Here is a 118,507-nt window from a genome sequence, read left to right on the forward strand (position 1 = left end):
ACATAACACTCCAGAGAGAGAGGTTCCTCTCTCTGCCTATAGGCTCACCACCATAGCTGTGATTGAACTCACACCAGCTCTCAGACGCCCCGCCGCCACCACCATCACTGTGGCTTCTCAAACATGTTCATGTCAAGGACCCCCCAAATTAGTATGTGACCCCCCACCCCCCCATCTGGAAAGATTTTGTGCCAGAGGACCCCCTTACAAGATGTGTGTGTTTTGGGGGCTCTGATGGCGTAGTGGTGAAGGCACATACCACATAGTCTCTAATGCAGCCTGACAACGAATCACAGGTTTGATTCTTAAGCCCGACAACCTGCTGTCACTCCCTGTCTGTCTGTCTCTCTCCCTGTTTCCTGTCACTCTTCACTATATTATCCAAATAAAGGCAGAAAAGACCCAAAAATATATTTAAAAAAAAGATTTGTGTTTTTAAAATGCTCCAAAAGTATTCAACATTTTTCATAATTTTTACCACAAGCTCAGTAGCTCACAATGTGTTGTGGTGTGACGCATTGTGAAATTGTACTATTTTCAAATACCTGATGTACCTGTAGTATATAGGGTTGACGATTTTGATTCATATTAACACATTTGGCTGGGGACCCCCTATAACCCACCCAAGGACCCCTTGGGGAAAGTCAGTCCTTGTACCCTAACCCTAACCCTAACCCTAACCCTAACGTAGACCTTTAATGATATGAGATGGTCAATCTTACTGAAGTACGATATTCTTCCAATGGCCCTTTGATTCTATTTGCTAGATTTCTTGTGAAAATACTTTATTACAGCCAGCAGATAACACCTGGATGTCATGAGTCAAAGGTAACTGAGTGAAATATGGAGATAGGAGGTTTCAGCCCGACAACAACCATTATACTTCATTGACTGGAGTCCCCCGGGGGTCTATAGGCCCGCTCCTATTTTCTCTCTACACCAAATCTCTTAGCCAATCTACAATGCGCCACGTTCGGACAAGCTCACGTTGTGAGCTTGTCCGAATGTTCGCCTCAGAATAGGGACGCAAGGGTTCATGTAGTTAAACCCTATTAAGACTTTGCAAAAATAGCTGATGGTAAAGCTCACATACAATGCATCACAATATGGTTTAAGATTAAAGACGTTACAAGAAGATTTGGACATAAGAAGATTTAATCAGTGCCAATGAGTGCCAAACCAGATATCAGATGTTATCAAACACATGTTTAGTGGCTATGCTCTTCAGTGTTTCAAATCAGTAGTTGCAACAGCACATGTAGGCTTCCAAAGTATGTCATTCAGAAGTTCGCAACCTTTTCTGGATCAAGGCCACTTGAAAATCTTGAAAGTGTCCCACCCATCTGATCTCTTAACACGGCAGCTTATCGGCTGCCGTGTTAAGTGATTAATAAATAAATGTGATTTTGTGTTAATTGAGTAATCAGATGGGTAGGCCGTGTGCATTTTCAGAGCATTAATCAATCAATCGATTGTGTTCCGGCATGGATCAACGTAACTATACTATACTTTAAGTTTAAAGCTGCACTAAACTTTCCTCTTCTATCCCAGATTTATACCTGGTTTTCTGCACAAGAGCTGACATTTTTACCATTGAGCTAAATAGAGGCTGCCCATGCTTGCTCAGGGGATAAATTGAATCTCGACTCAGGTCAGAACCTGTGTCTAGGTGAGACATGACCTTTCACACGATCCAAATGTCTCAATAGAAGAGCAGGGAGACAAAATACAACCACCCCAATTATATAAGTTATATTGTATTAACATACTCTACCATACAGGCAGTAGTGGACATCAGGAGGAAGGACAAAATTAGCATTTAGGACAAATAATAAAAAGAGATGCATGGCAGATGAAGATAACAAACTAGATGAATGAAAGACTACAAAGCCGGAAAGAGAAGGGTGGACAGGCATCCAGTTCTAACAGTTTTTAATTTTAATACAAAGAAGACAGAAAAGGGAGACAATGAGTGTGAGTGAATGAGAGAGAGAGAGAGAGAGAGAGAGAGAGAGAGAGAGAGAGAGAGAGAGAGAGAGAGAGAGAGAGAGAGAGAGAGAGAGAGAGAGAGAGAGATGTACTGCACGCTCTGTCACATGGCTGTGTGCATACCCTCAGAATCTGTGGAAAGCGCCTACAGCAATGATTCCCAACATTTGGGCCGGGGCCCACTAGTGGGCTTCGAGGCTCTTGTATAAAACACTAGGATTTTGATGTAATACAATGTTAAAGATTTTTTTTCTTCTTTAAAACCTTGAAAATGTGTTTTCATATGATACCATTAATACGATCTTAAAGTATACTATGTTAGTTCCATTGATCCAAGCCGAAACACAATCCATTGATTGATCATTAAAATAAACATGCTCTGAAAATGCACACGGCCCACCCATCTGACTACTTAACACGTCAGCCTCTCAAGTGGCCAAATGGGTGGGCTGTGAACAATTTTTCAAGTATGCCCTGATCCAGAGAATCCCTATGGCTGCTATTTACAACAGTATAACAACCGTGTAGTTTAGAATGGCATATGGCCTGGTTGTATTGTGAACAAGATGAATGAAGTAACCGTTTCCTCATATATAGTATTGTGAATGACATTGTCCTGAATGGTCTGTTTGGCTGCAACAACCATACTGGTTCTGGCTAATGAAGCCAATTTTATACCAGACCTGTCTGACAAATAATCAGCCATATATGGTAGCAGGACTTCAATTTCAATCCATAATAAGCAACTGTTAAGCAAATTAGTGCTCCACCAAGTATTAAGCTTTATAATGTTGATATTTATTTGTGTGTGTGTGTGTGTGTGTGTGTGTGTGTGTGTGTGTGTGTGTGTGTGTGTGTGTGTGTGTGTGTGTGTGTGTGTGTGAGAGAGAGAGAGAGAGAGAGAGAGAGAGAGAGAGAGAGAGAGAGAGAGAGAGAGAGAGAGAGAGAGAGAGAGAGTATTTATGAACTGTATGGGTTAACAACATGCATGACAGACACATGATAGCCAACTGAGATTTAGTCAGCGTCGTTAACATGATTGTGGACTGACAGTGACACCTTCTGGGCACTTATAGAATTACGCTTCATATATCCTATAGCCTACATAAATCCAAATGTAGTGTGTTTGAGATTGAATCCAACATTAAAACAATTTATGACCCAAAAAAATAAGAAAGCTGCAAGAACTGTCCTTTTATGTTCACCCTTCCACCCTAATGTTTTCTGTTAGTAAATCCCCCTGGCTCTGATGTTGTTGTATTTATGTATTAATTACTTATTTGTTTGAGTTTGTCGTTTGTTTTTGTATTGTATTGTATTGTATTATATTTCACGATTGTTATAAATAATTATTTGCGAAAGAAAAGAAAAAACGTATGGAATTATTGCGCGTCGTATAAAGATGCCCAGTAGGTGGCAGGCGTCGCTATTTAATGAGGATTTGCTGGCATTTTCCTCTCTCTTTTTTGAACTCGTTGATATTCTTCCGGCTCCACAATTTCTATCTCTTCCGGTCGTCGTCCCATACGTGTGGCAGGTATATATTTTCACGCTGATGTGCATCATTGAGATCTATATCAATCCTTCCATATTTTAAAGGTTAACTAACGCACAATAGGCCTCTGCAATAAAGTAATACATGAACTATAGATAGATTAAAATATTTGCGAGATTTGGTCCACGCCAATGCTCAAAATTGCATCCCAAATGTTAGCTTCCTGTGTGTACCCAAGTCAGATCTAACCGTCAGCTTTACATGGATTTGATAATTTACCGTCAAGTTGATTGATGTTAATTTAATCCATACATGCGTCGCTATTTAACAGTATATGAATTGGCATCCTACGCCAAGGATAGGGGTTGCTTATAGGGGCGTAAAGTAATGTTTACATGCAGAGGATACAGTATTACGCTATCGAGGCATGAACACAACTTAAAGTGCTAATTTTCATATTTTTCTCTCAACAGATCTACTGGGGCAGAATGGCGAAGTCAAAGAATCACACGACCCACAACCAATGTGAGTATTACTGGACTGAAGACTCAAAAAAATAGCTATTATTTGGCTAGCTTTGTTAGCTAGTAGTAAGTAGTTTCAGCACCGTCCAGTAAAGACTGTTGTACTATAGCTCGAGAAGAATCTGCAATGTTTTTTTTTTACCGAGTGACATTTTTTCCTCTTCACAGCTCGAAAAGCCCATAGGAATGGCATCAAGAAGGCCAAGATTGAGCGCTATGAGTCGTTGAGGGGGGTAGGTGTTGATATGTTTTCTATGTTTTGTGAAAGGTTTAAGTAAAGTGAGTCTTGAAGAAAAATGAGGTCAAAATAGTTTAACTGGGATCCTTTACATACATGGTGATTTGTTTTGACTTTCTATCCTTGTTGCCAAGTTGGAGTGCTTTAGAAATTGGCTGATAGAATTGGCTAAACTTGTTAATTGGTGCACAGACTGATGGGTGGACTAATAATGTGATGTTGATGTGGATGAATCATTAGTTCATTTAATGTACGGCCTTGGTGCTGTCAAACAAAGCTGTGCCCCCATAATGTTTGCATTTGATTGTACAAACCTAAGTTTAGGGAATCCTAACACATGGGCCATGCTAATTGTTCAGTCAGACATAATACACCAATTGGACACGTGACTTGTGTACTAGTCACGTGTGGTGACTAGTACTGTTTGTTTATGGCCAGAAGTGGAAAATTAGATGTATCAAAACTAGCAAATATATTATATTACTAACCTTGCGCCGTGTGGGGAAAATATTCATTAACTAGGAACTCCAATCTAAAGGCCAGTCCACACCAATGATTCGCAACACAACTAGTTATCCCCAAATGGCACTGGTCTACAACTGGTCAGTTCAGGCCGCTGCAATTTCTTGCAACTGGTTGCATTGATGTGGACTGGCCTTAAGGGTCAGTTAAAGTGTTCCTAGTAGGAAGTAGTTCATCCTGAATTCCTGCTTATAATTGAATGTAGCATAACATATCAAGGTTTTCAGCTCATAACACACATGTACATCCTTCAGTGTGGTTTTATAAAACCCATGCCGTAGTATGCAGAGTATTCTAATAATTCTTGTACAACAGGCATGGCATGCTGAAATGAAAGTATGTAGAGTGTAGACTGAAGGAAATAACATATTTGACAATGTTAAAGGTAGACTTGAGAGGCTTCTGATTTTTCGGTACGAAAGTGTACACCTTAAACACTGATTTCTGGTATTTATAATTTAATCTAAATTAGTGCAGTGGCTGTTCAGAGTTTGCCCTCCATTCAGACTGTGCCCATTCGGAGTGGGTCCGGTTCTGGAGAACCACTCTTGTGAGTGACTTTAAAGTGTGAAGTTGGTCAGAGGAGCAGTAGACTGAAAGAACGAGCCCAATCGATGGTCTTGAAGTGCGGAGCCAAACCCAGGCTGGGTTTGGAGCACTCTGATTGGTTAGGAGATAACAAGGTCCTAAGACCAGCGTTCCTGCAAGGTTCTCCCAGGCTTTTTTTCTTTTGAAACAAAAAAAAGGCATGGGTTTCCGAGGCTAGAGGAGCAGTTCTCCAGATATGAGAAGGGATGTCAGGCAGAAACATACAGAGATAACTTAATAATTTATTGATGGATGGTCACTCAGGATTTGGTGGGCAATGGTGAAATTAATTGTTGCTTGACAACACTGTTTTATCAAATGTCTACGTTTCAAATGTTATGTTTAGTAATTGTACATGTACAGCCAATGATGCATTCAACACATTTGATCAGTGGTTGCTCCAAGACTTGCTGTCTATAGTCTTAATAGGTCATTATAGATATTCATGCCCATTCCAGGACGTGCAGGACACATTATTGCTTAATGTTGCTCCCACTCGATTGGTGCCTGTTACCAAGTTGCTCATTCATTCAGTTTCACTGTCTGCCATGGGAGACAAATTGTTGGGTAAAAGCTTTAATTATTGAGGCTCTGCTCCAAAACCGTTTTGGCACGTGCTTAGTTGGCCCATTTAAATTTGGCACATTAAATGGCGCTGGCTAAGACCGCAACCTAAACAACGGAGTACAAAATGTCAGTGGCACACTCAAAGCCACGATCGATTCACGATTGCATCGTGGTTTCCTTCACACTATCGTCAAGTACAAAATGGGTCAGATTTGGTTCTTACAGTCAACTATTGGATGGGAATCTAAATGAGACAAACATCAGCTTATACATAACGTGGCATACTTGGCAATCAAAGTTCTGGCAGACTTTATCTTTTAGTTTTGGTTGCATATGATTGCTGAAGTCTTGAGCCTGCTCACTCAGTTCCTCTCCTCCCTGCAGGTTGACCCCAAGTTCCTGAGGAACATGCGCTTCGCCAAGAAGCACAACAAGAAGGGCCAGAAGGCAGCAAGGAAGGCCGCGGCAGCAGCACCTGCACCATCTGCGCCATAGACTGTCTTTTCTGTCTTTGCCCGTCTGTCAAAGTTCATAGACCTGTTACCATCACAATAAAGCTATGCTTTGTTAAAAAACTGCCCGGATTCTACCTCTACTTCTGTTGTGTGAATATTTCAGTCAGCATGATACTTATAATGGTTATTTAATTTCAAGGGTCTAGTGATCATTTGCAGGTATGGAACCCAATGAGGTGAAACTTCAACCGTATATGCATATGCCAAAATCTGTATGTTATGAGTCATCGTAAGGTACACCATACAACTTATACAATGTATAAGTTATGGGTAAATAAATGCTTTGGATGTAAATATCCTGTTTTTCTATAGCACCTTTGTTCGATGCGCTTTACATTTTATTTTATTCAACCATTCACACTGACAGCAGAGGCGACTGACCATACATGCAAACTTTTAAGTACCAACCTGCGCATAGGGAGCAGTTGGGTGTTTAGTGTCTTACTGATGTAAGTGTAGTTTAAGTGGGGAAATCCAATTTCCTGATCATCTGCAGAGTAACTCATGTCCCTGTATCCTAATCCTTGGTACCAATCTGGGAACCCATTGGCAAAAAAGAAAATAAAAGTTTTGGGAGATTGCCTTGGTACCACTGCAATTGGGCAAAAGTAGGCCTTATGCCGCTTTAAAGAGAAATGGGTTGAGGACAGAACAAGGCTTGTAAAGGATTGTAAGAGGGAAAGTTAATGTATTAGTGGCCAAAAGAAACATGCGTTTTTAGGTTAGCTGAATTGGGACTGTTTTGAGGGAGTGTATGTCTGATTTTGGCAAAGCGGATGAGCTATGGTAGCTATACTTATTTTATGCAAGGTGGACCATCTGAAGAGGCAAAATGAGAATGAGAGTTATGTCCAGGATACTTAATATCCCAAACTTGAAATCTATATTAACAATATTTATAGGAAGATGTTATTCAGGACAGAGCAAAAACAATAAATAAAAGGACAATTGAAAAAAAGTCAATATAAAACATAAAAAGATAAGATTACAATTACAGAGTAGAATAATAGTAAACTTTAATTAAAAAAGACATTCAATAAAAGGCAGCAGCAAACAGGTTTTTAGCTGTGAGAGAGCTGCAGAAGACCTGCAGTTTTCAGGGAGTTTGTTCCAGATATGTGGTGAATAAGATAAGAACCTGAATGCTGCTTCTCCACATTTAGTTTTGATTCTAGGCACAGAAAGCTACATTTTCCCAGAAGACCTGAGAGGTCTAGATGGTTCATGATATGATATTGCACATCATGCAATAAATAAATAATAAGGAAGTTGTGAATTATTAATATAACAAACGTGCACACGTTTGTCATTACATTATTCGTGCCTTATCGTGTGCACAAACTCACTATTATTTCAAAGAGTCCTTTGGGTGTGGAAAGCCTGGTTTCTATTTACCGACCAGTGCTCAGATCCGGTCTAAAGCCCGCCTACTGTAATCCGGCGCAATTTGGACGCACATGTACGCACTATTTCCGTATCCGCTCCAAACCCTGACCGGACCACCAATCTGCAAATCTCCCATATATATTATGTACCATTTTAAAATGTAGCAATAAAAAAGTTAATTAACGCTGATGATTGTCACTTTGCTAGCGTGTAAATGTGTGTAGATCTGTTCTTTCTGGCAAGACAAAACTCTGGAGACACCTCTAGTCCTGATACATGACTTTCAGTCATGGATGAACTTCAACAAATGTTTGCAGTTTTTCTCTTTTTGGCCCGTACATTTACATCAACGTTCAGATTTCAAATGTAAAGTGCGGACCCCATGGCCACAGATATTAAAATTATGTTCGGGCCCTTACAAGTACCCGTATTGTCTGTATTGTTCAATAAAAAGCATTTTAATCTGATTTATGCCCATTTCTTCCGTATTTTCTCTAGCTTTCAACTACGTGACCCTATCGATTGGGAGGTGTATTGCACTCTGATACATTATAACTATATGAAAAAATGGCCACTAATTAGATTAAAATACTTTTCATTAAACAATACGGAATATACGGGTACTTTAGAGGACCCGTACATAACTGTAACATCCGTGGCCATAGGGTACACACTTTATATTTGAAATATGAACGTTTATGCAGATGTACGGGCCAAAAAGGAAGAAAGTGCAAACACTATGTTGAAGTTCATCCATGACGGTCATGACAGACGCCCGTATTACGTCACTTCCACCTATGTTGACGGTCTCTTGCATCATTTCCCATCTCGTCTCATCCCCTCCTCCTCTGTTTCAGCCCGGCGACACACAACACATGTGAGTGTCATCACTGTTACTGAAATATATCTACATTTCAACGTCATAGTGGTTATATTCTGTAACGTGTGCATGGCTGTGTGCCCGTGTGAGCCTCGTCTTTTAGAAACTCACAAGTGAACGCTGTCACAATGTTATTGAAGATTATAGCTTGACAGTTAAACCTGTTAGCATAGCCTGGGAGCTAACAACAAGGAGGCGTCATTCAGTGTAGCTGACTCTGTTGTAGTGTCTGAACTGGTCAAACTTTTCTACTTTTTAGTGGATTTTGTTCATGCATTTATATCGTTACACATACTGTAAAGTTGTGCATGATATGTTCACTGTGCATGTTTTCTTTATGGTTAGTTTGACAGGCTTTTAAAGGTTGCAAGGTGATACATGCAGAAATGCAGAGTTGCTTTTACGAAATTGTGTTTTTGAGTGGTGCCTCAAATAATTGATACAGTTGTGCTTTAGATCTATAAAGGTAACCCGGGCCGTTGGTTGTAGATAAATACGTCATCATTACTGTAGAAAGTTGTTTGATTAGCGCAGTGGTTCTCAACCTGTGGGTCGCGACGGGACTTTCCTCTTACTTTCCTCTTAAAAGAAAGATACCATTGTCAACCCTTGGTTCTCAAACAACTGGAGTACGGTGACCCCTAGGGGTCTTTGAGGAACAATGCCGGTAATTCTGAGAGTGTACAAATTATGGGTGTATTTGGTTCCTTTTAGAGTCTCTCAGAGGTAGGATTCTACATTGTAGATTGGGGTCCCAGAGATAGCAAGGCCCGGGGCTGAATGCATATCAAACTGGAGGTCCTTGAAATAAAAAAAGTTTCAGAATCAGTGGTTCATACCGTTTATTGTGGCTATGTTTTAATGTGTCCTGAACAGAAACCATGGTGGAGCCAGTCCCTGAATCCATCAACTTTCCCTCTGAAGAAGAGAAGATCCTCCAGTTCTGGAAGGACAAGGACTGCTTCCAGGAATGCCTCAAACAGTCCAAAAACAGGCCCAAGTAAGATAACATGTAACAATGTAATAATACATGATCAGAGAAATATGTCAAATCTCTGTCACCCATAAACCGCAGATAAGATTATTTGAATCATTGTTTTAGGGGTCATGTGGGAAATTCCATAACACATCGTTTTGGCGATTGTATAGGAATATCCTAATCTTTGTTACCCGTCTTGTCCAGATACACGTTCTATGATGGTCCTCCCTTTGCCACTGGTCTTCCCCACTATGGGCACATCCTGGCTGGCACCATAAAGGACATTGTCACCCGCTTTGCCCACCAGAGTGGCTTTCATGTGGACCGACGCTTTGGCTGGGACTGTCATGGGTTGCCTGTGGTAAGAACATGGCGTTACTTATTTTTTATTACACATGAAACATTTCTCAGTTTTAATTTTGTTTAATCCATTTGCTCTCAGTATGCCTCATTCACAAAGGTCTTCTTCAATTTCTACTATATTTTAGTGTAGGTTTGCTACTAAGTATAGAGTAGACCAAGGTCTTGATTCATGAAAGGGTGTGAGCCTTGATTTGCATGTGTCTCAGGTGTATCAGATGATGAATTCCACCGGTTCATACATCTTATGCGCATTCATGTGTGCATCATTTGCATCGTTCCATGCCCCGTTTAACACAATAAAAGGCAATGGAATATCCAATGTGAAAGCAACTGCACTGCAGTGAATGCACAAGTACAAGGCGTCACTCTTCAAAAAGAAAAGATCTGTTTGCTGCAAAGCTTCACATCCCAACGCCTTGTCAGCTTGTATATCTGGTTTATTTGGCAGGTGAGTGCCTCAGCTGAACTTGAATAAAGTATTGCTCTCATGTGTAAATGAGAATAAATAATGCACAAAGTTTAACGACCCAGGACAAAATGTTAGGCTAATAAAGCATGGCAAGATATTAGCTATATAAGCCTTTTCTACTGAACAATTGCTCACCTTTGCTGAGGTAACAAAAAAAACAGATGAGGCTAGAATCCAGGACGTACTGTAATGCTGCTCTCCGGTAGATTATGGATCAGAGCTTTATTGATCACTCCTTTTGTCTTTTGGTTTTGGATTAACATATCCTATATCTGCTGTCCTGCATCAGGATTAGGAATGGACACAGATTTCATCCAGTAACACTTGTAGTCTGTCCCATTTAGACCTGGAACACCTATATGTTATTATACCTTTCAAGCCGGGAACACCTCTGTGTGTAGTTGTTGCTATATACAGTATATAGCAACATTATTTAAAAAAATTGAATACAATTTGAGTATTTTCAGAAAACTTTATTTATGTATTTAGAAGGCGTTGGGCCATTGTGTGGCGTTCAGGTGATCAACCAGATCAACATCACTAGAGACATTAAAAGGAGATGTACATCGATTAAAGCAATAAAAAATGGACTTAATGACTCAATCTATAAATTCAAGAAAGTGTTTAAGAATAATGTAGATAAATATAAACACGTTATCATAATCCATACAATATTATTATTATATGAAACTTCAAAATCTTGTCTGTCTTTATGTTTTATCATTGTTTCCGTTTTATGTATTATTTAAGGTAAAAAAGGGAAGGCATTATAAGCTACGACTTCAGCCCACACCTTTTTGGTCTAGCTGTTGTTCTTGTGCTGTTTGTTTTGCTGTATGTAGTGACTAACTCTGTACATGGCTTAAGACCAAAATAAATTCATTAATTAATTCAATTTAATGATTGCTTTGTAATAAATGGATTCTGCCACCTACGAGTGCCTGAGAGCAGATGTCAGTTTTGGTGTACCTAACAAACACATTCAGGTAAAATAATGATGATAATGAGTATACGCACGCTTTGTGAATAAGGCCCAATGTAACTATAATGACATTCAGACAGTGGAACTATTCGGCATAGGATTAGTTAGGGCCATTCTAATGCAAAATTGTATAAATACATATTGATATTTGGATTTGGATTAGTATGTATATCATATTAACTACTTAATACCTTTAACCCTATAAAGGTTGTTTACCGAGGTCCCCCAGGGGGTCTGTACGTAGCGCCCTTCCTTTTTTCCCTCTGCCCCAAATCTCTTTGCCGAAAATAGCCGATCGATCTATTTTTGCAGAATGTTCGCTTATTATGACATGCACAGAATAGGGTCTCTAGAGTTCATGTAGATGAGGGCAAATGGCTGATACATTTTAAAGATTTTTCTAATTGTTTTTTCTTTTTTGTTTGTTTCTCGTCTCTATGTGCTTTTACAGGAATATGAGATTGACAAAACCTTGAACATCAAAGGGCCTGAAGACGTGGCCAAGATGGGCATTGCTGAATACAACAAGCAGTGCAGAAACATTGTCATGAGATACTCCAATGAGTGGGAGGTAAGCACAGAGGAGAGTTGGCTTGGCCTCGCACAGTTATGTAACACAATAAGAAAAGTATTTACATTGGAAGTCTATGAAAGAGCAAACTAGTGATATTCCCAACCTGTGGGCTGTGAGGATATTGTAAATGGGCCCCCAAAAAATTAGCAAAACACATAGATTGTATTGATAATATAACATTAATATAAAATGTGTTTTCATTGGGATATCAGTAAATAGGAACTTAAAGTATACTATGTTAGTTCCACTGATCCAAGCAGGAACACAATCGATTGATTGATCATTGAAATAAACATGCTCTGAAAATGCACACGGCCCACCCATCTGACCACTTCATGGCAGCCGATCAAGTGAAAGAAAAGGTTGGGAACGAGTATTTTAGACCAACTACCGGTAAACAAAAATGTAGTTTATTTTTTACAAGAATGAACTAAATCTCGTATACTAGGTATCACTTGGTGTTAATGTTGTGATGTAGGGGACAAAAAGAGTAGGATATGGAGTTCTATTTTTTTATTATAAAAACAAGATGAGCCTAACAGATTTTCCTTTAAGCCTGATTTATAGTTATGCTTGGCGATGCATTGGGAGCATTCAAAACAAACTGAACAAAACAAAACAAATATTGGAACATTGAGTTCTCCTGAGTTTTGGCATGATCTTCTGTTCAGTTTTTCACCTGTGTATTTTACATTGTTGTGTGACGTTCCCAGATCTCAGTGACAAGAATGGGCAGATGGATTGATTTTAAGAATGACTACAAGACCCTCTACCCCTGGTTCATGGAGACTGTCTGGTATGAAGCCTTGCAATATATTTCATGAAATATCCATAAAATGTGTGGAACTAAATGCCTCAAGACTTTGCATAGTATTATCTTCTGGATAATAATATATAATCCTACATTAAAATTGGCTAGTGGGAGGGCCGGCCGGCCGGTGGGCAGACGAACTTCTGAGATCACTCAGACATAACCATAAACAAACCCGATACGCCCATATTTAGGCAGGACCACGGCCAGCTTCTGAGATCACTCAGACTCTGACGTAAGCATAAACAAACCTGATACGCCCATATGTAGGCATGTCACTATGACTCAATTACTCAAATAACCATAAACAAACCTGATACGCCCATATATAGGCATATATGGAGACCTGTTTGTCCAGGGCCACAGATTTGACCGCTATGCCCTTAATTGTTCATGTGCATATTTGGGACCGACTGACTTCACTCGAGGGAGTGCTGTGCCCGCTGTCGAGTCGTTCGGATATGCGGGTGTCCGGATCCGACCGATATGTCCATTTATAGGCATATATGGATATTCAGTTGTCCAGAACCAGTGATCAAACTGATGCCCATGAACTGTCATTTAGTCCAGAATTCCTTTACTGTCAATACACTGTAGGTATAGAGACAACAAAATAACCATTCATGTTCTGTAGTTGTATTTAGTTGTACATGTCATGATGCAGATTATATATTAATCATTTAGCTTGGGACCCCCATGAATCACCAAGGACCACTGGGTGACTTGGCCCCCACATTGAGAACCACTGTGGAACAGTATAGAATCTACACTCATTGTCACTTAAAATGTCTATTTTGTGCATCTTTTGGTTACTTCAGGTGGGTATTTAAGCAGCTTTATGACAAGGGCCTGGTGTACAGGGGCGTCAAGGTCATGCCTTATTCCACTGCCTGCAACACCCCCCTCTCAAACTTTGAATCCAACCAGAACTACAAGGTAGGCACACAACAGAACCCCAGACTAATTGGCGTGCAAGCTACACTATTATTATTACTAATATTACTATTATTATTTTACTCAGCGGCTGGGATACTCAGATATTATGGGGATAAATCTGAACTTGTTTCTAGTAACACAGGATCCTAAATGCATGCAGACGCAGAGTAGTAGGGAGAAAAACTAAAACGAAACCCTCTTGTTTAGACAGCATACTCATACAGTATGATTACACATTCTATGTAGTTGTACTTGGTGCCATTTTATATATTATACAATCAATATCTCCTCTTCCCGTTTGTCTGCAGGATGTCCAGGACCCGTCAGTGATTGTCAACTTCCCACTGCTGGAGGACGAAGGTGTATCTCTGATTGCCTGGACAACCACACCCTGGACGTTGCCTAGCAACCTGGCCCTCTGTGTCAACCCAGAGTTTCAGTATGTCAAGGTCAAAGGTGAGAAACCATCCTTGCCATCATTGGAAAATAATAATTGTTTGGCAATTAAATCATAATTGCCTTTTATGTGATTCGATCCTTGTTTTGTAATACACACACATCATAGACGGCTAGCTTAATGCAGACAGAGCCATGCACTATACAAGGAAAATATAAAAGCTGAGCTGCAATCCTGTGTATCTATGAGTGTCTGTATTTTTGATGGTAAATCATGCCTTTGGTATTTCTGAACAGCCTGGTATACCATAATACCGTGATACTGCTCAAGCCCAGTATGACACAAACTGAATGAAGCAGGTTGAACTATGTCGACTGTGTGCATGCATGTGTGCACACACAGTCGCACCTGTGCATGCTGTGTGTACATGAACGGTTCAGGTATTATGGGAATTATGAACGAATCTCAAATAGGGTCGCTTGTCCTTGTTCAAATATAAAAATACTCCTGAGATGGTTAGTGTGTCCCCCCCATACTCCCTGCTGCATGTCCTTTAGGTTTTGGTTCCCTGTGAGAGACTGGTAGGCTTCTTCATAATGTAATGACCTAGATTCCTGACAGCTGCCTGCTGTAGCCTGCTGTGGCCTCAAGGGGTCAATGTTGAAGCACAAGTGTGAGTGGAAAACTGCACTGGCTGTTGCCTTGCTGCATGGGAGACTGCCTTGGAATACCAATGAATGTGTTTGGTATCAACACACTCGCCCTTGTTCACTCTCTTTCCTTGTTGTACCCCAACACACACACACACACACACACACACACACACACACACACACACACACACACACACACACACACACACTCTTCCCATTTTCGCTCATTTCACTTTTTATTATCCGTCTTTCCTCCCTATCCACCTGTTTCTTTCGCTCCCATATATCTCAGTTCTCTATCTATTTATCTATCTCTATCTCTATTTCTCTCTCTCTTTCTATCTCTCTCTATCTGTGAGCAAGGCTGGCAGCAAGTCTTAGCTGTGCAATCATTTATCACTCCACTGAGAAGAAGGGACATATTTTATTGATGCCCCCCCGCCCCTCTCTCTCGCCTCTCTCTCTCCCCCGTCTCTCTTTTTCTATCTTTTCAGGCCATTGGGGTTTTGTATCGCTATTTACAACTGTTGCCCCTCCTTTTCTGTAGCTCGTCTGTAACTTCTATGACACTGTCCCCATTTAACCAGTTTCTACTGGGGTAGAGGTTTTTCATTTATTTATTTTAGCTTTCAGTGACCAGTGCATATTCAGTCCAGCTAGTTACTGTACTCTACATATTTTCAGTTAACTTATATGCTGGATCAACTTTTAGATCATGTATATAGAAAATGTGGGAATATTAATACAGATCACATATATTGACTTTTGGATGTTAGCATTTTGATATCCTCTTTAAGTCACATGCTCCTGCATTAGTATTGGTCTTTTAGCATTAAGATACACAATGGTTTCCTTCCTCGACCACCCTCAAACTTCAGGGCAGCATAACATAATATTAGAAATTGCTTTCTAATTTTATGTTTTTTAAGAGTCTGTTACCAGACTCATCCACCAATGTGTCATTTTCAGAAATATCTCTGCAATGGCAGCATTTTCCACTGGGGAAGGTGCCTGGCTGTGTACCAGCTTGTCTTGTAGGGTGAGAGTGGGAGCTGTGTACCAGCTTGTCTTGTAGGGTGGGAGTGGGAGCTGTATACCAGCTTGTCTTGTAGGGTGGGAGCCCTTCTATAGGCAAAGTAGGAGTTTCAGGGAACAATTTCTGCAAAAATGGATCACTGTATATTCCGCTTCTAATGTTGCAGATCTGAGCAGACAGTTAATGTTTGCTGCACAAGATACTCTTAAGGCTGGGCAATACAACTTCTAATCAGTATCATGATTATTTCAAACATTTGCCTCGATAATGATGAATGAACGATTATTAGAAGAAAATGTGTGAAAATAGCAGATCTACAAGCTCATGCGCTTGTAGATCAGCTATTTGTGCTATTTTGTATGCCACCATTGTACAACCAAGTCCAACACAGGAGAAAATGATTAATCAGACAAATCAGAAAAATCGAAACCATTTTCATGTCGATTTGTTGATAAATATGTAGAACAAAAAACCCTGCTTCTCAATCATTCAATTGGCCTACATGAGCAAATATTGGTTTTGATATATTTTGTGTTAATTGCCCAGCCCTACTCTTCCTATAGATTTAACTTAATGTTTGATGTTTCCAAATCCCTATGTTTACACCCACGCTCCGCAAACCGTAGCCTAATTTCTGCAGCTTTTAGATCAAAGTCCTCTTGATTACAAATGCGTTTGAAGGCGCTGCAATTGTCAAACTGGATGCCTTTGGCTAAGGTGAGGGGGATGGAAGCTGTGAGCATGCAGAATGGTATTAAGGTCTGTGTCCTCGCCTAACATTTTAGTATGCAGCTCCCCTGAGGATGTTTTTGTTATTTCGAAGTCCAGAAAGTTTATTTCCCTCTGGCTGTACTGTGAAGAGTTCCACACTGTGACTAGTGGAGTTGAGGCAGCTGTCAAATTCCTTAAGGTCTTGTAGGTCACCATTGTAGAAGAAGATGAAGTCATCGATATACCTTCCATATCAGATAATGTTGTTCTGATGAGGGATTGGAAGGGCCCAGGATAAACTTTTCAACCCCAGACTCTTAGGAAGAGATGGGCTTAGTTGGCAGCAAAACTGGTACCCACGGCTGTACCGTGTTTATGTCTAAATAGTTTGTCCTGGAATACAAATACATAATGAGATAATCGCAATTATTTTGCATGATTGTCAGACTCGTTTCCATCGTTTTTAAATGAATATTTACGTTTACGTTAATTTATGCGCACAACGCATGGCATCTGTGTCACGCTGTGTTCTTGTAGATTGGCTATTTTTGTCACGTGACACGTACGAGGTAGGCCTGTCACAATTATTACATAATCGTCTATTGCAATTATTTGAGATAAAAGCAATTGTTTTTGCAGAATCGTCATAATCGTTTCCATGTTGAAATGCAGAAAAGGCAGATGTCATATCTGCCCTGTGCAATTTTTGATTATGAAGCCTAAAAGGCTCTGAACTAAGCATAACGACCAATATTTTAGAAGTTTCCTTAACTCATTCACTGCCAGACTTATTACTGGCCGCGTTTGCCCACTGCCAGCGATTTTTCGATTTTCTTACCTTTTTCAAGTAGTCACAGAATATTTATCTCCATTATGATCGATCCCCTTATGGTTGCTAATCACTGAGGGTTATACTGTGTGGTTTCACACATGTCAACGAGGTCGTTGACATGAATTGTCTGCCTTTGAAAATAGCATGTCTTGACCAAAAATACATTGTAAAAAAAAAGTACACAGGAGCCGAGATACAGGATTTTTAAGTAATAAGTTACCCAAGAGGTGAATGGAGCAGCAAATCTCCGGATGACAATATCTTGGGTTCTGTGTGAGGAAAACGAAAATAAATAAATATATATCTACATATATATATTTTTTCATTTTTTTAATTACGTTTTTAGCAGCATTGGTAAACGGGAATAATTACATTTTTTTTACGTCGGTGGCAGTGAATGAGTTAATAACATAACATACGTAACATTGTCATACAGCCACAGAATTATGACTTAAGAAACCAATACTGAAAAACATTTAAAAGAAAATGATACACCTGGAACCTGACCTAACCCTTTCTCCATGGGTCTTTATTTAAATTCCACTACAGTAACAGTATGTTGCAAAGTAATTAAAAAAAAAAAAAAAATGAAATTAAGCATTTATGTCAAGGGTTCTAGCGTCATTGAGTGCCTCCTTCCTAACCTCCAAACATATCCTGACTGATTCATTCTAGCAGGTTGGATAAATCTATATATATTTTGGGTAACATGTAAAATGTAGTAAGTCTGCTCTTTTTCCCTTCATCCACTTTTTCTCAAGTAGCATTATTCAGAATGTCCTCCAATTCATACTTCGTATATTCCAAAGGATTGGATGAAAGATGTGTAATATTCAAGTTCACTAGTTTTCAACATGGGCTCCGGAGACCACCGCTGGGTCCAAATGAACTCTTACAGGTCGGTAACTCTGAGAGTGTACAATGAGCCTGACGATTAAGCATCAACTGACAGTAAAAATGTATCCAAGACAATAAATCAATTTTATCCGAACACGGACGTTATCAAATACGCAATTATCATAAACGACACAGAGTCACACATACCTGACAGAATCGCCGGGATGATTTTATTTTTGGAACACCGTTCTTATATGACGTGATTCTAAGACAACCCTATATGATAGTTGAGATTTTTTTTTTTTTTTTGGATTTTAGTTGTACCAGTCTTTCAGGTGTAGACTCCTATACAATTGAGATAGGTCAACCTTATTTAGAAAATGTGTGGGTGCAAAACTAAGACCCTGTTATACCCCACAAAGCGAGACATTCTTGTGGGCATTTATATATCTTGTCTGTTTGTCCGTCTGGTGGTCAGGCAGGAACCTGTTCCCCAGACGACGAGTGGTCAAGCCTGACTCTGCCTAAACGTTGTATTGTGTACCAGCCATGTTTCTGTATAAATGAAATCACAGCATTTGTTTATCTCTTTCTGATTTCTAGACAACACAACAGGTCAAACCTACATCATGATGGAGGCCAGGCTTGGAGCTCTGTTTAAGTCTGAGAGCGAGTATACCATCCTGGACAAGTGAGTACTGAGGGGACACATAGCCACCAAGAGGCTATGACAGACATAAAGACAAACATCAGTTGCTTGTTAGAACAGGAATAATTGTGCGTTTAGTGTTTTTGGTATTGCACATTGGAACATATCAATTGAAATTGCATTTCTGTTTGCCTTTTAGGCTTTCTAAACAAATATTGCACAGGGCAGATATGACAAATAACTTAAATATACAAAGCAATAACTGATATATTTAATAATGTTATACTTTCAAAATATTTTAAAATAGTAGCAATAGCCAAGCCCACAATACTGTAGATCTGCTATTTCCACATAAAAAGGGTCAATCGGGGAGACAGCAGAGAGGGTAATATTACACTTTTAGAGTATTTGAAGTTGGTAGGAAAGTAAATTACAAGAAAATGTGTATTTCAGTGCTCTAAATGTGCTTTCAAATAGAAAACTATTTTCTGGGTGGTTAGGCGTAATGATGAAGGATCTGAATGCCATATGAGTTTAAACATTCAAGTTTTTCTTGTGTTTATTATCCTTGGTGAGACAGCAATAGAAGTAATAACTGAACAAGTAGAAGAATTTATTCTATTTAGTTGAATTTTGTTCCACGAACAGTAAAGCAGTCTCCATTTCCCAGCTCAGTGGATGAGGTAAGGGAAAGTGTAGGATGAGACGGGGAGTGAATCATTTGAGGTATAAGATAACGTAACGGAAAAGTATCATTAAATTGCAGATTGAAAATATATTAAAATGAGCAAGGCTTTTGCCCACCTACAGAATGGCAGGCATGTTGGAGGAGACTAAGGGCTGATCAACACAGAAGGAAGACTCCCGCATTCTGCCTAAAGATAATGATTAATGGGAAATACAATGTTTCGGTCCATAGACTTTCATCAGGTGATGAAGGTTTCTGTACCCAAATGTTGTTTCTCATTAAACTGTATCTTTGCATTTGAAGACAGTGTGCGAGAGTCTTTCTTCTATGATTTAAAATATATTGAATGCAGCTGAACCACATTTGGAGGAATTATATGGAAATTATGTGAACCATATTCCACAGCTGCCGTAGTCACCAAATCACAGCCCAGTTGAACACTTATTGGGAGATTGTGGAACATTGTGTGTGACAGTGTGTTCCATCATCCTTATAAAGCACAAAAGGATGCAATTGCTCAGTCATGGAGGAATAGTGTCCTATCTCATCTGTAAAATGTTGCCTTGTGGCAATGTGCTTAGGAGAAGTTCTATTGGCACTTGTTGTTTCAGTGCCCTCATCATAATACACTTTGCCCTTCTGTTTTGTCCTTTATATGCCAGTGTACAGTTAAAGCTCACTGTATGGTTGTATGGGGAGGAAGGAAATACGAGAGAAACTGGAACAAAGATTTAAACTTCAGCTTAACCACTTAAGCTATATTTCATAACTCATCCTTCAATGTTGTTGTGTGGAAATAATCTAACACAATGCATTGCAAGCTTGTAGATGTACTATTTTAATAATTTTGGAAGTTATTTGAACATTATTGAGATTTTTTTTAAATAGTTGAGTGCCCAAAATAGGGACACCAGGTTGAAAGTGGTTAACTCTGTGTGTGTGTGTGTGTGTGTGTGTGTGTGTGTGTGTGTGTGTGTGTGTGTGTGTGTGTGTGTGTGTGTGTGTGTGTGTGTGTGTGTGTGTGTGTGTGTGTGTGTGTGTGTGTGTGTGTGTGTGTGTGTGTGTGTGTGTGTTTTGTTTAGATTTCCAGGCAAGGTGTTGAAAGGAAAGAAATACAAGCCTCTCTTCCAGTACTTTTCCAAGGTGAGCAGATTTGTTTTTCTTGTTCCTGGCGGTTGCACATTGTATATTTTATTTGCCTCAGACCAGTGTCAGAGCTATAGCTCAATCTAATGACCTCCCTGAACACAAACAGGCATCCCTCTATCTGCCTCCTAAATTGCTATTCCTCTGCCCATCTCTTTCTTTCTCTTTCACTTTGTCTGTTTTTCTCTCTCTGTATCTCTCCAACTCTCACTCACTCTATTTCACTATCTCGCTCCCCCATCTCACTCCAGTGTGGAGAGAAAGGTGCGTTCCACGTAGTGACGGATAACTACGTCAAAGAGGAGGAGGGTACTGGAGTGGTTCACCAGGCACCGTACTTTGGAGCTGTGAGTTCGGCCTTTAAATCTTTCATTTATTCTTCTCTACCTCAGACACACAGAGAAGTTTATTACATGATTTATTGCATCATCCTAGTGTTGTACTAATATAATTTGGCCCGATAATTCAGTTCCACAACAAAATGTAATTGTATTTTCTCATTGTGGCGAAGGGTATTGTGTTGTCTAGCTTCCCATCGCTGTTACTACAGTAGTTTGTCTTGTCTTTATAATTCCATTAACTATGATAAAACAATATTTCCTAATGTTTGACATTGCAGGTGTTGGGGTTGGATATTGCAATTATTATGTGCATGGTCTCAGGCTATAAAATAATTACAATTTTATATTTTAGATCCTCATCATTTAAAAAAAAAATAATCTTAAATCCCATAATACAAAACGTTAAGTCACTCAAAAGCAATTAATCATTACTTGTATATTGATTGGACATTATGGTGTTTATATTTATTTGCTTGTAATAATCCATATCGTATAGAAAATTGTGCAGTATCTATTTAATCCTTGTCCCAGAGGCCATCACTGCAGTAGTATTGGAGCTATTGGGTCATTACTAATAGCCTAGATGACCTTGTCAAGGGCAGATGAATGCCCCCTGTGGCTGGATCCATCTCACTCTCTCTCTATGTATTTATTAGTTTTTTCTCCTCTCCCTCGTTTCCTCTCCATCTCTGGTTGCACAGCAGCCTAGCCCCTATACGGATGTTGACTCTTGCAACTATGCCAATATCTCTTGGCTACATTTTAACATAATAAATGTATTTAATCTTAAAATTCTGTGAACGCAAAGATCTTTTTCTTAATTTTCCAGTGATCTTCTATCCATTGATCGCAGTCAGTTATCCAGTGAGGAGTATTTACTGGAGTATATAAGTAATTATCCACACCCAGTTGCAATGTACAGTACCACTCACCAAGTATGATGATAAGTTAACGGCATGGAGTGGAACAGATTAATGACCAGTGATGCCATGGAAAGAACGCTATTCCCTGTATATTAATCCACAAAAAAAGGCAATACTGGACGCTTTTTAATCTCTATATATTTCCACATACTGTGTTTAGAGCGATCATCGAATCCATCATCCAAATGTGTTAATGACACACCACCGTCCATTACATATGATGTTTAATCTTCACCAGGAGATGGAGAGCTAGACTTTTCAGGTGAAATGGGTCAATTCAGAGGAATCTTAATTGCAGCCAAGCCCCATATAGTTTGAGCGTTGACCAAAAAGAAAAATCAGTCTTTTTTTTTTTTAGCTTACAGGACCTGGAACTAGGACATTCATTTTCCATTATTTTTTCTCCAATGAAAACAGTACAACACATTTACACATTAAATAAAGCTAACTTGGACTAGTCATTGAAAAGCAAAGGTGGGAAGATGACTCATTCCTGTGGAAATAATATTCCTCAACATTTCTGTTTTACAGTTACATACTGGTATATTTGCTATGGCTGTACCTCTTGTACAGTAGGTCTGCAGGATCTGGATGTCTTCAACTCAATTAACTTTAGCAACATGTAGAATTTCCCTGCTGAGTTGTCACATGACAATTAACAGGACTGTAAAGGGAAAAAAGCTCCAATGGCCCTCTGTCTTAGTCTGAAGCTATTTATGTACATGAATGAAAGAATGAGCTTTTAGTTCGATGTCTCATTTATTTATTTGCACAATAAAACATTATTAAAAAACACAGAAATAAATGCAGGTGAGAAAGGAAACCCATATAGGGCTTATACAAGGTTCTCACCTAAAATAATAAACAAGTAGTAAGTTAAACATAGTAATCAAACATAAGACGCGACAAACAGCAAGTACCTTGTGTGCAGTTGAATGTTTGTTTGTGTATGGAGAAGTAGGGCTACACTACTTACCCAATACAGGATTATAAACACATCAAAAACACAGTTAAAAACATTACATTCACTTCTCAATAACTGAATGCACAGTAAACACAGGTTACACAAATAAATGAATACATTGAAGTAGTATTTGTAACTCAAAGAGCCACATGGAAATACTATTTGTTTTGCAACAAGCCAAAAATAAATATGACGCTTACATGTTCTCTTTGTTCTATATATCTTTAAAAATGTAGGATGATCACAGAATCTGCATGGAGTACGGCATCATCCAGAGGGACCAGGTCCCTGTCTGCCCCGTGGACGCCTCAGGCTGCTTCACTCCAGAGGTCACAGACTTTGTGGGACAGTATGTCAAGGTGAGTGTCGCTTCAGTGTAAGGGAGGGGTGGAAACTGTGTGTAGCAGGGTGGTTGGTGGGAAGGATGCTTTGAGTTAGGGTAGAAGCAGGAGAAAATAGACAGTAGACAACCTCACCACAGAGGTTACTCATATATCATGGGGTGATTTGCTGAAGTTGGCCTTTAATTCACCACCTGATAATAGGGAAACATTCTCCAAAAATATTCTATCCACAAGCTCACAACGCATCGAGTTGTGAGGCATTGTGAGCTTGTAGTTGGACTAAGAGATCTGGTGTAGAGGGAAAAAGGACCAAGTATAGACCCCTGGGAGACCTCCTGATCAATAAAGTACTGTATATAGTGGTAAACAGAAGGATGGCAAGGCCATCTAAACGAAAAGAGGGAGAGAGAGGGAGTTTTTATTTTAAAAGCAGGTAAGTTGTTTGCCCCTTTCAAACATTCTTATGTGCATCTGGAATGATGTGGCAGACTATGCTGAGGAGATATAAGAGACATCATTGGTCCGAGGTCAGTGAGGTGGCATTATTTACTGCCTTGTATCATAAACACAGCGGAATTTTACACAGGAACAAAAATTGATTTTGACAACCTTGTGCTACACGTTTGTGATCTTTTCCTAAATCATTAAATCATTTCAAAGATGCCAGATTACACGTAACAAAGTCCCACTCGTAGGTACCTTTTTTCATCTGGAAGATAACCTTTTAATTTTCCTGTCTTTTTCCTTTAGTAATATAGAGTAAAATCTCTTGAGACTGTAAAAATGGTCCGAAATGGACAGAGTCAGAGTTAAAATAACACTGAAGATTGTGTCGTGCTTTAAGGTTATATATTTGTCATGTGGGTCTGTGTAAGTATATTAATGCAAAAAGTTTACAAAAACACACACATCTAAACAGTGAAATATCAGGCACTGGACAGAAGAACATCTGAGAACAGAAAAATAGAGTCTGCGCACACTGCACAGTGCATCATGCTCCCATGGATATTTATTAAATTGTAACCAAAGGTACCGTTTCAAGCACCAATATCTTAAGTAAGTTAATATCTTGTGTTATTTCAAACGATTCCTGTTGACTTTGTAACTAACATGCGATGGAGAGTGGTGAGGGAGTCTTGTGGCAGAGCTGTGTCGGAACGTTGTACAGGGAAACGTGCTGCCAAAGCACATCGTCATCGCTTCACAATGCACCGTGTGCCCGGCTGCCCGCCTCGTCCCTCACACACCCTTTTCATCGCGGCTGCCCTAAGTGAGTGGAGGCCTGAAAAATAGCAGGCATACACGCTCCGATCACTATTTCCCACCCTGGTGTGAAGGCCAGGGAGTGAACTCCACCCGCCTGGCCACTAACAATGCATCGTTAGCTAATAAAGAATACGGTGGTGCAGTCCTCTGGAGGACTGTCATAATCCGCATTTAAGAGATGTCAAAACCCTGCGAGAGTTTCAAGGCTGTCTGAGACATTCTTCCTGGGCCCATAAAAGCCCTGCGGCTGATCTGAGAGCGTGTCAGTTGGAAGGTAGACCCAGCAGAGGAAGAGAGAACGAGAGAGAAAGAAGAGGTCACCCTACAACACTACGGGAACTATCACCCACTAAAGCGGAAACAACAAACCCTCTATTTACAGCAAACCCTTCACGCTGAGCCCGCAACACAGACAACATGAGAGCAGCATCTTATAACCAGAAGAGCCTGCAGGTGAGCGGCAGGGTGCGGGTTCAGAGCCCGTCACCATCTCGATGCCGCGGGGCCTCGTATGACAGCCGTGGACGCTCAGGTTTCCAGGGCCAGGCAGTCCAGGGCACGGCAGTTGAGTTGGGCACAGAGATTCACCAGCAACATGCCAACGAGAAAGAGGAGATGCAGGAGCTCAACGTTAAGTTTGCGGGATACATCGATAAAGTCCAGGCACTCGAGCAGAAGAACGCGTTTCTACAAGCTCAGCTGGCGGAGCTGCAGGGCCGCTATAAGGGAGGCCCTTCGGGTCTTGGAGAAGAGTACGAGCTCAGGTTCAAGGAGGTCCGGGAGCTGATAGAGTTGCTAACCAATGAGAAGGGAACAGCTGATATAGAGCGGGGGTATATTGAAGAGGAGGTGGAGGTCTGGAGGCTCAAGCTGGAGGAAGAGCTTGCTCTGAAAGAGGAGGCGGAGATGATCCTGAAGGAGTTCCGCCAGGATGTGGATAACGCCACACTGCAGAAGGCTGAGCTGGAGAAGCGTGTCGAGCAGCTGGTGGCCGAGATCGAGTTCCTGAAGAAGCTGCATGATGAAGAGGTGGCCGACCTCCTCAAGCAGATCGAGGACTCCAAGGTCAGCGCTGAGCTGGACGGTGACCGCCCCGACCTGGCCGCCTACCTACGCAACATGCGCGCAGAGATCGAGTCTGTGGCTGCCCGCAATGTTCAGGAGGCCGAAAAGTGGTACAAGGGGAAGTTTGAAACCCTCAAGCAGACCGCCGGCAAACACGAGGAGCAAATGACGACCATGAAGGAGGAGATCAGCACCTTCCATAATCAGGTGACAGACATGCAGAACCAGATAGACGGGCTGAGGGCTCGCAACATGGCCTTGGAGCAGCAGCTGGACGACATGGAGATGGGCCACATGGACAAGGTGGGAAACCTGGAGGGAATCATTGCCCAGCTGGAGGCCCAGCTCTGCGAGACCAAGCTAGAGATGTCGAAGTACCTACTGGACTACCAGGAGCTGCTGCACATCAAGCTGAAGCTGGATGCAGAGATCGCCACCTACAGGAAGCTGCTGGAAGGGGAGGAGCAGAGGCTCGGACTCAAGGTAGAAGCCTAAGTCATTCCAAGCTGAGGAGGGCTTCAGATCCCATAGCAATGCCAAAGGAGTATACCATCGGAGAATACCATCACGGAGAGAGGAACTCAGCTGAACTTTACCCACCCTTTACCTTGCCATTGCCCTACCCACTCTGGCCAGCACCCATCAATCGGCTCACCAGCCCTACCTTTTATGATTCCTACCACATTCCAAGAATATCTGCTATGTCTGTCCCATTCTTCCCCGTCCTCCCCACTGCATCCATCAAAATCACCCCACTTAAACCATCCACTATGTCTGACCCTTTTTTAGCATTATGCCACTCTGCCCTCTCTTCCCTTTTGGACTTTTCTGCCTTCCTATTACCTCACTGTTAATTGTACCCTCCCATCATTTCCCCCTGCCAACCCCACCTTTCTCCCACCCCTTGCCGCTCCCTTACTCTATCCTGCCAGTGCTACCCTCTCACATTCCTTCCCTACCCAGCCCTGATATGTATGATTCTGACTCTGGGATGGCACCTCCTTCACAGTGAAACAACTCCCTGCTATGATCGGAAACCACTCAAACAAAACAAGACAAAACAAAACAAAACAAATGAAACAACCCCCACTTCCAAATCTGACCTTTGCAACACCCCCAAAAATGTTTTATGTAATAGAACTGCCGACTATTGACATAATTGTTTACCATTTACTACTTAATAAAGCTTGACGTGAATGCATCAAAAAAAAAAGCATGAATTATTTATTTCTCTCTCTTGCTTTAGTCTGTTGTCTGTCATCTCTATGACCTGTCGCTGTTGGTCTCCCACCTTTACCTTTTCATGGTATGGAAGTAAAAATACACTAAAGTGTCAATTTTTACATTTAATGTTTTTTCCTGTACAAGTGAATCAAAATGAAATCTGAAGCTAAATCTTTGTAGCAGAATAGTACTCATGACCGCTTTTGTTAGTTCACTCTTTCTGCTACACAATAGTCTCAACTCCACAGCAGGCACACAGTGTTTTGGAAAGGCTCAACATATTTTCAAGACAAGATTGATTAAGCATTATTATTATGTTTTAACTGGTCACCCTGGTCATAAATCAAGCCTTGTTGTAACAAGATGCCAAAAGGATCACATATATGTGGAAATATTTGAGTGACATGAATATTGAGTGAGGGCCTTGTTATCGCTGTCTGTCTCTGTGGTCGAGTAAGCTGAAGCTATAGTACCTGATTTATACGGTGTTGCCCATGGGTGTTGCACACCAAAAATATCTGATCTATAAGCTCACAACACATTGAACTGCAGCGTGTTGTGTGCTTGTAGATCTGATATTTTCAGTGCACAACACTCATGGACAACAAAGTATAACGCAAGCTTTACAGTACATGTCACAGTGCCAGTTTCCAATGAGTCTGTCACTAGAGTACTAATAGGTTTTAGCCACATGAATCTTAGCATCCCTATCATGGGCATGTCATATTAGGCAAACATTCGCCCTAAATAGACTATCTACAAGCATAACGTGTCATGTTGCGATGCGTTGTGAGCTTGGACATCACCTACTTTCAGCAAAGAGATTTGGTGTAGTGGGAAAAAAGGAGGAGACAACGTATAGACCTTGATCAACGTAGTATGTAGGGTGGTTGTTTATGAAGCCAGTTCAGGGAGAGACCAAAGAGACCATTTTGTCAAAATACAAACATGTTAGTTCCAACAAACTGTGCCTCACCAATCTGTAAACTGAGCTCCTGGGCAAAGTGTAGGGCGGGCTCAGTTAGAGAGGAAGAGATGACATTGGGGCTGGACAATTAACGAAAATATATTCAAACCAATATTTAGAACCAATAACTGACTTGGGTTTAAAAAGACTAAATTGATTAGTCTTATTAACCACTTAACACTGTATTAGGGACCGTTTCCACAAAAAGCAATTCATGCATGGTGGAGGACATTGGATATGTCCATAGTGCTCGCACGCAGGGTTTATTGACACCTGCAACATTCGAGCCGACCAGCCATTGCTGTGCTCGAATGTCCTCTCAACTGTGTTATTAGCACAAATAGCTAAGATGAAACGATGTAAACATGGACTTCTTATGGTTGTGGTAACGGTTCCATGACGGGTCGTAAATTATCAGGTTGTCACAGGATCAAATGACCGGCGCTCCTCTCCAAAAGTTGAACTGTTTCCTGCTTGAAGCACCGAGGGTGCTACGCCAAAACATACTGGGCGTCTAGTGCGCTGAAGCAAGATGCTCGGGTGTTGGGAAGAGAGGCGCACCAGCACGTCTTTCTTTACCATAGAAATGCATGACCGACAAGCGGGTGCTGCCCACTATGAACATGCTTTCTGTAGACACGGCACGTTATAGATTGCTATACAATGGTGGTGTACAAAAGTAGTATACATAGCTGATCTACAAGCTCTCAACGCCTTGCGATGCGTCACTTTGTGAGCTTGTAGATCTGCTACTTTAACTATTATTTTTAAATAATCGGTTCATTAATCGTAATCGAGGCAAGGGTTTTAAATTATCTTGATATTGAATTGAAGTAATATCGCCCACCCCGACATGACATCATTCAGTATACACACCACTAGACCGCTTATTTAATTATTGTGTGCCATAAACGAGTAGGATAACGTCAGGGTAACAATACATATTTCTCCCAACCTATTTATCGTTGTCTAGTATTGCTTTAGCTGTGTAATAACAGACAGAAATATTATTGAAAGATGGCACAGAAAGAATAAGTGACCATGATTATTCTTGCAGAACTATCTTCTTCTTTTAAAAAAAAAGTGATGTAAAAAACCTATTGAATGGTGATTTATCAGTGTAATGTATTAACACATTGGGTGCCAAAACCATATATATACGGTTTTGGGAATACAACCATGGAGTGCCAAAACCGTATGTATACGTTTAAAAAAAAAAAAAAAAAAAAATCCTTCACAGCACCAGGAGATATCATTTTCCGAAGATTTAGACTCCAATCCACTTCCTGGTTAACTTATGACTTCAAAAGCCTGTATCTCGGCTCCTCAAAAATGGTTAAAAATCCTGGCACTCAGTGTACTGTTTTTAAAAAAACCTGGCACCCCATGTGTTAATAGCCTTTCAAAGCAGCATTTCATGTATACATATATTAAATATTTATGTGTGTCATGTGTGCAGGATGCAGACAAGAACATCATCAAGTGGCTGAAGGAGAACGGCCGTCTGGTCAATACCAGCTCTTACAAGCATAGCTACCCATTCTGCTGGAGGTAAGAAAGCCAAGTGTGTGATGCCATGTACAGTAATGGCTGTCAACATCATGACATTTTACTTGTCGGTCCAAGTACAGAGACAACTCGGTCCGTTTTAAGCGTAGAACGTTTAAGTGGTTCATAATTTTATACTTGGAATGTGTTCAAAATGTTCAATGTCTTTCAAAATATTTAGAAATGGTGGAAATAGCCCAATCTACAAGCTTGGTAAGTTGCCAGCAACATTGTGAGCTTGTAGATCTATTGAAACATCTTTTTTCATCAGATGCATTTATACAGACGATTATGCAAAAATAATTATGTTTTTGTCAGGTAAGTGCAATCAGGTCATAATGTAATAATTGTGACAGGCCTAATGCCATGTAACAAAGTAGTATCTCTTTCCAACGCTCTAAGCTCTTTAAGGCTACAGCACATGTAATAAGAACAAAATTATGAGAAAACAAACAAGCTCCTTGCCTTGCCCAAGGTCATTTATGCAGTTCTTGCACCGCCAAGATTTTCAAACTATCTGAACGATACCAATGGGAACATTGACTGTGCTCATTCAGAAACTCAAGGTACGCTTGTGATTTATATTGTTTTATTTCTGCAATCTGCCGTCAATGTACCATGGACAGTTTTGAAGAAAGGTTGACTGAGGAGGTTAGGAGGTGCAAACCTCTATAATCCCTCTCTGAGGTTTTGGAGATAGATAACACACACTTTGTCCTCTGTGTCTGCCAGAAATTGGCACATTTTCTGAGACGGATTATGTCAAAGCACGTCAGAGGGCGATGAAAACAAACTGTGGAGATGAAGGTGAATGAAAAAAAAATCAATGTTCCAGCTCTGTATACAGTAGTCTAACGTTAAGCACTCATATAAAACAATTTAGTCCTCAGAGAACTTGTTCGGTTTCAGTAAGCCAAAAAAGTTTGACTTCTTTGAGGTATGCTGCGAGCTTTAGCCAACTGCTTCACATAACTTACATCTGAAAGTCTTGTACTCTGTACCATTACAGCAGTGATTATTCAGTAATTTGTTCTCAATGGTAATAACAATTAGGGACACTAATTTAATATCGCCATGTTGTGTTTTCTCTTTCAGTAATGAGTATCTATTTTGCTTCCGGCAGAAGTCTGAATGTGCTAACCTGACCATGTACTTGCTTGTTCGGATATCTCCTGTTAATAGCCACCTCAAGTGTGGTGCTTCTAGTGTGCTCTTGATTGCTTCAGCGGCATTAGCATAGAATGTCAATAGAGTTTCTGCAAGCTCAGCACAGGATCCCTTCAAACTTGCTGAGTATCCACGGTCAGAGTGATGGCACAGACACACATTGGGACTTTCTCGTGTGAGCACACACTCAGAAGTCCCTTTACCCCGGGGAAAAAAACACCCACTAACACCCACTAGCATCTGGCTTTTAGGTCTTTAGTGGGATATGGTACAAAAAGCATCCATTCCCGGGAAAAATGACTCTGCAGTAGTCCCAAGTTAAGCAGTTCTAGCTCTGATTGGCAGTGATACAAACATGACACCTTGGTAGATGACACAAGTTTTCACCCCTTTTGCGGCACAATTGTATGAAGCACGTTGACACCCAGGTAGATGGACTACATTTTTAAGTAAACATCTTCACTGGCCTCGATACTGCTGTCTAATTCTCATCGCACCTGGAAAACATGACACCTGGGTAGACAAGCTAATTTTCACCTCTTCTGAACTGCGTGGGTTTGTTTTCTCTGTCTCTGTTTCTCTCTCTCTATCTCTGTCCCCCTCCCTCCCTCGGCTCCCTCCCTCCCTGTCACATCCACCCTCACTTTGAGCAGCTCAGCCTAACCTGAACAGGATTAATTAACCTCAGTAAGTACAGTATGTGGAGATGTGTCTGTGGAGTTGCTAGCAGACACTGGGGCTCCTGAAGATTAAACTATTATAATGACAAACTTACAAAAATAAATGCTCTCTCTAATTGCAATTAGTGATGAACGAGTCCACCAATCAAGACGACAATCACATTCATTGCGCAGTGTTCATGGCATGATTGTTATCTTTGCAGAGTCCTGCATTTATGGTAAACGCACTGCACAGTGTGCACTGAGCCCCAGCACTGCAAACCACAAAGAGCATACATTCTGAGGTATAATAATGAATGCAGCCACAGTGGTCATTTGTTCCCTTTTAATATGTGGATGTTGATAACATGATCCAGGTTCTGCCAGATGAATCATGTTATGTTGCATCTGCACCTTTTGAGCCAAGTCTGGCACCCTGCAATCTCTCTTTAGGAGACAGACATTCAGAACAATGCAAGTAGGCATTGCCAGGGGGGTTGATTGGCAAGTTGGCAGTTCAAAGCCAAGTGCAATGACCACCTTACAGAGCTCCCTTTTGGAGAGATTCCAAACCCGGAAGTGGGTGTGGTCCAGGGGTTACCCGGCAACTCAGTGGCTCTGAGCCAAGACTGATGACACCCCACAACTTTGCAGACATTTGAAGGAAAAAAATAAACGGAATTGGATGTGGCACTGGGATGTCAACGTCAGTTGATGTGAAAAGTTGATCAGTTCTTCCTAGTCATACCTTGACATACCTACCAGGACCTTGTAGGACAAAACATGTATATATCATAAGCCTTTGTTTGCTACTAAAAATCTATGGGAAATCTGTGGTGGAACTCCATAGAAGGAGTAACTTCCGGGTTGGCCTACAAATGTTTAACTTTGTTGATCGTCTTTGGCACTTCCCTTAAACCATTGAGTTTATTTTAGGTACTTGGACTTCATTTCAAGTTTGAGCAAAACATGGTTACAGTGCAGTTCATACTTAGTTTGTGGATTGTGTGGTAAAAACACTTCATTCATTATTGAGTGTTTATGCTAGGCCGCTTTCCCAGTAGACTAGACTTCACTGGTCAATGGGCTGTGGGCTCAGAAATACACAGTGAATCCATTGTGAATTTTAATATTAAACCAAATGAAATGATTGGTGAAGATCCAACAAGGATTTGCAAGTCTGGTTTGAAATCAAGTACACCCAGTGCCAAGCTCTTAGTATGCAGGACTTGATCATATATTTTGTTAAACTGGAGCATGTTTGCCTCACATTGTCAAATTGATTAAAGTACGCAAGTGCTGAATTTATTTGAGCCAATTTGGAAAAAAAAACACAGAATGGTTGTATTCCTTATCCTGTGCAGTCTCCAATTTTGGTAATTTGAAAAATGATAACTGTACCCAAAGAACATTTACAGATCCATCTTTCCTCTTCAGGGAGAAAATCAGGGGTGTCAAACTCATTTTAGGTCACAGACTAGACTGTAAAATGTGACTTAATGTGGGCGGGACCAGTTGCGCTCACAAATGCTGGATTGGATCCCTTCTCATGCCGCATCTGGCCCACATGCCGCCATTTAGACCAGTTTGACACACCCCTGGTGTAAATAATGCATGAAGCAGAGATTGATGTTCCAGAGGTACATGGTCTTTTTGCACAAGGGAGTCTGGTGGTGTGCTGAATCCCTGACTGGCAGAGCAGACATGCAGAATCTTATTTTACAGCCCCTTAAATGAACACACTCACACACACGCGCGCGCGCGCACGCACACACACACACACACACACACACACACACACACACACACACACACACACACACACACACACACACACACACACACACACACACACACACACACACACACACACACACACACACACACACACACACACACACACACACACACACACACACACACACACACACACACACACACACACACACACACACACACACACAGCATATTTCCTTTTTTTCTCTTCTCCAGATTCTGAGGGGATTGTCCACATGCTTTACCATCATATTTCATGTCCAGTATTCAGTAAGCAATATCCTTGAATTGGGACCATCAAACTGAGATGTCTGTCTGTGTATTCCTAGGTCTGACACTCCTTTGATCTACAAAGCCGTCCCGAGCTGGTTTATCAGAGTGGAGCACATGGTGGAGAAACTACTGGAGAACAATGGAAAATGCTATTGGTAAGGCTTCTTAGTGTGTTAGACACTTGTTGACTATTAAATAGTGATTTCTTAGATGCACAGTAGGTTAAAAGCTACTGTACTAGGGCCGTGTACACATTTTTGGGAGGGCAGGTGCTTAACTGAACCATTTCTTTTAAATAAAAAGGAATAAAAATGGTCTATCTCAAAACGGCAAATTTCTAAACCGGACAGCTGAAGAATCTTGATCCAGTCACAGACAAATACTTAAGATTGTATATATTTGTTTTATACAATAATATGATTATTGTATTTGCCTTAACTGTCAATAGTAATAAGCCAAAAAGTAGCACATTTACAAGCTCACAACGTGTCGCAACGCGTTGTGAGCTTGTTGATCGGCTATTTTTGGTGAAGAGATTTGGTGTAGATGTGAAAAAGCTGTCCACGTACAGTTGCAAATCAGTTAATTTGACTAAGAATAAGAAGAAAGTTTAAATGGTGAACCAGTCAACTCAACCTATTAAGTTCACACATCATGAGGGCATGACAGTCAGACCTAGCCCATGGTGTAGCCTTTGTACTGAATGCGAGCAGAGAGCAGTGGTGTACAGGTGGTTTAATTGCATAGCATATTTCTTATACAAACTCAATTCAAAATGCTTCACACAGGCATAAAATACATTAATTACATGAAAGGATTTTAAAGCATAATAGAAGGAATTACATAGTGAAATAAAACTAGAGGTGTATTTGGGGTTTTACTTTTTCTATCCATGAACCAAAGAAGACCCTACACCTGGTCAAGTGTTACTACGGCCCTGATTCTCTCTAGTATGATCTGAAGTAGTGGGCAATTTACCAATTCTGGTATCACATCGCCACCACCGCACATTACCACTATACTAACAAACATGCTACACTTGAATTACTTTACAAAAGCATGTAGAATGGCGGCGCAAGAGAGCAGGGGCAGATGGCACTTTGAATGGGTGCAGTTTCTGCGACTGCTTGCCTTTTTCACGTGGACAGTACATATCACTGCTCATTTTGTAACAAGCATGAGGCATATACCTACATAACATGTAGATTACACCAGTGACAGTGAGAGAACCACTGCGGTTCAGTTGAGCAGAGAGAAATTATGTAGGCTGCTAGAAAATGTAATGTTTGCCAGCTTTCAGTTGAGTATTGAGTTATTTTTAGCCCTCCTAGCTTGGCCGATGCACATGCCTCGTTACAGATGTCCTTTTTTTTCTCCATGCAAATTCAAACAATATTTTATATAAAAACACCACTAACATCAGGAAAAAGACAACCATGAAATGTATAGAATGTGTCAAGAACAGGTAAGCATCAAGATGGCATCGATTCTAAGTAGCGATACCCCTGTTACTCCCTGTGCTCTTTTCTGAGCTACAGTAGCTGCCTCTGGTAATGGGCCTGTCAAACTGAGATGAATGAGTAGCCACTGGGTAGGTTAAGATGCACACACACACACACACACACACACACACACACACACACACACACACACACACACACACACACACACACACACACACACTACCTTTTGGGCTTAAATCCTGAGCTGTGAGGTCTACTAGTTTTAATAATAATTCAGTCCACGGCACTGTATGTATGTGAGATGCAGTGTATTATTTAACAGCCTATTTGAATCGATTTTAAGAGCTGGACCTTAAAGAGCAAAGAGACTTTCAGGCATTGTAAAGCATTTAAGGTGCCAATGTGTGATTGATGTGCTTATTTCTAATGGACAGACCTGCGATGATAACCCTGCTTCATTATTCACATATTCATAATGACAGATATAGCTGTCAAATTGGGGTGCTGGCACAAATATTACACACACACGCGCGCACATATGTTCTTGTTCCCACGCAGTGCGTGGGGGGCTGCCCACTGAGGCCGATGCACAGCTACAGTTTATTCTCCAAGCTTCATTATCGGATTTCGTTCAAAGAAAAGCAAAACTTTCTTTTTGATTAAAATCACCACTTTCGCAGTTAGAATGTTTTGAGCCGGGGGAGACTGGCTGTCACTGAGGTGCCACTGGCTAATCGCTATCCTAATGAAACCAAATTACATCCGGAGTTAAGTGCCTCGGAATGGAGTTCATGAGCTGAGAGTTGAAACGATAGAATAACATTTCAAAAGTCAGTGCTTTGAAAGGTAGCCGTTCATTTTCCTTCAAGTACATCTCACAGTGCATTGGGGTAGAGTTGGGATTAAAAACTAGTAAATATATAATAAAAGAATAGCGCTACAGTCAACAAAGATTTGCTGAGGCCTGCCTGAGTCTGAATGAATTAACGAGTGGGTGAATAGCTGAATGGAATAAATTGATAGAAATAAGAAACAACTGTGTTGATCCCACAGGCATCTGTGTGTTTTCAGTAACTAATACATTACTACAGCAGTAATCTGAATAAGGTACTGTATGCGCACACAAGTCACAACAAAATTGGAATGAACCACTTAAACCCTATACTGTATACTTAATTCCCCCCAGTACAGTGGTCTATACTTGGTCCCATCCCCCCTCTACACCATATCTCTATGCTGAAAATACACGTTGCTTTTTGCGATGCGTTGTGAGCATGTAGATCATCTATTTTTGGCAAATGTTCGCCTATTTATGACATGCCCAGAATAGTGACTCTAGGGTTCATGTGGGTAATATCTAACTTGAGACTGGGCATAAATGAATGCGGATGTACAATATGTGCATTAGATGCACATTCTGGATGAAACAAAGACTAACTGAATATGTGTGTGTATGAATGAATGTGTGAGGCACCCAACGTTGTGGAGGTTTGACCATTGGAAATTCTTTTCAACATATACAGTAATTAACACCTAGCCACTGAAATAAATGAATAAGGTGCTGTGATATTTATTTTGTTAAAGTACGTTTTAAATAGCTTTATATTCTCATAGTAATAATTTCTAGAGTGTTTGTTCAGTAACGGGTCAGCCGGAGAGACGGGGGTCACTCCTGCTCTTTAGTAAACAAAATAAATGTTTAGGTCAGTATACCAATTTGATCCAATCAGGAGAGAGAAGTCATACTGGATACAGGATTAGCCTCGTTCCCAGCCTTACTCATCTCTGAAGAGAAAAGCCTGGTCACGACCTAATGCAGAGAGTGTCTATAGGGATGGGACTTCCGTCGTATGTATTTCCCCCGGAAACTATCTTTTTCGACCAATCACAACACTTGTTTCATTCACAGAGAATGTAAACAGATTTGTAAAGCATCAACGTCATTTCCTTGGGCTGTGCTTCCGCCTGGACACTCAACCGGCTAGGTCTTGCCCAGCGTATTACAGGATAAACAAGTGACATTGGAACTGAAAAAAGAGCATTGGAGAAAAAAAAATGGAATTGGAACTATTTAACACATTGAGTGCCAAAAACGTCCCTTGCCGTTTTTCACAATCCAATCCATGGATGTTTTTGAAAAATAAATAAATAAATATATATATTTTTTTCCTTTCACAGCACCAGGAGATGCCATTTTTCGAAGATTTAGACTCCTATCCACTTCCTGGTTAACTTATTACTTTAAAGGCCTGTATCTCGGCTCCTGTGTACTTTTTTTTTTTGCTATGTATTTTTGGCGAAACATGCTATTTTCAACTAGCTGCAACTATGGAACGGATTACCGAATGTTTTTTTTTTCTACGAGACCCCTGTATGTGTAATGATGGGATCACCGTGAGGATGGTGATCACGGAAAATATTTTGTGACGATTTTAACGATTAAAAAAATCGTTAAATATGCTGGCACTGGCTGTACCCTGTTTTAAAAACCCTCTGGCACTCAATGTGTTGAAGCTGATAATTGTATGAAAATTAAACTAAAAAGCTGGAGAGACGGGGAGACCCATTACTAAACAAACACTCTATAGCAATGTATAGATATATAGCAATGCAGAATATAGAGCTTTAACATTTTTCCATGTTCCTGCAACTGGTTTATCTTAACCCGATCTGTGTTCCTTTCCCTCAATTCACTGTGGATTTATTCACCAACTTAACAGAATGGACTGTATCTGCTATCGATATCTAAAGATTATACAGGGAAGCCAGGCTGTTATGCTTAATTTATACGGCATCACACATTGGTGTCCCTTTCCGTAAAGAACAGATTTATGGCACATAAATTAGGCTTTAGGCTTGTTTTTCACTCGTTATCGCTTTATCACCCTTGTCTTTATCAGTCTCTGTGTCTCTCGCGTACTCGTCCCCAGTGTCTATGACTCATTACAGGAGCCTGTACATGTTAAAATGACTCAGTTGTGCGTCTCTTGTGGCGTAAGACAGGCACTCTAAATTCGACATTTAGTGCAAGCGGAGAGCAGGAGGGGAAGAGAGGGAGAAGGGAGGGGGCCGAGCAGGGAGAGGGAGAGAAAAAAAAGGAAAAACATTAAATTGATATATTAGGGGCCTAAATAGAAATGCCTCCCGCAAATGGGAATTGATGAACTCGTTGCTTGGCGCGTGGATCTTGACGTCGATTTATACCCACTGCACTACTCTCCTGGCAATACCGCCTGGCACATGGCGAGAGAGGAAGGACCGGAAAATGGAGGGAGGGAGAGAGAGATGAGATTGGGAGAGAATGGGAGGAAGATGGGGAGAGGAAGGGATATATATATATAGATGGATGGATAGATAGATAGATACATAGATAGAAGGTGCCTTAAAGGGAGTGTTAACCTCTACAGTTAAGCATCATAAAGACGGCGCTGCACTATTTATGTTTAGCATGGAGAGAAAAAATAGAGACAATAGGTGGAACTGGAATATGAGGCCAGCTCAATAAAGTGATATGGCATTATAATGGGCCGCATGCTCGGTCTCTCTGTGGAGAATCACGGTGAACATTTCATTAAGTGCTTTCATTAAGTGGTGGCAGTAAGTGACAGTTGCAAATATGTGTGATTAATTAGATATTAGCCTAGAGAGCATGGCAGCAATATTCTCATGTGTTCAAGTCATCTAATGGATGATGTGTACGGTGTCTTGCACAAATAATGGCCGATCTATAAGCTCACAACGCGTCACGGCACGACACGTTGTGAGCTTGTAGATCTGCTATTTTCGGTGTGCGACACAGCGTGCAACCAAATATAGATCAGGCATTAAAGTGGAGTTAACCCCACCGCCTCACCACCAAGCACACATAGACATGCACCCTCCCCCCTCTTATCTATGTCTCACTCTATCCCTTCCACCTTTTCGTGTGACTTTTTCCTTCCTCTAGGGGAATAATATGTTTGCAGCCTGTTAACGGAAGCTCTCCAACAAGAACCCACGTACGATAACTCCTTGTCTCTCACCCTTTTCCCTGTATTTGGCCTGCCTCCAGGGTTCCAGATTTTGTTCGCGAGAGGCGATTTGGGAACTGGCTGAGGGACGCACGTGATTGGGCAGTTTCCAGGAACCGTTACTGGGGCACGCCCATTCCTCTTTGGGTCAGCGATGACTTTGAGGAGGTAATATAGTGTGTGCACACACGCACGCACGCACGCACGCATGCGCGCGCGCGCACACACACACACACACACACACACAGTACACATCACATACTGTACACACAGACACACACAGAGCTACATGATGTACTGTTAATGTGCCATGACAATGCACATGCCGCGCCAAAATGCCATTCAGCAATTCAGCAATTCAAAGTGCTTTGTATAGCAAGCCTTTTAAAGATGAATAAGGAATAGTAGGAATAACATAGATAACAGCAAAAAGGGGAGGAAAGAGATAAAATAAAAGTCTAATTGTAATTTAGGGCTGTCCCCTAAAAGTCTACGCGTAGGGCTAGGAGCCTGACGTCGACTCGTATTCCTTGAGACGCCAAAAAAAAAAGTTTTACATGAGTGGTAAACTAGCAGGAGAAGCACTCGTTGCAAGAAGTGGAGGAGGAGTGGTTATATCGCAGGTGAAAAGTGTAAGCGAAAGTGAAAACAAGTTTGGAAGCATTTTGAGGTTATGAAGGACACAGACCCTAAAAAAGTCCTGCGTTTACTCTTTAAAGCAGCTAGCACTGGCTCCATGCGCACCCCCCCCCCCAAAAAAAAACTTCCCATCGACTGCATTAAATCCGCGACTCTGAGTCGACTCATGAGTCGGGGACAGCCCTATTGTAATTGTGGTTTTACATTTTCTACTGAGGAAAGTTGCACACGATCAGCAATAAGGTCATATTTATCAGTATATTGTATTATGTCGAAAGGGCATTTATCAATCTTTTGTTAAGTGAAGTCACCAACACGTGGAACATTTTTCCCCTAATGCCTATCTGAACAGAACTTCAGGGAACTATGCTGACCAGCAGAAATGAACATTTAACATAAAAACCTGGCAGAGTGAATGTATTTATTTGTCGATGGCCATTGACCCCCATATTACTTAACATTGCTGTCTGCCCCTCCTAGTGTTCTGGCATTGCAGTGTGATATGTCTGCTAGGGATGGGGGCGTAACACGTTCAACCGTTTAACCATGTACACACAAGTAAATCAGTGTCGGTTTATGACTGATTAACCGAAAATGTAAAAGAACTCGTACAAATAATATGAATTATTAAAATGTATATAATGTGGTGTTGTGTTTTTCAAAGTGACCATTAGCTGTTCTCAGACAGAATTTAACACATAAATTAGTTCTTGGTTCTAAAATGGGATGCAAACAGCTTTTTTTTTTTTACAACAGTGCAGACTAGCACCACTAATAGTAATAGTTGAACCACCCTACTCTGTCCAGAGCCACAGGCCGATATTAACTTTATCCTTTTGGCTTTATGTATGAAATATCCAATTTTGCTGGCTGCCACAAAATCTATCATCATTAACTTCAAGACAAGCGGCACATTAAGGGGGAAAGGTGTCTTTGTATTTTACATATAAACCCCAGTTAAGTCTGACTTTAGCCTATAATGGCTTGGCTCTAAGAAATAAACAGAAGGCTTTGCTCTGAACTAAGAACTAACTATGTTTTCCACCCGGCAGTGGAAAACATTTCCAGAAAGACAGATTACACTTTAACTTTATTTGGATGCTTTTCAGCTCATATGCTCTGTTTGCAATGAGATGGGCGGCTTTGTTCGTTGCATTTAGGTATTGACGTCGGTGGCACTGCATATACAATTTGGGAACCCATTTGGTTCCTTTTTTTTGCCTCCGGGGCACCACAGGAACTCGGTTTGGCTCCTCTCCATTCTTAGTCCACTTCCTCCCGAGTGCGTCTGTGTTTATTCCTACTTACATCAACACATTTTCTGCATCAAGGAAATATTAAAACTAGTCCAGTGTGACTCTACCCTGCTGCCTGATTATAATCTACCATCTCGAAAAGTAGATAGGGGAGTAAAAGCTTAATAACTCGGAAGAAGGAAGGAGATGAAATAAAGTAAAGTAAATGGCAGAAAGAGAAAGGGAGAGATAATTAATTGGAGAAGAAAGAGCGAAAGAGACAGAAGGAAAATACACGAGTCAGTGTGTGAATATTCATCTATGTTCGTCGCTCTAACTGTTGGTCGCCACCATGCAGACTTGATGTAGACTGGACTGAACTGCGGTGTCAGAATTGGGTTGTTTGAGCGTTTGAAAAATTAAGTGTTGGTCTCCTGGCTGAAAGAGGGACATCCAGCGACCTGCTTGCTGGAAATAGCATTGTGACTGTTTCCAGAACACGCTTTCTCCCTGGTGCCTACCTCCCTGCACACGCCCCCAAGCCACAGCACGCACACCCAAATCTACAATATCGTCGCTGTAGGGGGGGAACCTTTTATCTCCACAGTTCAACTTTTCATGTGTTTTTTTTCCGTAAATTAATGCCCTACTTCGTCATACTAGTGTCACACCAAAGTAGCGAAAATAGGCGATCTACAAGCTCACAATGTGTTGCAATATGACGCGTTGTGAGCTTATAGACTGTCTATTTTTGTGGGTTTTATAAATATTGAACCAATGAAACCTATTAACAAGAACTTGTGACTAAATAACTACATTAGATCCATTGCAACACTGGTTAATTTTTCAATTTCCTGACAAGTAACAGTTTTTTACCAGAAAGGTTTCCAACCGATGGCGATGAAGTGTGCGTGCGTGCAGTGCGAATGCCTGGTCCTCTGCTTCTCATATGTCTCTCTCTGTCTATGTTTTTTCCCTTCATGCTCTTTGTGCCTCCATCTTTTCGTCTCTGTTTTCTTATCAATGACCCTTCTGTTTCTCCCCGCCTCTCCGTATCGGCGGGCGGTTGTGTCGGGTTGTATCTGGGCCATGCTACCTGGCGCTGTGGTAAAACTGGAGCAGAGCCTACAGGTTACCTCTCTGAGGAGGACAGATAACACACTTTAGCAGACTTTTCTTAGCTAAAGTTACTCAGAAAGTGTTAAAAGTAGGCTTATGCTAATGTAGTGTATTTCCTTTTCTTTTGATCATTTAATTTATTTGTCACTCCCACACGCATGCGTGCGCGCTTGCACGCGCATGCTCGCACCGTGCACGCACAGACCATGCACATATTCTGTTGCATGATGAGCACACCACAGTAGTGTATATAAAATGCATTGGCTCAGAAGGTACAGTAGAGCGGCCGTCTTTGAATTGATAAGTTCAATTCCCGGGTCTTCCTGGCTACGTTTTTGATGTGTCATCGTGCTCGTTGTGATTTTTTTTATTCGTTTTTATTATTGAAAATTTTCAGTTCAGTTTATAAGAAATGCTGTTAAATATAAGCGCTCCCTGCACTTGTATCAAGTTTTTTCAAGTTGATACATATTCTTAAATGCATTTAAAGAACGCTTTGTTTTGTGTTACTGACTGTACATTTTCACACAATTTATTTAAATTTGTATTAAATGCTTATCGGCTATCGGCCTCTTTGATCACTAATATATCGGTATCGGCCATGAAAAAGTCATATCGGTCAATCCCTAGTTGTGAGTATGTAGATCGGCTTTTTTCCCGGATTTTCACTACTTTTGTGCGACGCTCCTGTATGATAGACTAGGGCAGTCATTTACGAAACAACATAAAATGTTGAAATATGGAGATACAAGGTTTCTGCCCGACAGCAACGATATATGTTATCGTCACAATATCGATATGGAGGTATCTGGTCAAAGATATGGTAATATTTGATGTTTTCCATGTTGTCCAGCCCAAGGAACTGGTCACACTGTTGACTGTAGTCGTGGGCCTGACGGACATTCTGCAGTTAAACACTAATTTAGCTGTTTATCTGATGCATAGAAATGAATTTGAATAAATCATTTTAATTTGTTTATCTCCAAAGGAACATGGTGAAACAATGAATGTGATGAAAGGCTGGGAAAACACTGAGACGGTGATGAGAGTTGGCACCAATTAACTCTTCGGCGCTTAACCATCTAATAAATCTAAACTAGGACAAAAATAAATTGGATTTCAGCCCTGTGGGCTTGAGTCTGTGATAATAAACCATGAGAAAATAGCAGTGTTTTAGATTTGGACTCTTTAAATTGGTGTGTGTATGTGTGTGTGTGTGTGTGTGTGTGTGTGTGTGTGTGTGTTGTTCAGGTGGTGTGTATAGGATCCATGGGAGAACTGGAGGAGCTGACGGGAGTCAAAGTAACTGATCTACATCGAGAGAGGTGAGACATCGACAGCCTCTTGTGTGTGTGTGTGTGTGTGTGTTGTGTGGACAGATTTCCTTCATTAGATTGGTTCCGCTTGTGTGTGAGGCACACTTATGTCAAGTCTGCGTGTGAGCAGTCAGTGCCTGTGTCATTCGTGTGTTGTCAGTCTTAAACGGACAGGGGTTCTGGAAGATCACTTTCCTGATCCTCCAATTACCTTTAATCACATTCTTGGAGCTGGCTTTCTTTAATTGTTTGGGAAGGAGGAGGTTACACTCCCCTGTCTATAGTCGTCAGTTCGTCCAGTTCCTTGGAATCAAATCCTTTTAAAGATATACCGGGGGGGTGGGGTAGAATTAATTTGACTGTATTTGATCAAATATGTATGAAAATGAACACCCACTTTTTACATTGCCTTGCGTGACAATAAATGTTAGTGATATAATTAGGAAATAGCTAATGGTATAAAACGTTGGCCTGGACTGTGGTTGCTGGCTCAATGCACTCGCTCTCATCCTGACCTCTCGCTCCCCTCTCTCCTGGTCCTCCTCTGTTTTTTTCCAGCATTGACCACCTGACCATCCCATCGCGGTGTGGTAAGGGTGAGCTGCGTAGGGTAACGGAGGTGTTTGACTGCTGGTTTGAAAGCGGCAGCATGCCCTACGCCCAGGCTCACTACCCTTTTGAAAACAGGAAGGAGTTCGAGGACACTTTCCCTGCTGACTTCATTGCTGAGGGCATTGACCAGACCAGAGGATGGTAAGCATAAATGGAAGTTAGCTATGACACTTGCCAGACATCCTAGAGCCAGTGGTAAAATACACAAGCTACAGTATAGAGGGTCACTTTTTTTCCCAAGGAAGATATATTCTATTTGAATATAATCACAGTATAAAACACAGTATTTGTGAGTTCAGACAATCATAAATAAAATATAAAATATTACTTAGCCACCACAAATGTATTCTAAGTTTTGAAGCTGTTGTAAAGTCTGTTTCAACATGAGCGCTACACATGAATCATTGATCATCCTTCTGACATTTTAATAATGATGACTGAGATATCACTGCAATGATGGATTACATGTGCATGTAATGAAGTAATGGTACTGGAGCTATAAATATTCACAGCCATACGTAATGTCAGCTGACCATCCCATCGTGGTATGGTAAGGGCGAGCTGTGAAATTGCACTTCCTCTTTGCCATTCTACTCACTGACAGGTCTAATGAGTATTAAAGTGGGCACAAGTATCATCAATATGCAAATGGATGTTTAAGGATGAATTCTATATATCCATTTATGCAGGCCAGGCATATGGCCACCGGCAGTTCCACAAAGATTCGTAAAAACAAAATTGAAAGGGATTTAGATCTGTGGGGTTAATTCAGTTTCAGCTTCACCCAACCGATGGCTGCTCAGATGGAGCACTTGGTCTGGAGTTAAACATCTTCCTCAGGGACACCTCGACAGGTAAACTGGTGACCTGTTGGTTACCAGGCGATCTCGGTTTCCGCTAGGCATTTTTCTGGCCAACATGATCGACAAGTTTCTGTTTCTACGACCAGAAAAGGTATCAGCCATATTGTAGTACACACGCCATGTGCGTGTTTGCATATACTGTACATACGTGTGTGTTCGCTACAGCGCAACCCTCGTTTCCTAAAGCATATTTGATCTACTCATGCAGAGGTGTTGCTTGCCAAAAAGAACAAGAAGTAGTCAGGACAGACGACTCCGAGTGATATATCTACAAGATATCAATAGATCTACAAGCCTTCAAGTGATGTAGGCATGTAGATCTGCTCGTTTTGGTATGCGACACCATGATGCAGAGTATAAAACAACTAGGTTTGAACATGTTTTGTGCTTTGCATCTCATTCAAACCTTTAGTAGCCGGCTTTCTTTTTTGTTACTGTCATGTTTATTGTTTCATGATGCTAAGGAAGTAATCTCTCAATAACAGATTCTGCTCTGCGTTTGAATCTGTCGGGGGGGTTCGTCATATCGCGTACGCACTGGCCTACAAGTGGGCGTGCCAGATCAGGAAGCAGGCCGCACTTTACCCAATCAAATGTAGAGGGCGGGATTTACGTGTCCGCCGATCCTTCCCCACTCGAAACAAACCGAAACTCATTTAACAATAGCGTCCTCGGAGTAGACAAAACCACGGAAAGATATTCACATTTTAACTTGCTCTTTCATCATAGAAACAAGTGGGCGTATAACCAAAACGATCCATGTTCTCTGGGAGAAGTGGTGTTAGTGTTCAGTGTAGAAATATATGTTTGTGGGAATGAAAACATAGTCGCACCACCGGAATTGAAAGGCTGAAGGCAGACCAAAACCCCGGTTTCCTTGCGCACGTGTGCTACGTCGACTTCCTCAAAGAGCCAACTGAGATAGTAAAAACCGCAGAGGGCGCTGTTTTTCCTTTTCATTTGGCGATGGGTTCCCAGATTGCTAAGGAAGTAACTTGCCTGCAATGTGTCACCAAGTTGTTCCATCACTATGCTCCAATAACACTCTCTCCTTGACAGTCACTGTGCTTTTATATCCACGTCGGTTCCAAAGTCGGAGGCTTTTACAGATTGTTGCAACTCGCTCATTGCAACGAATTGAGTCATTTTGAGTCATTTTGTGTGGCATGTTGTAAAATCTTGAGCTGTGGTATGAGTATATATCTGAAGATGACGCCTTGGCTTTATCCTTCATTGTAGATACTGCTGCGATGCAGCCTGTGTGTGTCTGTGTTGTGTCTATTGCACAGCACAGGAGGGCAGTAGGCTAAACCACACTGATGATTTGCCAGATCATTTATGCTCATAGAAAATATGATTTCAATGGTTGTAAATCTATGTAGTATAATGTTACTTTATTTAATATCCAAATAATAATAATAATAATAATAAATACTTCACAAATTAACTCAAAATATTTAATGGTCAATTAAGATTTTAATCGGCCAATGACCATATATACAATGTCACCGGCTAACGGAAACCTTGCTCTATCCACTACGGCCGCCCCATTAAAAGAATGTGTATATAATATACCGGTATACACATATATATAATATATACACATAACCATATTATAGTTATGTCTTTATGCGTACACACAGTTTTATGAACACACTCTCTCTATGATTGATTTTGTGTGTACGCTCTTGTGTGACGTAGAGTAGAGCTCGTGCCGCTACCATCTCACATTTTTCGAATTTGAACACCAGATTGATGTATAAGGGACCAGTCGAAATTTAGAGAAGGGGGGGTATGGAGGAAAATAGGGGAGGGTCATGCCTTTTTAATTTTGGTCTAAGGGAGGGTCAGCTAATTTTCCCCTCTCTATTTCAAATGATACAAAGAATTCAAATCAAGTAACACCGTGGTCTATTTAGAATCCATGACAGTCATTAACAAGCCATCAACGCACTGCGAGTGTGAACGACCCAGTCAAATCTATTCAGCGTCTTGACGATCGTGTTTGAACAATTAAGCAAAATCCATTCTGCTACCACTACTGTCTACAGTGCATTTAGCAAGACTGACTACAGCAATGTTCTAAATATTAAGTATTTAAGTAGCCTTAGATAAAGACTCTCGCAGATGTATTTTATCGATTTTGAAATCCTTTTATAACTCTACGAGAGTTGTATCTACCACCCCACCCCCCCAGATTGCCCTGAAATGTCAGCTCCAAAGCCCGTACTTCTCCAAACATGTACAAATGCTAAATATAATGTACTTACCCGCTTGCCCCAAATGTTAACTTGGTGTCCGTTGTATTTGTGTAATGTATTAGTCCATATTTTCCAATAAATAGGTGTTTTGTTCCCGTCTGTGGCCGAACGCCATTTTCCTCCCTCGTTTACTTCCTGTTTACATTGAGTGTAATTCCGGATTTCACCAGATGCGCCCCGTCACCACCGCCCATTGGGAACCTCCGACAGAATTGGCCACAGACGGGATCAAAACACTTATTTATTGAAAGATATGGACTAATACATGGCACAAACACGCCTTACACCGAGTTAACATTTAGCATTTGTACATGTTGGGAGAAGTACGGTCTTTGGAGCTGACATTTCACAGCAATCTGGGGGGTGGTAGGTAGATAAGACTCTCGTACATGTTAAAATCGATAAAATACATCTGCGAGTTTTTTTTTTAATCTATATTAGATAAAGAGCGAGAGGATATGAACAGTATAATTATTTTTCATCCACAAGTACCTACTGTATCTGTCTCAAAATAAGACGGATCACTGATTGTCTGCGCTTCTCTGTGTGAGTCTGCTCTTGTTGAATGGACAATGGACATGTGAGTGCGTGCGCCCGGCAGGGTTATAGGTTTCGATTGGACACTTCGTTGCGCGCTGTATCGCGTACCGAAAATAGACGATCTACAAGCTCACAATGCTTGGTGCTGGGACGCATTGTGAGCTTGTAGATCGGCTATAATTCTGTGCGTGACACAGCGCTTGATTAGTATACTCAAGCTTTACTGGAGATGCGGCGTTTAGAGAGTAAGAAACGGCACATCTCTTAGCCTTGAATGCTGCCTTCGAGTAGGGCATTTGCGTTTTTTTCACCATTTATTTTTCACCATAATAAATGCTGCATTCATGGTCTGGAGAGGGCACCTTTTTTACCAAGGGGTAAAAGGGCAGGGGCTCAAGCCCCCTTTCATGTCTATAGTGTGCACGTGCATGGTTCTCTAATCAATGTGAAAAGCAAAACATTGGACATATCAGTTTTAAATGTCATGTTGTATTTGATGGGGAGGGTTAGGGGTGTCAAGAATTTCACAATACAATACATGTTGGGCATGATATCTATATGATATATTAGACAGCAAGTGTTCTCTATTGATGATGCGTCGCGAGCAGTGCTGAGCGCTACTTTGAAAAACCCAGACGGGCGGTGCTAAAATCAACTCTTTCTGAAAACTCGTTCCTTCTATCAGGATGGGTAGCTTTTGTGTAAATCGTCGGACTGTGGATCCGTGCGCTCCGTAGTATGCGGGATCGAATCCCACTCCAGTCAGTACTTTTCCGCGATGCAACGTTACTTCTTGCGGTCAATTTATTTACTCGAAGTTAAGGTTAGGAATAAGATTAGGGTATAATAGACATCATTTTACTGAGGTAAATGTCATTGATATTTTTAGGGGGGGGTCATTCTTTTTTTTTTTATCACTTGGGGAGGGTCATCGATTTTTTTTCCCATTCAGAGGGAGGGTCATGGCATTTTAAATTAGGGCACATATATTTCCTCCATACCCCCCCTTCTGTAAATTTCGACTGGTTAACCCTAACCCTAACCCTAAGCATAATAATTACATTTGTAATGATACATTTCTCCGCTGTCCCAGAATTGTCCCAGACACTGTATTTGTATGTACCAACTGCTATTTTGTTGTCCCCAGGACAATGAGACATTCCAAATTTTGAGCACTGGGCCTCCCTGTCCAGTCTTGTTGAAGCTGGTACTATGTGGGAGGTTTGTGGGCGAAGCCACTCAAATCACGACGTGGTGTTCAGCGGCACTAGGTTGTTGATGTTGATCTATGTCTCTTCTATTTACTTATATTGACTGAGTAGGATGCTACAGAATTCATTGTATAGCCAGAGGGGTACAAGAGAATTGTAATGCATGTTTAGAACGATCGATGCGAGCTCAAGGACTATAACCTTTACCCTTCATCGCTGCACATTGTGTTTTTTTGTGCTACTGTAGGTGTGCCCCTGACTTCCTAATTTCTATGATCCATAGGTTCTATACCCTGTTGGTGCTGTCCACGGCTCTGTTTGGGAAGCCGCCATTCAAGAATGTCATCGTCAATGGACTGGTGCTGGCGAGGTTAGTGGCTTCACTTTACCTCTACCCTCCCTCTCCCCCTTCTAATTATTTCCTTTCAGTCTTCTTTCGTCGGCCACCCGGTACATGTTCTTTATTGATCAGATTCAGAAGCCGTCTTCTGTTGGTCATTCAACTTTATTTTTTGATATTCTTCTAGAGCATCTTATATGTTAACTCTTCTTATCCTTCCTCTCATCTCCTTTGGCACTGTGTATCTCCCATGGTAATTTTCCTCTTTTCTTTTATCATTACATTTTCCTTGATCCTTCTATTCAGCCCCCCCGCACCCCCTCGTCCTGTTTGTATTTGTTGTGTTGTTTGTTTAATCACTTCAATCAGTTTCCGTGGTCATGCTGTATCCAACTGTGTCTCTTAAGCCCTTAGTGTTGGCTGTCATACAGGGCTGCTCCTCCCCAAGCCCCGGAGGGTCAAACCCCACCACTGTTCTAGCCAGCATGCTCCCAGGCCTGATGACCTGGAAGAACTTGGCTCATTTGAATTGCAAATGTATGGTTTCTCACGCGTACACTTGCATGCGTGTGTGTTTGTGTCTCATGTGTGTTTTCATCCCTTTAGCGATGGACAGAAAATGAGCAAGCGCAAGAAGAACTACCCAGATCCAGGACTGATAGTGAAGAGCTATGGAGCAGATGCCCTCAGGTCAGCTGTGTGTGTGTGTGTGTTGTGTGTTGTGTGTTGTGTGTGTGTGTGTGTGTGTGTGTGTGTGTGTGTGTGTGTGTGTGTGTGCGCACGCTTGCGTACGGATCCTTGTTTGTACATATGCTTGTGAACAGCCTGTGTGTGGTTGCATATGGGGGAATTTGTGCGTGCATTACCCATGCGCCTATCCATTTACTATGTTCCTGTGCTTGTGTGCACAGTAAAATACTATTAATTTGATCTCTGAGGAGTGTAAAAATGTAACCAAACGGACCCTTACAACTGTTATAAGTCCATTTGATTCCATTTGTACACTCTTCAGAGTTACATTAACACTAAGGACTTTTACTGTGTAGTTGTGTGTTAAATCTGCAATCCGCAAGGCTCATGTCCTACCCGAGAATCGAACTTGGTTCTCAGTGACGAATTGTCTACTCCCGAGCTATAACGGAAAGCTCATTTAGGAAGGCGAGATGTTACTCTTTGAGCTTCATGCAATACCTCTTGCCTACCAGTAGTAGTCCTACCCGACCACAGGAGCAGTGAGACCACCTCCAACCACCGTTGTAGTTCTATTTTATTAGCATACTCTTCCTACCACCAGGGGTGCAATGCTCACTGGACGGCCTTGCACGCCGTGCCGGAACCTATTTGACCAGGAGCACACGCAGGCACACGCATAGATTTAAAACTACTTTAAATTCGCACCTCAACAAAGTTTTCATAGTCTCCCCGACTCACACCTAGCGAATTAACATAGGAATAAGCCTAGATGGATATCAATTGTCCATTGTGTGGGACTTGCAGTGTAGGTGTTAAGCGACGTGCGCGTCACGTCATTGAAATAGAGTGCAAGAACATACCAAATGAGCATTGCATGCCTGCCTACCACCTTCAGATAAAATGTTTTATTCCAAAAATAAGTCATGGAGCGCAGGTTTAACTCGGCCAACGTCACTGTCGGGCAGAAACCTCATATGTCCATTCATGTTTTTTTTGTGTAATGCCTTACTGTACTTCATCATACAAAAGTGTTTCACGAAATTTGTGAAAATTTGTGAAACACTAATTTCTTTTTTAATAATAAACAAACGGTGTTGGACATACTGTAAGAGATTTCACCCGACGCGACACTGATATCATTATCGTGGGAGGGACTGACAGACGCTCCAGATCTTGACGGGTACCTGTGCTTTCAGCAGATACGACCCTCCTAGTGGCACATGCACTTTTTTTGCACATTTTTCTCTTCTCATACATATTCTTCAGTGGCCCGAGGCCATAGGGGTGGCGTGGCCATATGGCTTAATGAATAAAGCACCATCCACTTGCACCATATGCTCCAAACACACTGATGCAGTCATTTCAGGAGAGGAGCGGTGCCCCATCTTGCCTGGAAGGCATCAATGTGCAATATCCTCATGCTAAATACATTACATAACAGTACAGCAGTGCGTTGCATAAGTATTTGGACAGCATCACACTTTTTGGGGGGGCTCAACAGTGTCCTTGTAATCGATAAGGTACAGTTAGGTGGTCCCCCTCTGTACCTTATCCTGTTTATTACATAGTTATGAACAAATTCAATAATTTGAAACCAAATATAACATTTTCAAAAGATTTTATTAGCCCATAAGCTTCTACTTCCATAGCAACGTAAAGAGAGGCAGAACTGTGGTCTGCTATTTCCGAAATATCAGACCACAGAATGCCTTTTTTGACCAATTAGAACTGAGTATTCAACAAAGCCCTATATTAAAGAAAAGTCTACTGACAGTATATATACATAATATACACACAGTGGAAGAAACATTCCTTTTTCTAGATTACATAATGTCATCAGTATTCTTATGTTTTATTTTCAGTAGACTGTATTCGGCAATACTGTGCTGTGGTCTAGTGATTCATGCACTGAGCTTCAGCTCATGGTAAATTCATGACCTGAATTGAAGAGTGTCAGGTCAGGGCATATTCTCTCCTGGTATTTATTTCTCTCTCTGCCTTTAAGAACCCTTAAATAAAACCTCTCCACACAGAACGGTTAAACGTAGCATCAAATGTTGTTCAGTTATCCATGTGGAGGAAAGGAAAGACAAGGGAGGAAAAAAAGGTTTTACTACAAAAGGTTACAAACTAATATTTCTGTATTAGAGTGACGCTGTTATGTTGAGAAACACTTGTCTCTCTATTTAGTGGTGTTGGATATTGTTATGTTAAGTATCACTGGTCTCTATTTGCGCTGTTGGTTTATATTGTTATGTTAAGAATCACTGGTCTCTATTAGTGGTGTTGGTTTATATTGTCACGTTAATGATCACTGGTCTCTATTAGTGGTGTTGGTTTATATTGTCATGTTAAGAATCACTGGTCTCCATTAGTGGTGTGGGTTTGTAGAGAGAAAGCGCCTCTAATGGTCAACAAGAGACTGACATTTTGGGAGTTGGTGATATTGTCATTGATTTGGATGCAAGGTGTTAGGGAGCCTTTGTTGTTCTGTTATTCTCCTCTTACCTCAAACAGTTTAGCCTTGGCAGAGTTCCCTGAGTTGACGGCACAGAGTCAATAAGAGGCTTAAACCCATCCACATTATTGCTTGAATTCATACCGGCACAAAATAACTGCAATTGCCTTTCCTAGCAATTACTGTGCATATACCTGTGGTGCCAACAACAAACAGTTACCGACCATCAGGCAAAGTGCCACGCATAGCCTGAGTTCTGTTTCCCCCCTCAAGTCGTATGCCAGTATATCTCTTAATTAATGAAGTTCTACTCTCAGCGGCAACTTTTAACTCTTTGCATCTAGGTGCAAACTAAACTCTCCTCGCTGCTCCTTGTGTGCTCCTGTACTTCATTTTTTTTTTACAACTTTCGTAATGTGCAACTAGGGCAAGCTCAGCTTGGCAAGGTTTATGCTAACTACTGCCCTGCTTCTATATTTCCCTATGCTCTCCTCCAAACACTCACAGACTCAACTCGTTCAGACATCTTCCTCACAGACATTGTATACACGCTCGGGTCGCACCCGCGCACGCACACACACAGTCACACACACACACACACACACACACACACACACACACACACACACACACACACACACACACACACACACACACACACACACACACACACACACACACACACACACACACACACACACACACAGTCTCTCTCTCTCACACACACACACACACACACACACACACACACACACACACACACACACACACACACACACACTGTCTCACACACTGTCTCTCTGTCTCTCTCTAACCACTCTCTAACCTTACGTGTCCCTGCAGACTGTATCTGATAAACTCTCCAGTAGTCAGAGCGGAGAACCTACGTTTTAAGGAGGATGGCGTCCGTGACGTGCTGAAGGACGTGTTCCTGCCCTGGTACAACGCCTATCGCTTCCTGGTGCAGAATGTGCATCGGCTGGACAAGGTACAAACGTACACATCGTCGCTGTTGTCAGGCAGAAACCTCATATATCTGTATTTCAACTTTTTATGTATTTTTGTAAATTTACGCTCTACTTCATCATGCAAAAGTAGTGAAAATAGCCGATCTAAAAGCTCACAACACATTGCGAAGCGTCGCGTTGTGAGCTTGTAGATCGTCTGTTTTCGCTATTTTCCGCTGTTTTTAAAATCATAAAAAAAGGAACAGTTTTGGACACCCGATAGGGACGATATGATACACCACCACCATACATGAATGTTTTGCATGCACACACACACACAGCTAGGGTTGCTCCAATCAGGTTTTTGGGGCCCGAGCACCGATTTTTTCCTCTCACGATCGGCCGATGCCGATCTTGTGTGTAAACGGAAAATTTGAATATTTCTAAAATGATTATATGTCAAAACTGTTCCCGTGTGTGTGTGTGTGTGGGTGGGAAAGCATGTCTAGTCCTGTCACAAAGAAGATGCAAAGCGATATTATACTATACATATGATTGCCGATCACCGATCGAGTCATTTGGAGTGAAAATAGGCCGATTTAAATCGGTGATCGATCGGAGCACCTCGACACAGCATATAAACTCACACCCCAGGGTATTCCTCCTGTAATTCCCTGTGCAGTACAGACAAAAGCGCCATGCACGGACTGCAGTATTTCATTCTTTAATAAGCATTACCCAGTGATACACTTGTCTTGTGTGTCTACACACAAGCACAGTCATTTTGCTACGTCACCTGTGACATGCCTGCCTGCTTGCTTGTGTGTGGGTGTATACATGCTGTATGTGTTATGTATAATGTATATGTACAGTATACCTGTGTGTGTGTGTGTGTGTGTGTGTGTGTGTGTGTGTGTGTGTGTGTGTGTGTGTGTGTGTGTGTGTGTGTGTGTGTGTGTGTGTGTGTGTGTGTGTGTGTGTGTGTGTGTGTGAGCATATGTGGCCATGCCCGAATGGATAGAGTGGCCGTCCAGTAATCAGAAGGTCATGGTTTTGACCCTCTGCTCACCCATCTATGTGCCTAAGTGTCCCTGAGCTTAATTTTCATTTGAGTTCTTATAACACCAATACAAACCATATCAGGGTATTGTCTATATTGTCACACATATTGTCTATACATGTACTGTCTTCTCAACATGTACACTTATACAAGCCGAACCACCACACACAGAAAAGAAGAAAAACAGCAACAACAACAAACAAGACAGTTAACAGCTCCCTGTCGAGCGCTCATCTGAGCAAACCATCTGTTCGGTGAATGCAGAAAAGCAACTTCACCCGTGGGACAATATTTGTTTATCTGTTAATTTATACGGATCCCCATTAGCTGATGCCTTAACGTAACTTCCTGGGGTCCAAGACAATAATATACATTAACAACAATAGAAAATATCACAAAGAAATACTAAAAACAACCAAAAAATGCATTTTACAAAAGTCAAAGTATCACGTAAAAAGAGATATCAACAGAGATAAAACAGATTTAAAAAAGTAGCTCTATCAATCTGGTATGTAAGAAAGATGTTATTGTATGTCTTGTACAATATACTCCTTTTTTGTGTGTATGTGCAAAACATTTGTGTGTGTGTGGCCATTAAGGAGCAGGACGTCCAGTTCCTGTACAATGAGAACACAGCAAAGCAGAGTGATAACATCATGGATAAATGGATCCAGTCCTTCACACAGTCTCTCATGCAGTTCTTCAAGGAGGAGATGGACGGTGAGTCATCATCATCATTAGCGTTGGGATTTTAACGATACCTGTCCCTTAACGATTACCTCTTTACGGTTCCCTTTAACGATTCCTATAGGGGGTTCCAAATGGACCCTTAAAGGTCTGTAACAATGAGTTATGATGGTGCTTTAAATTAAAAAAGTTTGAGAATCACCGTAGTCTAATTGTATAGCAGACGTTAAGTCAGCGTACCAACTCTGACAGTGGGATAAAACTGACTCCAGAAACGGTTCCTGTTCCTCAATGTTGGATCCTGCTCCGGATCCAAACCCCAATCATCATTCTTATGACATTGAATCACTTGATCACTTCAATGAGTTTTATTGAAGGGTGAAGGCAAGGAGTTGCACACACTGGCATTGCTCGCAGATTACCTCTAAAATGTAATGCAAAGTTTCAGTCGTTGATCTTCTTCAGGCATTAATGTTGCAACAGTTGCGTTAACCAGTCTAATTTTAATTGTACTGTTTGACCCCAGGAAAAAATGTCGCTGCTGAGGCAATGACTAATGGGCATCTGAAATAAACAATAAACCATTCTTGAATGTTAAATATTCTTGATATTTCCGCTTGTAATGACCCCAAACTGGGATGCCAGGTTGAAAGTTGTTAAGTTGTAGAATTTTGGATGCTACGGCAGGGTGCAGTAGTCCTTCACGCTCCAACATAATGTTTCTTTTTTTTCTTTGTTCTGCACACCTGCCAAAAACTAATCTTTTTCAGGTGTGCAAAAAGTTTCTTCTTTATTCTCACGATTATCTTTTATTGCCAATATTATTGCATTAACATTGTGTTGTTTTCACGTTGGCAATAGATGCTAAAGTATTTAATGCCAAGGAAGCTCATTTGAATTTAATTACATATAGCCCACAGACAGATGCTCTAACATGCTGACATTCTCTCTCGCACGCGCACACACACACACACACACACACACACACACACACACACACACACACACACACACACACACACACACACACACACACACACACACACACACACACACACACACACAGCCTCGCGTGGCCAGACAATATCACAAAGTGCAATGCAATTTTGCAAAGGCAGATTCGTCCGGAACCAGGCTAACACACACACACACACACACACACACACACACACACACACACACACACACACTGATTGTGTGTTGATGCTTCTGACATTAACCACTGATACCCTATACTTTGTTGACTGGAGTCCCCAGGTATACCAGGCCCGCTCCTTTTTTCTCTCTACACCAAATCTCTTTGCCGAAAACAGACAATCTACAAGCTCACAACACATCGCGTTTCGACACATTGTGAACTTCTTATATTTTCGTGTTAGAATGTTGGCCCCAGAATAGGGTTGCTAGGGTTCATGTGTTTAAAATAGAAAGCAAGTCAAAATGTTGTTAGAAGGGTGGCACGGTGCGACGTGTTGTGAGGTTTTAGATCTGCTATTTCTGCAGAATGTTCGCCCCCAGAATAGGGACGCTAGGTTTCAAGTGGTTAGAAGGAAAAAGGATGATTTTCTCTCAATACCCACGATACTCACCTTTTTGGCTCAGGAATTCTGCACAGTGCATCGGTACCACCCTTTTTTAGTAGGCCATCTCTCCCTCTTAAGTAGAAATGGCAGCCGTCAGTACTGTGATTTTGATGTGACTGTGGTTAATCCCCTGCATTGCAGCCAGGGTTGGGAAGTAACGGATTACATGTAACGCCGTTACGTAACGGAGTACAAAAAAAACGTAACGGTAACGTCCTAGAGTACATTTTAAAATGTGTAATCTGGATTACAGTAACGGGGGTGTTGTAACGGGCGTTACAGGAGGGTTACGTTCTCCCCTTCCCCTCATTAATTTTACAAACAAGTTATAAATTATTATAACACCAAACAGCCACCTGCAAGAGCGCACACTAGTCCGCACACAGACCGCAATGGATTGGAGTTGAGCCCAGCGCGTCTCTGTGTCAAAAATCCTCACAGACTGGAGGCTGCTAATGTTGCATCAACAGCGGTGTTGCCAGACTTTGCGAGAGAAATAAGCAAATAGGTCTATGAAAACAAGCACAAAAGAAGCGACTATAAAAGGCCACATAAGCACTTCATAGCTATATATGTCGTCCATTAAACAATGTGCATATTTATATATGTTGGCTATTTGAAAATAGACGATCTACAAGCTCACAACCGTTCTACCATTATTTACAAGCAACTTCAGAAAAATGAGCCCAAAGTGGCTTATAATAATCAGACTAGGCAACACTACAGACTCTTTTTCGTCCTCTTTGCAGCGCTGTTCCTGCATAAAAGCCTTTACTCTTAACCTTAAACTGATCAGATGGTTTGGTTAAAGGGACTATAATCTATTAAAGTGTCTTTCTTTGGTTCTGATTGTTACTAGGTTCTGATAGTAACTTGGTATATTCTATTTATTTTATCTAGTCTATGTATAGCCTTCATCAGCCTGTCAGTGATGCGTTTTCAACAGAAATGCGCATATTGGCAGTCAGCTGTGTAACACTAACTGATTAACGATGGCTCGTTGAGCCTGTATGCGCATTTGACCACATAGCAATCAACAGCACTAATTAATGTCAGCTCTGTGTGTGTGTGTGTGTGTGTGTGTGTGTGTGTGTGTGTGTGTGTGTGTGTGTGTGTGTGTGTGTGTGTGTGTGTGTGTGTGTGTGTGTGTGTGTGTGTGTGTGTGTGTGTGTGTGTTTAATGTCCAACTGAATGTTTTCTGTAGTGTAGATATCAAGTCTGGGGGGTCCTCCAAATATTTGCGTGATAGGACCTTTTTCTTGTATTTACATTAACCACATGAACCCTAATATCCCTATATTCTGAGGGGAACAAGAAGAGGTAGAGGGGAAAAGAGCAGACCAAGTACAGAGCCTAGGCTTAACTTTACTAAGTACTGAGAGTTTGACATGTCTGATAAATACACTGATGACAGTGCTGTTAAACAAGTCTATGAAGCTATCTATGAAATCTATGAAAAGGTTTAATCTGCAACACAAATTTTATACAATATGTAGTGGGGGTCCCTGCTTCATCTCTCCCTTAGCTAAAAAAAACCTTGGGGACCCCTGCTGTAGTAATCAGAGTAGACCCTCTCCCTCACGCTAAACTTAAATAACTTCTAAGTTCCACTTCTCCCCAAAAAAATGACAACTTTATTTTCCATCCTGAATGACAAGCCTAATATTATTATTGTATTTTGGCTATGTGCGATAACTGCAAGCCAATGTTCAGAGATTCAGTATTTGTCTTAATTTCTTTAATTAACATTTATTTTGTTGGCAATAATTCAACTGTCAGCCAGTGTTTTGAGACATATTGTCTTTTATTGCTACAAAATAAATGATAAAAATAAATTCTACATGCATAAATTATAATTTAAAAATATTTTAAAAAATGAAAAGATCGGATCGGGAAAGATCAGGATCGGCAAATACTCAAAATCAAAAGATCGGGATCGGATCGGGAGCAAAAAAAAGTGATCGGGACATCCCTACTTAAAAGTAATCCAAAAGTAACTGAAAGTAACTATAGTTACTTTTTAAATGGAGTAATCGGGATTACGTTACTAACTACATTTTTTAGCAAGTAACTTGTAACTGTAGGGGATTCCTTTTTAAAAGTAACCCTCCCAACCCTGATTGCAGCATACCGTCTGTACACTGTGGTGCCGCGGCTCGTCAAGTTTGTGGACATGCTCACCAACTGGTACGTGAGGACCAACCGTCGCCGTCTCAAGGTGAGGAGCTCACAGCTGTGCGTGTATTTCTGTGTGTTAGGGCTGGGCGATGGGGACAAAATCACAATATTTTTAACCAAATATGTTTATTGATATCTTGGGGAAGACTGTTGGTGCTTTCACAAAATATTTACTTAACCCATTAAGACCTGAGGCCGATTCTACAAAATGTCTTCCAAATCCTAAGTTCTTTCGAAAAAAATATCAGTTGTTCTCATACTTTTTCATGTCAAGGACCCCCAAAATGATAGGTATTTGGCCCCATCTCAAAATATTTAGTTCCAGGGACCCCCAGGAGCAAAGATTTGAGTTACAAATGTTCGCTTTAAAAATATATATATTCAAAGATTTGCGCAAATGTTCCCGATTTTTTTTTGAATAGCAGATATACAAGCTCGTAGTGCGGCACTTGGTGCCGCGCTATGAGCTTGTATATCTGCTATTTTTGAATAGCCAAAGAAATCTAAAATGGTCTTAATGGGTTAATGAGAGTTTAATCATCAGGGTGGTATGAACGGGTGCAGACAACTACAACACCTAGAAAATGGTTCTTATCCAATACTTTGGATATGGCATCTGAATACACAATATAACTCCTCACTTAGTTAGTTGTACAGTGTAAATGATTAACTCATTCACTGCCATTGAAGAGTCATTCCAATCCAAGGCTCAGAGCGCCATTGACGTATCGTCTGTCATTTGGTGTTTTCAGTTGTTTACGATAGAGGGTGCTCTTCCGCAACCTTTGAGTGTACCTAGGACTCCCGAAGAAAAATACACCCGGAAATCACGTGATCCGAACAAATTCCAGCCCGTCCGATCTAATGTTATCAGATTTTTCCCAGATTGCCTTTTTGGTGAAAACAAGCTATATTTAACTGCCGATAACTAAAGAGCGGAAGATCGCGGTTACAATTTTGTTTTTCTGGATGAAAGAACAGACCCTCGTCTTTACCCCCAGACATCTGATGTTTACGTCTTCTCAGGAAGAAAACAAAATCTGTGGGTCTCGAAAGATACTAAAAATGCTCAAAAACGCTGGCAGTGGCTGCCGACTGTTCTGAAAAACTCTGGCAGTGAATGAGTTAATGCAGAAACATACAAACATGAGTTTGTATGGCTCTATGATCAACCAGACAAGAACGGAAAGACAGACAAACAAGCCTATCGTGTATCCAGGGGCAGGATGCGCAGTGGTGCGATGCCCGCTGCTACGTGGTACAGTAGCAGAACACTAAAGTGAAAACAAACCCATTTGTTTCACTGTACTTTATACAGCGGAGAGAGACGATAGCCAACCTGCACTATACGGCCAGTTAACCCATTAAAACCAGGAAAGCATCGGGGTCATTCTTTATTAGATTTTAGTGTTGGCTATTCAAAAATAGCAGATATACAAGCTCGCAGGGCGTCACTTCGTGCCGCCCTGCGAGCTTGTACATCTGCTATTTTTGATTTTTTTTTTTTAATCTTGAGAAGTGTGAGAACTACTTATTTAGAAGGCATTTGTAGAATCGGCCTCAGGTCTTCATGGGTTAACCCACACGCACATTTAGATTACACAGAGGCTGAAATGAAACAAACAAGTCAAGTTCATGACCATGGTATGCTGCAGGCCATCACTCACACACACAGCAGCAAGAAGGAGAGGCATACCTGCGCTGACTGCCCAACAGGCAGGTTTTGGTAAAAGAAAACTTTAGCTGAAAACAAGCACACATCGCGGAGACACCTAACACGGGCAAAATATCCTGCTGCCTTTATGCTGCGAGCAATCGTCCCACTGATGAGTGGGTGGAGAATATGCGCAGAGATGGCATAGGGCAATGCCTATCCTGCTACACCTATATAAGAACTAAGTGGACAAAGGCAAATAATACAACATGATGTTAGTCATGTTCAGAAAATTGCATCACTTCACTGTAATGCAGCCTTTAAAACCAGGAAAAAACGACAGTTTTGCGATGTCACGATATTACCATATCCAAAATCACAAACGATCTCTAGTCTCATATCATGATAGCAATATCATATAAATATCGCCCTTGTGTGTGTGTGTGTGTGTGTGTGTGTGTGTGTCTGTCCTTACCGATTTTAAAAGCACTGGCCACAGGAACATACAGGTGATGCAACTGCAGGGGATAACGTTCAACCAGTGTGGTTTCTCTGTCATCAGAAAATGTCCTTGAAACGTGTTTTGCATGTCCCTAAGCCTCATGGGTATGGACGTACAGGAGATGTGAATAATTAATTCAGAAGTCGGTTATAGTCGTTAAGTAAATTATGTTTGGCTTAATAGTCTTTTGGAATTCAATATATTCCAGTTGCCATCCTGTTTCTCCTCTATGGTCATTTCTGTGGCAGCCATTTTGTGGCCATAGCCACTTAAGCCCTGAATACTTTGGTATACGCCAAATAGCGAAAATAGCCGATATACAAGCCCACAACGCGTCATGACACATTATAAATCAAAAATTTTACAGATGTTTGTTTTGTTTTCACAAGATGTTTGTCTATTTTCACCAATGTTTCTCTTTTCACCAAATTATCATATTATTTTTTACCTATTATTATGCGTGTTACTCAATATTGATTCTGTTTTTGATTGCCAATCTGCGTGTGTGTGAACCCTGCAGGGAGAGAGTGGTGCTGGGGACTGCCTGTGGGCGCTCGAGACCCTCTTCAGCGTTCTCTTCTCCATGTGCAGGCTGATGGTGAGTCACTGTGTGTGTGTTTGTGTGTGTGTGGTTACGTGCCTGTGAGTGCTTGTGTGCGTCCTTGAGCGAGGCTTCGAGAGGATGCTAGAGAGAGATCCTTTGTGCTTACTGTACGTTCTGCATTCTCACCTGTGTGTGTGTGTGCGTGTGCTTACAATGGAAAGGCGATTTCAATGTGCGAGCGAGAAATGGTGTTTGCGTGTTTACACAGTAAAATCCATATCACTCACAAGTGTGTATAAATGGATCCATTTTCATTTTGTACACTATTTGAAGTATTCATCTTTTTTCTTTTTTCTTTTCCCCCCAATTTAGTGATTATTCTGACACTTCTGGCAATTTTCCCCTCACGTTGTAGTCATTTAGTCACTGCTTAAACCTACAGCTGGTCATGTGGGAGGGTGTAGAGTAGATGAGCACATCTCCTCCGATACACATAAAGTCACCAGCTGCTTCTTTTCACCTGACAGTGAGGAGTTTTACCAAAGAGAATGTAATACAAGTAGGGATGAGTAACGTTCACATTTGAACTGATACGGATACGGTACCCGGTACCTGGAATTCCATACAATACTGAAGACGGTACCTCTTATTCGGTAATAAAGACTATTATTATATAGACTATAATTATTATTTATTATTCTGTATTATACAGAATTTCGAAGACAGATTAACATCATCTTAGTAGTCAACATCATAATAGCAGGCCTAGTCATGCTGATGTAACTATTTTGATTCCTATAGCCTAACTACTGTTACTATTGTACATAAGTGTTTGTCTGCTATAGATTATACACATGTTTGTATACAGCTAAAGGGCTATAGATACTGTTGAAGGCTTATTATTATTAATTATTATTATTAGGCTATTATTATCTTTATTATTCCCGATCATGAACACTTGTCTATATTCAACTTTAGCTGGCGAGCTAAAACATGGTTGAAAAAGTTTGTTTCAACTCATCGATTACTTTTTCCAGACGGTCGGAACTACTATCTGTTACGCATACCGAGACTACATTTCCTTTTTTGATACAATGCAGAAAAAGGTACAGAAAGAATATTAGATCGTCCCCTCTTAACAACACGAAGCAAACTAGTCTTGATGCTCGCAGCTCGCGGCAGCTGCAGCTGTGCAGCGAGCGGAGGGGGAGATCACAGGGGAGGCTAGTGTGAGAGTCGAAGGCAGGGTCATAATAAACATTTCATCCTCCAAAGTTTTCGGCCATTTTCCGACTACTTAAAGGAGCTACACCATGAATTAAAAAAAAAATAATAATATTTAATATCATATTGTTTATGTCCCTCAAACGTTTTTCAAAAGGTTTGAGCCTAAATCAAGCCTCAGATATACTCATTCCAACTAACTTCTCTCTGGCTTATAAAGCACTTTCACCTGCAATACCACATTGTCCTGTTTGGCACGGGGCGCTATTGAGCCAGTTTGTATGCATGGTATCTCCTGGTTCTGTGTGGAAAAAGTAAAAAGAAAAAAAAAAGAAAAATTATTATTTTTTTGTTTGGAACTGAAAAACGGGAGGAATTGTTCCCAGACGTGACGTAGGCAGGGGGAACAAATCTGACGGACTGTTTTCAGACCAATTTACATAAAAACCACAGATAGCCTATGAAAGCCTGCATGCTCGAAGTCGGGTATTTGTTGGAACAGAAGAGAGGTGGGGGAGACCAAAAACACACAAAAATGAAGAAAAAGTTAAAATTCATGGTGTAGCCCCTTTAAAGTACCGTCTTCGGTATTCAAACCTAAATATAAGGCTAATAGGCTTAACCTGACCCTGCCAGAGGTGGCGGTATTGAGCTGTGAAACAATGTGTGGAGCAAGCTTCTTGGATCTGGTAGTGTCAGGTTATAATAGGCTATAAAGCAGAAAAACACGCTATCCCTCCTAGTTCCACACCCCACTCAACAGATGCCCTGACCAACCTTAAGTGCAGCGACAGAGATCTCCCTTCCCGCCTGGCTGCCCACCGTTTGAACATAGGCATTTGCGTTCGTCGTAGCCAGATGCACCGTGGAGGATTCGACCCCTAGTCTCTTTGGTGATGGTGGGCAGAAACTTCACCCCTATGCCACCCATAAGCCCCTCTTCGGAGTTAAATTAACTTTAGATTTTACTGTGTGTATACTGTATATGTGTTCATGAGGAATATATGAGCTGTAGGAGGTTTTATTTATAACACTTTGACTTGAGGCCGGTTGCACGTGCGGGGAGATGCAAGCTAAGGGCACGTTGATCTTCTGTAAGCTAGATCAATACAAATGAACTTATGACCTAATGACGTTTCTTTACAAGTGTTAGAAATACAAAACACATTAAAATTACCCTTGCTACTGCAAACCAGCATTTGAACTTTTGTGCCGACTGCAAGACCGCAAAAACAAATGCATTTTAATGAACTGGCTTGGTATCCTCCTGAGAATTCAGTCCCTTCATTACAGAGACAAGGGGAATATAATTAATCTCCATTTCTCTTTGCCTCTTTTTCCTTCCTTCTTTGTCTCTTTCCTTATCTCGCTCTCTCCATTTTTTAAATTTTCTCTCTTGCTTTTCTTTCTGTCCCTCAGGCTCCCCTCACTCCGTTCATCACAGAGATGATGTACCAGAACCTGGTTCACCTCATTGACCCAGCCTCTGTGGAGGAGAAGGACAGCAGCAGCATCCACTATCTCATGCTGCCCCAAGTCAGGTTGGGACAGCCTCTTTGATAATCCCCCTTAAGCGAGTGATGTGAAAACTGAAAATGTCCAATAGCAGGATAATTGTCTCCGCCAGGCCGAAGGCGTGGCTGAGACTATGTTTTCGCGACCATGCGTGTGTCCGTCTGTGTGTGAGCAGCTAAACTCCGGCACCATTGGACCGATCGGGGTGAAACTGTGCATGTTCACTCCCTGGAGGCCAAAGCAGAACCTCTGCCCAAATTTATTTCGGTTATAGCACCACCAAAAGCCGATTTCTGCTAAATGACATCCTATATATTACTCATATTTTTTCCAAACATCACGCAAATCGGTACTCATTATCTCACGTGATCAAGACGGATCTGTAAACATTTTAATATTCCATCCTAATTAGCTAAAATTGGCTTCTAAAGTTTGCAGGAGTGGCCCGTCGTTTTCAACAAAATGCCTCAAATCATAAACACAGCGTCCAATTGCACGCACATTCCCACACCCTACATTTTTCTAATCGGCCTCATGGTGGCGCTATAACAGTCCGATTAATGTTTTGGCCTATAACTCTTGAACCGTAGATCATACAATCAAAAAGATTGTTCCCCTGAATTACTTCTTTATGCAACTCTCCTAATTTCCACCTGACAATATTAACACCATTTTGTGTTTTCTGTACTCCTACCGATTCTGTCCAAACATCACCCAAATTTGTACACCTTATCTCTGTAGTCAAGTGATCAAGATGTTTCCGTCAGATTTTTCGGACTCTATTCAGATTGAATAAGATTGGCATTCAGAGTTTGCTGGAGGGGTCAGTTTTTCACAAAATGCCACACATGATGCAGCGCCTGATTTCTGCAGGTCCCAAGGGGACTTGTAAGCCATGCGTGCATGTTCCAACCCAAGGCAACGCATGCATGTATCATGCAAATCCGTCGTGGCCAGGCAGGCACCGCAATCCTGGCAGGCAAACACCCTTGTGATACAACACACTTAGCAATATATCAACGAGAAACGTTAGCGAAGCGTGGGGGAAAAAACTGAAAAACCCCAGTGTATATTTTCCTAGACCGCTGTATTATGTTTTCACCTGACTGCACGTCTAGCCCGTGGCAATAGACCGGGAGGAAAAAATAGCAACGCACTAACAAGAAGCTAGTAAGCGTGGAAAAAACAACAGTGAAAAAAAATATTTTCCCAGACCCGCTATACATATATTATCACTCGACCGCACGTATAGCCCGTGGCAATAGACCGGGAGGAAATTGTGTGTCTCAACCAAATGTACCCTACCGTTAGGTCAACAGGACTCAGACCTACCAGTGAACACACAGACCTGTTGCGTGAAAAAACACACACTGCTAACACACTATTGGTCAAATCACTCGCCAAGGTTGGAGGGAACTCACAACCAAATCCGCGAATATAACAAAGCGGCACCGCCGCATCGAGGAGGAAAAAAAACGTACGGCTAACGTAGCTTCCCACAACTCGTTACAGGGAAAGCACAGTCTCCACACCGAGACAAACGGGAGGGTTTTTTGGATAAAGGACAATGAAAAAAAAACAGCGCTACAACACAGGTTTTGACCGGACCGTGTGTCGCCTGTACGTACACGTCGAAAACTATTATCGACACAACCCCTAAACGAGATGGCACAATGCCAAACCGAGTGGGGTGAAAACAGATGCACTCAGAGGTGGAGCAAGCTCCGCCAAGCTATGTGAATAGCTGCGAGTTTCCTTCTGCGTGGGGCTTGTCGGTCATACAACTGTAGATCGTACAATTAACATATGTTTTTCCCTGGATTCATCAGATCATGACGCAATTTATAGGCAATTTTTTTGCCATAGTGCATTTTCCTCAAAACACACTATATGCTATTACTCCTACAGATTTTCTCCAAAACTTACAGAAATCGGTACACATTATCTCTGGGGTATTTTTCAGATCCCATTCCAATTGGCTAAGACTGCCTTCCAAAGTTTGCGGGCTCGGGTAGGCAACCCGGCCTGGTGGAAACCTGTGCTCCTCAGAGCACACTTCTAGTTAAGAATCTTTTCATTCTGCAATATGTCTGTTGATTTATGGACTAGTTGGTGGTGTTCCCCCCAGTAGCTGTTCTCTTTGTGTTTTGTCCAGCTTTGTGTCATGTGGTCAGCGCACTGCGGACAGCTAGCTGTCATTTAGTACCAGCGTTGTTCTTTCTTGCAGCCCCCAACCACCTCTGCGCATACAAAGCATCGTGTTCTTGTCAGACTGTATTTACCCTGATTCAGTCTACTTTATATTCTGCCATTTGCTGCTAAGATCAATATGTCCCCTTTAGTTGTCCTCATTGTAAGCAGGATTATTTTTGCTTGTTTTCTGAAGAATGATTGCATTTTTTTGCTGGTATAAGTTGCCATATATTATGTGTGCAGCTAATATAACTCATAGGATCTTTCTTGTGGTATAACGAAAAGGAATCACAGAAAATGCATTTTCCACTGCTGCACGCAAAATCAGCCTCTTACTAAAACAACTAGAATAGATAACGTGGATAGCAAGTACAAATATACAAATTATTTAACCTGTCTTTAAGTGTGTGCACACACTCCTGCGGCCTTCTCGTTAGTTTCAGAATATACAGCTATCTTTAAAAAGTCTAAATAAAGTCACAGGTCCATCAATTATCCTGCTTAGTGTTTTTATCTGGGGGTGGCACAGTGTTGTCCTTTTTGAAGGAGGGATGGAGGGAGATTGACAGAGGGGAGCGCCTGACAAAGAGTGACAAACAGAACTGAGCAACACAGCTCGAGGCCCATCTTGATCATCAGCATAGTGTGTTAATTTCCCAGCTGTAAGCCAGTCCAGGGACACAAACCCTCTGCCAAATAAGAGCGTCTGCTAAATGCCTAAAATAAATGCTGCTAAATTCCAATTTGTTCAGAATCAAACATGTTTGTTCACACTGTAGCCTCCAGGAAGAAATATTGAGTTATTATAAATAATATGACATTTTTGCTTTTTTGCTAAAATATAAAAGTGATCAATGATTTAGTGCACCTCATGGACACACTCAGCGCATCAATGGGTAAAGTTTCCTTAAAGCGTTGTTATTTTAACCAATCTTTTGAATGGTAAAGTATGTGGTGTGGTGGTTTGAGGTAGTCTCCCTATTCTTAACACCCTGTTTTGGGGTAGGAACACTACTGGTTGACAAGTGGTATTGCATGGAGCTCAAAGAGTAAGATCTCCTCTGCCCAAATGGGCTTTCCATCTCAGCTCAGCAGTAGAAATTTCGGCACTCATGTTGGAGCCCCGGGTTAATTTCCTGGGTAGGACATAGCAGTTTGGAGCTCCACTATGATTCAATTATCCATTTAAGCATCAAAGTGTCATTGAAACTCTGCCTAAGACTGAAAGACAGTCCACAGAGAAATGACAATATAACAAAAACGTTAAGTACAGAGTCAATACTAATATACTGTACATACAACAAATGAACAACAAAATATGCTCTAGTATAGACCGACTGTATCATTCAAACAAATTTAAGTCTAAAAATCTACTCTAGATTGTTTTAGTTTGAGACGTCGTCACCTCTTCTATCTGGTCCCATTTTCTCAAAAGGTCTGAGAAGCAGCACATAATTATCTCAGCCATGTTGCATCATCCTTTAACAAGTATACTGCAAATGTTATCTGCAGAGTTACACGAAAAGGAGTCTGCATGGTTTCAAAAAATAAGTCAAATAATTGGTTGACACACATTCCCTGAGCTTTGTGGAAGCATTCAGCCCGTCTGCTTTATTAACTGTATTTCCTACCTACTGACAACCGGGTGACAGCGTCACCCTCTCCCAAAGGTCAGCCACCAATCAGACAGTGCCAGCAGCTGTGCCTCAATCAACTCATTAAATGATTGGCTGTCCCTGGTGTCCCTTTGACTACAATGTGATGTACCTTAATCATACTTACACTCTCTCTCACACACGCACGCACGCACGCACACACACACACACACACACACACACACACACACACACACACACACACGTTGCAGACAGCTCTAGCTAATTGCACTATTATGTGTCCCTATCAGTGGCTGTGCGTAACACAGCTCTACTTAGAATTAGGAACACAGGTTTTAGAAATGGAACAAGGTTGAAGAGACAGCGTAGCTACTTTGTTGGTACGGTACAGTACTCTCATTGTTATGTTGCTACTTCTTAAGCAGGTCTTTGTGTTACTTTATCATTTCCACTCTTGAATTGAAGCATGTGTTTACTCTAAAGCGGCCATAACCATATTGTAATGATGCTCAGATGTTGCCCAGAATAGGGATGCTAGGGTTCGTGTACTTAATCATAGGCCCTGACTCATTCCCTGTCTGTATTCCTGTATTTGTTAGTCAAAGCAAAGCATACTTAATACTTTCTCGCCCCGTCGACTACCGTACAAAGTGATGATAACACACCGTCCATCAACTTAACTTCTGACTTCCCCGTTCTGTTGTGCAGGGAGGGTTTGATTGACAAGCGCATTGAGAGCGCCGTCTCCCAGATGCAGTCGGTGATCGAGCTGGGCAGAGTGATTCGAGACAGGAAAACACTACCTGTAAAGGTAAGTCATTACCCTCAGCGTGATATACAGTAAACCAAGTGCACCCCGTGTTTTGATATGGTTTTATGGAGTGGCATACGGCGGTGTGTCCCAAACAATGGGCTGGGACCAAATTTTTGGTCCCACAACCATTTTTATCGGTCAGATCATGTACATTTTTTTCGCCCAATTTCTAAAAAACATATTTCAAAAAAGTTTCATAAAAGAATTCAAGAATGAAAATGAATTTCAGGGAGAGAAAAAAAAATTAAACTTAAAAAAATGTGAAAATAAAACATCTAAAAGTTCACAACGAGTCGCAATGCGAAGTTTTGTGTGAGCTTGATAGGCTTTTTTCTCTCATTAAATAGGGCTTAAGTGGTTTATTCATAATCCCCGGGGAGACAACACATTTGTCTTTTGGGTCTCACGCTAAAAATGTTGGGAGCTTCTGGCATACGGCACATGACGGGATATAAAGAGGCATGTTTTCACTATTTACCAGCAGCCATTTGCGTGTGTGTTACAGTACCCTCTGAAGGAGGTGGTTGTGATCCACCAGGACCCTGAAGCTCTCAACGACATCCAGTCTCTGAAGAAATACATCCTGGAGGTGAGCATGCAGTCTCTTATTACTGTGCTTCCATTTGCTTTGATAATGCTGTTCTTTGGGGGAATCTGTAATTGGGTTTTGTTTAATTGTTTTATTAATATCCTTTCTTGGGTTAGATTTGTATTACAGATGTGTGTCATGTACTGATTGACTTTTGATTTATAGCCATGCTATTACGTCCCAAGGAATTGAGCTGGTATGATTACGTTTTTAGTAATTTACTTTTCAAAGCAGTTGCTTTGTCTGACTGTGCAGATTGTTAATCTAGGCACTTGTTAATCAGAAAATGCCATTTATGCCTGGTCTCTGCGCTCTTATCCCATTGATAACTTGTACAGTATATGAATCTGGGTTAGAGATCCACTGTACTTGCAAATAATGTGAGAAAAAGAGGAGACCAGTCCACTTAGACACTTCAAATTCCACAGTTGAGCTGAGAAAGGCAGTGTTGAACAACATAATCTATCTTTGCATTTTGGCAAAACTCAACGCTTCCGTGTGTCCTGTTATCAGTCTCCCTTTTAATTGTTTTGCTATGTTATACAACAAGAACATGTACAATTTCAGTACAATGTTTGCCACACAACGTCCTGTTTGTGTTGGCTTTGTTTTGTCTACTTTTCATTGTTCACATTTGGCTCTTTGGAGCATATTTGTTTTCTTTCAACAACATTTTGTCTCAGTACGAACCACACCAGAAGGGAATGCAGTTAGCGAGAAGTAGCCAAAATGGCTAATAGTAATTAAACATTTGCCACTTACTTAACTTTGCCGGGGACCCCCAAAGAGTGCGCAATATATTGGAAGGGGTCCTTGGGGCCAAAAAGTACTGTTGATGTACAACACATAACCCAAAGTCTGTTAATACTTTGACTATATACTCATGACATCAGGGATCTCCATACACGGGGACCCCCGCGAAACATTCGCGCCTCCTCATGTACTTCATTTCCAATCGTATGATGCAGCCTTAAATCTTCCTACGTTAGAACTGAAGCCAGCCCTGTCCAAGACAGTTTTCTTCTCAGTAATTGGGTGAAGTGCGCTGCAGACACACACAACAGGCCAGTGTCGTATATGAGTACCTCCGTTGCTACATCACACATGCCTGATGCTTCACACACATCTTTCTCTTTACAATATGAGTTATTGATCATATTGAACTGGAGGGCAGAGGTACTGTCTGTCTGTCTGTCTGAATGAATGGCCAGGAGGAATAGCTTGCTGAAGATTCATTGTGTGACTCCCAGGTTTATAGGCTATCTGAGTGACGGTGATTGCTGGATGGCAGTATTGCACACTGAATCATTGCACTTCATTTTGTCTCATTCTGTCTCTCCAACTCTACTTTTGGGAACTGGCCCTGTCCAAACCCAATTACAGCACACTGTCTAACTTTACCCATCCATGTCTTTCCTTGTGTGTGTGGTGTCATTCAGGAGCTAAATGTGCGCCAGCTGACTCTATCGACTGACAAGGACAAGTATGGCATTCGTCTGAGGGCAGAGCCTGACCACATGGTGCTGGGAAAGAGGCTGAAGGGGGCCTTCAAAGCTGTCACTGCCTCCATCAAGGAGCTGACCAATGAACAGCTGGAGGCCTTCCAGAAGACAGGTGTGTGTGTGTGTGTGTGGTCATATCAGTCAGTCATAGAACTGATCAACAAACGGCAAGGGACCAATTAGTAGTTATGTATAGCGATATATGCAAGGGCAGCAGCCACATTTAGCGAACAACGGACTAGTGAACTTCCTAAAGATGCAAATTTAAACCAGTATTAGAGATGCGGGATGCAGACCTACAGTACTTGGAAGCATGATGTACATCTTCTTGCAAACAATATGTTTGTGTTTTTTTTGGAAGATCAGAAGCGTGTTTCAGAACTGTAGACAACCAGAAGGCAACAAGAACAGCGGTGGAGACTGTTTGGGGGGGGGGGGGGGGTTGTTAAGTGGTTAAGAACAAATTAGTGGTCCAGTTTATAGGGTTTTAAGCTTAAAACCATTTTGCTGCACGTTACTAAAGCAAAACTGCTCTGATACGGTAATAAGAGCCAGAGGGAGAGACTGAAGCAGTGTCAGGTATCCTGTCTCTCCAATTAGGAATGAAACCGGATGAGAATTGCGGGCCTCAGGGGAACACAGCTCTAGGGGTCAGCAGGGCTGTGGGAATTTCCCATTTCCAATCTCCTGAACCTCTTTGAAGTCCAGATGAGTTTGTAGAAGGATGGAGAAAAATAAGGGTCGATGGAGCAGGGAGGAACAGGCTGGGAGGAGGAATGCACACAAATAAGCACCAAGACTGATAGAGGATATCTGTTTGGTGCTGATGTAGAACCCATTTTTAGGATCCTATAGAGTATAAGCATCTTCACATGATGACAAGGAATGGGTCATAAAATGAGAAGAAATGTTCTTGGCTACAGCCAGTTTGTGGAATGTTTTTTACAACAAAACGGTACATCATCGGTGACATGATGTCACGGTCGAACAGTCACAGCTGATGCTTTGAGCCGAGCCATTACTTGCTGCACCATTGGACTAAAAAATGTAATCACTGAAGTGTCACCTATGATGTTGCAGTAATCTCTGGGTGCCAATTTGGCCAATAACATATGAGATTTCTTTTCTCTGGGTGCCTGGTGACTCAACTAGTGCACTGTCCACATGCTCCTTGTGAGCTGTGAGGACCCAAGATAGAATCCAACATTTCTGGGGCCTTTTTAAGCCTGTATTTGACAGCAATAGTGGAAAGAGAGACGGTAGAGATATGACATTCGGCAAATGGGCGGGCCAGCTGGCATTGCCCCATGCGTTATGCACCCTAACACCACTTGGGTATCGGTTCACCCCTGTCTCGCTACACTCTTAATCTAAATAAAGCAGGAAAAATACAAAAATAAATAGAAAGTATCTCACCTATCTCTGTGTGAAGCCAGCTAACACGTGAATTCCTTACTTGTAACATTGAACGCATAGGTAGGGAAGGGTTTAACCACTTAAGCCCTATAGAAAATAAAACATTCTTTACATTTCTGAAAATGTTTGCCTATAATGATGACATTCCCAAAATAGGTGGTAGTGTGGTTAAGAGAAGGTAAGGTGGGGGTGGGACCAGGGTATATGCCGGGAAATCATAGCGCGGAAATCCAGGATTAGAGGAACAGCGTTGACTGTTTCACCCTCCCTGCGGGTGTGGAGGAGGAGAGAAGCAGAGACGGGAAGAGAACGCGGTCATGGTTTTCACTCAGAACACATACGTGGGTAAATGTGGCTCTTGGCAAAACGGGGGTGGGGGGGGGGGGGGGCTTGACTAGATTGATTATAGTTATTGCAGTGGTTCTCAAACTTTTTCATGTCAAGGATCCCCAAATTGTATTTGGCCGAGGAACCCCATCTGAAAATGTTTTGTGCCAGGGACCCCCAGAAGATAAGATCTGTGTAAAAACAAATTGTACTACCTTCAAGTTTTTATTTCTTTCCCCAGAAAATAGCAAATGTACAAGCGGCACGTGTGAGCTTGTATATCTATTTTTTAATAGCTAACTTATAAAATATGGATAAAGTGGTTAAAATGATTGTGATGCTGTATCAACACATTTTGTTGGGGCCCCCCTGGAACTCATTGGTTGGAGTCTCTGATCCAACACTACTGGAATTGGAATTGACATGCGGACGAACTGCCGCCATGTAAGATCACATGTAAAGAACGTGGCCAGTTCAAAGATGTGGCACAGCTTTTTGTGCGACGCGCTCAGAGAAACACCTTTTCACTGTGGAATTTTCAGGGTGTTTACAGAAATGAGAATTCATCTCAAGAGACTAACCTGAGTAAATAAACAGTAGACAGCCGTAGTCAGTTTGTTCAAGTATATTTAGGGCCGATGGTGGAGGGATGAATCATTTTCCTTCACATTTCCTAACATCTGACTACTACTGTAGCAATAATGAACTAGATAATAACCACAGGAACTAGGGGCGGAAATTGGTAGGTACCTGACGATTAAATTAGATTCCGATTCCAAGGGCTACGATCGAATTAAATTGCGATTATTGCGATTCGTGATTAATTTACTTCCATTATCTTTTATTGATAATAAAAACGAAAGGAAGAGATGTGTCACTGTCAGCTGGAAGGTTATATTTACCAACATCAACAATTGCAGAAAACAACAAAATAATCAAGTCTTTTTTTGTAAAATAATACTGACTTATAACAAAGGCTTCTCAATATTATGATAACCAACCAAAATACGGCTGCCTTCTGTGCAATTGGTGATATGATGAAAAAAAACTCTTAATTGATTTTTTTTTAAATTATCGATTATTATTTTTTAATAATCGTCCTTGTCCGAATCGCGATTAATTGCTGAATCGATTATATTTTCCACCCCTAACAGGAACTCTAGCGTCCCTATTCTAGGCATGTTATATTATGCTAACATTTGATAAAAAGTAGATCCACAAGCTGTGAGTTTGTTGATGGGCTATTTTTGGTAAAGAGATTTGGTATAGAGGGAAAAGTAGGGGAACATATAGACCCATGGGGGTCTCAACAAATTACGGCAAGACTGTATATTAAGGTCAGGTCTATAATGCACTATAAGCTCATTTATAATGCGCTTATAAGGCTTAATACTAACCCTAACACTCGTTTATGTTTATAATTATGCATAACTTATAACAGACACTTTATAATTGGCTACGTTATGGTACTTATAATGTGCCGTTCCGCTGACCTTATAATGCATTATGACCGGCACATATAATACTTCATAAATCTTGTTATACGTTTTTATGCACACACAACAATATGGATCACTGATGGACGTTATATTTCTGTTGGGGTGGCGTTGTGTTATCACTTGCTTGTACAGTATGTTTTGCGTTGCATGCATGTCTGTAAAACAGTGTATCTCAACCTTTTCTGGATCAGGGCCGTCTTGAAAATCTCAAAAAGTGTTGGTGGCCGGCTGCCGTGTTAAGTGGTCAGATGGGTGGGCCGCATGTATTGTCAGAGCATTTTCATTTTAATGACCAATCAATCGATTATGTTCCGGCTTGGATCAATGCAACTAACACAGTATACTTTAAGTCCTTTTCATCTGTATCACATTTTTCAAGGTTTCAAAGAAAAAATGCCATGAGTTTTCTATTTTTATAATTTTATAATATTACTGTATCATTAAAATCTTAGGATTTTGCCAATTCTTTTGGGGCCCATTTTCAATACCCTCGCGGCCCACCAGTTGGGGCCTCGGCCCACAGGTTGAGAAGCACCGCTGTAAAAGGATGTGTACCCATGCTGTTGTGTGCTGGTTTCAGGCTCCATCATGGTGGACGGTCTTGAGCTTCATCAGGAGGACCTGAGGCTCATGTACACCTTCGAACAGAGCTCTGGCACAGCCGTGCAGTACGAGGCCCACTCGGATGCACAGGTAAATAACACATGCACTCAAATCCTAACTAGGACTACTGTCATCATCATGACATTTTACTTTTTTTTTTCTGGGCATTGAAACAATAAAATAATTACATTACTGTTTGGCTTTTAGGCTTCGTAATACAAGAATTGCACAGGGCATATGACAACTTGACTATACAAAGAAATGACTGGCAAGGACTGGTACCAATAATCAATATAAATAATGCACTATGGCATAAATATTTTATAATTTATAATAATTTTATAATTTCAATATATTTTAAAAAGCTTGAAATAACCGATCTACAAGCTCACAGGGCGTCGCATCGCAATGTGTTATAAGCTTGTAGATCTGCTATTTTCGTCTATTTAAAAAACAAAAGAGAGATATGACTGAGTGGACAGCTTGTGTATCTGCAACTGGGTGCACCTGGCCCAGGTGAATCTCATAAGCACTGACGATCCCCAACTCCTACTGCGGTGTTTCTCAACCTTTTAAGGCCTTGACCCCCCAAATAGTAATCATATTTGACCCCCCCACCCTGATAAGCACTTGTAGGAGTTGAGGCATTACATTTAGTTTGACTCGGTTCCACAGATAAATATTGTGAAAATAGCCAACCTACAAGGCGTTGTGAGCTTGTAGATAGGCTAATTTCACATATTTTGCCTCTTTCTTATATTATTTGACAATTTGGCCAATGTTTTACCGTTTTTATAGTATAGTTTGTTCATTACTTTTGCTGTAGTAATGGTCTTAAAAGTCCTTAAATTGTCACTCCACTGTCATCTAGGCCCCACCCCACCCCAATTCATATGGAGACCCCCCTGGGGGTCCCGACCCACAGTTTGAGAACCACTGTCATACTGTACCTGGTAATAGACAGACGAGAACAACCAAAAACAGAACACACAGCCAGCAGGTGGAGTCAGAGGCGATGTCACAGCTGTCAGTGCCTGTGCAGTCAGTGTAGGAAATAATTTCATGGCTAAGTGGGAACCAGCAGTATGCATATGCCCACAGGCTCTTTCTAATCACTGCTCCTCCAACTGTACACAAACCACACTGCACTTGTTCTCTCCTACCCTGTCTGTTCCCATCTTTCTCTCTCACTTCATCCGTGTTCACTTCTCCCTCTCTCGCTCTCGCTCTCTTTCCCCCTCTCTCTCTCCCCCCTCCCCCCTCTTGTCCCACTGTTCATTTCTTTCTCTGTTTCTGTCTCACCGTTCGTCTGTTGACTCGCTTCCTCTCATTCTCATTGTCTCTCCCTTTCTACCCGTCCTTCTCAGAGTGCAATATTCTGGCTGGACCTTATGGAACATGCCAGTCATTTCAGCGCTAGTTCATGGACACTTATTAGTAGCACAACACCAATTTGCACATTAACACTTGGAATTCTTTGGGCGCACTGTACGCATAATAATAGTACATTACTCATTGGACTTGTTAGTACTGGATCACAGGACACATGCAGTTCCTTTTTTATATACAGTGTACACAGTATACTGTATTTTCTATTTTGCTGTTGTGGTTTCATCTCAAACGTGCATTATCATCACATACCTGGTGGATGCGTTGTGATGGTTCATTGGCCTAAGGAGAATCCTTTGCCAATTTTATAATCTATAATTGAAAAATGTTTTATATAGATAAAGAGGTGAAAGGATTAAGCCATTATGGAGGTAGGAATTTATTTTATTCAGTGAGCCTTTGTTGAGTCAAAATGCCCTGTATTATCTTGCTGTTAAAATTGCATATCTTGCCTTTCATGACTACTATTTGCAAACGAGGGATAGTGAGCCAAGACTCAAAAAACAAGTCTCCCTTGAGGATCAAAATAAAATAATTTAAGATTAGGACCACATATGAACCTGCTCACAGTGCCAAACAGTGAGAATACATTGATATTTTTGGAACAATTCCTCCCTTTGGTATTTTTGCATAACAGTTTGATGTGTTGTACAACAAAAGTGCATAAAGTGGTTTTCAAACTCTTTGTGCCCAAGGTACACCAATGGGAAAGTAGAAATCTTAAGACACACTTGTCTTAAGAAAATAGCCGATCTACAAGCTCACAATGCATTGTGAACTTGTAGATCTGCTATTTTCGCTATTGTTTTACATTTGTCAAGAAATTACAAACCAAATAGGTTCGCCTATATTGAAATGCCCAAAATAGGGATGCCAGATTGAAAGTTGAAAATATTTATTTTAGGGTATAGAATTTGCCTCTGTATTGGGAAATGCACAAAATGCTATAGTAAATTGAAAGATAATTCATAACTTTTTGTATAGCTGTATACTGTATGTTGCAGTAATGGTGTGGTTGTCACAAAGTCCTACGGCACACCCGTCCTTGTCTCACTGCACAACACTGGTATAACCCAACACCCCATGTTGCTGTCCTGGTCTGTTCCTCCTTTAGGTGTTGGTGCTGTTGGATGTATCCCCAGACCAGTCCATGTTGGATGAAGGGGTGGCAAGAGAGGTCATCAACCGCATCCAGAAGCTACGAAAGAAGGTTGTTGGAAATAATGCTTAATTCATACCGTCGTACAACGGTGTCTTCAGGATGCGCCACGTTGAGAGCTTGTAGATCTGATATTTTCACTTTTTTCCTTTCTTATGAAATAGTTAAAAAATATCTTGTAGAAAACGTAATTAAATGGATATTTACTCACAAGTCACGACCCATAAAAATGGGTCCGTGACCCAAAAATGGGCACCCACTCATTGATTGGGAAACGGTGTATACTGTAATGCATGGGTCTTCAACAAGGGGTCCGGGACCCTTAGGGGGAAAAACGTTGAAGACCCCTGCAGTAATGTATGACGGCAGAGCCGGGATGACATTTACATTTTGACAGGACATGAAATGCTGCAGCCACTGGAGGCAGGAATAAATGAACTGTTAAACTAATGTCACTTCTGATGGCATGTGTGGTGTTATGAACAACACTCATTTGGACTACAGTGTATACACTGGATATATTCATATTCCCCTCTACATTTCCCATGCTAATTTTGTCGAGGCAGCCTTGAAGTATTTCCATTGCAGCACCGCAGTGAGAAATGTCTCCATCATAAGGCAGACTTAAGGGAAGCTTAATTATGGACTGGCCCTATTTTTTTTTATGTTTTCTTTTTTACTTTGACTTTGACTTTGAGGCTTTGAAGTGGTCTGAGGAGTAAAGACGGATTAGCCATCAGCCTCTTGTTTTCTCAAGAAACAAATAGGTTTTTTTCCGTCCTATGGTGGCGGTGGTCGCTGGCTCCCGGCCAGGCTAAATTCCTCCTGTTATTTCAAACTGAGATCTGGAATTTTTTCCACCCTGGGAGATGGGAATTAATTTTTTAACAATTCCTCGAGATGTTGTAAGCGGTAGTTTGCGGGGGTGGGGTGGTCGGGGGGAGGTTGGTGTGTGTGCGCACGCGTTTCATGCGGTAGAAGAAAGAGAAGGCCAGATTGTTTTGCATAGGACTGTGTTTGATCTCTCTAGCTTTCTCTGAGAGAAGCGCGTGCGCACACACACACACACACACACACACACACACACACACACACACACACACACACACACACACACATACACACACACACACACACACACACACACAGAGAGAGAGAAACACAACTGCAGTGTGAACCTCCTCAGGATGGGGTCAGTACCTTGACTAGGCAGGAGCAGCCCATAAATCTTGCGCCATTGATTGACTGCTTCTCTGTATCTAACTAATGTTATTCTTCTGCCCTTGAGTGACACTGAAGTTGGTGTGTGTGCGTGCGTGCGTGCAAGCGCGCGCGCGTGTGTGTGTGTGTGTGTACAACAATCACACACTGTAAATCAGGATGAGATCAATATGTTTGAGTGTCTGAAGGTTGGAGGAAGCAGCAGATGGACAGGCTGTGATCCACCACTTATTAAATGTCTTCTGTCCTCTTTTATTAGTTTTATACATCACTTTATGGCTGAAACTATGGATTATCGATTAATATATCGATCACTTCTTCGAATAATCGAGAAGCACTATTTAAATATTTTGTAAATGTTTTATTTATCAACAAATCAATTAACCGCTTTCGTGTACGGTATACTTCATCATGCACACGTTGTGAAAATCTACAAGTCTACAACAATTACAATAGTAATTGAAAAAATACTGAATTTACTTTTTCTCTCCTCATTCCTCATGTCTCTGCTCTATCCAGGGACACTTGGTGCCTTCAGATGAAATAACAGTGTACTACCGCTGCCTGCCAGCAGGGGAGTACCTGGACTCTGTGATCCAGGCTCACACAGAGTTCATCCTAGCCACCACTAAAGCTCCCTTGCTGCCCTACCCCGTTCCCTCCACCGCCAACATCGTTGTAGAGGAGAAGACTCAGGTTAGAGACGCTTACATTGTTGGGGGGCTAGGAATTTGAAAAAGCAAGGAGCGCCACAAAAAAATAAACATTTCATTTATTTATTTTAATCTCTGGGACCCGAATCTAGACTGTAAACCTGTATTAAAGTTCTCAGTCCCCACGACTGATTTCAGTCATTTAGATTTCATAAGAGTGCAGCATGTCTTTCTGTCGGCTAACTTTTGGCTTTCTCTAAAGGATGAGTTATACTTGGTTTTGCGTACCGGTGCCGCACACTGAATCTAAAAGCTCACAACGTGCCTCAGTGCGACGCGTTGTGAACGTGTATATCGCTATTTTCGGTGTGTGACAACGGTAAACTGTGAAAAGGGAGAGTGTTTTTTACCCACTTAAGCCCCAGCATCCAAATTCTGGGGGAAGCTCTTATGGGGGGTTTAAGTGGTTAATGTCTGTCTCCTGTTGCAGCTGAAGGGCTCAGATTTGGAGTTGACCATATTGAAGGGGTCTTCAGCTCCCAAAATCAACCTGAATGGACCTGCGTGCTCCTATGTCAATCTCAGGGTCAAACTCGCCAACAAGGAACAAGGTATGCTATTACCAACTGGGATATGCAATTACTTTATTATTTTGTATAATTTAAGCCCACTTTGAATCCATTGTGTACTTTAAAGTAGAAATACTTTGCACCTTTTGTACCTGTTTCTGTATCTATGCTTTGTTTTCCCTGTGTAATGTAATGTATTTTATTGTTGCTTGTTTTATGGTCTTTTTTTGTGGGGACTGTGGCTGTAAATTAGCATTTTTGCTAAATCCGGTGTATTTACATTACATTGACATGTATTGTTCATTAATATGCAGTGTTCCGTCTCAAAAAGCACCTATGTGGAAAATATACCAGTGAAAGATAATAATAAAGAAATAACTTTTGTTTAATTGAACAAGTTACACAGTATGACTAACAAAGAAGAACAGGAGTCAATGTGGAAAAAGAGTCTCCTTGATTGACAAGGATCAATGAAAAAAACGACTGTGATTGGTTGTCCTACAGCGGGGGTGGTTCTTTTGGAGAACCCAGTTGGAGACAACAGACTGGGGATGAACAAGCTTCGGGAGGTGTGCAGCAGTGTATTTGGAACCAACAACACCCAGCTCTCTTTCTTCAACGGCAATACTGGTGAGACCTAGTTTTCACCTCAAATACAGTAGTGAAATGAATGATCACATACTGCACACATGCACACGCAAGGACAGGGAATTTGGAAACATTTGCAAATTCACCTGCAAAGAAATTACTTGTTTTGTTTCGCTCTCAACTGAATAAAGTTTTACATGCATGACTTTTTACATTACCTGAAAACAAGTCAGGTGTGCTGACAGCAAGGCCTTGTGTCGTGAGGCGTGCTGACAGCGAGCAGTCAGGTGAGCGAGGGCCCGCAACGATAGCCTCGCACGCTGACAAGCACCGAGTTTCCAAGCCATGATGGATGTTATAGGTATCGCCTGTTTCAATGCGCACATTTTAGGTCTGCAGTGTTATGCAGAAATATATTTATTCTCACACTACAGGCCAAATTCACTTTTGTTTAGCTGGTAGGAAATTATTAATGCACCTGCTATATTTCGTGATTTCTTGAATGACCTCTGATTAAATGCTGCATGGGTTTTTCTTTTCTTTTCATTATTTTCAATCGCTCTCTGGTGGGTGTCAATGTGTCACCTTGCTTGTTTTGTATGTTCCGCCCAAGTTCTTGTTTTTTCCCAAATTCACTGTAATACATTCTGTAGATGGCAAAGCCAGTAAAGACATACATGTGCCTTGTAGTTAAAAGAGTAGAATGAAAGAATTCCAGTATCAATCCATGACTGTCTGTTATGTACCCTCTCTCATTAAGTGTTCCTCCAAATCCTGTATTTTGTTTAATTCTGTATAAGACTTATGTGTTTGTGTTATGTAAGCATTTGCTGTAGAAAATAATTTCCTCCTTGAGGGAAAATGAAATATCTATCCATCTGTAGCCACACACTTCAAGTACAAACCAAGCTACCGAATCAAGGTCACAGTGATTGAAGAAGTAGCGAATGCTAGTGAAGAAGTAGCGAATGCTAGTGAACAAGACGCGTGTGTGTGTGTGTGTGTGTGTGTTCGTGTGTGTGTGTGTGTGTGTGTGTTCGTGTGTGTGTGTGTGTGTGTGTGTTTTTCCTGTTCTGTTCTGTTTACCTATAAATGTGCACATGTACGTGTTCACCCCCAGAGTTGAATAATGCGTCAGACCTTCAGGCTCTCAGTGGTACAACTCTGTCAGTGACATCACCAGGCTCCTCCCCTAGCCCCGCCCCCACTACAGACGGCCTGCTCTGTCCCTATATCAACCTGCTGCTCTGCAACGCACAGCCAGCCGGTACGAACCACCAGTGGTGCACTGTAACCATCACTACATTTACTCTAAAGTTAAACAATTTGGTAGTTTCACTTTACTTGAGTTGAGTATAATCCATTTTTTATTACTGTATACTTCTACTCCACTACATCTCAGAGGCAAATATTGTACTTTTTATTTGTGCGTCGTGTTGAGAACTTGTAGATCGGTTATTTTCAAAACATTTTGACACATTTTAAAAAGTTTGAGTACTTTTACTTTGGTACTGTAACAATATTTTTTTCAAGGACCCCCAGTTTCATATCATCGCTATCGGGCAAAAACCTTTTATGTCCAAAACCGTAACTTTTCAGGAAATGTAAAAAAGAACCTGTGTTCCAATGTATTATTATAATGTATGACTATTATTAAGTCACAAGCTTTTTGTTAATACTTTTCATTTGTTCAATATTTACAGAATGATCGTTCATTAATCGTAATCGAGGCAAAAGTTTGAAAGAATCGTGATTGATTTGAAGTCATATCGCCCATCCCTAATGTCGTTGTCTTTCAGTTCTCTCACACATTGTCTCCTCCTCCTCCTCTCAGAGTGCCTGACTGGAGAGGTTGCCACCCTTCTCCTGGAGAACCCAGTGGGTCACAACGGGCTGAGCCACACAGGCCTGCTGGCAGAGACTGCCAAGGTGTTTGGGCTTCGGAACAGAAGACTCAAACTCTACCTGAATCAGGACCTTACTCAGGGTAAGAGGAAACGGTGTAGTGTAGACTTGTACAGCGGTTTCAAACCTTTTATTTTTTTGAAAATCTCGTGTTTGCGGCCCTCCCATCTGACCACTTAACACGGCAGCCATATGGCTGCCGTGTTAAGTGGTCAGATTGATGGACATTTTGGTGTGCATTTTTAGAACACGTTTATTGTAATGATCAATCAATCGATTGTGTATTATACTTCAAGTTCCTATTTATTATGACGTGTTTGAAAAGAAAACAAACCATGACATTTGTTTTATTTTTTTTACTAATTGTACATTATCATTAGTGTTTTGCCAATTATTTGGGGGCCCAATTGCAATATTCTGACTGCCCACTTGTAGGCCTACAGTTTGTGAATCAGTGGTGTAGTAATACACCACTGATTCACAAACTGTGAAATCACTGTGATAATCAAAGAAAAACAACATCCCCTTTAGAAACCTCTAAACATGTCTCAATGCCGCTTCTGTGTCGGCACGTATGAGTTAAGCACCTACTGTAAAGTTATTCTATCTGCCCTGGTCCCTACTCCTCACTTTATTACACTTGGTCAGTGCTGTTCCAGAGCTGGTGTATTTACTAGTCCCTGCGGTAGGGGGAAATAACTTTCCTGCATTCCCCCAGCAGATGGCTGCTCATGTGGCTCAGGGGTTAATTAAGTGTCTTGCTCAGGGACATTTTGACATGTAGACTGGGCGAGCCGAGGGTCGAACCGGGGACCTTTCGATTCCCAGACGGCCTATCTACCCACTTGGCTACAGTCACCCGTAAGGTCTTGTTTAAGCCATTACCAATTAGTGGGGGTTGTTCAGTTTTAGAGAAACCAAAGGCTATCCTAGTGGGCTATACTGCAGCTGCTTCCATGTCGGGCGAAAAGGACCAATCGGAGCACTATATTACTTTGGCAATTGGCATAACCAATATTTCGTGTAAAATGCGGCAATATAAATATGATATATCAATTGCCAATTTTGTCCAGGTTTTTTCATGATGTGAGCTGGCTGCATATGCACCATATCTGTAACGGGTCCACTGGAAGCTCAGCCTCGGTCCTCATTATGTGTACACTGCATTCCGATACGGAGCTGCTAGGCCGCAGGGTCGAGTGTGCCATTAACTCCTGCACCGAGGGCTTGAGAGGTCAGGGTTAACTATCACTAACAGAGGCTCCAGTTAAACAGGAGGTGGTAAATCATGTGTCGGACAGAAGCGTACAGATAGCCTTCAGCCAGCCAGGTTGTTAGCATCAGAGGAGTGCCAACCTTGTAACAGAGGCGAGGAACGGCAGCTGTAGAACTACAGAGGCCTGTTGATTCTTGGAACATCCCCGCGCAATTACTGTACAGTTCCGGAGCCAATGCTGGCAGATGGGCAGAGATTCAGTATCCATAAGCAATAAAATCATAATAACATTCCTGCTTTGCCTCTCCGTGTTATGGAACTACACTGAGATGTCCGTTTTCATTCTGGTTGTGAAGCAGAAAACAACAAGTGACTCATGCAAACACAGGTGAATTAATGCTGTGGTGATTGCGGACGTGGAGTATCATGGATACGTAGAGGGTGATCTTAACTCTTGAACTTGTGTTGTCAACTTCATTAAAAGGAACACATCTCACTCCTACACGGTAGAACAAAAGAAAGCTGGTGGGATGATCAGGGTTAAAGGTCATATCAATTCATGTCCCAAATCTCTCTTCGTAAATTGACTTTTTGTTTTTGCATACGATGTTTGCTAAGCAAACGGCTCGTTGATTGAGATTTCCAACAGACTAAATAATGTTTTCAATAAACCACACAGGCTGTTGAGATACTAAGTAGGTTTTTGATGAAGCTCAATAAGTGAGAAATGGTGGAAAAGATTTTAATTTAGTATTTTAGTATATTTCTTTTAGTTTGAATTGCATGGGTTTATGGTCTCTGTCTCTCTCCCTCTCACATGTTATAGTCACAAAAAATACTTGAATGAGGTGGATATCATCCTACACTGTAATAAACATGTAACATTTTATTTTTTATTTTTTCAGAGCTACCAGGCGATTCCTCCGTGAAGAGTCTGAACACCAAAACCATTTATGTGAGAGCTCTCCCCACCACCGCTGAGGCATAAACCTACAGGCCTTCCCCCGGAGACAAAACACTTACCTTCCCTACGGTATACTGTTGAGGCATTTCTTTGTTCTTGGGAAAAAATAAATCCAAACACCTAGGTTACAGCTGTTTATTTACTGTTTTCAATCACATTTCATTCCTTTTACAATATTTGCTATCTGAAAGAGGAAGTTGCAAGTACTGTTGAAGCAGATTGCGTTGTCGGTCAGGCCACATTTGCAAAATTATTTGTTAGAGGCGAAAGTCTGTTATCTCTTTTGTTTTAATTTGTTCAATCAAAACATTAAACTGTCCAAACAATAGTGTTGAATTATTCTTTTCACTCAACAAACCATGTTTTTCTGTCATGAATCTATTCATAATAGTACTACTGATCTAGGCGGGTGAAGTCACATGACTGCACCTAACAGTACTGTATGGCAGTTAATGGAACTAATAGATTTAATTGATTATAAATATTATAGTTAATTTAAAATAGTAATTTAATAGTATACATTATAGGCTAAACGTTAAAACAATAAATGTTCAAAAGTTGTGAAAATAGCAGATCTAGAAGCTCCCAACTCCTCAACGCGTCGCGATGCAACACATTGTGAGCTTGTAGATCTGCTATTTTCACTATTCTTGCACAACACCATTGTATGTATAATAACATAACACTTAAATGGTTAATCAATTGGTTGATTGTATATTAAAAACTAATCAATATATGAAAAAGGGGCTTCTCGATTAATTAATTATTCAAAGAAGTAAACGATAAAATATTCGCTAAGAAAATAATAGACAGTTGCAGCCCTAAACTGCGCCATTACTTGCTGAACTGGTCTCAGGTCAGCCCTTCTATTCTCCGCTAATAGCATGAAATGGTGTGATGAAATGACCTCGTTTGTCCAACTGTCAATATTACCTCTGAAGGTTCTTTCCCTTTGTAATGCTAATGATGCCCTTTATGCAGCCTGTGTTCCATCAAGGCTGTCTCTAACCAAGTTAATTTGGTTCAGAGTAATTATGACTCCATCCGTATTTGGGGAACCATTGGAACTCATTGGCCACAGTTACATGGACACTCATGTATTCATTCAGAATGAATTCATTCCGAATGAACTCATTCTGAATAGAGGAATCTGATCCACTCACCTGTTTACATGGGACCTGAATAAAAGTATTCCTCGTTTACACGACCAAAGCATTCATTCAGAATATAACTTTTGACATGCGCAAAGTGGTTCCCGCCTACGCCCGGGCATGGACCAGGGGCCACTACCCGGAGCAGAGCTTCCCCTGGTGGGCATGGGAGGAGGCAATAGCCCGCTTGTGCCTCCGCGGCGGCGGAGGTCTATCGGTCGTAGGCAGGCCGGTAAGCAACGCACCGACTCCTGGCCAGGCAGCGTTGTATGCGGTGCAAGCCTGTGTTCCTTTGTCATCGCCGTTTTAATGCAAAAGTAGCAGATCTACAAGTTCAGACCAGTTTCTTTTTTTGTATTGGTACCAGACACGGTAAAACGTAGGCTAGCCTATAGTATTTGTCACATTTCTCATGTAGGTACCGTACGATGATGTCATCGCGCATTCGCACATGGTCATTATAATAATAAGAGAGAGAGAGAGAGAGAGAGAGAGAGAGAGAGAGAGAGAGAGAGAGAGAGAGAGAGAGAGAGAGAGAGAGAGAGAGAGAGAGAGAGAGAGAGAGAGAGAGAGAGAGAGAGAGAGAGAGAGAGAGAGAGAGAGAGAGAGAGAGAGAGAGAGAGAGAGAGAGAGAGAGAGAGAGAGAGAGAGAGAGAGAGAGAGAGAGCAACACTACAGTCTATGATCAATGCGTTTCTGCGTTTACGTGTGGAAAGGGATGTGGCCAGGGATTCTTTTTAAAAACTGAGGACTAAAATACCTGTTTAGAAAAAGATCCCAGCAATCCTCAGAGCGTCCGTTCTCCTGGACAAGTCTGGCCTTAACCATTACAGGCTTATTAAATGACGCTATTAGAATCATTAATTTTATCCCGCAGGAGCGAGCGCTTCTCAGCACCAACCGTGGCTGAATTAGAGATTTGATAGGTCATTTTTGGACAATTCTGACAGCCCTACTAAGCACAGACATGCGCAAAGGAATGCATGTATTCCAAACGGACAGGAGCGTTTGGAATAAAGTGTTTACGTGGTCAATTCCGATTGATTTAACCCGATTCAAACGGTCTATACCACCCCTCCTATTCCGAATGAAAATGCATTCGGGTCAGACTGGAATGGAATATTCTATTCCAATTGGGGTGTTTACATGAGCAAATCTGTTCGGAATGAATTCATCCATTCATCCATTCCGAATAGAAGTGTATTCATTCCGAATACAACTGTCCATGTAACTGTGGCCATTGTGTTTGCACGCCCTTGAATTTGGTGGGCAAACCCTTGCCGTGTTCACTCATAGAAAATCCAGAGGAGCATAGGAAGCAAATGCTGGACAACTGGAGCATATGGACAAAAGATCTAGCAATGTAATAGTCTGAGTAACAAGAAAAAATGCATTTCTTTGTGAAAAAATTAAGAAATAGAAGAAGGTCGCATGGATGACCAACAAATATGTATTTCATTTGCTGTTCCTCCAAGCAGGCCTATCTTACAGTATGTGAAAACATAGATATAGCATACGCTAAATCAGTAGGGCCGTGTAATCCTTTTGTTTTTTTTCCTTTGGAGAGATATTGTGTTATTGCTGTTAATGATTTTCTTGAAAGCCTGACATTTTTCTTTCCTGTAATTTCACTAACATGACTGTTTAAATGTCAAGGAATGGCTACTAGAAAATAAATCGAATCCTCTTGATCTCAGGGTGCACATGGAGCGGCACGGCTCCAATATGGATCCTGGACTTCATGTGACCAGCCTGTGATGTCGGTCATCTAGTATGATGTCAGTCGTCTATGACGTATGTCTTCAATGTTTGACTCCAAATTTGCAATGGATATAACTGCCTGCTGGCAGTTTGCACAAGGAATTTGGCACTGATTCTGGTGCTGCAGTTTGGGAGATTAGCTCTGGACAATCACACACAGACACACAAACCAAGTCATTAAAGCAGGGGTCTTCAACAGGGGGTCCGCGACCCCTAGGCGGTCCTCAGAGTTACTCCAGGGGGTCTGCCAAATCATTGTGATAGGATATTTCTTTCTACATGAACCCTAGCATCTCTATTCTTAGGAACATCAACATACAAGTTCACGCCTGCGAGGCTTTGTGCGCTTGTACAGTAGATTGTCTATTTTCGGCAGAGAGATTTGGTATAGGGGGGAAAAGGCGCAAATCAAGTACCATGTATTGAAGGTTTTAAGTGGTTAAATGTCTGAAATGAACAAAAAACATTAATTTACACACCACTGATGATAGTCAATGAAGCTATCTATGAAAAAGTTTTATCTGCAACACAATTGTATGCAATGTAGTGAGGGTCCCTGCTTCGTCTCTCTCGGCTAGGGGGTCCTTGGGCTGAAAAACGTTGAAGACCCCTGCATTAAAGGCATAGAGTTGTTTCCAGAGTGTAGACATAAGAATTGAAAAAGATGCCAAACACTTTTACAATTAAAAAAATCCTCTATAATGGCATTCCTATGGCGATATTAGAAAGGAAAATATATTTCTGACTGACACACTTAATTGGTTTTAGTTTGCCATTATCATAGAGGAGATATTGGTTTTATAGCGTATAATGTTCCTCATGTCAGTACTTGCATACAGTATATGCTTTGTGTGAATGTTTTACCATGTCAAATCTTAGCCATGGTCCACACCACTAAATATTCTACCTCTGTCCTATTTTATACTTTGTCATACGATGGTGTTGCGCTCGCAATGATGCAATGTGTTCTTAGCTTGTAGATGAGTTATTAGTTTTTTGAAGGGGAAAAAAAGCAGATCTGACTACTATGTATTTTTTTGCAATGGAGATATTCTGTACCAATCCTGGGCCAGTGTTTGTGGATCTTGTTTTCAGTGGGGCTGCTGCAGCCTGACGGGTTGTAGCCATATGCTCCTACTCTTCCTTACACAGCCTGGTACCAGACAGTGAAGGAGCGCTGAGTGCACTGCCAACTGGACCAGGGAACAAGCAGAGAAGTAGGAACACCTGTTGGGGGCACTGTTGCAGAAGAACATTCACATCTGGATGTGAAGGAAGACAGCAGACTGTACTCTGCTGCGTGTTCTCTTATTACTGGGATTTATCAGCACTACGGGGTAGTGTGGACTCGAGCATACAGTGTTATGATCAATAACACATATTTATTCTCATAAAAGTACTTTGAAATGTATAGAGGATTATTTACAAGACCATTCTGTACCACGGTCTGTGTGTTGGCCGAGCAATTAATGTGTCTTTCATTTCTTAATTTAGAAGATTGACATTGGAAGACAGACAAAATATCCATAACATACAGTATCTTCAAATGCATACAGTTCAGTACATGATTATGTACATAACATAATATATAGTGTTAATTTAACTCAAGTGTTGTTTTTGCACTTACGGGTCAAACTGATGCACAATTTTGTTTTGTCAATATGTACACAAATACACTACCCATGGTGTATTAAACATGAAGCAGTTGAAGTTAATCAAACTGGTTTCAGTCAATCAGTCAACCTCAAGGCAGGGCAAGGCTACTTACCTATTCGAAATAGCTGATCCACAAGCTCGGGCTTGTACTGTAGATCGTCCATTTTGGATACATTGTTATAATTGATACATTTAAGACAAATCTATTATGGGACTCCTAAATAGATTATCATATATCTATGATTATAGATTTACAGCCTCACTGAAATCACAAATCCCTCTGAAGATTTGGGCGTCATCTATCTACCTGGATAATAGCCTTTCTGAATGTATATTATTTAGCATCCATGTCCCATCATCCTCATGTCCTCCTCTCTTCTGACCTTCATCCCTCTATCTCCCATCTGGTCCTGCTGGTCCAGGTATCAGTGTGGGTCAGCCTAGCCATCTGCTGATAGATACACTCACCACACAAACCATTTACAAGATCATCATGTATAAGTGACAGCACACACTCCTCCATTCATCTCGTTATGCAGAGGTGGACAAAGTACTCAACCTCAGGATTTGCCCTAGTCACAAAAAACATGAACGTCATCTAAACTATTCATACACTCATAGACTATTCCAAATAAAGACTGTGGTATACAAGAAAGGACTACTTCCTCTGGCGGAGGGACACAGATTTGCGCCACTTTCAATTATCTTCTGACTTACACCTGGCATGAGTCATCATGAGTGAACGGAACTTCAGACCAGACAGTTCAGCATTAAGAAGATGTGTTTTTAAGTAGCCTATATACATTAACATTTTATGTAGTAGGCAGGCAGCCAGTAATATTAGTTCGTTGTGTTTTTCGCTCGACGCCACTATCACTGATACAGGCTACAGAGCAAAGTAGAAACATTCGCTAATTAATGTCTTGATAAAGACATATTGTTTTCTTTTCTTTGTAGCCTACATCTGACAGGCCTGCTGAGCTCAATGGCAACGATGAACGCAAAACAAAATATGGCAGGTAAGGAAAGAGGCTTGTACAGAAAAATATGTAATGATAGTCACAGCTCCTATATTTGTTTGTACACACATACACATGATGTATAGTATAGGCCTACTATACATAATATCTGCGACACCTCGCGCAACAGAGCATTGACAGAAAGTTAGTATTCTCAACACTGACTTTCTGAAACCCAGTTCTTAAGACATGTCAAGAAACCCAGCTCCTTAATTGAATGTGTATGTTTGAGAAGCGGTGCGCGAAATTTAAAACGAACTAATTAATGCACTGTTCCCCAACAGCAGGTCGAGAGATTGCTCGCGGACCAATTTGTATGGGTCGCAAGTAAATATCCCCTTTTTTTTGTTTCCTACATAAAAATAATATTTCAAAGAAGTGAAAGAACTAAAGTTTAAACAAAAAAGTCCATCTTTTTCAAAAGAATTTCATAAATAAAATCAGAAAATCTAAACATTTCCATAAATAAAAGAAAAAAAAAACGTTTAAGAAGTAGTGGAAAATAGCTCACAACAAAGCATGAAGGACGCGTTGTGAGTTTGTAGCTCTGCTATTTTCACTAGGGGTGCATTTCGCCTTTCCTATACCTAACCCTAACCGCACGCGGAAGCCACTAGTCGGAGTGGCGAGATGTCGGATTGGAAGGAGCACCCCTTTCACTAGTTTGGGTGCTGCCGGGCAAACGTCTAAATTATCTTTTGGGTCTCGAGCTAAAAAGTTTGGGAACCACTGAACTAATGCACACGCTGTGACGCGCGAGGTGTCGGTTAGTTACAACACGTTGACTCCACAATGTACACTTCTCCTAAATGCAGCATCTTCGCCCCAATGCGCCTGCTCTGCTCTCCCTCCCTCCAGTCAGTCCACACAGCCAGCGGACACACAGGTAGGAGGATACACGAACACCATACATTCAATGTACATTATCACCCATTTATCCAACGTTTTGTTGTCACTGGTGGCGTACAGTTGAACAATAGTGCGCCTCGTTTCGCTTTTAGACATGCTCTGTGCCTCTTGTGTGGTTATTAATGTCCACGAGAGCGACTGTCAAAATGATTGACTCGTGACGATGGGAGATGCCCTCCTGCTCCTCGCATCGCTAATGAGATGCGTCGATGGCACTGACACACTGTTGCTACCTAGCCATGGATCACACGACCGGTCGTATGTCACGACCGTCATGGATGAACTTCAACCTGGTGTTTGCACCTCTTCTATTTATGGCCCTTATATCTACATAAACGTTCAGATTTCAAATTTAAAGTGCTTACCCCATGCCCACGGATGTTACAATTTTATACGGGCCCTCAGAAGTACCCGTAACTTCCGAATTGTTCAATAAAAAATATTTTAATCCGGCCGGTGGCCATTTTCTCAGAGTTATAATCTATCAGAGTGCAGTACACCTCCCAACCGATAAGGTCGCGCAGTTGAAAGCACATGGAGGAAATACGAAGAAAATGGCCACCGATTGGATTAAAATGATTTTTATTGAACAATACGGAAGATACGGGTACTTCTGCGTTCCCGAGTGTAATTGTAACATCTGTGGCCATGGGGTAAGCACTTTATATTTGAAATATGAGCGTTTATGTAGATGTACGGGCCATAAATGGCGAAAGTGCAAACACCAGGTTGAAGTTCATCCGTGAGCATGATGATATGACAGTCATGTTTCAGGGCTATGTTGCTACCCAAATGCATTCTGTCCGCTAATGCTACACAGTTCATTATATCAGTCCAATGAGTCCTCAAACCTTTTAATTTCATAGAGAGATGGAACAAATGGAACTAAATCCATACATTCTCAGAGTTACAGGCCTATAAGGGTCCATTTGGAAGTTAACCCCCTCAAGGAACCCTGAGGGTCACTGGACCCCACTTTGAGAACCACTGAAATAGACATCTATTATCTATTACAAATAGACTTATTAAAGTGTATATGAAATAAATGGACCTTCTGTTCAGAAAGGGATTTGATTTATGTTGCACTGTATTTCGCACATTGTGCGAGCAACATATCCATTGATATACCCTCCCCCCACCTGAGTCCATACAGTTATTACTTAACTGGTCTTCAAAGTAATTTTGTTATTGTCATATAGTTCCAGTAATTTTCTGTAGTGATGTTGTATAGCTACAGTTGCTCCATGTGCTTTGTTAAGTCTTTAAATATGTGGTTGGTTTGGTTGGTTGAGCTAATGTTGCATTAAGTCTCATGAAAGAGATGGCCATCATAATGGTTTGCTACTATGTGTATCCAGTTATGAGAGAAGGACGTTTCTCAAATTCAACATGGAAACTGGAGGGTCAAAGCTTATTTCACACTTGGTCGATCTACAACCTCAACAACGCGTCGTATAGACTACGTTGCTGAGCTTGTAGGTCTGCTATTTTTGACGCGTGAGAAGAAAAAATTAGGCTTCACTGAAGCAATGTTTTCTGTCAAATCTGCCCTTATGTGAGTGAGATGCATATCATCATTCTGTGCTCTCAAGGGATTTGCCATATTCCATTTCTTCCCCACTGTAATAGATCCCTGAGTACACTAATGAATAATGCATAATGTCACTGTTTGTCATATGCATTGCTTTTACTGCATGGCTCTGTGGGAGTCTATAAGAGGGACTGTGTGTGTTTGTGTCTGAGCTGATCGCGCAAATCTGGACGTATTAGAGCCAAATCTCCTGTGTTTCTCTTTAGTTTTATAATGGAAGACATCAATATTGAATTGAATATTGTTTGTGAACATCACAGGCTGGCCACATGAAGTCTGAGATCCACATGAAGCCACACCATTTCCATGTGGATCTTGAGATCGCCACGTGATCGAACTTGTTGTACATTAACATGAAATTACTATACTGGTAAACAGTGTAATCTATCATTTTAGCATTCGAGTGAATAATCATGATGATTTATGTTTGTGTAATATGGAAGTCAGCGTCAAAGGTGGGTGGGGGACAAGCCACAAGCGGCAGCACATTAACAGGCCAGGCTAAGGGTGTTACTTAGGGCTGGGCTGAATAATACAGGAAGGGTTAAGTGGTTAATCAGACTAATCGATTTAGTCAATCATAATTTTTATTTTTTTTAATTTTTTGATTCGTTGATGTAAGAATATTTTTGCATTGTAAGTAATTCTACAATTTCTGGTGAAGCTTTTAGAAATACACCCAGCCCTATTGGAGAAGGTCATTGACTTTTGATTGAAAAAAAAGAAAAAAGTATAGGTTAACCAGTTTGCCAGCCGTTTGTTTAATGTAAATGTGAAATAAGGATTTCTACATTCTCAAATAACAGACTCATTACTTAATGAAATCACTTATGCTAATGAGCCAGCTGAGACTGTTAATTATGGCTTCAAGATTCAGTGCTTCCTCTGCATGTCATTTGCATATCATGCCACCATGTCATTATTAATTATACCATGGCGTCCTCACAGCAATCATCAAAAACACTATCAAAGTCATTCTTCAATCTTTATGGAATTGATGGACAGATGGATGAGGAATCGTGTATTTTAATTCTTTTGCTCTCTGCTCCACTGCTGGGCTCTCTCTGATGAACCGGGTTGCCAGATGTGACAATTAAAACTTTAGATGTAAGCTGTTTAATACACAGTTCCCATCAACAGTGTTAGCCAATTATTCTTGTGCTAATGCTCATTATGAAATTGATTGTCTCCTCTCCGCCAGGCCGGATGGATGAATGCCGTAGACTTATGTTTTCGCTTCTGTCTGTCCGTGTGTCAGTCCGTCTGTATGTGTTACTGCAACTCCTACAGATTTTGCCCAAAACTCGGTACACATTATCTTTTTTGTCATGTGATCAAGATATCATTCGGATTGTTCATATTCCATTCCAATTGGCTATGACTGACTTCCAAAGTTTGCAAGCCCTGGGGTAGGCAACTCAGCCTGGCGAAGACATGCGCTCCGAGGACTGTTTCTAGTTAGGGGGCCAAGAACGCAATGTGTAGGCACCCTTTTGTATTTGTTAGTTTTATTATTATTATACCGCCACTGCAGCCAGAACCGTGCTGTAGATTTTTATTCATAAAAAACTACAGAGAAATTCAAAACCACAACCATTGACTAAAGGGTGGCACTCAATTGAAAAAAAATAAAATAGACTTTGAACAGGTATAACTCTTGAGCTGTTTGACCTACAGCCATGAAACTTCATTACTTCCTTATGATGAACAACTTTGCCTCTTTGACCTATGACTTCTGACCCTTAGATCTTCCGCCATTTTGAATTATATGAACAACATTTCAATTCTACCTTCATCCTGGGATTTTTGAGCAATCTGCATGAAACTTTCTACACAATTTTGGACCAAAATGTAAAAAAAAAACTGAGGGGAAAAGTTTGTACGTGAAAAATATTAAGCCTTATGAGCCAATGAATATTGCAGTTTTATGAAAATTATTCCTCTGCCCCTAACTACATAAATGCAGAGTCACATTTTTACAAAATATGATAGAGGGTCATTCCAATAGTGCTGTTGCGAATCTTTTTACCAGTTTGGCAATTTTTAAAAAATCATTTAAAATAATGGCATTAAAATAATGCCAGAAAAATGGGATCTCTCATCCAATTTATCACGTAATCTGTAGGGTCCCAGTTAGTATAGGTGGCCTGATGAACCTCAAGGATTGGGGGTTGATGATTAAATTCATCTGGCCGCTGAATCCCCTTTCGCACTCTGTCTGGGCTATTGTGCTAGGTGTTAACGGCGTGTTGCCGCCTCTCTCGCGGGCACGCATTTGCACCTTCAGAGCTGCGCCCCGCTATAGGCTCCACCACGGTAGCTGTAATGGTACTGTAAATTTGGGATTCTGATACAGGATCAGCGCGTATGTGTGTGCGTGCGTGTGTGTTTGTGCGTGCGTGCGTGTTTCCTTGCATGTGTGCGTGGATGAGTGTGTGAAGGTGTTTTGATGTTCCTAATCTTTCAAGAACAGATTCTGCTCTCCGCTTGAATCTGTCGGGGGGGTTCGTCATATCGCGTACGCACTGGCCTACAAGTGGGCGTGCCTTCAGATCAGGAAGCAGGCCGCGCTTTACCCAATCAAATGTAGTGGGCGGGATTTACGTGTCTGCCGATCCTTCCCCACTAGAAACGAACCGAAACTCATTTAACAATAGCGTCCTCGGAGTAGACAAAACCACGGAAAGATATTCACATTTTAACTTGCTCTTTCATCATAGAAACAAGTGGGCGTATAACCAAAATGATCCATGTTCTCTGGGAGAAGAGGTGTTAGTTTTCCGTGTAGAAATATTATTAGTGGTAATGAAAACATAGTCGCACCACCGGAAGTGAAAGGCTGAAGGCAGACCAAAACCCTGGTTTCCTTGCGCACGAGTGCTCCATTTTGCTCCCCCCAGAGCTAAGTGAAATAGTAAAAAACAGCAGAGGGCGCTGGTTTTCCTTTTTTATTTGCCGATGGGTTCCCAGATTGTGATTTTCCAAACCATTGATCAGCCTTGAACAAAGCGCTCACACTGCTAGCTACTGTAGTTATTTATAGCCTACAAAGCATCTCAGTCGAGTCTCTAACCTGAAATAAACACATAAACACTCTTTCACCATTTTGACCTTATATCTCCCCTTTCAACTTTGGTCTACTGTTCTCTTTGTTACGTAAGTAAAGTCCTGATTAGCATGGTCTTGTAAGCCATGCTGTGTCAACTAGCCTGATACTTGGCACATGTTGATATTCAGCACTTCCAGGTAGAGGATTTAGACTCTGCATTTCCAGTCAAATGCTGAGTAAATCACTCATTGGAATGCTTACAGTAGCCTGTTTGTCTTACAGGCATTAAGGTCAAAACCTTGGTTTTAGAAATGGTTCACAGAACCTATGGTTCACAGAAACTTGTAAACTTTAACTTTGTAATAATTTCACACGCTGTAGGATACATTTCCGTCGAGTACTGAAGTGGTTCTCACACTATTCATGTCAAGGACCCCCAAATTAATATATTTGACCACAGACCCCATCAGAAAATATTTTGTGCCATTGAGTGCCATTGATGTGTTTCTAAAATATTCAAAATAATGTATCTTTTTTGAAAATAGCAGATCTACAAGCTCACAAAACGTCACGATGCGACAGATTCAGAATCAGAATCAGAATCAGGTTTATTGTCACATCACAGGTTTACAAGGTAAAAAAGTGGGTGAAATTCGTTTTTGTACAACACTCCCATCGCAACGTTAAATTCCGTAGAAAGAAGAGTGGGGAGAGAGAAAAAGAAGAGGGGTAGGGGGTTAAGTGGGAAGGAGATCAACAGAGAACAATAGAAGGCCAAAAAACAAGTTATCTACATATTTACAAAGTACCTGAGATAAGAGACAAACTAAGGTGCCTGAGCATAGCAGCAATGTATGTATACTGTGCATGATATACTTATAGACGCTAAGGTGCTTAGAGAGAAAAAGAGCGCAATAATAAAAAATCTAAAAAAGTTTGTGCGTTATACATGGGGATTAAGGTGCAGAGGGTCAGTGCGTGTTCACCTAAGGGTGGACTGACCCTGGTATAATCCGCAAGTAGCTCCATGAAGGAGAGCAACAAAAAGTAATCTTTAGCATTTTGACTAAAGCTTTTGCCACGTTGTGAGCGTTGTGAGCGTTGTGAGCTTGTAAATCGGCTATTTTCAAATAGCCGATGTACATATATCGGGTTTAAGTGGTTAAACTGATTTTGATGCTATATTAACTCATTTTGTTGGGGACCCCCAGGAACCCCCTCAAGGACCCTTGGGGGTCCTTGGACCCCATTTTGAGAACCACTGGAGTACTACACTGAAGCACTGATCCTGTGATGATATAAAAAAAAATCACAATGGACTAAGGAGACAACACAGACACACATAGTGCTTAAATGTGTTTGGGTTATTTTAGTTCATTTGTCTTCCTTTGTTATTTGGTGTATGGTGCACCTACAGTACTTCTGCAGACTTGTTTTCTTTCATACGGCTTGTTTCTGGGCTTAAAATTCTTGCCATGCATGAGGCATAGCAGCTACCTCCTGAGTGGTCACCTACAGTAAGTTCCTTAATGCTGACTTGCCTTTTCTGTGTTGCACTCCCCATGAAATGGAATCCACTCCTCAGATGCATGTCTGCATTGCTCTGGTAAAGAAATAAAAAAGTGTTAGTCCAATAATGAAACTGTCCAGATAGCTTAAGTGCCCATTGGCAACATTGTATTTGATTGTAATTGAGGTGGTGTGGCAGTAACATACAATGACACTCTGGTGAAATAGGATTGTTGCTAAGGAGATTATAACGCATTTGCTTTATATCACTGGGCTCAATGGCTGCTGATTGAAAGCATTCTCAGCTCATACTTAATGTACACACTGCCATACAGTGAAGTGCAAATCAGGGTTTGTGCTTAAGCGAGTAATCTTTGTGTGCCAGGAGCAATTGGAATCATGGCAGTACTAGTATTGCAAGTGGTTCAACATTGAGATGTCAGCCAAACGTTCAAGCCATGGGGCACCCTGATAGCCAACTGGTTAGGATGCATATCATATTATGGGAGCAAAATGCCCTGATCAGCGAGTCCTAGAACTGGGCGATAGGACTTCAGTTCAAATCAATATCAGGATCATTTCAATATTTAGCACAGAAGGAGAGTTAGACACAGAAACTCAAGGGAAGATACTGTGGCGTGACCGTGGCTGAGACAGAATGTTATTCCTACGTTGCAAGGTTGCCAGATTTACTGAATGCCTGGCATGTGCTGCATGGATGTAATTTGTCTCCAATATGTAATATAGGCAACCCTCATGATAGTGTTCTGGACATGGTCATTGGTAGCCAGTCACAGAGGTCAGTCCTAGAGATGTCGTCGCTGTCGTGTCATGGGTGGAAGCCTTGTATGTCCAAAAGCCTTACTTTTCAGGACATAGAAAAAATAACATGTGTTCCATTGTTCCAGTGTAGTTATTAGTTACTCACAATCTCTTGTTAATACTTTTCATTGGTTCAATATTCATAAAACCCACAGACACACTTAACCACTAACACTTGCTTTCAACGTTATTTAAAAGAAAAAAAGAAAAATTGCTTGTAGATCGGCTATTTTCACTGTTTTTGTGCGACACTGTTGGACAAAGAAGTAGGGCATTCATTTAGGAAAAAAATATATAAAGTTGAATTGTTGAGAGATACAAGGTGACAGTGACGATATGATCAGTGATTTACCTCTGGATTGACGCTTTGCAACCTCTCACATACCCACTGAAGTTATTATGTTGCATCGATAGAGAATACTGTATCAAGATGCCTGGGCAATAAAAAATGTATTACACGGTTTTATCTCAGTGTTATAGTGCAGGTCACAGGGTTGCCATATTAAAGGGCATGCAATATCTGTGTTCCCCAACAAGCTTGGTAGAAAGGGAGAAAAGAACCTTGATCTCGACCAGAGAGATGGGTGGTAGTAGAGCAGAGGACTATGAAATCAGTCGGAACACCAGTCGTTAATCCATTAAGACTGGGAACGCATATGTGACATTTTTAGATTTCTTTGGCTATTTAAAAAGATAGCAGATATACAAGCTCATAGCGCGGCACCGAGTGCCACGCTATGAGCTTGTAGATTTGCTTTTTTTTTTTTAAATCATGAAAATTTGTGCAAATCTTTGAATAACTGCTCAAAAATAATTAAGGGAACACTTTGATCCCTTTATTCTTTTGAGCAGTTTTTTGTACACAGTTCATGAAAACTAAAAAATAATTAAGGGATCAAAGTGTTCCCTACATTTCTTTGAGCAGTATATATATATATTTTAAAGCAAACATTTGTAACTCAAATCTTATTGCTTCTAGGGATTCTACAAATCTTCTAAATCCTAAAAAAAAATTGGAGAAAAAAACGTATGTTGCCATTATGGTGCTCAAACTTTTTCATGTCAAGGACCTCCCAAAATGATATGTATTTGGCCGTGGACCCCCATCTGAAAATAATTTGTTCCAGGAACCCCCAGAAGCAATGATTTGAATTCAAAATGTATATATATTCAAAGATTTGTACACATTTTCACGATTCTTTAATAAAAAATCACACCCAGTGTGAAGAGAGTGGTGCCTTTGAAAGTGTAACTGGTTGCATCCTTGTGTTGCAATCAGCAACACAAGTGAATATGTTGTCACGTGAATATGTTGTCACAGTGAATATGTTGTCACGTGACACGTGACAACATATTGTCACGTGTCACGTGAAGCTTGACCAATCATACGGACGGACATACGGACAAACGGACAAAGTCAAATGTAGGAGTGGTTGGCACCACTCAAAAATAGCCCAAAGAAATCGTAAAATGACACAGATGCGTTCCCGGTCTTAACGGTTTAATGTGGCGGTTGACAATCATATGCCATTCGGGACACAGTTATTTGTGGAATGTGGAAATGATGCAGCGTTGAAGATGTCCTTGTGCTGTACTGTATGTCGAATGTCGATATCACAACGGAGGCAGCTGTTATTGGAAGCACTGAGGTATAGCTTACATATGTAGCTGTCAGAGATGTCTCACTTTTTACCGGTTCGCTGCTGTTGTTGCTCTACCTTTGCTGTGCGTTGCTCCACTCTTTTTGTTTTTTTGTAGGTTTATTTTTAGCATCTTATGCTTTATTTCAGATAGGTCATTGTAGAGAGCCAGGAAACCAAGGGCAGAGAGAGAGAGGAGAGACATGCCAGACAAAAGCAGGGTCAGATTCAAACCTGTTGAGAGACAGGGAGAGAGGAGAGACATGCAAGATAGGACAGGGGTCAGATTCAAACCCGGGTTGTCGTGTTCACGAGGAGCATAATGGTCTTACTCTGTGCATAACTGAGTGAGCCACCAGTCTTGGTCCAGTCTTTAAAGACATCCATGACATGGCCAGGAATCACATTTGATTCTACATATCACGTGATTCATGTAAAAATGGTAGGCTATAGGCGGGACATGTCACAGATATTGATTGGCTTTTACGGTAGCCAATGGGATGAGGTTATCAACCGTTGTCAGCGTTGTGTCTTGGGGAGGAAAATGTACTGTACTAGAGGTGCGGGTCGCTACGCGACCCTTCCGTCTAGTCGCTGGCGCGAGGCTCTCGTGTAGCATGGTGTGTGTATTTGTTGCAACCTTTATTGTGAAGGAACCACCGGAAGTGCTAAGCTATTCATTCCGTTCCGTGTTACATAACACTCTGAGATGCTACATCGTGACATAGTGTCACAGATACCCACAAAAGTCACCAAAATAACACTGTTCAACGGGCTAATTAGTTAGCAGTGATGACATTGACCACACTGACGTTCATACAGGTTGTTGATAAGATGTTTAACGTAGCCGTTTGAGTGACGACAGCAGCGTTGGTTAACATTAGCGTCAGTGTTAGGCGCATGCTAACGCTATCGCCGGGCCGCCGACATCCGTCGGCCGCCCCGGCGATGTCACTACCAGCCGAGGCTTATTCTTGCGCATTAGGCCGCGATTTCCGCAGGGCCACTGCCTCGTGTCCTGCGTGTCTATTGACATTTGTAATGGTCAGAAATCTAAGTTGGGCTTGTTTGTGTGAGAATATTTCCACATTGGTTCGAAATGTGTGCTTATTTGAGCATTGAGGAGTTAACTGTGCAGGAGCTGTGTGGAGCGAGCGAGCTGGTGTTTTGAATGGCCGTCGCTTTGTTGTGTTTCGGCTGGGGCCGTAGGCGTTCGGTGATGGGCGGGGTTTTCGGGGTTGCCATGTCCAGGAGTTGTAAGCGTGAAGTGGCGTGTAATTGGTTAGGGAAAGTGTGGCCACGCATGCGCAGTGCGCAGGGCGGTGTTTTTGCACGAAGCTGGTTGCTTGTTGCCCGCGCGCAATGTGGCAACACTGATGCAACTGACCCACGTACAAACGTTCTGGCACATGACTGTAGATTCCAATTGTAAGGTAGATGAAGTAGAGCATTTTGAAAACAAAGATTTAAACCTGCAGCTCTACATGTGATATTAAGAAATATTGAGCAACTACATGACCGGCTGCAAATAAGAGGTTGTTTACAAATAAGCTGCGAGAGTCCAGCAACGGGTTTGTCTCTATTTCTCCTCCGGGGCCTATCTGCTCAAGCTGCCTTCAGAGATGCAGGCAGCGGTATCACTACCGATCCCTGGCTGCTCTCACAATACTGCAATAGATTGTTTATGTATGTTGTTTAATTGTAGTTGATAACTTCTATATTCGCTACCTCCATTCAGCTTGTAGTTCCTGTCCTTTTCAAATGGTGTCGACTACTACTGTGTGTGACTAGTCCATGCTCAGCGATAGTCCACAGTGAAGATTGACAGGAAACAGGGATAGGGAGATGGGAACTTTGGGAAGTGACATGCAGCAAAGGTCCGCTGGGCTCAGGATTTGACTAACTCTGGTCTCACTGTCAGGCATCAGAGCCTATGTGGTATGCGCCTTTTCCCCCCAGGAATTATTTTTAAATATTATGACCGCTACCTAAAACCGACTCTGATGTCAACAATGTGATTTTGATGTCAACAATGTGAAATTGTTTTGAGAATCCTCTAGTATTAATGCATAACACATACTGGTTGTGGAGACAATTTGTAGATTATAACATGGTTGTCTACAGTACATGCACATTGTACATCATTGTGATAGGGCCTGACTGATATATTGGACCAGTTTTTGTTTTTTAGGACCCTCTCTCTCTCTCTCTCTCTCTCTCTCTCTCTCTCTCATATATATTGTATATCACCAAAGCACTTCTCATGCCCGTATGCCTCCTTTGTCAAACAAATACTTGGACATACTGTAGCAGCTTTTACTTAACATATGAGTAAAAATTGCAACAACAGTGCTGGTGTAAGTAAGACATCAGCTGAACGGATTGGTTCCACTCTCTTGACTACTTCCACTTTCCATTTCCTGGTTGTTAGGCAGCCAATCAGCGGCTGGTGACAGCAGGGAAAAAAAGAGATGAATTGAACGGAAATCTCAACCCATTCTTCCAGCTCAGACAGGACCAGTGGTGTAAAGTTGCCTGTTTTTCCTGACTTTTTGGAAAATCGAGGCTTTGATTTTCCAGACCGTGATCAGACATGTAGCAGTTTGATCGTGGGGTATCACGTTGACAAATGACAACCCAACACGTTTTGAGCTTGTAGATCGGCTATTTTCAATATTTTGTTATATCACTATTATTAAAGGCACCATTGTACAACAAAGTATAATACTGGACTTAAGTGGTTAATCAGACTAATCGATTTAGTTCAGGGGTCTTCAACAGGGAGTCCGGGACCCCTAGGGGGTCCTCAGAGCTACTACAGGGGGTCTGCAAAATCTTCATGTGATATGATTTTTACTTTACATTAACCACTTGAACCCTAGCATCCCTTTTCTGAGGAGAACTTTAGCCAAAAATAGCCGATCTACAAGCTCACAACGCCTTGCGCTGCGAGGTGTTGTGAGCTTGTAGATCAGCTATTTTTGGCAAAAGGTATAGGTGTAGAGGAAAACAGAGCAGACCAAGTAAAAAAAAAGAAGAACCACAATTTTATATAATATAGAGGGGGTCCCTGCTTCATCTCTCTTTCAGCTAGGGGGTCCTTGGTCCATATGCGTCTCGATTATTTGATTAACCTACATGAGCAAGTTTAAGTCGGTTAGAGATTGTAAATATGGGTTTGGATATATTTTCAGTGAATTGTCCAGCCCTATACTGTACCTGGTGGTTTGTGGAACAGGACTCCTGCAGGGTGAAAGTGATTCAGAAACTCCATCTGCTCTGCGGATGCCGAGCGATGCTCGTGTTCTGCTCTGCTTGTAGACCTTTTTGACTCCTGGTATCGCTCGGTGTCTCTCTTTCTCTCTCTTCCACTGTTTCCATCACTGTTCATCAATTAGCCAACAATGCTGGTCCACAATGAATAATGAAAGGCAACCAAGTCACCCTTACAGGGTAAGCACAGTATCTGTTTTAGCTGCAGGAGGGAAAGAGTGCGTGTAAATCAAATGTACAGTAACTCAAACAGGTTATTTTACGGTTATTCATCATTATCAGAATGGATTAACCACTTTCAACCTTGCATCGCTGTTATGGGCATCATAATAAATTTAGATGAAAACGTCATTTTTCACGTCGTGACGAATTCTGAGCTTGAATGTAGATCAACAATATTTTGCTATTCCTCGTACTCAAAGTATAGGGCTTAAGAGTTAATTTTGTGTGTGTGTGTGTGTGTGTGTGTGTGTGTGTGTGTGTGCGTGTGCGAGCGCATGTGCACTGTCTACATCAGCTTTTTAAAAGGTTTTAAATTACATCTCCACATATTGAATAGAAGCATCTCCTTTTATGCATACTTAGAATTTGCTATAGGTGCCTTTCAGAGCGTTGCAGTGTTGTGCATGTGAACGTAGCTGTGGTGACTCATAGGAGCCCCAGCGCCCACACACGCACTCACAGAGAAATGGACATCTTTCACATGCTAACATCAGCAACCTATCATTTTCCTTCATCCCTTCAAATCAATTATCCTACCGCTTTTCACACCATGTGACTTTCAGAATGTCTGACTGTCGAGGGTGGGGGTGGTGTACTGAGCACCCACTGTCATAATGACCCGTAGGAAAAAGGGAGAAGGTGGTGTAGGCTTTCTGATCAGAACTGCTTTGAGAACTCAGTCATATGCAGTTGTGGAAGAGGTACACACATAAAAAAATATATATATATATTTGTAAAGCGTCAACGTCATTTCCTTGGGCGTCACTTCCCGCCAAATTCCGGTATTTCCGTTTAGACACTCAACCGGTTAGGTGTTGCCCATCGTGGCCAATAATTTGATGACTTTCCGCCAGTCATCAAATTATTGGCTTACATGTAGGAATGTGACAAAAAACAAAAAAATCCCCATGAATTCAAGGCATCATGGGGTGTGTAATTGATAGAAAATAAGATTTATTTTGGTTGAACTACTCCTTTAAGTAAAATTAGCAAGACCACAGTATAAAAGTACACAGTTACAAGTACAAGTCCTGCATTCATACTATAATACTTTAAAAGTATTGGCACCAAAACGTACCAAAAGTAAAAGTACAACACACTAAGATCTACAATCTCACAACGTATTGCGATTCGCGACGCATTGTGAGCTTGTAGCTATTTTCAAATATCTTAGAATAGGGGTTTTCTATTCATAATAAAACTCTGCCAAGTAAAGTAATTAAAGTCTTCAAATAATTGCAGTGGAGTATGAAATATCGAAAAATGGAAATACTCAAGTAAAATAACGTAATAATAATGTACCTCAACGTTGTACATTACCATGAGCGTGGGAGCCAAGCAAATAAGACACGCACGCACGCACGCACACACACACGCACACGCACACGCACACGCACACACACACTGAATCAATCTGCTGTCTAAAAATAGCATGTGATCATTTTCAGCACGGCTCACTAAGCATGGTTTTCATTAATAGGGGTCAGGGTGGCTCTCCACTGTTTTATAGCTGTAGCCAATCAATGGGGAGCCATTGGTGCTGTATTGCTGGTCCAACAAATTGTGTGTTTTATGATTGTTGTCTACTATAAATCCCTCTCTTGCTTATACAACACTTGTAAAATATTTATACCCGCCCCCCTCCCCTTTTCTAAAAGTGTTTTTCTGGAAAAGTCCCCGGACTTTTTTTGAGTTATCCTTTTTGCCAGTGGTGGAAAAAGTACTCAAATTATTTACTTAAAGCCATACTTGGTAAGTCCCAAAATAACGATTTTTAGCAACCTCTGCTGGTCACTACCGTCATTGCAGGTCTTTAGCGGATTCCTGCATTACCCAGAATTCCATTTGTTTTCACCGGAGGGCGGAAGCGTTCTTTTTGTTGTTTTATACCATCTGCGGATTGTTTCTCTTAGCCAGTGGAGCTTTAGTTTTTAAGATATTTTTTGGGTCTTTTTCTGCCTTTATTGATGGGACTAGAAGTTCGGGCCGCTGCGCGGCCCTCACATCTAGCGTGACGCGTCGTACACTTCGCATCGCAGATCCAACTTGCAGCCACCTCACAGTGTGAGCAAGAGTATTGTGTGAAAGTAGGGCGAAGTCGCTTATAATCTTTGGACATAGCAACACTGTGGTGAAAAGTAAGGCAAATCCGCTTATAATCAGATGACATGGCAACGCTGAGTGTCCTGTGCTCCCTTCTTTCTCTGTCCCTGTGTGTCTGTCCCCCTGTCTGTCGAATAAGGTTCGGTACCACATAGAATAGCCTAGTTGGGTTCCACCTAGGGCCCAGATAATCTCAATTATTTAGCATCTTCAGAATCGTTCCCATCTATATGTATGCCATGCATTACCCATTTCCAGTAAGATACAGATTTACTCATATTACATTATAAGGCCCACAAGTTTGCAGCACTAGAGGAAGTGCTGCACTGCAGTTTTCTCATATAAGATATCATGTTTTCAAATCTTGCATTTTGTGCTTGTTTCAACCTCCATAAGGTGTCAGGGGTGCACGGCACGCAGGGGGTATTAATGTCTACTTAGCAGCATTAGACCAGTGGTTCCTAACCTTTTCTGGATCAGGGCACACTTGAAAATCTTGAATGTGTTCGTCATGGGCAGCCGAATTGCCTCCGTGTTAAAGGAGACACACCATGAATTAAAAAAAAATATTTGTTATTTAATATCATATGGTGTATGTCCCTCAAACCATTTTCAAAAGGTTTGAGCCTAAATCAACACTCAGATATACTCATCCCAAGTCAATTCTCTCGGGGTTATAAAGCACTTTCAGCTGCAATACCAAAACGTCCTGTTGGGCAGAGGGGTGCTACTGAGCAATTCTGTCTGTCAAAATACATGGGCAGAAAGTTTCGTGATGTAAGCAAACATGCCATTTCTGAGATGGCCTGTTCAGACACGCCCATTCTGAAAATCTCTGAAATGAGAATGAACTAGAAAATATGCTCCTCGGAGCACAGGTCTCCGCCAGTACTGTTCCTGATTAATCCTGTCTTAAGTGTTACTTGATTAATCCTGTCTTAAGTGTTACTCCGCCATTTCTCAGCCATTTCGTGATTACTCCTGTCTTACCTCACTTTGAAAGAGGCATAGACTCTTTCAAAGTGACACATCTATTTATAGGCCGCTATACGTCATGCGTCTCACTAGCCAATCAGAGCACACTCTTTCAGTGTATTGTCACGTGTCACGTGAGGCTTGACCAATGTTAGCTTGGCCGAGGGGGGGGGGACGGAAAGTGAAAACATAGTCTCCTGGCGGAGACAATGACTGAATGTTAAAAAAAAAAATTTTTGGGGTACAAGAGACACTGGGGAGGCCAAAAAATAAAAAATAAATAAAAAAAAGTGAAATTCATGGTGTGTCTCCTTTAAGTGGTCAGATGGTTGGGCGGCCTGCATTTTCAGAGCATGTTCATTTTAATGATCAATACATTGTCTGTCCTGACTAAGGTCTAATGCCCGAAATGTTGATTTGATAAAGAGCAACATTTTTGCAAATTTGATTTTATTATCAGAGATCCCCTTTTGAACATTTGCACCTTTGTCCTACTCACCTGTCACCAACCCTTGAGGTGTGCATTGGCCGTTCTTCTAAGAAAAAAGATCATTAAATCAATTGTGTTCCGGCTTTTTCAATGGAAATAACTTGGTATACTTTTTTATCAGTATCACAAAGAAAACAAAAATACCATGACTTTTTTTGTATTTATTTATTACGCTATCATTAAAATCTTGGTGTTTTGCCAATTATTTGGGGGCCCACATGCAATATCCTCAGCACGGCCCACAGGTTGGGAATCACTGCATTAGACACAGAAAGTCCTGTGATGGTGATGGCTGCTACCGCTACTGAGCATATATGACTGCCAGGGTTCTATGATAGATAATGTGTGTGAGCCCCCCTCCCTCACTTTAGTTTATAACATCCACAAGCAAAGAAAAAACTCACAGTGGATGAAATGATTTCCTGCACTGCAGGCAACATGCCGTTGCGTTGCTCCTAACCCATTTTCACTGACGTTTTCTGGAACAGAGCCTTTTTTTGGCATGCTCACTGGCTGCAGGGGACACATTTAAGTGGTTGACCCGCGCCTTGGCTTTAAATCTCACGTGATGTCAAAACAAATCAGTGTTTGTGTGCGTGTGTGTGTTTGTGTGTGCGTGCGTGCGTGCGTGTGTGCGTGTGTGCGTGTGTGTGTGTGTGTGCACCTCGTCTACCGCCATGGGTGACAATTATACATCCCCCTGTTGAGCAATATCTCGGACTCCATTAATTTACTGTACTGTAGGCTGGCCATCTCTGTGTTTTAATACAGTGATTCACCGCGTTCCGTTTTAAGCGGCGGCATGCTGACAAATGGTTCAATAAAACATTTTGTTCTACTTTGTGTAGCGAAGCTGTTAGGCTCCCCCTGACATATAAACTATTACTGTGATCTGTTTGGACACAAACGGTTACAGATGTCTCTGCCACGAGCTAAAACTACTGTACAGAGTCTGAACTAACTTGTGGATTCCTCAGTGCTACTGTGCTCTGTCAAAACTAAGTTCTTCTAACAGGTTGATATCTTTCACAGCAGTGGTTCTACTTTGTGCCAGGGACCCCCATACAAGAATTGTGTAGTTAAAATGTTTAAAAAATATTCAAAAATATTTCATCATCTGCAATATCCCTTAAATATTAGCACTTTTGAGCAACCAGAGCATTTTCTGTTATTACTGCTGGCGCTGAGGGTAAAAGTTTAAGCACCGCTTCAGTTTAACCCAATCCCAAATTACAGAACACAATAAAATCCTCAGTGTGAATTTAAGTGTGTAAAAATGGCCATTTGGGTCAAGTTTTACTGTGTGTGTGTGTGTGTGTGTGTGTGTGTGTGTGTGTGTGTGTGTGTGTGTGTGTGTGTGTGTGTGTGGGGGGGGGGGGGGGGACTTTGAGTACTTGGTGGCAGCCTAGGCATTTAAGTATAGCTGTGTGTGTGTGTGTGTGTGTGTGTGTGTGTGTGTGTCTATTTACGGCTCAGCCTGTGGGAGATGTCCAAGTCCAACAGAAAGGGCAGGGGGGCATGGGAAGACCACCACTGCACTCCGCTTCACATGTCCTCCCAGCCCGCTAAGACCTGGCCTAATTTAACTTTGAGAGTGTACAAATGGAACCAAATGGACCTGCAAGGGTCCATTTGGTTCCATTTGTACACTCTCAGAGTTACAGACCTGCAAGGGTCCATTTGGTTCCATTTTTGCACTCTCATCGTTACAGACCTGCAAGGGTCCATTTGGTTGCATTTTTGCACTCTCATCGTTACAGACCTGTAAGGGTCCATTTGGTTCCAATTGTGCACTCTCAGAGTTACAGACCTGTAAGGGTTTATTTAATTCCATTTGTACACTCTCAGAGCTACAGACCTGTAAGGGTCCATTTGGTTCCATTTGTACACTCTCAGAATTACAGACCTGTAAGGGTCCATTTGGTTCCAATTGTGCACTCTCAGAGTTACAGACCTGTAAGGGTTTATTTCATTCCATTTGTACACTCTCAGAGTTCCAGACCTGTAAGGGTCCATTTGGTTCCATTTGTACACTCTCAGAGTTACAGACCTGTAAGGGTCCAGTTGGTTCCATTTGTACAGTCTCAGAGCTACAGACCTGTAAGGGTACGTTTGGTTCCATTTGTACACTCTCAGAGGTACAGACCTGTAAGGGTCCAGTTGGTTCCATTTGTACAGTCTCAGAGCTACAGACCTGTAAGGGTACGTTTGGTTCCATTTGTACACTCTCAGAGCTACAGACCTGTAAGGGTCCATTTGGTTCCATTTGTACACTCTCAGAGTTACAGACCTGTAAGGGTACGTTTGGTTCCATTTGTACACTCTCAGAGTTACAGACCTGTAAGGGTACGTTTGGTTCCATTTGTACACTCTCAGAGTTAAATCAACACGGATTTTACTGTTAGTGTGCATGATTGCTGAAGAAAACAGCATCGTCTGTGCTCGAGCAACAGTTTCGACACATTTGCCTGCCCACATGCACGCAGTTGTTCAGGCAAAATAATTGTCCAACACACTTTGAACATTTCTCACGACGGGGCCCCGTGCTACACGATGCCCTGGTAAAATACTTTGAGCTCTCGCTGTTTCACTGAATCACTGCATTCATTATTGTGACTGGAAGACAGAGAGAAACAGCGAGGAGCAAATCCTATTTTGATCAAATTAATTTGCTATTTTACATTTTCCTTTGAATAAGGTTGTTTATTTTTCTTTAGCGATCATAATAGGGATATATCACAATCACAGTAGAATTAAACATAAGATATCGATCATGAAACGGCAAAAAGCCAGTGGGTTTTAATTGCATCACATTGGAAGCTTCTGTTTGGTCCATGTGAAGATGTGTTGGTTGTGGTATCCATAGCAATAAGCATCATCAGATCCGCCAGCGAAATGGTGAACCCGCTGTGTACACGAAAGAAGGACACATCTATGTCTAAATATTTCAGGAATCTCTGTATGTACAGTATGTATGTACAGTATGTGTGTGTGTGTGTGTGTGTGTGTGTGTGTGTGTGTGTGTGTGTGTGTGTACTGTATGTATGTATGTATGTATGTATACATCTGCTGCATGTCTTTCTTTCGCACAATATGTGAAGGAATATTATCCAGAGAACAGTTCATTTGATCAACTTCCCACTTGCTGGGTATATAGCTGAGGTCTCAAGGGAGTGCGGTATCGAATGTGAAGTCAATCGTATGAGTGGTTCTCCAGAACCGGTCCGCACTGAACAGGCATGTGTTCTGAACAGGAATAGCACTTGTATCTATGCATTTCTTTTCTCAAATGTCCAACTGTCAGAATGAGACTTGCGCATGTTTGTTGGCATAGAGGAAAAAATAATAAAACATTTATCATTTTCCATGCTGAGTGGAGCAACAGCACAGCTGTAGTGCAGCCAGCAAGTAACAAGTAAATAGTGAGACTTCTACAGTGAGTGGATCCATCTCTGTGCTGCTGAGTAGCAATGGTGGAAAGTAACTAGCCTACCTCAAAAGTGTACTTAAGTACAGCACTTGAGTAAATGTATTTAATACATTTACTCAAGTGCTGTACTTAAGTACACTTTTGAGGTACATTTACTCAAGTGCTGTACTTAAGTACACTTTTGAGGTAGGCTAGTTTTACTTTTCTTCCATGTTTTGATACTCTATTCCACTAGGAAGATATTGTACTTTTTACTCCACTACAATTATTTGACAGTTTAATTTGCAGATTTAGATTATTAATTCAAACAATAAATCAACGAATTAAGTATTTAATATTTTGGGTTAAACTGCCCAGCTGTATAGCGTCATTAAAATGAGCTCCAACCTTGCCAGCTGCGACATTAGAGCAATGAGCACATTAATGATCAATAATTATAGTCCAATAACATTAGCCTGATTCCAGACAAATCTGCCATTGCAAAAAAAAAATGCCCTTGGCAGATTAGGTCTGGCCCCTCTCAATAGAGATTTTATTTCTCTCCCTCCAAAGTTGTGAGGGACCAATCAGAGCCTAGTATGCAAATATGGGGTGGGTTTATCACCAGAGGCATTTTTTTTATTTGCCCCTCGGAAATGCAGGTTCCACACAGAGATTCCAGACTAATATCTACGCAGTGATATTAGCCTGGCCATGCCAGGCTACAATAACATGATATGATTCTGAAATGGGCATTCTGCACAGGGCACACTGAGTACTTTTACTTTTGCTACTTTAAATATATTTTGATTCTATTAGGCTTTTGTACTTTGCCTTAAATAAGATTTTGTGTGCAGGACATGTACTTTACTTTAAGTATTTGTGGCGTTGCTGCTTTTACCCTTATGTCCAATATGTGAGTTTTCCTTCCATCATTGTTGAGAAGTGGGAGCAGGCAGAGTGGACGTGTGTTGGGCAGGACGCTTCAACGTGGTCAGACAGCTGGGACGGCCCATGGGGCACATTGTCTTGGTTAGTGAGAACCTGGATGCTGAGGTGTGTGTGCAGGTGGACAGGGAAGCCGGTTCACAGTAAATGGTGCAGGAGGTGTTGTCCGAAAGAGAGGAGAGACTTCCCTGGTCTAGAGGGCCTTTAGGAGAACATTAAGGTGTCTCTATTTTGGGCATGTCATGGGTGAAAGAATAACATTGTAGGCTGAATCAGTAAATTAAACTGCATGTTCAATAATAACGAAAATAGCAGATTTACAAGCCCAAAGTGCATCGTATTGTGGCGTGTTAAAAAAATGAATATAAAAGTAAACTGGGAATAACATTACATTAGGAATTAGGAATAGGGTACCAAACCCCAATAGGACGTATAGGGTTTAAGAGGTTAATGGTTTGATTCAGTACATTCTTGAACATGTCCAATGGGGCTTTAATGTAGGGTGCAACAGAATGTAATCCACTAAGTTTTAGATCTAAATACCAGTTTGTTTGTTTTTTCTGTCAAATCGTGCATGACACATGGGAGAAGTTTCCCTTCAGGGCTTTCTGCCAGAAATGCTGTGAAATCCAACCCCTTTCCTCCACAGTCCCACTTTCCTTTAGTATGCAAATTCGGACTCTGAACGACCAGGGTTGGACTCTGAACGACCACCAGAGACCGACCCTCCCTCGCTACTCCTACCCGCCTATGATTATGAGCAATCATCCAGGGCATAGAAGTGGAACTGTGGAATAACGTCCTTAACTAATGCTATATTACACTTGGTTAAGTCATAGTGACTTCACCATTAGTTACAGGACAAATCCGGACTAAAATAACATATAGCCATTTTTTCCTACTTATATTGATCCCAAATGGCCATGGGGTGTATTTGCAGAATTGCCCCTGTCGTCCAGTTTCCCAGGCAGCCCCCATAGCATAGAGCAGAGCCCATAAGCATATCACTACTTAATATACTATTAGCGGTCAAAAGTTTTTGAATGAATGAATCTGTTATTAGTTGTCATTACACACACATCCATGTCTTGGTTGTCCCACACCCGCCGCCATAATCTGCTAAACAGACCAACAGCGTATATACAGCTGTTATGTGTTTTGCCAAGTCCCGGAAAAGATGCACTGTGATTGGCCAGTACAGTCACTTTGATTGGCAGCTGTGCCGAACCCTCACCCCAAAACATGATTTACGAGTCTGTGGCGACTCGTGTGGGACAACCAAGGCATGGATGCGTGTGTAATGACAACCGATTCATGGAGAAAAAAAAACGTTTGATATGCTAATGAGCTCCACTCTATGCTATGGGGGCTGCTAGGGAAACTGGACATCAGGGGCAATTCTGCAAATAGACCCCACAGCCAGTCATTTGGGATCAATATAAGTAGGAAAAAAAAGGCTATGTGCTATTTTAGTCCGGACTTGTCCTTTAATGGTGAGGACCAGGAATTAATGATGAGTTCATGATAAATTCATGATGAACTAGAAAAATGTGCTCCTCGGAGCACAGGTCTCCGCCAGGCCAGGTAGTAGAAGTTAATATCACGCAAATCGTAGAAGTTAATCTTAGCCAATCAGTAGGAAATATGAAAAGTTGGACAGGTCCCCCTCGATGACATCATGACATGACTATAATAGAGATAATGTGTACCGATTTGCGTGATGTTTGGACAAAATCTGTTGGAGAAATAGCATAACATTTGTTTAGCAAAAATTGGCCTCCTGGTGGCGCTATGAGAAAAGTTTCACGGCAATCGGACACTGCGTTCATGATTTGAGGCATTTTGTTCAAAACGGGCCACTCCTGTTAACTTTGGAAGCCATAATTTGCCAATCAGGATGGAATATAAAAAATCTGACAAATCTGTCTCGATCACCTGACTATAGAGAAAATGTGTACCGATGTGCGTGATGTTTAGACAAAATCTGTTGGAGTAATACAAAAAAAAGAAATTTCAAAGAAATTGGCCTCCTTGTGCTATAACATGTGAAAGTTGTTTTACACCAATCGATCCAACGGTGCCGGAGATTTGCTGTACACAGATGGACGGACAGACGGACGCACACACAGACGGACAGGGGGGAAAACATATAGAACTAGAATTTTCGCAATTCTGGGAAATTGCAAAGTGTGGTTGCGCCGACGCGAGTCGTGGGTCGCGGCCACCTGGACGCGAGGAATACGCCGGAAGGAATACCGTCGGAGCCCATGCGACATGTGATTCGAATTTGATTCGTGATGCGTGCCGTTTTGATTTTAGGAAATAGGCCCCTCCCACTAAAGAAATAAACCCCTCCCATAAATGTAACGGTCCAATTATATTGTCACGTCACTCCTGAGATCGCTTGCGTTTCATTTTGAGAGGATTGATCCACCCCAAAATTAGGTTTTTGCATCAAACGGTCACATTTTGGGCATTTGTGGCGCCCCCTATGGATCAAAGTAGAAATGCTTTTGGGAATTTGTTGAGTAAACCACCCTTGACATGTGATTCAAATTTGGGATTGATTGGACGTTTCGTTCGTGATTTCTGGCATTTTTTGTAAAACAGGCCTCTCCCACTAGCTTTGGAAGCCATTTACGGACAAACGGTAAGGACTATCAAAATGCCGTTTGGATATGTTTATCGCATTGACCCAGAGATCATGTGTACTGTTTTTTTGAAATATGGACAAAATATGTGGGAGGAGGAGCTAAAAGTGTGTTTTGAAGAAAATTCAAAATGGCGGAAAATCTATCCTGACGCAAGTGGGCGTGGCCTATATGGGGAGTTGCGTCATGACCCAAGGAATTTTTATTCTCGAGTTATAGGCCAAAACGTAAAGTGGGCTGTTATAGCGCCACCATGAGGCCGACTGGTGTCATTTCTTTTTTAATAATTTCGGACTAAATCATGAACCTCGCCATCAAATCTGGTAACTCTAGCTCTTACGGTTTTAGAGAAAAAAAAACTTGAATCTGATTTTTTTCACTTTTCCATTAAAGTGGATGGGGAAATATATGGTCCTGTTAGGGCAACCACACTAATGAATGTTTGGAACTACACATAGGTGTTGGGAACAATTGGTTGTCTGATTTTCCACAGTCTTGTTCTTGTTGTTATCTCTGAGCATACTGATACACATTCTAAATCAACTTGGTTTTGGCAGAATCAGAATCAGTTTAATTTGTCACGTCACAGTTTTACAGGTGTAAATCAGTGGTTGAAATATTTTTTTTGTGCATGCTCCAGTGTTTTGTAGTATTCCGTGAGAAGAGAGAGACAGAGGTAGAGTGAGACCAAAGGTGAAGAGAAAAGAAAACTGGTTAAATAGATTAAATAAAGATATATACGTAATACAGATAGCGTGTGTGATAGCAGGTATATACAAGATATTCAGAAGGTTAGCATCATATGCAGGTGTGTGTAATGATTGACTATTGAATATTATATGAATATTCTTTGTTTACATGATCTGCCATAGCTGTAAAATAATTGACCTGATGGAATGAACGGAGATGACACAACTCTCAATTGCTCTGACCATGGCTATTCATGATGAGCTTATTCATGGAAGAGATCTGCTTCTGCCAATTAGGAGAATGATAGAAAACATTTGCATGTGTTCGATGTTTAGAGATGGAAACAAGAAGTGCAATATTCACAAAATGATTGCGACTGATAATCATGTTGACAGTATTAATGTAATGTTGCACAGCCCTAATCTGCAACCTGTTTACAGCATCTAATCACAGGTTTATGTGTGAATTCAGTGCAATGATGACTCACTTCCATGACTCAACTCTTGACTCATGGTTTAATGACTATTCATGGACTGAAGTTTTCACTTTCCTTATCTCAGTTAAGTAGTGCCTGACCAATGCCCAATTTTGGTAGCCTGGTAAATCATCCCGGTCGCGAATTCACATTTAATTTTCAGTTTTGGGTCCAATCCCGATTTTGGAAAAGTCCTTGACCGCCGATTACCGATGTTTTGACTGATATTTTGTCAAAAAGCGCAAAATGTTATACTCAATTTGAAAAACTTGATTATAATTTAAATTTCAGAATATTTAACTTATAAGCAAACAAATTAATACAAATAAACACAAACTGTATTATTATTTTAAAGATATTTTGGGCTTTTCTGCTTTTATTTAGATAGTACAGTGGAACATTGATAGGAAACAGGGAGAGAGACGGGGAGTGACACGCAGCAAAGGTCGTCGGGCTCGGGAATTGAACCCGCGACTTGCTGTCAGCGGTATGCACCTTAACCACTCGGCCATCAGCACCCCAACTAACCCCAAAAATAACCCATCTACAAGCTTACAACGCGTCACGGTGTTTGTCAATGGACTACTTTTGAAAACTTCTCAAAACTACATTATCGGAAAATTTCACGTTCAAAATAGGTACACCAGGTTGAATAAGTGCTGATACCGATACCGTCAAAAAAGTCAAATAATGGCCGATATATCGGTCTGGCTCTACACACAAGGAAATGGTACCAGATCCCAAATAACTCCAGTACAGCTCCCTGCCTCCCTCCCTCCCGCCTTCCCTCCCTCCTTCCCTCCCTCCCTCCCTTGTTCTAGGGACAGGGCCCCAGCAGCGTGTAGCTCCCTGTGCTGTGCTGTACTTTCCTCTCCTCTGCTGTGCTGCTTTCTAGGGCTCTCAGAATGAGCTCTCTCATGACAAATGCATTGTCCGCGCGGCGCGGAAAAGCCCGAGCCGGCCCGCTTTCTCCTGCTGCTGCAAGCTCTCTGGGTTATATTTAGCCTTGGACGGGGCCAACTCTGCTTACCACCACCACCACCATCAGCACCAGTAGGGGAGAAAGTGAAATCTGTGGAAACTGTAGACACTATTGCTGCTACATCTAATCCTTCTCTCTCTATTTCCTTGTAAGTAAATCCTTTACAACATTTGTTTTAGCCATGGATGCAGGATGAACGGTGATGATGAATGGTGTTGTGTGGTGTTATGTGTGGTACTGTAGTTGGGGTGGCTTTATTGCAAGCACTTTAATTGTAACTACACATTTTAACTAAAGATCTGTGGTGGCTGTGGGAATGTGTCAGATTCTGCTGACCTGCGTGGGCACAGAAATCTCTTGAACATGGGTGCAATAATCAATACGGCTGCTCTCTACTGTGCTGTCAAAAGGAACTTCGGCGCGTTTAATTTCTTCAGATACAGGCTGCCTTCGGGTTGCACAGTAGTTATTCTAGTCTCTTGTGATGTTTATGGTTCAAAAAGTTGTTTTGTTTTTGTTTAAGAGTGGTCTTCTCAAAGTGGTGTCTGGGGACCCTCAGGGGTCCTTGGGGGGTGTGTGGGGTGGGGGGGGGGGGGTTCAGGGGGTGACCAGCAAAACGAGGAACAAGGTTCTATTATTTGACTTTGAAGTTACCCAATGAGACAATGTATAAGAATGTGCATTTAGATTTACATCATACTTTTCACTCTCTCCACTGTTATCTCCCCTCCTACCGTATAAAGTTGTAAAATGCTGTACTAGTGATTAGTATTCTAATCTTTAGTATTCTGTACTAAAATCTAACAACACAAATCTTCTCTCAAGGGAGTTCCTGGCACAAAGTCTTTTCAAATGGGGGTCTATGGCCTAATGTATATACCGTAGCAATTTGGGTGTCCTTGACATGAAAATTTTGCCTTTGTGTCATGTTTAACCACTTTCAACCTGGCATCCCTATTTTAGGCATGTCATAGGTGACATTTTATTCATACATTTTCCCAAGAATAGCAGATCCACAAGCACAAGCATTGCAAGCTTTGGGGCAACACCGTTGTACAACAAAGTATAAAATAGGGTTTATGTGGTTGAAATGTGTTCCCTTCAGCCCGTGTTGTAAAATCATCAACAACAACGATGACATCAGCTATTACCGGTAAAACATACCCCTGTGTCCCTGGCAACATGTTTTTTTGACCAATACACCATCATAACAGTGCACTTAAAAGGGGAAACACTGCGGTTGTGTTCTGGTGCAGGGAAACATCTCTATTGCTCCGCTGTTTCATAGGGAAAGGATGGTGGGAGGCACCCGAGTGGAGCATTTGCTGAAAAAAATCCAGAGTCTTGATTTATCCCCGGGACTCTCTGGGTTAAATTAACACTCAGGATTTTACTGCGTATTTGAGAGAGAGAGAGGGAGGGAGGGAGAGGGAGAGGGAGGAAGAGAGAGAGAGAGAGAGTAGAGAGAGCAGACAGCAGGACATGGAAAGTTTAGAAGTGAGTTTCTCATCCCTGAAAATGGAAAGTGGGAGCGAAGGCAGACGAGAGAGAGAGAGAGAGAGAGAGAGAGAGAGAGAGAGAGAGAGAGAGAGAGAGAGAGAGAGAGAGAGAGAGAGAGAGAGAGAGAGAGAGAGAGAGAGAGAGAGAGAGAGAGAGAGAGAGAGAGAGAGAGAGAGAGAGAGAGAGAGAGAGAGAGAGAGAGAGAGAGAGAGAGAGAGAGAGAGAGAGAGAGAGAGAGAGGAGACAGGATGGTGGGAACATCTGGAAGAAACGAGACCAGTGCCAGACCCCTGTGACAACATGAAGGGACTGGAAATTCTCCTGAGACGGTCTTGAACACACACACACACACTTTGACTTTAAAGACCTTCTTCTCAAAACACATTTAATTATACCCCCAGCGATTGTTTTCCTTGGAGTGTGTCCACACACACACACACACACACACACACACACACACACACACACACACACACACAGAAATCAATACCTATTAAGGTATATACTGCTGTCGGGCAGAAACCTTGTATCTCCATATTGTATAAAATATATATGATGCTGCTGCTGTCCTTTAGGCCAGATTTACACTTGGTGGAGCATCACATCGCACACCTCAAGGGTAGTTCACCCCCAAAATGACTTTTTTCCTATCGATTAGTCATCCCACGGAGACTTGAATTCATGGATATTTTTTTTTTTTTTGTCGCATTACTAAGCCAATAATTTGATGACTGGCAGCGGTTCCGGTAGGAGACACAAAGGAGACTCTTTGCGTCTCCTACCAGAACCGCTGCCAGTCATCAAACTACTGGTCCTCTGGTCATCAAATTATTGGCTTAGGAATGCGACAAAAACTCAATTCAAGTCTCTATGGGGTGACTAATAGATAGAAAAAAATATTTTTTTTGGGTGAACCAGCCGTTTAAGTAGCAGATCTACAAGATTAGCTCACAGCATGTCGAAGCATGTTGTGAGCTTGTAGATCTGCTCTTTTACTCGGATGCATAACTAAGTATAATGCGACTCTGACTCAGTGGTATATGGACAGTTATTAATAGTAACTTACAAACACATTTACCTACTAAGTATAAGTTAAGTGCAAATTGGTGTGTTTACTTTACTTGAGTATTTACCATACTTGAGTATTTTCCTTTACATGTCTTCTTCTCCACTACATCGCAGAGGCAAATATTGTACTTTCTACTCCACTGCAATTATTTGAAAACTTAAAGGACGAATTCACCTGTTTTCAACCTATCTCCATATAATTGGTGTAGGCCTAATGATAAAATGTTGTCATTTTTTTCTACTCGGTCTGTGTCTCATAGGAGGGCAGTGGACACTTCAGAAATCCACATACCAGTGACATCATCATTAGGCAGGGTTTCTATTTTTTTTTTTCATTTCGATTTTTATTAACGTGAGAACAATGGCTTCCATTATAGCGTGCTAACTTCCCAGGAATAGAAAGCCTACAGTTTCTATTAGCTTGGATTCCCCATCGATGATGTCACTGGTTTC

At 41.4% G+C, this 118,507-nt stretch overlaps 3 protein-coding genes across 3 annotated transcripts; all 3 read left to right on the plus strand.

Annotated features, from left to right (window-relative positions):
- Positions 1 to 3,483: 3,483 nt before the first annotated feature.
- On the plus strand, positions 3,484 to 6,501 carry rpl29 (ribosomal protein L29). Its single transcript, XM_084062614.1, has 4 exons — positions 3,484 to 3,526; positions 3,958 to 4,009; positions 4,177 to 4,241; positions 6,308 to 6,501. Exons 2-4 carry the CDS (start codon positions 3,973 to 3,975, stop codon positions 6,416 to 6,418), a joined length of 213 nt encoding a protein of 70 aa, XP_083918740.1. The 5' UTR covers positions 3,484 to 3,526; positions 3,958 to 3,972; the 3' UTR covers positions 6,419 to 6,501.
- Positions 6,502 to 8,649: 2,148 nt separating this feature from the next.
- Positions 8,650 to 84,489, plus strand: iars1 (isoleucyl-tRNA synthetase 1). The gene is made up of 34 exons (XM_084063146.1): positions 8,650 to 8,701; positions 9,581 to 9,704; positions 9,888 to 10,044; positions 11,949 to 12,068; positions 12,785 to 12,867; positions 13,701 to 13,818; positions 14,127 to 14,274; positions 18,888 to 18,975; positions 20,704 to 20,764; positions 21,019 to 21,114; positions 23,232 to 23,354; positions 29,321 to 29,412; positions 33,341 to 33,439; positions 38,799 to 38,925; positions 43,002 to 43,075; positions 43,625 to 43,819; positions 48,837 to 48,923; positions 49,500 to 49,583; positions 52,888 to 53,032; positions 54,651 to 54,771; positions 58,448 to 58,539; positions 61,176 to 61,253; positions 63,843 to 63,964; positions 68,456 to 68,558; positions 69,067 to 69,150; positions 70,590 to 70,764; positions 74,475 to 74,587; positions 77,001 to 77,096; positions 78,786 to 78,962; positions 79,410 to 79,530; positions 79,993 to 80,118; positions 81,197 to 81,343; positions 81,911 to 82,063; positions 84,103 to 84,489. Exons 2-34 carry the CDS (start codon positions 9,586 to 9,588, stop codon positions 84,183 to 84,185), a joined length of 3,807 nt encoding a protein of 1,268 aa, XP_083919272.1. The 5' UTR covers positions 8,650 to 8,701; positions 9,581 to 9,585; the 3' UTR covers positions 84,186 to 84,489.
- Positions 25,023 to 26,317, plus strand: LOC311049142 (vimentin; the record flags this gene model as incomplete). Its single annotated transcript, XM_084062618.1, has 1 exon — positions 25,023 to 26,317. The coding sequence occupies one exon, from the start codon at positions 25,023 to 25,025 to the stop codon at positions 26,163 to 26,165; it is 1,143 nt and encodes a 380-aa protein (XP_083918744.1). The 3' UTR covers positions 26,166 to 26,317.
- Positions 84,490 to 118,507: the final 34,018 nt, after the last annotated feature.

The sequence above is a fragment of the Gymnoscopelus microlampas genome (assembly GCF_963454915.1).
Source record: "Gymnoscopelus microlampas genome assembly, chromosome: 7".
Taxonomy (NCBI): Eukaryota; Metazoa; Chordata; class Actinopteri; order Myctophiformes; family Myctophidae; genus Gymnoscopelus; species Gymnoscopelus microlampas.

Bases quoted from the DNA above. Each gene is read 5' to 3' on its own strand.
- rpl29 (XM_084062614.1), top strand. From the start codon at position 3,973: ATGGCGAAGTCAAAGAATCACACGACCCACAACCAAT. The intron at 4,010-4,176 runs GTGAGTATTACT...TCCTCTTCACAG, and splicing joins TCACACGACCCACAACCAAT to CTCGAAAAGCCCATAGGAAT. The intron at 4,242-6,307 runs GTAGGTGTTGAT...TCCTCCCTGCAG, and splicing joins GCTATGAGTCGTTGAGGGGG to GTTGACCCCAAGTTCCTGAG.
- iars1 (XM_084063146.1), top strand. From the start codon at position 9,586: ATGGTGGAGCCAGTCCCTGAATCCATCAACTTTCCCTCTGAAGAAGAG. The intron at 38,926-43,001 runs GTAATATAGTGT...TGTGTTGTTCAG, and splicing joins TCAGCGATGACTTTGAGGAG to GTGGTGTGTATAGGATCCAT. The intron at 43,076-43,624 runs GTGAGACATCGA...GTTTTTTTCCAG, and splicing joins ACTGATCTACATCGAGAGAG to CATTGACCACCTGACCATCC.